The sequence below is a fragment of the Pristis pectinata genome, chromosome 13, assembly GCF_009764475.1.
Source record: "Pristis pectinata isolate sPriPec2 chromosome 13, sPriPec2.1.pri, whole genome shotgun sequence".
NCBI lineage: Eukaryota > Metazoa > Chordata > Chondrichthyes > Rhinopristiformes > Pristidae > Pristis > Pristis pectinata.
The window spans coordinates 24,888,777-25,015,357 of record NC_067417.1 but is presented as its reverse complement, the minus strand read 5'-3'; the positions used below and the strand labels follow the sequence as shown (position 1 = coordinate 25,015,357).

General features: G+C 40.0%; 1 protein-coding gene across 2 annotated transcripts; it reads right to left on the bottom strand.

Moving 5' to 3' along the window:
• Positions 1-27,105: 27,105 nt before the first annotated feature.
• Positions 27,106-104,458, bottom strand: klhdc4 (kelch domain containing 4). 2 transcript variants are annotated; one of them, XM_052028240.1, is made up of 11 exons: positions 104,003-104,011; positions 96,508-96,599; positions 86,263-86,341; positions 80,601-80,699; positions 79,696-79,832; positions 65,925-66,017; positions 62,081-62,240; positions 39,206-39,284; positions 36,737-37,354; positions 32,765-32,881; positions 27,106-28,544 (listed from the first exon to the last, which is right to left on the bottom strand). In XM_052028240.1, the coding sequence occupies exons 6-11, from the start codon at positions 65,978-65,980 to the stop codon at positions 28,372-28,374; spliced, it is 1,203 nt and encodes a 400-aa protein (XP_051884200.1). In that variant the 5' UTR covers positions 65,981-66,017; positions 79,696-79,832; positions 80,601-80,699; positions 86,263-86,341; positions 96,508-96,599; positions 104,003-104,011; the 3' UTR covers positions 27,106-28,371. The 2 variants fall into 2 exon arrangements, with proteins under 2 accessions (XP_051884200.1, XP_051884199.1); XM_052028239.1 differs by lacking the exon at positions 104,003-104,011 and adding an exon at positions 104,186-104,458 and having other exon boundaries at positions 27,107-28,544.
• Positions 104,459-126,581: the final 22,123 nt, after the last annotated feature.

Genomic DNA, 126,581 nt, shown 5'->3' with positions numbered 1-126,581 from the left:
CTCCTTCTCTCCTAAGAGAAAAGCTCCAGCTCACTCAACCTAACCTCATAAGACATGCTCTCCAATCCAGGCAGCATCCTGGTAAATCTCCTCTGCACCCTCTCTAAAGCTTCCACATCCTTCCTATAATGAGGCAACCAGAACTGAACACAATACTCCAAGTGTGATCTAATGAGAGTTCTATAGAGCTGCAACATTACCTCGCAGCTCTTGAACTCAATACCCCGACTGATGAAGACCAACACACCATATGCCTTCTTAACAACCCTATCGACCTGTACAGCAACCTTGAGCGATATATGGACATGGACCCCAAGACCCCTCTGTTCCTCCACATTGCTAAGAGTCCTGCCATAAACCTTGTATTCTGCCTTCAAATTCGATCTCCCGAAGTGCATCATTTCACACTTTTCCAGGTTGAACTCCATCTGCCACCTCTCAGCCCAGCTTTGCATTCTGTCAATATTCTGTTGTAATCTACAGCAACCTTCTATACTATCCACAACACCACCAACCTTTGTATCATCAGCAAACTTACTAACCCACCTTTCCACATCATCATCCAAGTCATTTATAAAAATCACAAAGAGCAGGGTTCCCAGAACAGATCCTTGCGGAACACCACTGGTCACTGACCTCCAGGCAGAACACGCTCCATCTACCGCCACCCTCTGTCTTCTATGGGCGAGCCAATTCTGAATCCACACAGCCAAGTTTCCCTGGATCCCATATCTCCTGACTTTCAGAATTAGGAAACATTTAAGTGTAGTAAAGTTAGGTAAAGTTTGGAAACATTAAGTAGAGTTAGGAAACATTGCTATATGCACAGGGTGATAGAAATTGGGAAATTCCATAAATGGCAATTGATGCTAGATCAATTGTTAATTTTAAATGTGAATTTGATTGATTTGAAGAGAAGTACGAAGGGTTATGGGAATAAAGACTTATAGAGGCAGGTAAGAAATCAGACATTCAATGGTAGAATAGGTCCGAAAGATCTAACTCTTCTATCCATATCTCTAAGTTAAAGTGTTCAGCAGTGCTGTATAAACGTTATTGGCAAATTTGGGGAAATACAGGAATGTGTTATTTAATATTATAACAAGAATGACAACAACTTCTCTTTAGCTGCTCTCTGTGACCAGAGGACAAAGGTCTAAAGTGATTGGCAAAAAATCCAGGGATGAGGCAAGGAAAATCTTTTTTTTTATATGGTGAGTAGTTACAATCTGGCAGGCAGTGCCTGAATATGCAGTGGATCAGATTCAATTGTGGTTTGCTGTAAAGAATTGGGTAAATATTCGAAGGTAAATTAAATTACAGGGCTTTGGGGAAAGAGTGGGAGAGTGGGGCTGACTAGATTCATCTACAAAGAACTAGTGCATAGTTATTGGGTTGAATGATCTTCATCTATGCTATAGCAATTCTGTAATTCCATATGGCACCTTAAAATTTCAAGTCCTCCTAAGAATATTTAATATTGAACAAAATTTGGTAAATTGAGCTACATTAGGGGATGTTTGGGTAAATGACCAATAGCTTAGAATAAAAAGGTAGGTTTTAAGGAAAATAGCAGTGGAGAGTTTTAGAGACTAAACTCTAGATTTCAGGGCCGAGGCATTTGGTGATATGACTACCTGTGGTGGCGTGATTAAGTTCAGGGATGATCAAGAGGTGAAACTGGAGTAGGACAGGGGCTATGGCTGGAGGAGATTTTAGAGACTTGGAGTGGATGAGGCCATGGAGGGATCAGAAGACAATTTTAAAACAAATATTATGTGACAGAAAGTCGTTATAGATTAGCAAGTACTGGGACAGTTGGTGAATAGGCTATGATCCAGGCATTAGAGTTTAGGTGGAGGTCAGATGGAGTTCCAGTTTACAAAGTGTACAAAGACAATACTGAGATGTGTTCTGCCTATAAAATGATGTCCACAATCTCACACATTTATGCTGTGAATTCACCTTTGGCACACACTTTGTTTAAGAAATGTGCAAAGGCCAGACCACAGGTTGGGAAATCATACTTATTGAAGTCATACAGCATGGAAACAGGCCCTTCAGCCCACCAAGTCCATGCTGACACTTGGTGCGCCAAAGGGCACCCATTCATACCCTATACTCAACCTGTTTTACTCTCCCCACATTCCCATCAACTGACCTCCAGGCTCCACCACTCCATTAGCGGCGATTTACAGCAGTCAATTAACACACCAACCCAAAAATCTTAGGATGTGGGAGGAAACTGGAGCAACCAGAGGACAACCTACATGGTCACAGGGAGAATTTGAAAACTCCACACAGGCAGGACCAGGAGTCAGGATTGAACACAGGTAGCTGGAGCTGTGAGGCAGCGGCTCTACCAGATGTGCCACTGTGGCACCTCCAGAGATGTATATCTACACTTGTCAGAGGTGTTCAAAATTTGAATGGAGGATGATGGTGGTGAGACAACAGGTAACTAGAGAATGCAGATTAAAGTAATTAACAATTAAATCAAGAGAGAATAGAGGTTTTTTTAAACACAGGATGGAGAGTATTGAATAATAATTTTGAAAGGGAAATTGAAAAGAGAAAAGACTGAGCCATGGGGATAGGGCAAGGAGGAGAACTGATGGGATAGAGGAAGGAGGAGAAGAACCTTCAATAAGTAAGCCCAAGCACAATCTTTGACGGTGCATCATTCTATGAACACGTTATGAAAGACTTTCAGGTGACTCAGCGATGCACCTTAAGCAAAATGTCAATGGAAATATTCATTCTTTCACTGTAACCAATGGAGCAAGTGTGAATTCTACCTAACTATCCAGCTATCCATATTTTAATACTTGAGAAGACCAAGACCTTAAACTAGCAATACAATTTTATAACAGTATAACATTATGAGATCTGGTGTGGAATTGACTGAATATGACCATCACAATTGACCTGGCTTGACACTCTAGCACAGGAAAAGTTCATTCTGTCATCTTTGTAGCTGGGCCTAAAGTTAATTCTTGTGGAAACACAACTGCAAGCAGTGTGGATAGTTTCATTATTCACAAGTCTCCAAGTAACTTCCCTAAATAGAATACAAATAAGGATTTACAGTTATGTGGATGGACTGGAGAACCTGGGCTTGTTCTTACTGCAGAGAGAGAGATTTCATGGAATGTGCTGAAAATTAAAAACAATTTGGATAAAATAAATAAAGAAAAGCTGTTCTCAGTGAGTAAGTATTTAATGGCTAGAAGACACAGATTTGTCAGTTACAAAAGAACCAGAGACAACACAAAGAAGAACTTACTACCCAAGGAAAGATTAGTATTCGCAACAGACTGTTTGATAGGGTAGGGAACACAATTGTACCCTTCAAAGGAAATTGGATAAGTATCTTAAGGGGGAAAAAATTGCAGAAGTGGGAGTGGGACTAACTGAATTGCTGTTTGGAAGAGTCAACACAGATTTAATTGGGCATATGGCCTCCTGCTGTGCCATAGTTTCACAATTCAATACCATGATTCTCAAAAAACAGATGATTTTTTACTTTGCATTATGAATTTCATTTATATCAAAAATGAGGACCACCACCTTCCCTTTCCAGATTCTATATGAAGAATGTAAAAAAAAGTAAGCAAACAATCCATTTAACGACTATAAAAATAGAGAATGCTGTACTCAGCAGGTCAAGCAGCATCTGTGAAGAGAGAAAGAGAGAAATAGAAAATTAAGGCTGATGACCCTTCCTTGGAACTGAGAAAAGTCAGCAAACAAATGTTTAGAGAAGGGGGAGGGATGGAGAGATGTCCACCCCGTGTCTTTAGATCTCCACCCTATCATGGGCATTCCTTTCATACTCTCCTGTCCTTACTTTGTTCTGAGCCTGAAGCACTTTGATTTTTTTTTAAACTTTTCTCAGTTCTGATGAGAGGTCTTTGACTTGAAATATTAATTTTGTTTCTCACTCCACAGATGCTGCCTGACCTACAGAGTATTTTCAGCTATCTCTTTTTTAATTTCAGATTTACAGCATTCTTTTCCTTTTAAATCATTTTAGCTGGAGGATTTTTCATGTTACATAGAATATACAGTTCAGAAATAATCAATTGAGCCCAACTGATCCATTCCAATGTTTATGCTCCTACTTCACTTCGTCTAACCCTGTAAGTGTATCCTAAATGTTGTTACCTATATCTTCTCATCTATTTATTCTACTTTGTCATTTGACCTCTGACATATATGTTAGTTACATCATTCAAGGAATGGAGAGAAGGATAAAAAGAATGACGAGTATCTTCCAGTGGTAGTCACTTTAAAAGGAACCATTAACTGGAACTACTGAACATTTTCTTTATATTATTACACCAAAATGAATGTGCAATTTTTCTTTCCTGGAAATTCAAAAGGATTATATGTGAATAAATTCATTATAATTCATTTGAAATACATTATACTCCTAAACATCTAGGTCTGGTGCCTTAAGGCTTTATTCATACCCTTTTCAAAATCCTTCCACCCATTGATCTTTTATCTGAAAATCAGGGTTTTGCACAGTGAGCTACAGAGAAAATAGTACTTAGTGTCTTCTACTTTGCCTTCTACAAAGTAGAAAATGTTTCTTATCAGGTCAATTCACAATTTTAATTTCATACCCCATTGCTTGGAGATTTTAATTTAAATAAAAATCCGTTGTAAAGACCACAATTAACTTGAAAGCAACAACATCAGATTTTCCATGAGACTTCTGCCTAACTAAATGGTAAATTTCTTCAAGCTAGGTGTCAGATTTAACTTCCAGGCCCATGCATCAGGGCATTGAGAAAAGCACAAATGGGCCAAATCATTAAAAAACCATATGTTCACCCCAGCACACCAAGCACACACTCAAAAAGGCAAATGTGAGCATTTGCAAAATAAATTTTAAAAACTTGCTACACCACTATTGACAAGTGAAAGATAAGTACACAGACTTAACAGCACGAGAATCTTGTAGCAATATTTTGAAGTGAGTCTGCTTGGTCCTGGTAACAAAATATCAAATGAGTCATCAACTGAATTTCTACTTTATTAGTGCTTCATCCCAAGCTCTTGGGTCACCAAAAATTATTTCTTGTAACTTCCCATTAAGACATGATAAAGGTCCAACAATAGAGATTGATCACATAGAATGAGTACCTTCAATAAAGGGAAACATTCTTATATATACAAACTGTTCATGATTGAAATATTGGATCTGTAGTTATCTAATGGACAAAGAATATTAAACCTTGAAGTGAGGAGTTCCTGTGTTAATCTAGTTCCTTGGAAACAATATTGTTCGTGTTTCTGCGAAATATATCTCAGTGACTGATTTTCATTCTCTAATACTGGCAATGCTAAAGATTCAAACAAGCATAAGACCAAATACATCACATTTCATTTTTGAACCTCCCAAAATGATTATTTTCCTAAGATTAAAATTTAAACTAATCAATACTTTTTGCTTACATCCAAGCTTGACAATCTCACTTGAAATCAATGTCAATCATAGTAGAGAGAAACTCTGATCTTTGCTTAATTGGGATATCTACAGAGAATGTATTCCTTAGTGTCCTCTACTTTGCCTTTTACAAATAGAAAATTTTTGTTTAATTGGGATAGAATGTTTTGCTCGGTATATTACGTCCCCTCTAATGATGATTGCGACAAATAATACATACAGTAGGAAATGTATTGGACATAGTAAAATTCTCTGAGTTTACTGCAGGAATTTGAAGGTTTGTTTCCTGCAACTCAGCAAAGAAGGAAAAGCCACCAGGCTTCTTTATAAGTGCCTCAATTTTGAAGGGAGCATCTCAGATTGATCTGAGCACAGTGATAATATACTGAGTATTTTTCTTCACTTGAAAAAAAAATACAGCACCTCTTTACAAGTCAAATTTGAGAAAGCCTAGAAATAATACCATAAATACAATTTTTTACAGTTTATTTTTAGTGGTCCTGCTTTATGAGTTAGTTACTTGCCCTTTTGACCCATTGAACAGAACAGACGCACGTAAATTCAGTTACCAATTTTCGGGGTGTGAACTTGGGGCCAGGAAATGGATCTTGAAATTTTCCCCTTCTTTGTTCCTCAGCTTCTCAATTACTGCCTCATTTAAGTTTAGGAAAATGTGAAATGGGGATTACAGGCACAGACTCACAGCCTACCAGTAAAAGGGCTATGGGTGGATACAACCTGTTATGTTTTTGTTTCAGTAAAAAAAAATTGAAATTATATCTGGACATGAAGATTCAGAATTCCAAAGGTACTAAAATGGAGATCTTGCTCTTCCTATGAATCACATCTAAAACTCCAGAGAAATCAATAAATATTGAAGCTTCTTCTCTTTAATAACATTATATGATCATTCTTGGAGGCATTATACACTCATGGTATTTCATCTAGACTACATGGAAAGGTTAATGAAGAAGTACAATATAATTATGTGATCTAACACTTCTGCTGTAACCGGCAGTGAGATCTTTTGTCTGCAGATACAAATATCTTGATCAAAGACATTGCTGAAGCTAGAAGCGGTTCAACAACAATTTGCATTTATATAGCATCTTTAAACATAGAAAAAACCATGGTGCTTCATAGGAGCATAATCAACTACTCATTGATAACTGGAATTTTATCAAGGTACCTGTACTATCCACAACTTGTTCTTTAAAACCAGGGGCCACCAGGAGACTATACCATCAACTTTGCACCCTTCTATGCATTTTGTGGGCATTTTCATTTGGTAGATGACAACCTGGTAAAACATATAACCAGAGAGCAACTGACTGACTTTGTAGGTTAGTAGATAGCATTAGCCGAGTATCAGCACTCCTTTTACAATATTATTGTTTCAGACCCAGGACTGGCAGCCGTTGATGCAAAGTGAGCAATTTATTAATTCTATACAACTATTCCAACAACAAGTGTGCCTTCAACCGACCAAACTGCAGTCATAGAGAAGTCCAGAACTAGTGGAGGCCCTGATCTTTTGAATGAAGAATATAACAAGACGACTTTGGCAGAAAAAATTGAAAACTTGGGAAATAGATAATACAAACATGTTCCATTTTTAGTAAAAGTATTGACTATTATTATGACCCTGTGCGTTTCTTTGCATGTGTCATCAATGTAACAGTTCATCTACAAAGTTAAAATGCAACAAGCTTTTAAACTGCTAGAAAGCACCATTGATCTACTTTACAAATATTGTGCTGGGGGCTTTGATGAAGTACATAGACTGTAATCTAGCCAATTAATGTACAGTCTGCATGTTGCAGCTCTGCACAGAGCATGGAAAGCTATTGCAGCAGCATTGTACACATCAGCCTATGAGAAGGTATTGCTTTCATCCGGTTTGGTTAGAATTCAACTGCTAACTGTAGTAAATCATTGAACAGTACAGAAATGTTATTTGATTAGTTTATTGGCAATCAGATAGCAGTGACAATTTATTATCAATATACAAAGGTGTAAAGTACAAATTCATTTGGTTTGATAACTCCTAATCCCTGTCTAAATCAGTGCACGGTTTCCCTAGTTTATAATTAATAAAAGGTTTCCCTAATTATTCAATACTCTTATGTAAGAGTTCTTTGTTGGTTGTTTTAGGAAATGATAATGTAATATTTGTTTCCAAACTTCCTTGAAACGTTTTGAATTTGATTGTCATAGTTATTTTATCACTGATTTCTAACTCAGCCTAATTCAGATCTATGGTTTGTAAACAATGATTTTTGAAATTGCTCTGAAAAACACTGGATACTTGAGTTTTAAGATCATGATTTCAATTCATCATGAATTTCAAATATACAATTCCGTTTCTGTATGTGTTCCAATAGGAAATAAGATCCAATGTACAACTACAGTTTCTGTATTATTTTAAACTTCATTGAACATTGCATGACAGAAATTCCTGCAGTTGATAACATGCAACCTAAAATTTTGTTCAAATATACAAGTTGCCTCAGACAGCACAAAAATGCCTATTAAGATAAAAAAAAGTTGTTGCCTTTTGTGACTCAAAGTAGAGTTCAATGGTATGAATTTGTCAGTTTTTTTCAACAAAAAATGTTTTTTTGCATGTAAGCAAATGTTTACTCTCTGATAATGTGTGAAGATTTTATGCTTTAAAGGGAATGTTGACTTACAAATTATATTCTTCATGATTTAATTTTAAAGAAATAGTTCAAAGTTACATCAGGTCTTCGTCTTTGCTTTCATATTTTTTCTCAATCTGTTTTCCCTCAAAAATAATTAAGAATGCCTTGCTTTACAAATGTTGCATATGATTGAATCTAAAACATTGTGACTTAATTAAATCCCTTCAGTAACCTGTTGAGGTGATGCAAATATTGTTTTTACATTTATAACATTTGATTTCAATGAATATGCTTTCAGATCACTGTTGTTCAATATGTTAAGAGTCTCTTGGGATCTTACAGAATTACTTGTCACCTTTTGAAACCTGCAATAGTATCAACATTGCACTATTCACCCTAGTGTATGAATGATACTTGGTTCAATTCAAATAACAAATCTGTAATATGAAAATGCCCACATTTAAAATTTACTTTGAGTTTTGAAAGTATTTATTTAGATGTACATCAGTATAAATTTTCTGGGTTCATACTACAAATAATCAAAAATATACAATTTGTGAAAACAAACTCTGTGGTTTAGCATCTTCAAACAAAATAATGATCATGCATTTCATGTCACAGTTGTGCTAAACGTTGGTTAGGCCACACTTGAAGTATAGGGTGTAGTTCTGGTTGCCACATGACAGGAAAGAGGTGATTAAGCTTGAGAGGGTGCAGAAAAGATTCAGAAGGGCTTTGCCTGGTTTGGAGGGCTTGGATCATAAAGAGAGATTGGAGAGACTGGGACTGTTTCCCCTGGAGCAAAGGAGACTGAAAGGTGACATGATAGGTGTATATAAAATTATGAGAGGCATAGATAGGGTAGATAGTCGGAGCAGGGGCATCTAAAACTAGAGGCCATAGGTTTAAGGCGAGAAGGAGGTGGTTTCAAGTAGATCTGAGGGGTAATTTTTTCCACACAAAGACTAATTGGTATCTGGAATGAGCTGGTGGAGGCAGGAATAGTAACAACATATAAGAAGCAACCAGGCAGGTACCAGAGTGAGCAAGGTACAGAGGGATATGGAATTAATGCGGGCATGGGATTATTTTAGATAGGCATGATGGTTAGCATAGATATGGTGAGCTGAAGGGCCTGTTTCAATGCTATAGAGTTCTGTGACTCTATGACATCTGCTGAAAGATTAATGTAGGGCTACTTCAAAACACTTTTTTCATTCACTTGTGTGATGTGGACATCTCTGGTAATATCAGTGTCAGTGGTGGAGTTGGTTGCTCTGTTCTGGATGGTGTAAAACTTCTTGAGTGTTGTTGAAGATCTACTCATCCATAGTATTCCCAATCTGTGGTCTTACACATGGTAGAAAGACTCTGAATCAGGAGGTGAGTTATTCACCACGGGAAACCTGGCCCCTAAACTGCTCCTGTGGCTACAATGCATGGCCAGTTCAGTTGAGTTTCTGATCACCCATCTCCAGGATGTTAATGATGGGGGATTCAGTGATATTAATGCCATTGTGTATCAAAAGGAAGTGGTTAGCTCCCTCTTTTTGAAGATGGTCATTGCTTGACATTTAAGTGGTACAAATGTTAGTTTAGGAATTTTGACATTTTAGAATCTTGATATAATGCCAATATGCTTTACACAGGAGTTATTGATATACAGAATTTTAACTGATTTATTTTCAGTCCTCCATGTACCTGAACATCACCTGTCTTAGTGCTTCCTTCAACTGGTAAATAGTTCAGTGAAAGTACCAGGAGTGCACTGTGAATATGTTACTGGACTAGTAGCCCAGAGGACTGGACAAATAATCATCAGTCAGAGCATTGAGCATAGGAGTTGGGACATTATGTTGCAATTGTATAAGTCGTTGGTGAGGCCACACTTGGAATACTGTGTACAGTTTTGGTCATCTTGTTGTAGGAAAGATGTAGTTAAACTGGAAAGAATGCAGAAAAGATTTACAAGGATGTTGCCAGGACTAGAGGGGCTGAGTTTTAGGGAGAGGTTGGCCAGGCTAGGTCTTTATTCCTTGTAGCGTAAAAGAATGAGGGGTGACATTATAAAGGTTTATAAAATCATGAGGGGCATAGATAAGGTGGACGGTAGCAGTCTTTTCCCCAGGGTAGGGGAGTCCAAAACTAGGGGGCATAGATTTAGGGTGAGAGGGGAAAGATTTAAAAGGGATGACGGGCACCTTTCTCATGCAGAAGGTGGTGAGTATATGGAACAAACTGCCAGAGGAAGTGGTTGAGTACTTTAAGAAGTACTTGGACAGATACATGAAAGGGCGGGGCTTAGAGGGATATGGGCTGAATGAAGGAAATTGAGACTAGATGGGTGGGCACCATGGTCGGCATGGACTCGTCGAGCCGAAGGGCCTTTATCCGTACTGTATTGCTCTGTGACTCTATGAATACATGAACACGAATTCAAATCTCACCATGGTAGCTGGTGAATTTAAAATCTTAATTAATTACATTTTGAATAAAAAGCTAGTATCAGTAAGTTCATCTGTTTCACTAATGTCCTTTATAAAAGGAAAATCTGCCACCTCTACGATAGGAATGTGGTTGACTCTTACCTGCCCTCTGAAACCCAGTTCAAGAGCTAAGGCAATAAATCTCAGCCGTATAGGTGATGACAACATTCCATGGATAAATAAGAAAAACCACCTGACTGTTTTGTAGCTGAACCAGGAAATTTGCAGGAGTCAGTTGAACAACCCTTCAGGCCTGTTATGTCTGTCATTCAGCAAGATCATGGCTGTGCTGATTTTGTCCTCAACTCCAATTTCCTGCCTGTTTCCTATAATCCATTAGTCATTTATGGTCCAAAAATCTGTGCATCACAGCCTTCAATTTTTTTAATAACACCTCCTTTACAAATGCACAAGGTGGGGAATTCCAAAGAGTAATGACCCTCTTGAGAGAAGAAATTCCTCCACCTCTGTCTTAAAAGGGCAACCCTTATTCTGACACTATGCCTCCATGAGGTGAAGTTTCCTCTTGGCTCCTCTGAGAATGATTGATAAAAGCGAAACTTTGAAAAGGTATGATTTTTTAGTTGAATTCTCTTCCCCTCCTTCATGTGGATGAAGCAGCCTATCATCTCATTCTGGAGCACAGGTTGAAACTAGATGATATATTTCGGGCAGATTTCAGAAAATTCTTTGACAAAGAGTATGATAAACACTTAAGGGTTTCCAGCAGAATGGTGCATAAAAGAACCCTGCAACCCTCACCAAGCTGGCCAAGTCTTGAAGGGCATGCCAGATTAAGTAAAATAACTTGACTTTGTTCTTATCAATCTACCTGTTGCAGATATGTCTTTTTTCTTACAGCATTAGTAGAACTGATCACTGCACAGCTCTTGTGGAACAAAAATAGAAAATGCTGGAAAAATTCAGCAGGTCAGACATCATCCATGGAAAGAGAAACTGTCAATGTCAATAATACTCATTATTTAGTTGCCGTATCTGCCAAGTTCAACAAGACAACCAAAGCACTGGAGCACCACATTGATAAGGCATACATACCTCTAACTTCCACTTTGTTGTCTGGCCATATCAATTTAACACCTAATGGGAAGTGGATGCTCCAAAGGCATCCCCTCCTCGATGATGGTAGAGTCCAATATGTGAGAGCTAAAAACAAGGCTGAAGCATTTGCAACCACGTTCAGCCATAAGTGTCAAATGAATGATCCATCTCAAGCTTCTTCTTGAGATCCTCACCATCACTTCAGCCAGTCTTCAGCCAATTTGATTTTCACTTCTTGATGCACTTCAGTAAATGACTGAGAGCAAAGTATACAGCAAAGTCTATTTGATCAGACAGTATCCCAGCTGTAGTACTGAAGACCTCTGCTCCAGAACTAGCCATAAGCTCCAGCCAAGCAGCCCCAATGCAATTAGAATATTTGCATTTCCCTGAGAATGTGGAAAATTGGCCAGATGTGATCTGTTCACAAAAAGTAGGACAAATCCAATCCATCTAATTGCTACGCAGTCTACTCTTAAACACCAGCAAAGCAAATGAAGGTGTCAGCGACAATGCTATCGTTCCACCCTTACTCACCAATAATCTACTCACCAGGATCACTCAGTTCCAGACCTCATCACACAGCCCTATTCTCAACATGGATCAGGTAAGGTGAAAATTGATTGCCTTGGATAATAAGGCAGCACTTGACCAATTGCAGCATTAAGGAGCCCTGGTAAAACTGAAGTTGATGGGCATTAAAGGGGAAACATTCCAATGATTGGAGCCATACGCTGCACAAAGAAAGTTGCTAGCGGTTGTTGGAGTTGAATCATCTCAGCCACAGGGCATCACAAGTTAGAAATGTGATGGAATGCTCTCTAATTAACTGCTTGAGTACAGCTCCAACAATATTCAAGAACTCAACATCATCCAGGAGAATCTTTTTGACTGTTACATTATCTTGCACCCTATACATTTATTCCCTCCAATACTGGTCATAATGACTGCGGTATGTACCATCTACAAAGTCCACTGAAGTCACTTGCCTAGGTTATTCTGACAGTATCTCTCAAGCCCTCAGATCCAAGCCAGCATGGTTTCATGAAGGGAAGATCCTGCCTGACCAACCTATTGGAATTTTTTGAGGTAATCTCAAGTAGGATGGACAAGGGAGAGGCTGTGGATGTTGTCTATTTGGATTTTCAAAAGGCCTTTGACAAGGTGCCGCACAAGCGGCTGCTTAATAAGGTGAGAGCCCATGGAATTACAGGAAAGATATTAGAATGGGTGGAGCATTGGCTGATAGGCAGAAAGCAAAGGGTGGGAATAAAGGGATCCTGTTCTGGTTGGCTGCCAGTTACTAGTGGTATTCCGCAAGGGTCGGTGTTGGGGCCACAGCTATCTCAACAGCCTTCTAAATGTGTCTCTGAATGGGCTCCTGCCTCCACATTTTGTACCAAGGTTTTCACTGCAGTATTTCAAATATGAAGTACCATCCCTGAATGTCACTCAGGTAACAGGTGGGTGCAGAGTGCTTGGCATCACTGCTGTAGCCACAAACATCGTGCCTCAAGAAATACAGACAAGATTTAACTGGTGTGTGTCATTTATGAGTTTAGGTTTTTGCTAGGCTGCACATAGTATTCATGAAAGTGAGTAGACAGAACAAATTTGATGACCTCCTTGAATCGGAACCAAAGGGGCAAGGTTAATTGAACATTGTGATCACCACACCCACTTTCAGATCAATCCATTTTAGCCCTTATCATTTTGCCACTTTGAATGAAGACAATAAACAATTCAGCCACAAAGGTGCACAATGTTTAGGTACTTCGATTTCATGATATCTAATATGCAGGTCTGACTAATTTTACTTTCTTTGCAGTTTCATGAGTAAAGTGAACAAAACAGAAAATAAACAGACTGAGCATTTCTTCTTATTTTGCTTCCTGCCATTCAACCAGGCAGATTGAATAGGCTGGTCCTATGATTTTTCCACAACTAGATCAGTCACATTTCTCCATGACAACTCAACAGTAATTTCATCAACTGAGAAGTCCATCTGCCAATCATTCCTTCCATTTTCAAATGCTTCACTAAAAACAAGGTACCATCTCTGGTGGTCTATTCGCTAATAGAACTGTCCATTGAAATGCAGAGTGTGAATCAATTGAATTTAGAGTGTAGTACGTTTCTTGAAGTTGGCAGTTCACAACATTATGATTAATCTGCTTCTGCAAGAATTTGGATCTGGATTAGATTTAGCAGCACAGTGCTACACCTGTCTTCCACTGTGAAAAGGCCAAAGGGAACATGTTCTATTAATTCTAGGCATCTTGCACATCAGATAACTGAGTTGCAAATCACCAGGCATCTCCACCTCGGTATTAAAGAACTCAACCCACTTTTGTAAAACTCATACTTTATGGCAAATATTGAAGGCTATAATATGTTTGGATATTCAAATGTTGTTGTTTATCCTGAATGCCAGGACTTCCCACAGTTCCTGTTCTTCTTTCCTGCAATTTAACCTTGACCTGGGGAAATATTTAGCTGTTCTGAGAGTCCTACCCCCTGGCCATAATCACTACTTTATTAGCTTGCTCATCCCACAGGATTATACTGTTAATTCTCCCAAGCATGATGATTACTCTGCTTAAATTTTATTCTTAGCAGAATGTTCCAGTTCATTAGCAAGCCAAGCCAATTGAACCAAAAGATAGTATCTCAAGGAATCCACTTGAATCTATTTCAATTTTTATAACATTGAATATTTAGAATTATTAATTACACAGAAAAATAAAACATTATTTTAAAATATTAAATGATTTTGAGGTCAATTGTGAGTTGGTTTGAGATGAAGAAAATTTCCTATTAACATTGATACACAACATAACTCTAATATTAGAAAAGCATATTTGGGGCTCATGAGTGGATGCCACAAAGTAATGAAGTGACCTTAATTTGAATTCTAACACAGTTGGTATGTGCACTTTTGATTTTCCCAGAGAGAAAATACCAAATGTGCCTGCATCATTGGAAACTCTCACAAAGAGGAGAAATAAAAATGAGCAGGGATTCAGCTCTTGCTGTACAGTAACACCCAGAATCAGTTACTAAATAAAATATAAATTTATCCTTTCAGCAGGAATCCTAAGTAAAGTTGAATGAACACAAGGTGGAAATAATGTTAATATATATGGGGAAATCCATCATTATATTCTGAATAATAAAATTACAAAAAATATGGGTGGGTATGAGTGTGGACATTTGTGTTTGTCTTTTTCATTTCAGATTCAAATCATTCTGGCTCTGTATTTGCAGCTATTTTCAGGTTTTATTTCAGAGTTCTGGCAAATATTTTCTCCTTATATCAGTTAAAAACTTAACTTAAAATAATAATGAATTATTTTGTGTCTTTATGCTATTGGCTTCCAACATTAAATAGATCAAAGAGGCTCAGTCATCTCTCCAGAGATGAAGCCCTGGAATTGAATTCATATTTCTGTCCATAACTTTCAGAGATGGAATGCTTCAGTGTAACTGATTAATTGTAGTAACAGAAGCTTCAATTTCCTAATCATCAGATTATGCTTTAAAAAGTATTTAGCAAAATGTCAAAGAATGATGCATTATAAAATAACAATAATTAATATTTTGTAAAAGAAAGGTGTGAGGAAAGAAAGATAGGTTACAGAGAGGTGGAGAAAGGTAGGGTGTAGAGCAACACTGACGTTCACAAATTATGTATTTATGATTAGGGTTAATTCAATACTGAAGGGTAGGGACTTGGAAGGAGTTAAATGCTGAACATAGAACAGTACAGCATAGGAACAGGCCCTTCAGCCCACAATGTCTGTATTGACCATGATGCCAAATTAAAATAATCCATCTGCCTGCACATGATTGATATTCCTCCATTTCCTGCATGTTCATATGTCTTAAGCTCCACTATCATGTCTGCTTCCACCGCCGCCTCTGATAGCATGCTCCAGGCACCTGCCACTCCATGTAAGAAAAAATCTTAGCCTGCTCATTTCCTTTAAACTTCTTCCCTCTCACGTTAAAACTATGCTCTCTAGTTTTTAACCAAATCTACCTATCTATGACTCCCAGAATTTTATAAACTTCTACCAGGTCTCCCCTTAGCCTCCTATGCTCCAGAGAAAGCAATCAGAGTTGGTTCAATCTGTCCTTGTAGCTAATACTCTCTAATCCAGGCAGCATCCTGGAGAACCTCTTCTGCACTATTTCCCAATCCACCACATCTTTCCTGTAATGGGGTGACCAGAACTTCACAAAATACTCCAAATGTGGCCTAGTCAAAGTTTTATATAACTGCAACATGACTTCATGACTTTCATACTCAATGCCTTGACAGATGAAGGCAAGTCTGCCATATGCCTTCTTAACCACCCTATCCATTTTTCAGTGAGCTATGGACCTACACCCCAAGATCCCTCTGTGCACTAATGCTCTTAAGGACTCTGCCATTTATTGTATACTTTCCCCTTACATTTGACCTACCAAAGTGCAAAACCTCACGTTTACCCGGATTAAACTCCATCTTCCATTTCTCTGCCCATATCTGCAAGTGATTTATATCTTGCTGTATCCTTTGATAACTTTCTCCACTATCCACAACTCCACCAATTTTGGTGTATTCTGCAAGCTTACCAATCGGCCCATCTACATTTTTGTCCATCTCATTATATATACGTGTACATGTCACAAACAACAGAGGTCCCAGCACCGATCCCTGTGGAACACCACTGGTCACAGATTTTCAGATTGAATAACACCCATCCACCACTATCCTGTCTTCTATGATTAAGCCAATTTTGAATCTAATCTACCAATTTATCCGGGCACCTTAATCTTCTGTATCAGCACACCATGACTGTGTCAAATACCTAACTTAAGTCCACGTCGACAACATCCACTGCCCTCCCTTCATCGATCACCTTCATCACTTTCTCAAAAAACTCGATCAAGTTTGTAAGACGTGACCTGCCCCGCACAAAACCATGTTGACCATCTCTAATAAGCCCATGCTTTGCTGAATGTAATTAAATCCTATCCCTCAGAATCCACTCAAATAGCTTTCCTAGTGCTGATGTGAGATTCACCATTTTATAATTTCCTGGATTATCCCTATTGCCCTTCGTAACCAAAGGAATAGCATTGACTACTCGCCGGTCCTATGATACCTCGCCTGTGGCCAGAGAAGAAACAAAGATACTTGTCAAGGATCCAGCAATCTCCTTTCTTATCTCGCTTAATAATCTGAGATAGATTCCATGAGGCCCTTGGGACTTATCCACCTTAATGTTCTTCAATAGACCCAAAACCACCACTTTCTTGATCTCAACATGCCCTATATTATTATCATATCCCACACTAGCCACACATATCCTTCATGTTCTCCATTGAATAAGGAAAAGCTGAGCACTATGAACAGTGACAATATATTCAAGAGGAGTAGCTTAAATGATGGGTTTGCTGAGGAAAGGATGATGACAGTATGTCAATCCAAGTATCTGTAGGCCTTTAAGCAAAAAAAAAAGCACACAAAGACTGGACACAAGATGAAGGGCGAGGACAGAAGATGATGGTCAGTAACTGGGAGGGAACCACTTACAATGCTATCTGGTGAAGGAAGTAGAAAGGGAAGCAGTTTGGTGGAAAAGATGTCAATAGAGCGGGATGTGTAAGTCTCAAGAGAAAATGAGCTTGGAGGGTGTGTGAGAAAAAAGAAATTGTTGAGAAATATATGGTGTTGAGATTTGGTTAAAATAAAACTTAGTTTGATGAAATAACCTAAGAGGAAGTAAAGGAATGAAGTAAATTCTATTGCTGTGATCTACAAGAAGGAATCAGAGTAGAAACCAATAATCACAAATCAATTGTTCTTAACATATGCAAATCACAATGAATGGAAAATTTATTTCAGATCTCAGTTGTAGACCAAATAGTTGGTCCGTCATCATGCTATACTCTCCATTAGAATCACAACGATGAGCAAAAAGTTAGCCCTCAAAGATTTCAATGTGTTTTAACATTAATCCTATCTTATTTGATCATGACAAATGTGGTAACATAATGAACTGGGCACATGAATTTCTATAAAGACACAAATATTGCATTGCAAAAAATGAAAACTGCCATAACACCACAAATTGATGTTCTCTTCTGATAAGGATGGCCACACAGGTCTCATTTTTTGCATTGACCAATAGAAAACAAACATATTTGCCACCGTTTCACAAGGCATATACAAACGCGCAACACAATTACTCAAAAAATGAAGTGACTGTTCGTTTAATCTCTGAATTTCAAATAATCTCCAATTTATAGTATCAGTGCCTTTCCAAAGATGAATTGGCACAAATATTACGGAACTGTACCAAGTATTTTTGTACCTACTTTTGGGCAGCACAGTGATACAGTTAGTAAAGCCGCTGCCTCACAGCGCCAGAGACCTGTATTCAATCCTGACCTTATGAGCTGTCTGCGTGGAGTTAGATGTTCTTTTCTTATAAGGATGGCCACACAGGTCTCAGTTTTTGCATTGACCAATAGAAAACAAACACACTCATCACTGTTTCACAGGGAGTTGAAAGGAGTTCTCCAAGGAGTTGGAGTTTGTTTGTTCTTGCTGTGACTACGTGGGATTCTTCTGGACACTCTAGTTTCCCTCCACAACCTGAAGACGTGCGAATTGGTAGGTTAATTGGCCACTTCAAATACTTCTGGTATGTGGGTGAATGGTAGAATCTGGAGAGTTTATAGAATGGGATTGGTATAGGATTGGTATAAATGTGTAGTTGATGGTTGGCATGGACTCAGTAGACCGAAAGGCCTGTTTCCGTGCTGTGTCTCTCTATGACTCACCTTCATGGCCAATTAAGAATCCTCATTGTTAAGCATGTTTACTTAAATATTTAAGTTCAACCGATAATTGATCCCAAGTACAATAAGTTAATTTATGAATTGTCTCAGTACTTTCCTCAAATTCGCTAAGTTATTGAATAATAAGCAGTAATCAAATTAATAGCAGTGTTATAAATAAAACTTAAAGAGAGACATGCAGAATTTTTACTGTACACTTTCTCCCACTCAGCAGTTTACTTCATTTATTTGTCATTGTACTGTTGCAACAACAACACAACGAGATTATGATGGCACTCCTTTGCCTAATAAGAACCAAAACAGTAAATTGATAAGAGCAATTATAGCTATAAAATAAAACAAACATACTTACACAAATATAAAGTATAAAAAAAAGGCAGTGTGCAAATGAACCATGATAATAATAATAATAATGATAATCAGCAGCATATCAATATCAATATATTAAATAACAGCAAGATGAGTCCAGCCAGTAAAGGGGGGAAGACATAGTATGTGTATGTATAGGAGGTGTCAGTCCATGTTCAACAATTTAACAGCTTTGGGGAAAAAAGCTGTGCTTCAGTCTTGTAGTGTGTGCATGTGTTGTCCATATTCAGAGTAGCAGTTGAATAAAAATGAATTGAATGCAGACAAGGTCAATTCTGTGGAAGGAACACCTACTTGATGTAACTGCACCCATAGTTTTGTTCATTTCTACAGTGAGACATTTGCAGTAACATGTGGAGAGCAGTTGGCCACATGTTACACAGTTTAAAGGGTGCACACCCATACAACATAAGCCACTTAAGGCATGCCCCTTCCACAATGATGAAAACAAAAGGGGGAATAAACAAATAGCCAAATAACTATCCAGTCTCTGTGTGCTTTATTTTTTTGCAGAAGTCTTCCGGGTACTTGGGTTGACATACTGTCCATCCAAATCTGGTCCGCTCTCCTGTGTTGTCACCTTGTATAATTGGAGGTGTGATGTTGTAGAGTCACACTACTGATTTCTACTGTGTATTGCATCAGTCTGATGTGGGCTTCATCCTCACTTTGTCTCTAACCCTTAATGAAGGCAGACCTTTGAGTCTTGTTTTGCTTGTCTCTATTTGTCTTCCTGTAACTTTTTGCACCTTTGACTTTCTTTTTCAATGAAAAACCCATCTGTAGATTCTGCAAGTGTGAATTGTATGCCAACTTTATTAGTACCATCTGCTGGACTGTACTACCAAATATAGGTATGACAATCTTATGGCTTACAATGGTGAAATGGATAACCTGAAATCATCGATGTCAGAGTGCTTCCCAGCCAGATGCACTGTGGTCTTCTCATTGATATACATGACTTGTGGGTTTTAACTGCACCACCTCAAGACTAAGGGCTTACTTCAGGTGAAAATAACATGTTTGTCCAAGGTTAAGTTGAAATATCACTAGCTGCTCTTGTACAAACATATGGGTGCAGTTACATCAAGTAGGTGTTCCTTCCACAGAATTGACCTTGTCTGGCATTCAATTCATTTTATTCAACTGCTACTCTGAATATGATCCATCTTTATCTTTGCAAGGCTCATCTTGTCCACTCTGTAAACTTTTGATCTCCTCCTCACTGTGTACATTGTTGGTGTTCTGAACCACTTCAGACACATTTTTTCCCCACACGTAGGGCATTTCTTTATCAGGCACTCATCCACAATATCTGAATCATCTAGGCAGCCTTGGCTGCATGCCTCCTGTTCTGCCTTGAGTCTATGCTCCACTGCATGCATTTCATTCTATTGGTCATCCAACATTTATAGCATTGGTTTGGATAGTTCTGCAACTCTACATGCCTAAATACTCTGGAGTTAATTCTACCCATGTAATAGCCATTCCCTCAGGCTAGACTCCCAAACTCCACCAATGATCTGATCTCTGATAAGCAAGTCCCTGAAATCTGCAAGTAAGTGCTGACAATCTTCCTGCATATAAAAAACTGGTAACAGTCAACTGTCTCACTTCTAGGCATTGTGTTTAAAATTTAAAATACATTCTCCAGTCTACTTTGAGGGCTCTGCAATAAGATACAATTTCCTTCCTTTATGACCAATGAGATACAATGGTAATTTCTGTCTGTTCTGGTTTATTTGCTATAGCCAGTTTAAGATAGAGTGTAATCTCTTCCCTCCATTATCCCTATTCTTTAGGCAGGTTACTTGTTTTGGACTCTAGCAGCTCAGGTTTATATGTTCCGTTGTATTCAACATCAATTGAATCACACAGCTCACTTACTCTGCATACATCCATGTGTTATCTCAAGTGGAAGGATCATGCTTGGCATTCAGTATTCAAATTCAGTGGACGGAAAATAATAAGTTACATTCCCCAGTGGTGAGATCCGTCACTGCAGCACTTCATGGTTTGTGAGACTAGACAGAAGAGCAGAAACAAACCACAGAAATGTGTGGCAAGAAAATAAGGAGTTGCTCTTAATAGTGAAGCACTAATAAAGCATTAATTTTGAAAATTACTACTTAACTTTGTTACAACAAATCAAATCTTGGCAAGTGGGTTAAATATATCAAATAATGCTCATAAACAAGCCAAGGGATGGAAAAGTATTGAACATTGCAGAATACAAACTGTAAAGGACAGTGAAAATAACAAAAGATTTACATCTGCTGATTGTTTTCATGTCATTAATCAAAGGGAGAAGACAAACTCTAACAATAGATTGTTCACTTTATTGTTAAAATTGTTGTTATTGTTAATATTCATTATTCCAAGACCATATATACTTGAACATGGTCACCACCAGAATTGGCTTGAAGCAAGCAAAATATCAAATAAAAAGTTAAAACCCAATGAAGCATACACCATACAATTTCTTGGTTGTATATATACTACCTCATATTGTTTCTGCATACTTTTAACCTAAAGAGGAAAAAGGAGAGATTTAGGGAGGGAATTCTGGAGAGTGGGGGTTAAGAAAACTTAACACTTTACTCCAATAGGTGAAGCAAAAGGAAAATATCAGATTGTTCATATCCTCCCAGAAACCTGGCAACAGACCCTCCATCAATTCTTTGATCAACAAATGCAACCAGGTTACAACAGGTTGGAAGTGACAACACTGTTAAATTGACTGGAACATTTGATCTGAAACAACAGATGGTTCCTTGCGCTCATCAATTCTGCCGTGTCACCTTCTTCTCCACAGCTCCCATTCCCAAGAGTATTCTCAGCAATACAAGCATCATTCCATACCAAAGAACCTAATACATTTATCCTTCTCTTGGGTTATTTACCTGATTTACCAGTCAAGTCAAAGCAGCTTTCTCTCTGTCAGCTGTTTTTCCTGGGAATTACATCTGTTCATCCCACAGATGACACAGATTATGGTACTGGGCATCCTGGCATAGGTTTCCCTGGTGCTCCTGGGTTGTCTTTATCAACCTGCTGCACATCAAAACACAAAATCATTTTTTTTTAAAACACTGACCTTTCAAGTGTTGTCATTACTTTCAGGAACAAAAGTCAGTGATTTAAAGGAAACCCCTGCAAATGTACATAAACTCTAATTGTCCCTCCTATAGCCACTACATAGGATGGCCATAGTCAGTCAGTGAACATGACGAGAACCTCAGTGTGTCTGTGCTGGTTGCCAACCAAATCCTTAAAGGCATCTCTCTTAGTCCTTCAGTTCATATAATGCTTTGCTTTAAAGTCTTATAGGTCCTATTTCAAAGCTTACAGTCAGCAGGTAGTTCCATGTATGTAGTGTGAATCACAACAATCTGTTCCTTTACCCCTCTTCATGTCTGTTCAGAACTGCCACCTGCTCGATCTCTAGAAAGTGTCCAATAGGATCAGTCTTCATCTCTTGCTTTGGCAGAGTTGTTCATTCACTTGTGTTGAATGGGAGTACAGACTCGCGATTGAAGATATCTGGAGCTCCCTCAGGCGCATCACGACGAAAATGAATTTCAGAAGGCAGCAAAACTTGAGAAGGATTCTCTAAAGTCCATCCAAGTTGACAGAGTTGAAAGAAGTGTCCTTTGTACCTCCAGATGCATAAATTGGCCAATAAGAAGAGGCAGTTACAATGACTTTCCATGTCAGACAACAGACCTCTAGGTAATTACCACAATCAGGTAATTTTCTCTCTCTCTCTCTCTCTCTCCCCTCTTGAAGATAATCATGAAATTCCCTTGCATATCCTTCTCTTCCCAGATGAGTGAATTTGCATCAACGATCTGTTTTAGAATAGGGACCCCATCTGCTCAAGGCTTTGTTTTTCAGATGGCATTTGGTTTTTTCATTGTCAGTTTAGAGCAGCAGCAAGACTGCACCACATAGTGCATTGTGGAATAGAACCAAGGACATTTGTGTCATGGAAATTGTCTCACAGTTCTTTGAAATGATCCTACCAGGAGTACTAACTACCTTGATAAGCTTTCCTCTGTTCTTGGCTCTCACCTGGGTGCATATGGTGCACATGGGCTTGCAAGTGTTGAAATGTCAATGCAAGTTGTGCTTATCAGCTGATTGTTAGAACATCTATAGCTATATGAGGTTAATAGTTAAGTGGTGAAAAATCTGTCCCATTTAACTCTCCTTCTAAATGAAGGGACAGGGGACATGAAAATGGAAGAAATAGTAAAGCAAGAAAACAATGGTCAAGTAACTCCGAGACCAGCAGCACTGATGAATATGATGGAGGGAATCTGACAACATCTGCAGGTTAGGAAGTTATGGGCATGCTGTGCTGGCGCCGGAAACGCGGGCTGCACCCAGAACACTACGCAAAAAAAATGTATTTCACTGTGTTTAGATGTACATGTGACTAATAAAGATATCTTAACATCTTATTGTTAATTACCTGCCCCACCACAAGATGAGCAGTTTTGCAGCCTTGTCTAGTATAACTTGAAAACTTCACACTGTGCTTTGTTGTACAAAATGAAAAAAAAAATTAATGGCACACTAAAGCAGAATTACTGCAAATTTTTGTTTGCATTTAAAAATGGTTTCTATGTCAGCTTCCAACTTAGTCTATTGTATATCACAATATGTAGTTTTAATACTAATAAACACTGATTAAAAAATGTGCTTTTTACTTCTTTGTTTCCTAAAATTCTTCAATGTGATTGATACTCCATTTGCTGGCTACCTTGGTCTCAATTTCCTGGACCCCAGTGACCTGAGGCAAAGGGTTCAGCAGCTCACTGCCTGCATGGAAGTGCAGAAAGGCAATAATCTATGTGCTTCACTTTTCACCTGTTGCCTGTGTCAGAATCTGTTTGTTCTCAGCTCATGGAATCTAAAAGCAAAAGAATATCAGCCAAGAGGGTCTTTGTCATCACAGCAGCAATCCAAGCAGCACATCTCAACTTCTCCTTAAGCCACAAGGGTTGAATCACATAGGACTAGTTGGATGTGTACTTGTAGAGCCATGACTACAAGCTACAGCCAGTATTGTAAGGTGCGATTGGGCTGGGTAACTCATTGTCAACTGGCATAGCACAGGTTTTCATGTGTCATAAATTTTGTGTGATTAAAGGAATGCACTGCCACATGGGTTTGTACTTGGATGTTTTACAGAAGGAGAGAAATACATTTTTGATGTTCACATTCACATCAAAGTAATTGTTTTCACCTTCATCGATTGTATTTTGAATGCAACTTGTATGGAATAGGGAGATAATGAAGTGACTGAGCAACGGAAGTTGGACAAGGCAATGTATGGATGGTTGCAGCACCTTCTATCGGAAGAAGGGTCAAGGCATAAAGGGGCTTTATCTGGATATCAATTGATGTTGCATTGATCAGTGCATTCCAAGCACCATGCTACACCTCTGACAAATGCTGCATCTACCCCCTCTTCCTGCAAATGGAAAGAAAAGTCAATTTTTTTTTGTGTGTGTTCAATCTGTGCTGTTCCACCTAATTTTCCAGGGCACAGCAGACTATATCTATCTGAGAGCACTGGATATAGAAAATGCTGTGGAACCAAACAATATACCTAGCTGTGGTATTGAAGATTTGCACTCCAGAACTAGCTACAAGCAGTGCAGTATAGTTGCAACACCAGGTTCTGTGCAACAATGTGGAAAAGTGCCTGGATACATCCAGTTCACAAAAGCAGGGCAAATCCAACATATTTACTTACCAGCTAATCACTCTAATCTCAATTATCAGCAAAGTAATGGAAAGTGTTATTGATAGTGCTTTCAAGAGGCACTTACTCACCATCAACCTGAATGCCAATGCCAGTGGATTTTGCTAAGTGAATGAGCTTCCAGATCTCATCACAGCCCTGGTTGAAACATTGATCAGAGTTCAATTCCAGAGATGAGGTGAGAATGGCTTCCTTTAATATTAAGGCAGCAATTGAATCAATGTGGCATTAAGGAGCCCTGATAAAACTAAACCAATAGGCATCAAGGGGGAAAGCACTCTAATGGCTGGAGTCATACCTCACACAAGATGGTTGCAGTTATTGCCATTTAATCATTCTATCCATCAGAGTTCACTACAGGAGTTTCTTAGAGCAGTTTCTTGCCCTAACCATCTTCAACGGCTTCAATGTCATCAGTCATTCCTTCCATCATAAGGTCCAAAAGGGGATGCCTACTAACGACTGCAGTTCCATTGCCACCCTTTCAGCAATTGACCAGTCTATGCCTGCATGCAGCAATATCAAGACAGCATTCAGGCATGGGCTGGTAAGTGACAAGTAACATTCATGCCACAAAAGTACCAGTTAATGACCATTACCAACTAAAGTGAGTCTAACCACCAATCCTTAATATTCAATATATTTGCCATCACTAATTCTCCGCCATTGGTCACCATTGGCCAGAAACTCTGGCTACGAAAGTAGACTAGAGGCTGGGTATCTTGTGGCAAGTGACGCACCTCTTGCTACCCAAGGCCTCGCCATCATAAGGCACAAGTCAGCAGCATGATGGAATACTTGCCACTTGCCTGGATGTGTAGCATTCCAACAACTCGCATGGTCCACACCATCCAGGACAAAGCAGCCTGCTTGACTGGCACCACATCCACCACTGGCACAGCGGCTGATAGATGAACCATCTAAAACAAAATGCATATGACTATTCGTCCAGGACACTCTGGTGATCTTTATCACCAAGGGAAGCAGGTTGGTGATACATTTCCAAATTGGGAAGCAAATTGCACTGCATCCTAATTTGGAAATATATCACCGGGCTTCAGTGTGCAGTTTTGGGCCCCTTATCTTAGGAAGGATGTACTGATGTTGGAGAGGGTCAGAAAAGATTTACGAGGATGATTCCCAGAATGAAAGGGCACTTGATGGCTCTTGGACTATACTCACTGGAGTACAGAAGAATGAGAGGGGACCTCATAGAAACATTCAGAATGTTGAAAGGACTGGACAGAGTAGATGTGGTTAAGCTGTTTCCCCTGGTGAGCGAGTCCAGGACTAGAGGGCACAATCTTAGAATTAGAGGGTACTGGTTTGAAACAGAAATGAGGAGAAATTTCTTTAGCCAGAGGGTAGTGAAATTATGGAATTCTTTGCCACGCTCAACTGTGGAGGCCCAATCATTCGGGGCGTTTAAGGAGGAGATTGATAGGTATCTAATTAGTCAAGATATCAAGGGATATGGGGATAAGGCCAGAAATTGGGGCTAGATAGGAATAGTTTTAGTTTAGCTCATGGAGCAGACTCGATGGGCCAAATGGCCTAGTTCTGCTCCTTTGTCTTGTGAAATGGGTCATAATTCTGGAACAGCAAATGGGAGTTCCTTCACCAGCACAAGTGCAGGTCACCACCACCTTCTCAAAGGCAATTGGAATCAGCAGTGATATCCATACCCCAAACGAAAATATATAAAAATACATAATTAAATGCACCTCTGGAATGGCCAAGGTATTTAAGGTGCATTTTTGACATTCCAAATAGTTTGCTCTACAACATTTAAGGTGAGGAGATGTCATAGCACTTCTATGTCTCATTAGCAGGCATCCTCATTGGAGTTGTGTGGTGTTTTCATTGGGCAGTCTTTACCCTAAACAGGTAGCACCAAGTCTGCTTGGAGGAGTGAGTGAACTTGTAAGTTTAACTGTGCAGGATGAAGGAATCAGGAAAAATGAATCTGTTTGGGTATCTTGCAATACTTATAGTTGCCAACTAGCTGCATGTGAATGCAATCCTTTCTTATTTACAAATACAACTTTGTGTGCTGGGGAGCTTCGATTGCTATAAGAGTGGAGACTAACATCTCCTGTTCCCTGGGAATGCAGCCAGCACAGTAACTCCAACTGTCACCTTCTTCTGACTGGCATCATCCATGGTATCTGATTACACAGCAACCTTTGCAAATAAGGCATCAGTGATCTGCCTTATGTTTGGATGCAGCCATAAGCAATTTTCCATTTATCTCTGGCAGATTCCTGGAATAATCCAGCAGTGCAGAAGTTACTCTGCAGCTGCAGGAAGCAGGGCTTATTTAAGAAGGCTACATAGACCTGGTACGGCAGGCAGTTTATTAGCAGCACGCTGCTGATGCTCATAAGCAAGCTATACATCCTTCTTTCTCCTCTGGCTCCCACTATATTGCTGCATGAATAAAACTTAGTGAAGACCTGTTAACTGCAGTGGGCAAGTACAAAAATGTAGATATTAGACAACAACGTTGGCATTGATCCTCAAATTTATTGAAGGATCAAATTGTCAGCTTTTCAGGCTTCATCTAATATCCTTATAACACCAGGACTTCCAAAGAGCTTGGGAAACCACATGCTCTGGACTAAATACAAAAATTGCAATTAAAGTCATTCAAATGACTGAGAAATTTAAATTACCAAGCCTGCTTCTCCAATGGGATTCCCTGATTAAACCTAGAAGTTCACAGGTTTGCATCACATTTCTGACTCAGTTACTGTTTTCATAGAATTTAAGATCCTTTTGAATCGCATCCACACTTAAAGGTTAAAATGCTCCCCAACATTCCTTTTTGTTACATTCTATTCATTAACTATATGCTAATAGACAAGCTTCAGTTTATACTCTGATCTGTGATCATTCTGCTTCATTTGCTTATAAAAATGATCTAGAGCACAAGATTCTTTGTCTATATTCAATGATCCTATCATAAACATAAGGCTTTATTTAATATCCAGATATGGTATTTCTCTGATAACTTCATAATAATCTCATGCTTGGATTCAATGTATAAGTGATCATTTGTGTGGAAGTGGCCTTTGAATCAGGGAAAAGAAATCCAGGGAAAGCATAAATCATAACAGCTTTTGCAGTGAATTTCAGTCTTAAGCAACCAATTTACTTTTCATGTTGATTTCTTTGCTTTTAACTTCTGTAGTGCAAACAATACACATTATTTTCCATTTACTGCTTAACATTAGCTTCAGACTTATTAGAATATACACCTGCAAATCAATAAATTTGATAGTAAGAGATTATTTTTCCCTTTCTTTTTATATCACAGTAGGTGAAGAGGAGAAACACAGATACCTTCCCATTGGAGTTAAGAATTTAGGAAAAAACAATGTATTTAAATGTAAAACATTAACAAAGCAATACAATCATGGTAAATAATGGATTGTCGAAAAACTAAAGCTAATAACTCTGGTGTAATACAGGATTCAGAAAAAAATTACAGCAAAGGTAATATGTTCAATCTGTTTGAAATTAGGTTTAAAACTTAGTGGAGGAAAAGATAAAGCAGCTACAATTAATTAAATGAACAATAAACTCTGTAAAAGATAAAGCAGCTACAATTAATTAAATGAACAATAAACTCTGTAGTTTGCTGCTGAGCTCAAAGGCAATAATTATAGCCTGTTAACAAATTAAATTTACCATGGTTCAGTTCTGCATAACTTCTGACCATCATACATTATTATCATAAAAAGTCTTTGCCATTGCCTGTGCCACCTTCAAAGTTTTTTTCTCTTTGGCATTCTGGCCCATATTATCCTTGGCGAGTTTAATCCAGTAAGTCTCTGTGCGTGACAAATATTCCGAATAAGATTCGGGTGGCTGCACCGCAGGATGGTCATCTCCTGATAAAGTAAAATAAATGGTTAATGATTCCTTGTAATCTCAAATACAAATCCTTTTATCTTCTAAAAAGTTGTAACAACTACTGTTCAATTACTACCACTGGACATTCCAACAATCACTGCCAATGAACATATGTTCCAACATCATTAAGCATTGATGTACAAAGGCATCTTGTGGGGCTGGTTCATGAAACACAAAGCTAAAGCCAGAGGAAGCAATTAGAAAGGCAAATCATATGTTGGTCATAGTGCAAAGAATTGCAGTGCAAAAATAATGAAGTCTCTCTAAGATTGTACCTGGTCTGAGTTGTGCCCAGTTTAGGTTCCCATACAGAAAAAGCTTTTTAGTCAATGCAGCCTAGATTCACTCAATTGAGTCCAGGGATGAGGGGAGACACAAGAGAATGAAGGGTCTTGACCTGAAATGTTGACTGTCCATTTCCCTCCATAGATGCTGCCTGACCTGCTGAGTTTTTTTTCCAGTGCTTTGTGTGTTGCCCTGGGATGAGGGGCTTGTCCTATGAATGATTCTGTTAGATTGCACTTACTTACTCACTGGAGTTTAGAGAAATGAAAGGCAATTTCATTCTCAAAGAATTATGCCAAGAGGCTGCGTCTTCTAGATAGAACATGGCATCTGGTCATAGAATAATGGGCTGGCATTTGGAACTGAAATGAGGAGAAACTTATTTATGGTGAGGATAGTAAGCCACTGGAATTCTTTACCCGTGGATGCTTGAATATCAAGTAAGTTCAAAAATAAGATTGATAAGATTTTTGGATATTGTGGGGTGGGGGGCGGGGGGAGGTGGAATAAAAGGATACAGCATTTAGGCAGGAAACCGAACCTGAGCTCCAAGATCAACCATGATCTTACTGAGTCATGGAACAAAGGTCTAAATAGCTTCCTCCTGTTTCTATTTATGATGTAGTGGAAATATTTTTTTTGAAGTTAATGAAAGCCAATTTAGAAACATTATCTTCTTAACATTTATTATGTTATGGACTCGTAGGTCAATTGTAAGTATACAAGAAAGGATCTTTGTGCTGCTCTACCTTTCAATAACGCCATGGCTGATCTTTTCACCTCTGCAACAATTTCCTGCATTAACTCCATGTCCCTCAATTTCAAGAAAATCTGAAAGTCTATATTTAAGAAAGATTGATGTTTAGTGAATGAGCAATCATAGGCCTTTTGGGGAAAGAACTTCAAAGATTCACCAACCACTATTTGAGAAATTTCTCACCTCACTCAAGAATGGCCAACCCCCTTAGTTTGAGAGTGTGGCAATGCACCTCCCACCTTCACCCACACACACACACACACAGCTCTAGATACTCTATCCAGGGAAAACATCAACTCCACATCCACCCTACCAAATGCTATTAGAATTTTGTACATTTCAATGAGATCATCTCTTATTCTTCAAAACTCTGGAGTGTGGGACCAGTCTGCTTAACCTCTCCTTACAATTGGCCTTGGAGTCCACAACAAAAATGTCAGACAAACATACCAGCCTAGGAATCAATCTGGTGAATGTTCACTGCATTCCTTCTACTGCAAACATGACCCATCCTTAGGTAGGGAGACCAGAATTGTATACAATATTCCAGATGCAATCTCAACAGATCTCCATATGATTAAAATAAGACATCTAATAAAATGTAATAAAAATCATTATTAAAAGGAAGGGATGAAAACTTGTGTAATGTAAAGATCCTTTCCATGTCAAGACTGTCAACAAACTTAGATTCTAACCATCAAATGAAATAACTCTAGAATGACATGAAAATGTACACCCAGGCATTACTAGCTAAAGATTCTGTCAAGTGGACAAGGCCAAAAACATTCCTCAGAGCAAATGGCATTGACTTGTCATTCCCAGCCATTTAAGGGTGTACACCAATACTGGAAAAGTGCCAACCAAAGCTTTAGCCTTCTTTACTGGTGGATGCCTTTTCATTGATAAACCCAACATATATAAAGACACTCAGGATGTAAAGCCACTGACAAAATATTTGGCACTAACAGGTTAGATGCTGGAAATATCTACACAGATTTGATGTAGAAACTAATCAACAACAAACCCCACTGAAGAAAATCCCTTGCAGAGAAGATTTCAAAATAGTCAAGAATGCTTGCATTTCTCCCTTGGACACAAAGGAACATCTCAGGACATTTATTTAGGTAATTGGCTCACTTCATTCAAAGTCAGCAGAAATTTAAAAACATTTCGATATGGAGGATTCACTCTGGAGGGTAGTAAAGTCGAAACAAAATTCTGTGTGTGCTGGTATCTTAAATAAAATACAAAGGCTGGTATTGTTCCGTTTAAGCACTATAGAGAGTAATACAGTAAAATTTTAGGTCAACGTACATTTAGCAGACATAGAAAAAAGTTAGACGTAACAGATTTGAGCAAGCAAAGAGAGAGGGAAAGAGGGACAGAGACAAAAGAACAAAAAAGGCCCATGAGTGTGGAGGACAGGAAGGATAAAATAATTATTATACTGCAAGGTATAAGGAAATGAATAAAAGGTTAAATTAAGAAACAAAATAGTGGTCAAAACATGGTGGAAGTGGGAGTAGCAGAATCACCACCAACAACTACTATAAAAAAGGGTAACAGTAATTATGATCTGAACTTAAACGTTGGACTCAGAAGCCTCAAGTACATAACTGAAAAATGAAGTGCTTCGCTCAGGTTGCACAGGAAGGTCCCATGGGCAGGCGATGTGGTGATCAAGCAACAGGGCACAGAGTGTATGAGCCCTTGGAATGCTGAAACAGAGTGAGATGTTGGTATCACACTGGAACTGAGGAAAATAGCTCCAAATAAAAAGGTGCTGCTTATGGAAAATTTATAGGTCTTACTCAATGGCTGCATTTTTGTACGATGTGTACCTCACTCCAATCCTGATCACTTTCTGACCTCCTTTCTGTGACTGCATCAGGCCATTTTATATTTGCAACCAAAATGTGATTTCCTCCAGTCAACCAATCACCCTCTAGTATTTCTGCCACATCCAATTTGATGCCATTACCAAATACATTTTCTTTCCTTTGAGCTTTCTGAAAGGACTATTGCTCTATTATACAGAGACCCAATTCCTCAATCACACCCAACATCCTGTATCCTTCCCACAGCATCATTCAGTGCAAGCAAAGAAACTGCTGCACTAACCCTCTTATTTCTTGCCATTCAGGTCTCAAACACTCATTTTAGGTAAACCACCACCTTAAAATGGTAACAGGTTTTATCTTCTTACAACTGCTGTGCAATCTCTTCAGTACTTCCCACGTTTGCACAAATGTACATCAGGAACAGGAGTAGGGCACATGACCCCTTGTGTTTGCTTCATTCAATATTATAGCTGATGCAGTCTTGGCTCAGCTCCATTTTCCTGGACTCTAAGAAATAAAACTGTGGAATATATTCAAGGCTACGATATATAAAGATTAAACCTCCTGCTCTCTGGGATGGAGAATTCCATAAATTTACAAAACGCAGAGAAAAAAAAAATTCCTCCTCAAATCCATAATAGGGCAACCCCTTATTCTGAAATGATGTTCTCCATTCCTGCACAAGGGAAAACATTCTCTCAATATCCACCTTGTCAAGCCTCCTCAATCTTAATTCTTTCAATAAAATCACCTCTTATTTTTTGATGAATATCAGTTCCAATTGTTCAACCTTCTCCATTTTCCAGCAATCAACCAGATAAATCTTTTCTGAACTGCCACTAATGCAAGTATATCATCCTTAATGAAGGAGACTAAAACTATATATAGGTCTCCATGTGTGATCTCAGTTGTAGTATGGCTTCCTTACTTTTATATTCTATCTCCAAGTTTGTGTTTCTTGTGGAGGCCAAATCCCTAGAATAAAGTTCTTGCAGTGAAAACAAAAATCATACTGCAGGTTTACTTTATGAAGAACAACACCTGAGACTATATCTTCAGAAAATTCTGAAAACACTCAGCAGATCAGGAAGCGTCACTGGAAAGAAAAAATAATTAATATTTCAGGTCAAAGACCTTTTCTCAGAATCGAGAGGGAATAAGCTTAGTATCAATCTGCAACTCCCTCCTTGCATTTTCACTCAAGATAATGACTTGTTAAGTGAACATTCTGTATAGCCTTGCAACTGAGCCCATGAGGTAAAATACATATTCATCAACTAAATAACTATAATGCAGATTTATGCAAAATAATTGCCTTCATCTTCACTGCTGTCATCATCCTCTTCCTCATCTTCTTCATCTTCCCCTCCTGCAGCTCCTCCACACTCTTCTTCACCCTCTGACTCCTCTTCGTCCAGCCATTCCTGGGTCTCTACAGAAGTGCGAAGGCACAGGAAACAAAAAGACACCTTCAATAAAAATCTAAGTCATTGAATGACGTACTTTAGATCAAAGGAATTTTTGTAGTGCGATCAGTAAGGTGCAAATAGTGCCTTCTGTCTTCAGCTGTAATAGTAGTGCAGACGTTATCCTAACAGTGTTTTCTGCATTGTGGGTGAGGAAGGTTGCTTGTTCATTATTTTATTTCTTATCCAATTGCTATTCTTGGACAATGGGCAGAAAAGTTCCAGGACATTGGTGCTTTTTGCTGCACCTAAAAGAAAAGGAACTTGCACTCCAAGATCTGACTGAATGTCCCAGAGTACAAGGTCTAGGACCAACCATTAATTTGCAAGGAATTTCATTCAGAAAGGGATATGACATTATTTGCATACTGTTTCCAAGTGTACACATGCTGTGGATGTAACCACTCTACATACCCCAGGTAATGTCTGGGCAACATATTGGAGAAAAGATCTTGAATAACATATTTTCAGCATCTTTTCCCCTCCTTGGTACCCAAAATATTACTTGGTCATGAAGCCAAAGAAAGCAGGACTTGATATGAAATTTAAATCCCTAGAAGTATATTATATTCAACAGCACTTCTCCTTGGAATAACATTCTTACTTTCAGAAACAAGGTTTTATTTCTTTAGTTACTTCAAGAAATTATTTATTTTCAACATTATCTTTCACTGACAGGATTGATAGACTAGACTGCAGACAATTCAATGATGCCTAATATAGTGTCTGCATTACAAAAATCTGAAAACCAAAGAAGCAGGTGGATGGTTCCAATGAGATTTTAAAATTATTGATTCTTTTTTATGTGTTTTGAATCATGTTATTGACTGACTTAGACTAAAAACCTCTCAAACTTATTCCAAAAAGCATCTTCAGTCATGTTAAACAATACATGCTTCAAAAATTTGATTTACTCACGATCAAAAAAACTGAATTTCAAAATCGGGGAACTGTGACTTCACTCATGAGGCTTAAAACAAATTTCTATTTAAATACCTTGAAGCATTCAACATTAATTGCAATTTACTTTACAAATCACCCCCCAAAATAGAAGAGGTTAATTTGCACAGAAAATCAAACAGATTTTTGATAACAATAAAGATGGACAAATATCCAGGAAATTACGGTGATCCGAAAAAAAATCTATTCTAAATGCTTTGCTGAAAATTACTCCACAAAAAACAAGCATAAAATTCCAATCTATAAGAGATATTACTGTAAGGGCAGGCTCTAGACCATTTGCTTCCCAATTTTCATCACTTCCAATTGAGATTTTGAAAAATATGCCTTTTCTAACCCAAGGATACACTTAGCCTTATCCCACCTGAGATCAACTAATTCCCTGGAGACTTCAGGGAAATCCAAATACCAGGCCATTTGAACAATTCCTGGATGTGAAAGATTAGGATATAGAATTTTTGGAATTCGTCAGTTGGGTCACTTATAACTTGAGTTTGGTTACAGACGAAAATTCTTGAATTAATAATTACAGTCCTATGATCACTGGCTTATCAGACTGTGGCTCTTTTGACAACAGCTTGTGGTCTACAAGATCTCTAATTTCAGCATTAAATGAGAAATGTTATTATTCCACAGTAAACTATGCGATAGTTATCATACTTGGTTATCAATTATACATTGCTAATATGAGGACACCAATTAAAAAGAAACAATTGAACAATCACATGCTTTCTTCTTGTGGTTGCTTACACACTCCAGCTGTGGGTGTGACACTAAACATGGCAAGACTAACAAAGAAACAAAAGTACCAAGATGAACACCACCTTTTAGAGAGGGAAGGGTACATTTCTTTATGTCCAGTCGCAGAGGTAAACATGCTTGCTTGATGTATGACAATTTGATTGCCCAATTATAACAAAAATCAAAGACTTTTTAAAAATTCAAATTCAACTTATTCTGCAATACACAAGAGCCCCTTCAAACTGCTATCTCATGCATAAAATCTAACTTCATTTAGCTTGCATTTCAAAGGGATAGCCATACACTAAACTGACAGCCAGGTGAAAATTTATGTGAAACATTTTAGAATTTGGATATACCTGCAGTTATATTCAAATACAATTTCATGTGTGTCATGTGTATTTTTGACAGGATGGTGTTAGGTAGTCATGTAGCTCTTCTGGTTAATGGTGATTGAGAATGTGGCTCCAGAGTCACCACTGCACTAGGCTTTTATCTAGTGACTAAAAACCCAAAGCAAAACTGATTGCTAACAGCAAGTTAACAGAAGAAATTAATGAAATAAAGCAGAAAATGCTGGGGGTACATAGTCAGCATCTATGGAGCAAGAAACAGTTTCAGGTTAATGACCCTTCATCAAAAGAAACTACTGTCATTCCGCCCTCGTGATAGTGCTCACAAGAATCTCTGAGAACAAACTGACTGTACTCAGAAGAGAAAATTCAATCATTAGGGAGCAGCACTTAAAGAAGCAGAAGTGAAAGTTAGATCAGCAGACATCCTGAAATTTCTTCCTAAACAAATGGTTAGCTAACCAGTGTTCTGAACCGTAGTTCACATACAACTATATTTTCTTAACTGTTTATTTTCCTGTTGTATAAAATGCTTTATAATTTTAGTACTTGCTTCTGTGGTTTCCCTACTCAGAGTTAGGACCAATAATAGGGATAGTTCCACACAAATAGCGATAAATGAAAGGAATAATCCTGCAATGAACCTGTGTATGTTTTACTGCTTTAAAGCAGTCCTATTCTTTCCAAATAATTTAATCATCAATTTAATTCTATCTGCTATGAATTCTGTACCAGTGGTCCTGAAACATAATCTGAATATGTGGTCTTATCTGATTTGTAATTATCTATATGATGGTAAGGCCATCATAAATTATCCACCTCCAACTGAAGGTAATGGTAGAGAAGTTTGGAGTAAGAATAAAAAGAGATGGTAGAAATACCTGCCCAGCATCTGTGGAGAGAATCTGAAAGAGTCATTGCCCCAAGTCATTGACTTTCATCACAAGCTGAAACACCGGTTGTTCCTTTCTCCAGAGAAGCTACCTCACCAGCTAAGTCCTTGCTGCATTCTCTTTCCATTTTCAGATTTCCAGCACCTACAGTTTTTATTTGCTTTTTGAAGGTTGACAGTAGATTTGATGGAACATGTTCATGATTGGTTAAGATAGAGTAAATAGAGGGAAGTACATTCAAATTTTGGTCAAAAATACAAGGGGGATGAGAGGAAGAACTTTTTTTAAACAAAAAAGGCAGACAGTTGTTATGATCTGGAACCCACTGTTTTAAGGATGGGAGAGACAGTGGAAGGGACTGGATAGACACTTGTGGAGAAGTAACTTGCAGGATGATGGAGAAAGAGCAGGGGAATGGGACTGTCAGCATTTCCCTTTTAGAAGCCAGCAAGGTCTCAATGAGGCCAGTGGATACTTTCTGTGACATTACAATTCTAGGGAAGCACAGGAGCAATCATGCTGCTGCCCTCCCAGCTCCAGAGACCCAAGTTCAATTCTGGGCTCTGCTGCTGTTTGTGTGGACTTTGCAACTTCTCTCCACAACTGTGCAGATCTCCCAGGTATTCTGGTTTCCTCCCACATACCAAAGACATGCTGACTGGGAGGTTAAATGGCTACTGTACATTACCTCTACTATACAAGGAAATAGATTGCAGGGAAATAAATGGGAGAATGGGATTGCTCAGAGAGTTGGCAGATACTCGATGAGATGATTGCCCTCCTGTGCTGTAAGGAAACACCCAAGATTGTGATTCAAATTATTGTTCAAATGAAAATGAGCCTTTTGTCTTGTATAAGCAAAAATCAAACTTACTTGGATCAGTTTCTACCAAAACTTTCCATTCATCCATCTTGTGTAGGTCAATGCAATAAAGGTCATTTAAAGTAAACTGTCTGTCTCCCACTTCAAACATTCCACCATAGATATACAATACACCATGTTTAATAGCTGCCATGGCATTGGACCGAGGACATGGTTTAATGAACGGACTTGTTTCAGAATCCTCCTCCTCTTCCTCCTCCTCTTCCATCTCACTTCCTGTAATTGGTTTGCTATCAGAGCTGTTCATAACCTGCTTTACAGTCATGACAGTACCATCTTCAGTCACAACTTCCTTCACAATTTCTGTTGAACTCCTGGACTTGGGACTTTCATTTTCCACTTTGACACCTCCTTCCTCTTTAGTTCCACGTCTTCGTTTTCTTTTCTCTCCTTTGCGTTCCTTTAACTTCCCAGCAAACCAGCGATTCTTTACCATATCATATAAATAAATGTCATTAAAAAACTCTCCTTGAATGTCCTCTTCTTCCTCTTCATCATGCACCCCACCAAAAAGAACCATGCGATTGTTGGGAGCAACAGCTAGCGAGGCTCCTGATCGTGGCGAAGGCTTTATACCTGTTGGGTTCAAGCGAACCCAGGTCCATTTGTCTGAAGGAAAAGTGATAAAAACATTGATGTTTCAAAATCTGCAGAACAATTTCATATCAAATATCACTATGTGAATTATAAAGGATAATTGTTTAATTTATCCAAACCAAAACATATTTCAATGTGACAAATGTCTTTCTTCTGAAAATCCCAATGAAACGATGCTGAGTTTCAATCAGCATTTGTTTAAATTTCCAATATCCTGCCACTGCCCTTCATCTCTTGAAGAGTGGATTACACTGCTTCGGAGCAGCAGTGCCTAAACCATACAGGTGCTTTGCCCTTGTTGCTATTCTTTACAAACATTACTTAACTGGAAACATGTATCAGAAGTGGTCATTATGGTTGTCTTGACTTCAGCAGAGAGTTATGCAATTCCTACAGCAGTCAGTGGAACCAATAAATTTCCTTTCTTTTGGATCTGGATGATGTGGGAACTGATGCATCCAAACTGAAGCTCATAATAAAATCTAATGCCATCTTCAGCAATATTTTCTTTGCTCTTATTTGTATTGACATTCTCTTTGAACATCATGGTTTTTAATATATTATTAAGTTAACACAAGGAAGGAAGGAAACATTTGCATTTTTCCATTCTCTTCACAAACTTAGGCATGCTAAATTGCTCTACAGTTAATGAAATACTTCTGTGGCTCAATCACTGGTGTAAGAATTGCAGCAGCTAATATGCACACAATATAAAAAGCAGTAGAGCACTGAGAACGTTAAACCTCATCATTATAATCTTGTAGAAACCAGAAAAAGTGGCAGAAAGTACACCACCTCCCACCAGGTCCATCAAGCACTTGCTACCACACCTATGGCAAAGTCTGTAGATCCCATATAGAATTCAACATTCATCTCAGAGCCAACAGAACTGGAACAAAGGCAAGTCATCCTCTATCCCAAGGGACTGCCTAAGGGAGAAGAGGGATTCTGACTGTGGAAAAAAATGTTGATTAAGAAACCATGGACGACTTCATTGCTCTTTTTCAAAACCCTAATAAACTAAGAATTGGCATACACTTGGCAAACATACAAATAAGAGGTAAACTATTTATGTATGCATACTAAGGGGATCATTTACACCTTGAACAAATATCTCGACGGAGCAGATGAATGGAATGATCTGTGGGTATGAGTGTACAAGTCATAAATAGTAGTGTCATAATTATAAAATCATTAGCATCTGAAAAATCAAGCATTGAGGGGTTTCATTGGTAAAAAAAAAGACCAGCATTGAAAAGTCAAGCAAATGATGTGAACGTAGTTCACTGAGGTTCAACTCCAGGATTCAGTACAATTCTGGTCACCATATTGTAAAACATAAACAGATACAGTAAAAGGGTCAAAAAGATCTATTAAAGTTTTTAATAAGAAATCCAAATTTATATTCATCCTGAACTGAAGTTTGTATCTCAGGAAAGATTAAACATATCTGGGATTCTCTCTCTGGAAAAAATCAATGCTAAGGGAAACATTAGAGAGGTCTTCAAGATTAATAAAAGGCTCAACAAAATAGGGAAGATGCGTCCATTAATATACAAGATGGAAACAAGGAGCTGGAAATACAATAGGACATTCCAGAGAAATTCCTTTATCCAGAGAATGTAGCACTTGTTATCATGAGGTAGTTCAGATGGATGGTACACATCCAAGGGGAATCTCTTTAAACACAAAAATGGAACAGAAGTACATATTGGCAGGATTAGGAGGACGACAATGATGGAAGTTCAATGCAACATAAACATTGAGGTGCATGTCTAAATGGCTCATTCCTGTGCTGCAAATACTTTGTACTCCTGATCCTAGAACCAAACCCTTTGTACATACTAATCCATATGTACATACCTTCACCTTCTTTCCCCTCATTCTTCAGAAGAAACATATCGGTATATACAATGCCCTTTTCTACATCTTTCTTCACTCGCTACAGGAAGAGAAAATATACAATACAAATCATTTACAAAGTTGAAAAAAATGCAAATAACATATTTTAAAAAACTAATAATTTGCTGCTTTGTGAAGGAACAATACATCTTAAAGCTAAATGGAGGATAAAACTGTTGTGTTCTTATTAGTCAGCTAGTAGTTTGACAAGGATACATCAAGGCATCTTGTTAAAATAATAGTGTGTGTAATTGTGCATATGTGCTCTAATAAAGCAAAACTTCCTGTGAAATCAGCACAGAATTGAATCAGGCTTCCAAATGGCCTGATTTCAAGATGCAAAAGGAAATGACAGGTAGATTGAGCTGACTTCATTTATAACTAATTTATGTGCTTGTGCTGACTTCGATTCCATTCACAACTTCTTGGAAAATGGAATTAAAAAAAATCTGCAGATGCTGGAAATCTGAAATAGAAAATAAAATGATGAGGATACACAACAAATCAAGCAGCATCTGTGGAAAGAGAAACAGAGATAATGTTTCAGGTTGAAGACCCTTCATCAGATCTTTGGTTTTAACTTGAAACCTTAATGCTTTTTTCTTTCCAAAGATACTGCCTGATCTGTTGGGCATTTCCTGCTTTCCTCAGAAAATGAATTAGCCCACAATTTCAGGCAGCAAAAAAATAGTCAACATTCAGACAACAGCCGACAACATTCAAATTCCACAACTATCAATGAACAACCATATCCATTAAAACAGTTATCAACCTACACTTAACATTCAAAGACATTGCAGTCATGAAGCCTCACAATATCAACATCCTGGGGATCAGCACTGACAAGAAACTCAAATGGACCAGCTACATAAATAGTGTGACAATAAGAATAGGTCAGAAGCTGGGTATTCACACTCATCTCCAAACTCCCCAGTTCCTTCTTAACCATAGACTTGGCAGAGTCAGGATATGATAAAATATTTACCACCTGCCTGGATTGCTGCAAATTTCACAACCATATCATCACCATCCAGTTCAAAGCAACCAGCTTAATTGGCATCCTATCCACTTCCCTATACTCTCTCCAGCATTACAAAGTGTGCTTTTTAATTACTCACCAAGCCTACTCCAACAGTATCTCCCAAACCCATGAACCTCCCCCTGCATAGAGGTACTTGAGAGTACCACGACCTACAGTTACCCTCCAATTTAAAAAAAATCATCCTGAAATGGAGATACATTGGCATTCATTCCTTCAATGGATTTACATCTGGGAACTTCCGACTCAACAGCACCGGGGAGCACTTTAACCAGGAATACTACCATTTCAAAATGCTCAACATTTTCTGGAAAATAACTAGAACTATACAATGAACACTGGCCTTGTTGGAAATGCCCACATCCTGTAAATTAATATAGTTACTTGTAAATGGCACATCAAACACTAATAATCCTTAAATTGCAAAATTCACAAAAGAAATCGTGAAGAACTTAAGACTGCTTTAAATTCACTGCACTTTTTGCTGGCACCACCATAAAAAAGTGTGCTCATCAAAAGCATTCCAGAAATGAAAGAGAATATTAACAATGTGTAGCGGTTGCTACCGCGGAATAAAACAAGACTCTACTCGGAGGATTGCCAAACAGAACTGGTTTATTTTCCCGCCTTGTGCGGGCCCTTTAAGGGAGAAAAACTCCCGCCCAAAAAAACCGGCAATGACGTAAGTCCTACGTCATCAGGACTTTTCCGCGCGCGGGTTCTCCCCGTCGCTCGGAAAGACGAGGCCCGCCGCCATCTTGGGCCTCGTCGCTCCGACACCGCGCGACCCGACTGCCGAGCCGGTTCGCCCGACTAGACGGTGAGTCGCCACACAACCCCCCCCCAGAACCGGCGAGACAGTCCCCAAGGTCCGTGGGCTGTGCCAGCTGCCGCTTAGGGGGGGCGGCCTCTGCGTCGTGGCGTGGCAACCTCGACAGGCTGTTGCAGATCCAAATGGGCCGGTTTGAGGCGGTCCGCCGTGAAAACCTGTTCCCTGCCTCCAATGTCCAAAATAAAAGTGGATCCGTTATTCCGTATGACTCGGAACGGTCCCTCATATGGTCGTTGCAATGGCACCCGAGGTGTGCCCCTGCGAACGAAAACAAACTTACAGTCCCGTAGTTCCTTGGGCTGACAGGATGGGGCTTGACCGTGCCATGAGGTGGGAATCGGGGCCAAGGCGCCGAGCTTCTCGCGCAGTCTTTGTAGAACTGCTGGGGGTTGTTCCCCTTGGTCCTGAAGGGCAGGTATGAAATCCCCGGGGACAACTAGTGGCGCCCCGTATACAAGCTCAGCTGACGAAGTGCGGAGGTCTTCTTTGGGGGCAGTGCGTATGCCGAGCAAGACCCAAGGCAGCTCGTCAACCCAGTTAGGACCCTTCAGGCGGGCCATCAAGGCCGATTTTAGATGGCGGTGAAAAGGTTCCACCAACCCGTTTGATTGAGGATGGTAGGCCGTGGTGGTGTGCAGCTGCGTCCCTAGCAGGTTCGCTAATGCAGCCCAGAGACTGGAAGTGAATTGGGTGCCTCTGTCTGAAGTGATGTGGGCCGGAACGCCAAAACGTGAGACCCAAGTTGTGAGCAGCGCTCGGGCGCAGGAATCAGTTGTGATGTCAGTCAGGGGGGTTGCCTCAGGCCACCTCGTGAACCGGTCCACGATGGTAAGGAGGTACCGGGCTCCTCTTGAAACCGGCAGAGGGCCCACGAGGTCGACGTGTATGTGGTCGAACCTCCTACGGGTAGGCTCGAACTGCTGTGGTGGGACCTTGGTGTGTCGCTGGATTTTTGACGTCTGGCAGTGCAGACAAGTCCTGGCCCACTCACTGACCTGTTTGCGCAGGCCATGCCAGACAAACTTGCTGGCGACCAGTCGGACAGTAGATCTGATGGACGGGTGCGCCAACCCATGTACCGAGTCAAAAACGCGTCTCCGCCAGGCTGCAGGGACAATAGGGCGGGGCTGACCAGTCGCAACGTCGCAAAGTAGGGTCCGCTGACCTGGACCAACCAAGAAATCTCGGAGCTGCAGACCCGAGACTGCGGTTCTGTAGCTGGGCAGTTCGTCGTCGGCTTGCTGTGCGTCAGCCAGGGCCGTGTAGTCGACACCCAAGGATAGGTTGTGGATGGTTGGTCTGGAAAGTGCATCAGCAACAACATTATCCTTTCCGGAGACATGTTGGATGTCAGTTGTGAACTCGGAAATGTAGGATAAATGTCTCTGCTGACGAGCTGACCAGGGATCGGAGACTTTGGAGAAGGCAAAGGACAGAGGCTTATGATCGGTGAAAGCGGTGAAAGGCCTGCCTTCTAGAAAGTATCGGAAATGCCGGACCGCCAGATACAGCGCTAGAAGTTCCCGATCAAAAGCGCTGTACTTCAGTTCGGGCGGTCTAAGGTGTTTGCTGAAAAATGCCAAGGGTTGCCAGCGGCCTTCGAGTAGCTGTTCCAGTACCCCACCCACCGCGGTGTTGGACGCGTCTACCGTGAGGGCAGTCGGGACGTCAGTCCTAGGGTGTACCAGCATCGTGGCGTCTGCCAGGGCGTCTTTGGCCTTAATGAAAGCAGCCGCAGCCTCGTCAGTCCAGGTGATGTCCTTGCCCTTACCAGCCAGCAGCGAGAACAGAGGGCGCATGATACGGGCTGCTGCAGGGATGAAACGATGGTAAAAGTTGACCATCCCAAGGAATTCCTGTAGGCCTTTGACTGTGTCGGGGCGGGCAAAATGGCGGATAGCATCCACCTTGGCGGGTAGGGGTGTTGCCCCGTCGCTGGTGATTTTGTGGCCGAGGAAATCGATAGAGTCAAGTCCGAATTGGCACTTGGACGGGTTAATCGTGAGGCCGAAATCGCGGAGGCGGGAATACAGCTGGCGGAGGTGGGAAAGGTGTTCCTGGCGGTTACAGCTGGCGATCAGTATGTCGTCCAAGTAAATGAACACGAAGTCCAGGTCTCGGCCTACCGCGTCCATCAGCCGCTGGAAGGTCTGCGCGGCGTTCTTAAGGCCGAACGGCATCCGAAGGAATTCGAACAGGCCGAATGGGGTGATAATCGCAGTTTTGGGGACGTCATCCGGATGGACCGGGATTTGGTGGTATCCCCTAACGAGGTCCACTTTGGAAAAGATGCGGGCCCCGTGTAAGTTCGCTGCGAAGTCCTGGATGTGAGGGATGGGATAGCGGTCCGGGGTGGTGGCGTCATTCAGCCTGCGGTAGTCGCCGCAGGGCCTCCACCCTCCGGTGGCTTTGGGGACCATGTGCAGGGGGGAGGCCCAGGGGCTGTCTGACCTGCGAACAATCCCCAGCTCCTCCATGTGATGGAACTCTTCCTTTGCCAGGCGGAGCTTGTCTGGAGGTAATCGTCGTGCTCGGGCATGAAGGGGTGGCCCTGTGGTAATGATGTGGTGTCGTACCCCATGTGTGGGCCGAGAATTTGTAAACGAAGGTGCCAAAATCGATGGGAATTCGGCTAGGAGCTTGGCGAAATCATCGCCAGAAAGGGTAATGGAGTCCAGGCGCGGGGCTGGTGGGCTGATTTCTCCCAGGGGATAGGTCCGGAGAGTGCTAGAGTGGACTAACTGCTTCCTTCGCAGGTCGACTAACAGGTTGTGGGCCCGAAGGAAATCGGCTCCTAGGAGTGGTCGGGCGACGGTGGCAAGGGTAAAGGTCCAGGTAAAACGGCTGCCGCCAAAGTGTAATTGAAGCGTACGGGTGCCGAAAGACCGTATCGTTGTACCGTTGGCGGCATTGAGTAGAGGACCTGGTGGCCTGTCACGAGTGTCGCGGCCTGTCGGGGGCAAAATACTGACCTCCGCTCCAGTATCAACGAGGAAATGCCGTCCAGATTTCTTGTCCTGAACGAAGAGGAGGCTCTGTCGGTGGCCAGCTGCCGTAGCCATCAGCGGCGGCTGGCCCTGGCGTTTCCCTGAAACTTGCAGGGTGGGCGGCATCGACGGGCCTCCGCACCCCACCTCTGATGGTAGAAGCACAGCTGGTCACCCGTGTCGTCGTCTGCGTTCCTGGGGCGTGGCTGCTCGGTTGCTGGGGCCGGGCGAGGCAGGCGTTGGGCTCGCGGCCTGGTGATTTGACTGACGGACGAACCGCTCTCGCGCTTGGCCCTCCACAGGACATCTGCCCGGGCGGCCACCTCACGGGGGTTGCTGAAGTCGGCATCAGCTAACAACAAGTGGATGTCATCGGGGAGCTGTTCGAGGAAGGCCTGTTCGAACATCAGGCATGGCTTGTGTCCCTCGGCCAATGCCAGCATCTCATTCATTAGGGCGGATGGGGATCTGTCCCCCAGGCCATCCAGATGAAGCAGGTGGACGGCGCGCTCACGACGGGAGAGGCCGAAGGTCCGGATCAAAAGATCTTTGAAAGCCGGGTACTTATCTTCCTCCGGAGGCGACTGGATGAAGTCTCCAACCTGGGCGGCTGTCTCCTGGTCCAGAGAGCTAACCACATGGTAGTACTTCGTGGAGTCGGAGGTGATCTGCCGAAGGTGGAATTGCACTTCGGCCTGGTCAAACCAGACGCTGGGCCGAAGTGTCCAAAAGGTGGGCAGCTTGAGGGCCACTGCGTTGGCTGCTGCGCTGTCATCCATTTCGCGGGTCCAAAAGCCGTTTGGACCGTCGGGGTCACCAATGTAGCGGTTGCTACCGCGGAATAAAACAAGACTCTACTCGGAGGATTGCCAAACAGAACTGGTTTATTTTCCCGCCTTGTGCGGGCCCTTTAAGGGAGAAAAACTCCCGCCCAAAAAAACCGGCAATGACGTAAGTCCTACGTCATCAGGACTTTCCCGCGCGCGGGTTCTCCCCGTCGCTCGGAAAGACGAGGCCCGCCGCCATCTTGGGCCTCGTCGCTCCGACGCCGCGCGACCCGACTGCCGAGCCAGTTCGCCCGACTAGACGGTGAGTCGCCACAAATGATTAAAAAAAACATTGAGTTTTCTAATCACTTGAACATTTACTGAAATGGTTATAAATTCATCACACATCATGCTAGAATTTTATATCAAGGAATATTCTTGTCCCACAGTCCTTGCCCATTTCAATTCCATGTTTTCGTCATTTGAATACTTCAGATAACAATTATCTTTCCCTTTCTTAGGCTCACATCCCAGCTGACAAAGTACTGACTCTAATCACAGAAACTTGTACAATTCCTGTGCTATTATAACACAAGGAAGCTCATGGAAATTCAGTTTTCCATTTAATTGATACAGCTGTTCAAAATTAATTCTGTTTTTTCATTTTAATACCTGTCCTTGCAGCATTAGAACATAGAACATTACAGCACAGTACAAGCCCTTTGGCCCATGATGTTGTGCAGATATTTTATCCTGCTCTGAGATCTATCTAACCCTTCCCTCCCACATAGCCCTCCATTTTTCGGTCATTCATGTGTCTCTTAGATGTCCCTAATGTATCTGCCTCCACCACCTCTCCCAGCAGTGTGCTCCATACACCCACCACTCTCTGTAAAACACTTACCTCTGACATCCCTCCTATACCTTCCTCCAATCACAATAAAATTATGCCCCCTCGAGTCAGCCATTTCGCCCTGGGAAAAAGACTCTCACTGTCCACACGATCTATGTTTTTTTATCATCTTGTACACCTCTGTCAAGTCACCTCTCATCCTCCTTCGCTCCAAAGAGAAAAGCCTGAGCTTGCTCAACCTATCCTCATAAGACATGCTCTCTTATACAGGCGGCACCCCGGTAAATCTCCTCTGCACCCTCTCTGAAGCTTCCACATCCTTCCTATAATGAGGTGACCAGAAGTGAACACAATACTCCAAGTGTGGTCTAACCACAGTTTTGTAAAACATTACCTCATGGCTCTTGAACTCAATATCCCGACTAATGAAGGCCATCACACCATATGCCTTTGTAAATAACTATCAACCTGCACGGCAACCTTGAGGGATCTATGGACGTGGACCCCAAGATCCCTCTGTTCATCCACACTGCTAAGAGTTCTGCCATTAACCTTGTATTCTGCCTTCAAGTTCGATCTTCCAAAGTGTATCATTTCACACTTTTCCAGGCTGAACTCCATCTGGCACTTCTCAGCCCAGCTCTGCATCCTATCAATGTCCTGTTGTAACCTACAGCAACATTCTACACTATCCACAACACAACCAACCTTCATGTCACCTGCAAACTTACTAACCCATGCTTCCGCATCCTTATCCAAGTCATTTATAAAAATCACAAACAGCAGAGGTCCCAGAACAGATCCCTGTAGAACACCACTGGTCACGGACCTCCAGGCAGAATACGCTCCATCTACCACCACCCTCTGTCTTATATGAGAGAGCCAATTCTGAATCCACACAGCCAAGTTTCCCTGGATCCATGCCTCCTGACTTTCTGAATGAGCCTTCTTTGAGGAACCTTATCAAATGCCTTACTAAAATCCATGTACACCACATCCATTACTCTACCTTCATCAATGTGCTTTGTCACATCCTCAAAGAATTCAATCAGGCTTGTGAGGGGCAGGTCGTGCCTCACTAAGCCACGCTGACTGTCCCTAATCAGCCTATGCTTCTCCAAATGCCCATAAATCCTCTCTAAGAATCTCCTCCAGTAATTTGCCAACCACTGAAATAAGACTCACTGGCCTGTAATTCCCAGGGTTGTCCCTAAAACATTTGCCACCCTCCAATCATTGGCACTATTCCTGTGGCCAGTGAGGATGCAAAGATTGTCGCCAAAGCCGCAGCAATTTCTCCCCTCGCTTCCTGTAATAATCCTTGCATATATCCCATCTGGCCCCAGTGACTTATCTATCCTTACGTTTTTCAAAAGCTTCAGCACATTCTTTTTCTTTGCGTCGACATGCCCTTGCGATTCAGCCTGTTGTACACCATGCTCACAAACGCCAAGGTCTCTCTCACTAATGAATACTGAAGCAAAGTATTCATTGAGAACCTCCCCTACCTCTTCCAACTCCAGGCACGTTTCCTCTTTTATCCATGATTGGTCCTACCCTCACTCTAGTCATCCTCCTATTCTTCACATACATATAGAACACCTTGGGATTTTCCTTAATCCTACTCACCAAGGCCCCCTTCTAGGTGTCCTAAATCCATTCTTAATCTCCCTCCTGGCTGCCTTGTAACTTTCTAGAGCCCTGTCTGATCCTTCTGAAATCTGTCCGAAACTCTACCCCATCTATCCTCTTTACACTAAGGAGGTACCAATCAATATTAGGGAAGTTGAAATCACCCATGAAAACAACCCTGCTATTTTTGCACCTTTCCAAAATCTGCCTCCCGATCTGCTCCTCAGGTGTCCCTGCTGCTATTGGGGGGTCTGTAGAATATTCCCAATAGAGTGATTGCTCCCTTCCTGTTTCTGACTTCCTCCCACACTGACTTGGTAGATGATCCCTCCAGGACATCCTCCCTTTCCATAGTTGTGATACTGTCCTGATCAGCAAAGCCACTCCCCTAGCTCTTTTACTTCTGTCCCTGTCCCCTTTGAAACATCTGAACTCTGGAATATCCAGCAGCCATTCCTGTCCTTGTGACAGCCAAGTCTCAGTAATGACCACAACATTGTAGTTCACCACCCTTGCTCCTGATACTTCTCACATTAAAGTAGACACACTTCAGCCCATCAAACTGGCTGCAATTTTGCCGTTTCAACTGCCCATCCTTCCTCACAGTCTTTCTACACGCTGCATCTACTTGCCAGCACGGTAGTGTAGTGGTTAGCATAACACTATTACAGTGCCAGCGACCCGGGTTCAATTCTGGCCACTGTCTCTAAGAAGTTTGTATGTTCTCCCAGTGTCTGTGTGTGTTTCCTCTGGATGCTTTGGTTTCTTCCCACATTCCAAAGACGTACGGGTTAGGAAGTTGTGGGCATCCTATGTCGGCGCCGGAAGCATGGCGACACTTGTGGGCTGCCCCCAGAACACTCTACGCAAAAGATGTATTTCACTGTGTGTTTCGATGTACGTGACTAATAAAGATATCTTATCTTACATAAAATGCACCAACCTCTGACTCATCACTTGGGTTCCCATCCCTCTGCCAAACTAGTTTAAACCCTCCCCAACAGATCTATCAAACCTGCCCACAAGAATATTGGTCCCCCTCCAGTTCAAGTGTAACCTGTCCCTTTTGTGCAGGTTGTACCTTCCCCAGAAGAGATCCCAATGATCCACGAATCTGAAACCCTGTCCCATGACACAGTCAGCAATCCAGATATTACTACCCTTGAGGTTCTGTTTTTCAGCTTTCTACCTCGCTCCCTATATTCCCTCTTCAGAACCTCATCTCTTTTCCTACCTACTGTATGTCATTGGTACCAATACATACCATGACTTCTGGCTGTTTGCCCTTCCCCTTCAAAATGCTGCGGATCCAATCCGAGACATCCCTGACCCTGGCACTTGGAGGGCAACATACCATCTGGGAGTCTCTTCCACGTTCACAGAATCTCCTGTCTGCTCCCTTTCCTATAAAATCCCCTATCACTACCACTCTCCTCTTCTCCCCACTTCCTTTCTGCGCCACACAACCAGGTTCCTTGCCAGAGACCTGGTCACTGTGGCTTTACCCTGGTAGGTCATCCCCACTTACAGTATCCAAAGCGGTATACCTGTTAATCAGGGGAACAGCCATAGAGGTACTCTGCACCACCTGCCTATTCTCCTTCCTTCTAATGAGAGTCATCCAGCTACCTGCCTCCTGCAGCTTAGGAGTGACTGCCTCCCTGCATCTCTTATCTATGAACTCCTCATTCTCCCGTAGGAGCCAAAGATCATCCAGATGCATCTCCAGTTCCCTAACACAGTTTGCAAGGAGCTACAGCTGAATGCACCTTGTGCAGATGTAGCTATCAGGAAGAGTTGGAGGTCTCCCAGAATGCCCACATTTCACAAGATGAACATACCACTGACCATTCTAACTACTCTAGCCTGGCACTAAAGGAAAGAGCAAAGAAAGAAAGAAAAAAAGAGACTTACCTTAGCCTCCGCCTCCTCTTGCTGAAGCCTCTTGAACCAAAGCCTCAAGTGCTCCACTCGAACCCTGGCCCACTCCAACAATGGTCGCTCCCTCAATGGCCACTCTGCTTATACCTACGTTCCTTTTATTCGCTGCTGTTAATTAGCCAATCAACTATCAACAATTTGCAAATGTGCCTCTTTTAGACTCTTGCAAGGTGAAACTCACAAGCACACACACAGAGATTCATACACACGCATTCTCAATTTCTCAGCAACCAAACATTAAATTGAAAATGCCAAGCACATTTTGCTTTTTTTGCGATTAAAATGTGATTTTTCCAACCATTCACTGAATACTGATAAGAGTAACACATCTTAGCTTACAATAGACACATTTTCTTCAATTCTGGCCTATCACAATGCCTCAGAAATTACTATCATGTTTATTGACTGGATTTGTATGCACATTTAATTTGTAAATAATTTAATTACAGGGGAACATAAACATTATTTCTAACTTGTAATGGAAAAATGCAAATGTTATCTCCTCCCCAGTTCAAGTCATTGTTAAGCAGTTCCTCAAGACCAAGAATGACTTGTTCCTCTCTGGTTTTGTTGGTCTGAGGTGACTGGTGAGACCAGTGTGTGAACTACTGACTCTTCCATAGATGTGGTAGAAAGTACGTGATAAGCCAGGCAGGAGGGTAGTTTGAGAGGTGGTTTTCTCCTTCTGTCATTTACGCTGGGCTGCTGTGTGCTTCCAACACATGGTCTTAAGGTCCTCATTTACCTGAAATGCTACATCTCCACTTTGAGTGGATGTGGGCCAGGAAACCCCAGGAATCACCAGGGATACTTTCAAGGAAGTTTTAAGAACATCCTTGAATCTTCTCCTCTGTCTGCCTGCTATTCTCTTCCCTTGACAGAGCTCAGAATAGCGTGCCTCTTTCAGGAGTCTGTTTGGGGCATGCAAACACTGTGACCTGACCTATTGAGTGAAACTAGGGCCTTAAACCTGGAGACATCAGCCTGGGATAGTGAAATCGGTTTGCTTATTCCTCCAGTGATTTGAGATGATTCTGCAAAGATGGCATTGGTTATTTCTAGTACCTTGAGGTTGTAGAACAGGGCTTTGCCAATATGAATATGATGTACATGTGCAGGGATGGGGAGTGAGAGACTGGAATTAGAGTCAGAACAGGGTAAAAGATGTGATTGAAGCAGGGAAGAGGACAATGACTGAGAAGAGTGATATGGAGATAAGCCACAGTTAAGTCAAAGGCATGAGAAATGGGAAAAGTGAGTCTTGAATCACTACAGGGACAAAGAAAATGACAGTGGGGGAAAGAGAGGAGAGAACTGGAAGAGGAAAGGGGGAAAATATTTGACATAAAGGAAAATAAGTATACACAGGAAGTGAAGTGTAGGAAACAGGTGAAGGAAGTAGAAATTTGAAAGGAGATTATAAAGTGTGAGAAAGTAGAAGGCAAAACAGGAGAATCTTACACAAATGCACTGAATTTCTAGCATGGGCAGGCACCAAAAGATAGACTGCCCAAAATTCAATGTAAATGGATCCAACTGGCAACCTGTAATCAATAACTTACTTCCTTTCCCCTCAGAATTTATCAAGTTCTCTCTCAAAATGTCTCTGAGACTGATAATACACCACCCACATAAACAGCTCTAGGTATACCACCTAATTTTTTTACCTAGTTGCACAAACCTTTCAAGTACCCCATGTTTCAAGAGGAGGAAACTTTGATAAAAATGCATGGTGGAAACTAAAATCTGCAGTTTTAACGAGGAGCCCGAAATCTCCTGCACCCACAGCTACACATTTCAGCAAGTTGAAAATAGTTTTACTTATTTTCACCGACAGCCTTGAAAAATTCCTTACAAGACAACTGATTTAGTTGTTTTGCCAGACATAGTACAATCTGTAGGGAGCTTATTTCACAATGGGTCTGAAGGATGGGTTAAGCTTCCTACCAGTATTTATAATGGGTCCAAAGTTATTTTCACATAGATCGATGTGCCTTGAAAAAGAAATTTAATCATTAGTACTGTTTCTCTGGGAGGGCCAACACTATGAAGTGGTGTGCACAGCTTGGGATATCTGGTTTGGAGAGAGAAAATACATGGGACCATTCAGGAGAGGCTCTAGCTGGAAAAAACATGAGAATAGATTGCCAAGGGATCTAAACAATGGCAAAAAGGAATCAAGAAAGCCATATTGAGCTGAAATGAACTTTGTAAGAGGAAAATAATATTATCTATAAACAGCTGACTGGAGACAGATGAGAGCAGACACAGTAGTGTAGAAGTTAGCGTAACACTATTACAGCGCCAGCGACCTGGGTTCAATTCCGGCCTCTTAAGGAGTTTGTACGTTCTCCCAGCGTCTGTGTGGGTTTCCTCCGGGTGCTCCGATTTCCTCCCACATTCCAAAGATGCATGGGTTAGGAAGTTGTGGGCATGCTATGTTGGCTCTGGAAGCGTTGTGACACTTGCGGGCTGCACCCAGAACACTATGCAAAAGATGTATTTCACTATGTGTTTCGATGTACATGTGACTAATAAAGATACCTTATCTGCATGACAGAGGCACGAGAGAGGAGCTGGCCAAAGTTGATTGGAAGGGGACCCTAGCAGGGATGATGGTAGAGCAGCAATGGCAGGAGTTTCTGGGAGTAATCAGAAGATGCAGGATCACAGTTCATCCCAAAGAAGCAGCAGCATTCTAAAAGGGTGGATGAGGCAACCTTGGCTGACAAAGGAAGTCAAAGACAGCATAAAAGCAAAAGAGAGGGTTTACAATATTGCAAAAATTAGTGGGAAGCAAGAGGATTGGGAAGCTTTAAAAAAAAACCAACAGAAGGCAGCTAAAAAAGCATGGCGCTGGAGGGGTAGTAATGGGGAACAAAGAAATGGCAGATGACCTGAATAGTTATTTTGCATCAGTCTTCACTGTGGAAGACATCAGCAACATGTCAGGATTTCGAGAGTTGGGGGCAGAAGTGAGTGTAGTTGCTGTTACTAAGGAGAAGGTGCTTGGGAAACTGAAAGGTCTGAAGGTAGATAAGTCACCTGGACAGGATGGACTACACCCCAGGATTCTGAAAGAGGTAGCTGAAGAAACTGTGGAGGCATTAGTTGTGATCTTTCAAGAATCATTAGATTCAGGAATGGTTCTGGAGGACTGGAAAATCACAAATGTCACTCCACTCATTAAGAAGGGAGGGAGGCAAAAGACTGGAAATTATTGGCCAGTTAGCCTGACTTCAGTGGTCGGTTAGGTGTTAGAATCCATTATTAAAGATAAGGTTTCAGTGTACTTGGTAGCACATGATAAAATAGGCTGAAGTCAGCATGGTTTCCTTGAGGGGAAACCTTGCCTGACAAATCTGTTGGAATGCTTTGAGGAAATAACAGGGACGATAGACAAAGGAGAGTCAGTGGATGTTGTTTACTTGGATTTTCAGAAAGCCTTTGACAAGGTGCTGCACATGAGGCTGCTAAACAAGATAGGAGTCCAATGTATTACAAGAAAGGTACTAGCATGGATAGAAGATTGGCAGAAGGCAAAGAGTGGGAATAAAGGGGGGCTTTTCTGGTTGACTGCCGGTGACTAGTGGGGTTCTGCAGGGATCGGTGATGGGTCCGCTACTTTTCACATTATATGTTAATGATCTGGATGATGGAATTGATGGCTTTGAGGCCAAGTTTGCGGATGATACAAAGATAGGTGGAGGGGCAGATAGTCTTGTGGAAGCAGGGAATCTGCAGAAGGACTTGGACAAGTTGGGAGAATGGGCAAAGAAGTGGCAGATGGAATACAATGTAGGGAAATGTACGGTCGTGCACTTTGGTAGAATGAATAAAGGCGTAGACTATTTTCTAAACAGGGAGCAAATTCAGAAATCAGAGGTGCAAAGGCACTTGGGAGTCCAAGTGCAGGATTCCCTAAAGGTCAACTTACAGCTTGAGTTGGCAATAAGGAATACAAATGCATTGTTAGCATTCATTTTGAGAGGACTAGAATATAACAGCAAAGATGTAATGCTGAGGCTTTATAAGGCCTTGGTCAGACCACATTTGGGGTATCGTGAGCAATTTTGGGCCTCATATCTAAGGAAGGTTGTCCTTGCGTTGGAGATGGTCCAGAGGAGGTTTACGAGAATGATTCCGATATGAAAGGGTTAACATGCAAGCAGCATTTGCTGGCTCTGGGCCTGTACTCACTGGAGATTAGAAAGATGAGTGGGTATGACATTGAAACCTACCGAATATCGAAAGGCCTGGATAGAGGGGTTGTGGAGAGGATGTTTCCAGTAGTGGGTGAGTCTAGGTCCAGAGGGCACAGCCTCAGAATAGAAGGAAGTCTCTGTAGAACAGGGATGAGGAGGAATTTCTTTAGTCAGAGGGTGGTGAATCCGTGGAATTCATTGCCACAGACACTGTGGAGGCCAAGTCATTGGGTATATTTAAAGCAGAGGTTGATAGAGTCTTGATTCGTAAGGGTGCCAAATGTTACTGGGAGAAGGCAGGAGAATGAGGTTGAGAGAGAAAAGTAAATCAGCCATGATCGAATGGCGGAGCAGACTTGATGGGCCAAACGGCCTAATTCTGCTCCTATGTCTTATGACAAGCTATGAATTTTTAAGCCACTAAAGCATCACATTAATAATTATGCAGAAAAGTTAGGTATCATGTCCATTGTCAAATCATACTAATGTATTTAAGAACATCAAATTGCTGAAAAGACAAGTTCAAATTAGTTAAAATTAAAGAGACATGCTTTGGAACAAACACTTTACAAACTATTTCTGTATAATTTCTGAGCAATTTATTTTATGACGTGTGTAGTTTTTATTACTGAGTATCCAAGTTTTATAATAATCTGAAGTATTAATCTGACAACACATTGCAACTAAACAGATGATGTTGTAATTTTGTTTTGAAGATCATTTTGCTCAATGTATTGGTTATTGATGCACCAATTTAATATTTGTAGACAAAAGGATTAAAATATACAATAAAGTACACATCAAGTCCATTTTAAGACTACAGCAAGTCAATATTCAGATGTTTTAAAATTAATTAGCTATCAGATAACAGTACACATGGGAACAATACCAAATCATAAATGTCTGCTGTGTTTTACAGTCACAGCAGAAAGGAAACGTTCCCAGAAAAAAATGAATTAATCCTTAAAAGAATACTGTTATTGGCATACAAGATACAGAACCTGTTTGCTTTACTATCCTGAAAGGTCAACCAAATAGGTCCAAAGTAAAAGGTGTAACGATTAAATAGCTTATTGTAGCCTGCAGCAAGAAATATTAAAATACTATAGCTATAATCAGATGCTACAGTTCCTTTAGAAAATGGGCATGCTTCCTAAGCTTTCTTTCTAAATCTTACAGGGGTCTTTGGTACATTGTACATTGTTTATCAGTCTCCTCATTATTGAAAGATATCCCTTCTCCAGTTGACATTAACTTGATAAGCCCCTTTTGAGCACTTTATCCACCTGTGCAGACCCCTTGCTAATCTACTCCAATGTTTCGTTCAAGCTAATGCTCATGTCCCTGCTAATGGACCTATCTAGTTTGGAGTAGGGTAAGTATACATCTTCAACTATGCACATTACTACATTTTGCAGGCAGTCTCAGAACACAAATGTTAATCATCCTAACCCCTACCTCAATACAAAATAACATTAACCCATCTTAGTAACCTTTCTTCTTTACCCTAAAGAGTAATCACACACAAGCCTGTCAAGCTCCACAGACTTGTATTAATCCCACTTGTTTCTCCACGTTCACTCATATGATGCAAACCTTTTGAGGTACAAATGTTATAAAAAATATTTCAAAAAGTAAACTACCAAAATTAAATTACAGAAATTCTTACCACCACGTTGTAGCTCAAGTAAATGTGATCAACTGTTTTCAGTTTGGCACTTATTTTTGCTTCATCCTAATTGCTGCCCTCACCTTTCACTCACCATCAACCACCTCAGCACTTACCCATCTTGGCTGCCAGTTGCTGAACTGATTGCCAGTCCAATCAACTGAATGGTCATGGCAAGGAATTATAGTAATTAAAGCATAGAGGTAATATCTACAATTACTAGAATTCCTTGCCATTTCTGATTAAGAAACTGCATTGAGAAGGAATTGTACATAAATCATTAAATTATGTAAACAAGTCGAATTGGATTATCAATTTGATTATCAACATTGGTTAAGTGTGAAGGTAACAGACAAAGTTGCACACAAGTAGAATCTAGTTACAAGTGGCTGAGATGGTTGTGGGAAGACCATACATCATATGGAAAAATACTTTCATTCTATGTACTGATAGAAGACAAACTAAATAGAAAAATCACACATTCATAACCTTATATGAACAAATGAAAAGTAACTTATGCTCAACTTATAGTACACAAATGACATAACTTACAAAAAGGCCATAACAGCCAACCAACAACGACATCACAATTTCTAAAATTTACATTTAGACTAACCCTACTTATTAGTGTTTCTCATTTATCTCCTTGCTTATGCAGCCACTTGTGACAGAAGCAGAGAGAAGAAATTGAGTGAAAGAATTCTCTGGAGATTTGGATGATGAAGTCACTGTGCCTGGAAATTGAATGTCACCCATTTCTGGTGAGTTAAATGGATGCTGCAATAATAAATTGGTTCGTCACCTAAAAAAGGATGCAATCATAATTGTGTGTCTGCTCAGTCCCAGTTTTCTGCTGGTTTACTATCTGTGGATCTGAGTATGTGCAAACTTTCCCCAAAGGCCCAAATGAACTCTTTCAAATATATGCACACATTGAGGAACCAGTCATTGTGTGTATAAATGCTGTGATCAGTCTGCAGACCACTTGAATCAAGTTGTTCCCTGCTGTGCACTGTTTTATTGGAGTGGTCTTTCTTTACACAGTTGTAAAGAAAGTTGTTTAAAAGTTGTAATGTGTTTACCAATGAGTATTAGTGCTTTTCAAACACTATTGGTTATGTGTGTATGTTTACTTGGGGAATGTATTGAGTAGAGGCTTGGTTTTATTTGTTGTCTACAAAAAATCCATGCCCTGTGCTTTATAGTTAATTAAGGTTTGGTGCAAAGAAATTGCTATCATGATTTTCTCCCTTTTAGAAACAGAAGCTTCTTGCTGAGCTCTCAGCTGTAACCTCTCTACAATGTCCAGTGGGAAGCACATCAGTACTGTTAAAGTGCTCTTTCTATGGCAGGCACACAAGCTACCATAGAAGGAAGCTTGAAAGGAAGGATAAAACAGAGGGAGAGAGAAAACAATTGGAGATGGGGAAGGGGTGGTGTGAAGTGTACATATGTTGTAATCTTCAATGGCACTGCCCTTCTTAAAAAAAATGAGCAGGAGACAGTGCTTATCAAATTAATATCCCAGTGTTTATCAAATTAATATCCCAGGACCTTTGAACACCAACACCTTTTAATCTCTCACCATTTAAAATATACCCCATCTTTCTATTTTTTTCTATCTAAGTGGATGCCCCATCTTTCTATATTTTTTCCTAAGTGGATGAACACAAGAACATAAGAAAACAGGACCAGGAGTAGGCCCCTTGCCCCCTGAAACCTGCCCCACCATTCAATATGATCATGGTTGATCTGCACAGGCTTCATCTCCTTTTATGTCAGTTCCCCACAGTGATTAATTGCCTAATCTTTCAGAACTTTAAATACCTCCAATGATCTCGTCTGGGGTAGGGAATTCCAGATTCATCACCCTCTGAGAAGTGCAAGACCTCTCATTTTATTTCAACTGCCATATCCTTGCCCATCCATTTAATCAGTTTGTATCCTACACAAAACCTCTCAACATCTTCCCTTCAGACCACACTTGCACCGGTCTTTGTATCATCAACAACTTGGGTATGTTACACTTGATCCTCTTACCTAAATCGTTCCATTTTCTGTCTGTGAACCAATTTTCAATCCATGCCAGTATATTATCCAATACTCTAAGCTCTAATTTTGTTAAGTATTCTTTGAGACATCTTATCAAAAGCCTTCTGGAAGTCCAGATGCACCACATCAACAAGTTCGTCATTATCTATTCTGCTAGCTACAACCTCAAAGAATTCCACAGATTTATCAAACATGATTTCCCTTTTATAAATCCATGTTGACTTTACCCAGTCCTCATTATTTTCCAAGTTCCCCATTACCACGTGCTTAATAATAGAATCCAGCAATTGCCCTTCAACTAATGAGAAACTAACTGGTTCATAACGCCCCATTTCCTTTCCCTTTTCTTAAATAATGGGACTAAATTTGCTGCCTTCTAATCTATGGGAACCATTCTAAAATCTATGCAATTTTGAAAGATGACAATTAGTACCTCATCAGCCAACCCCTTAAAAACACAAAGGCGCAGGTAATCAGATACTGAGAATTTATTGGTTTGTTCCCATTAATTTCTCCAAAATGGATTTTTTTCCTAATTTCTTTGAGCTCTTCATTCACCCTAGACCTATATATTTTTCACTATTTATGGGCAATTTCTGTGTCTTTTACTGTGAAGACTGACAAAGCATCTGTTTTATTTCTCTGCCATTTCTTTATTCCCCAGTATAATTTCTCCCATCTTAGTCTGCAAGGGGCCCACTTTAACTTGAGCTAACCTTTTCCTTTTTACAAACTTACAGAAACTTTTACAGTCTATTTATACATTTTCCTAGTACAATATTCTCATACCTTTATCGTTGTCTTGGCTCTGTATTGAATTCATAAATTTTACCAATTGTCAAGCTCACTGCATTTTTTCAAAACTATACCTTTCCGTTGATCTAATATCATCATTAAGTCTGTTTGATGGCCACAGCTGTACCACTTTTCCTGTTGTGTTTATTAGCCTTAAGAAGGATTTATAAACCATGTATAAGCCTTTTACATGTTAGCCATTGCTTGTTTATGGTCATATCTTTTAACAGAATATCCCAATCTACCACAACCTTGTCTCCTGCCTTCAAAGTATGCTTTATTCAGAGTTAAGAGCCGTATTTCAAATTCAACTACTTCATTCTCAATTTTTATATAGAATTCTATCATTCTGTAACAACTGTTCCCTACAGGTTCTTTAACTACACAGATCAATTAACCCTTTCTCATTCCACAGTACTAGATCTAGAAGAGCCCGTTCCCTCATTGATTCCTCAACATACTGTTCTGGGAAACCATTCCTTAAACACTCCACAAATCCATCATCCATACTGTTACTTCAAATTTGGTTTGCCCAATCCTTGCCCAGATCAAACTACCACCCCCCAATTACTGCACAATAGATGCACTTTTAGCTTTCTCATTTAAATTTTGTCTTACATGACAATTATTCTTTGGGAACTTGTACACAGATCATCCAAACTGATTCTACTTATTGATTTTCTAAGCCATGATCCTTCCTTGCTACTGTCTTTATCCCATACCAAGGCTATCCACCTTCCATTTTGCCCATCTATTCTGAAAATATCCTGGGATATTTAACTCCCAACCTTGATCACTTAGCAACCAGATTATACTAATTTATTTTTATTTGTGGCATTAATTCACCCATCTTGTTACAAATGTTGTGTGTATTTCTCCTGGCTTAAGAGTCAAGAACCAGGGAGCAGTTCCCAAATAAGGTACTGGCCATTCAGGACTGAGACGAGGAGAAACAGTGATGTAACCTATGGAATTCTTTAACTGGAGGACAGTGGCAGATTTGTCAATGAGTTCATTCAAAACAGTGATTAATAAATTTCTGGACATTAAATAAATCAAGATATGGGGATGGTGCTGGTAAATGGTGCTGGGGTAGAAGATTAGCCATGATCATGATGAATAATGAAGCAGGCTCAATAGGCCTAAACCTATTTCTTATGTGATCTTATTAGAAGGTCAATGTGGATTTATTAAAAGGCAAATTATGTCTAACCCAGTTAAAGGTGACAGGTGATCAATAAGGGGTAAAAACAAATGATGTGGTACAGATGGAATCCAAAATACAGTGCCACGTAATAGTCTTGTCATTAAGATCGGAGGCCTTGGAATAAACCATGGATGGATGGAAAATTGGTTGAGGGAAAACAACAGCAGCGTAAAGTTGTTTTGGATTGGAGGAAATTACAAGTTCTCCAGAGGATGATACTAGGACCATTGTTTCTCTTAACATGTATCAATGACTTAGACTTGCACGTACAGGGCACAATTCCTAAATCTGCATTTGTCACAAAATGTGGAGGCATAATGAATGGCGAGGAATAGACCTCAAGGGACATGGATAGGGTGGTGAAATGGGGAGATGGGTGGCAGTTGAAATTTAATGCTGAGATATGTGAAGTGTTACATTTTAGTAGGAAAATTGAAAAATGGCCAATATAAACAAGGGTACAAGTCTAAAAGAACGGAGATACTTTAGGATAGATGTGAAGGGCTCATTGAAAGTGGCAAGGCAGTTTAGTAAAACTGGTTTGTAAACAAAAGGCACACAAGATCCTAGACTTCATAAACAGTAACATAACTATATCTGGAGTATCATGTTCAGTTCTGGGTACCACACTTCAGAAAAGGTGCAAAAATCTTGCAGAAGGTATGGATGAGATTTACCAAAATGAAGGACTTTAGTTATGTGGATACATTGTAAAGGGTGGGTTTGTTCTCTCTGGAAACGAACTGCTCGAAAGAGATATTTAAATAATGAAAAGTATCAACAGAGTAGTTAGAAAGAAACTATCTTACTGGCAAAAGGGGTCAAGAACTAGGGAACATGGAATGAAATTGATTGGCAAAAGAACCAAAAGTGCCATGGGGAAACTTTTCCTTCCCATCAACCCTCCTTCCCCCATCCCCCCATCCCCCACACCCACACACACACACACACACACACACACACACAGAGTACTTAGGGTCTGGGAGACTAGTTGGGAGAGTAGTCAAGGCACAGTCAATTGTAATATTCAAAATAGAGCTAGGTAAGCATTAGAGAGCAAAGAATTTGCAAGGCTACGGGGAAAGGGCAGCTGAGTTGCACCAGCTGAACTGCTTTTATTAGAGGGTCAGTACCTATGGCATAAAGACGCAAACAGCTTCCTTCTATGTTGTTAATGATTCCATGATTCTGTAAGAGAAGCGTCCTCCTTTGTCTGGATGACTGCAGCTCCCACAATAGGTCAGGAAGTTTGACACCATTCAGAACAAAGCAGCACACTTGATTAGAACTCCATTCTTGAGTCTAAAACTTTCATTCCCTCTACCACTGGAATATTTTGGCTATTGCGTGTACAAGCAGCAATACAGTTACTTGTCCAAGTTGCGCCTGGTTAACATGGGTTTAAATGGGCAGTGCAGACTTGTTGGGCCGGAAGAGCCTGTTACCGTGCTGTAATTTAAGTTTTTTTTAAGGAAACTTGAATGACCCAGTTTGAGCCTTGTGCAAGATTGGGAATAATGAAGTGAATGTATTTTATCCAATAAATAAATGTTTCCTCTAAAACTTCGCTCACTGACAATACACGTACATGAAAATGTAGATACTGAGGAAGGGAGTCGTGGACTTTAGGACAATACTGATAAAATGGTAAGATAGGCAAAGTAATGGCAGATGGAATTTAATCCTGATAAGTGTGAGGTGATGCTTTCAGGGAAGATTAATAAAGTTGCAACATACACAGTAAATGGTAGGGCCCTAGAGAATATAGGGTAACAGAAGGACCTTGTTGTACAAGGACCCTCGAAGGTGGTAGTGCAGGTTGGTAAGGTGTTTCAGGCAGTATTCGGGATACTTGCCTTCCTTAGCTAGGACACAGATTTTAAGAGCAGTGAGGTTATGGTACAACTTTATAAAACTTGGTTAGGCCACGGCTGCAGTACTGTGTAGCAACCAGAACTGCTCCCTATAGGAGGATATTATTGTACTGGAGGTTGCAGAGGAGATTTACCAGAAGTTTGCCTGGGATAGAGGGTTTCACTTATGAGATTGTATAGAAGAGATTGTATTGACTGGTTTGTTTTCCTTGGAGAGGAGAAGGCTGGGGTGGGGCTGGGCTAAGAATGGAAGTTGATTGAAGTATACAAAATTATGAGGCGTAGATAGTAGGGAATTTTGCAATGAACAGATATTTAAGCAGACTGAAAGGTGAAAGACAATGTTCCCAAGGAATTTGTGCCAAGAGCACTACTTTTTTTGAATTCAGAGGGAAGAATTTCAAAATTTGCCAACAACACAAAACTTAGAAGTAAACAGTAAACTGTGAGCATTGACTTCAAAGGGACATTGACAGACAAATAATTAGCAAATTTCTGATTTGCTGTTATTTTCTCTCTGTAGCACATGGGAGTCAATGCTTTAACCAAATTGAGAGCCCAGCAGGAGTGTTACACAAATAATGCCATTATTCAAGTGTCATCAAACAGTCAAATTACAAATCCCCAATAACAGAAGCGCAGACATTCCAACCAGGATACATCAACCCCTATCCTAATGCCACTGTCCCCAAGCTTATGACACTTTCCTTACCCAATGATGTCAGTTATCTCCCAACACACTTTTTTACCTACCAATCCATTCTAAAATGTTGTTGAAAATATCAAAAATGTGACAACTGTAAAATTTGTTCATTTAAGATGCCCTGAGTCCCAACAACAACATAAGCAGCATTTATTACCTAATTCTAAGAACAACAAATCCAAATCGTCAATAAATTCTTCAGGCAGTTGTGTTGACATCCTTTGTACTATTTTTATGCAAAATTGAACAAATGGATGAGACTCAAAACTGAATAAATTACCTGCTTTGAATAACCTCCATAAATTACTACGTTGCCATCAAGCGTGGAAGCCATTTGACAGCCTGAACGAGGGCATGGACCAGTTCCAGATGGAAACAACTTTGTCCATGTAAATGTATCCAGGTTAAAGGAATAAACATCATTATAATATACAAAATCCCTGAAACAAAAAAAAATTATTAAGGCCTTTCTGCCTAAATAGTGAGCAGTTAACCATTTTATTATAAAGTATTACACCACATTTGTAATTATATTGCAGTAAAATGGAATGTGAAAAGAAAAAGCTTTGTAAATGATTAGACAATAACAATGAAAGTGAAAACAGCCAATGGCAACATAAATAGAAAAAAAAAATTCCAAATTATTCGCATAAAAGTCAAAACTGAAACGTGGTTCAATGAACCGACAGTAACACGCAGACTCATGAACTAACTCAAATTATATACCAATTACTATATAACCCATTCAATTTAATTCGAATAAAAGTAGAATTCTGCCATACTTTTGTGAAACAAATTGTTTCATAACTTCAGTGATTTCACACTTGCTAATGACAATGAATCAACTATACCTATGTTAACATAATTGTAGATTATTGAGCAATTTGATTCATTCTACACAATATTAATAACTCCTATACCTCTCAATTATCTAGATACAATTGGAATATACAAAATTTTCATCTGTTTTCAGTTTTGTTGAATTATCCCAAATTTGGAATTCAAATTTTAAAGTATTTTGGGATTTAAAAACAGATATACAAATATCTCCCTTTCATCCAAGCATTTGACTTTATCTAAGGCCCTTCCTCTGTCTCTGCAATGCACACAATGAACAGTAGAAAGAGAGGCCATTCAGCCCATCTGGTGCCTTCCAGTGTTTCTGCTTCACACTAGCCTCCTCCCATCTCACCCAGTATGAATATTCAGTGGAATAGAGAGATGCAGCAAAGAAATGGGCCCTTCGCCTCACTGATTATCAACCAATTTACTCTAATCCTACATTAACACATTTGTAATATTAGGATGAAAGAAGGTATGGATTCTGTTTATTTTTAACCACTCTTCTCAATTAAAGGAACTGGCACATTATACATTGACGCTACCTTAAGACTTAACTTACGGACCATGAAAACATGATAACGTCTTCAGCTACTTGGTTTAGAAGACAAAAAATTCTGTGACAATCCTAAACTTTACTAAGAATCATTGTGTGACATTAAGACAATCATTAAGCATACAAATTACTAAAGTTTCCACCTCCAAAAGGGAGGTGGAAGTGAAAGCCATAGTCATATTTTGTTGAAAAAAGAAGACATTTACCCATGCATAATCAACCCAAAATACAAGTGCTGCTATACTGTGTTAAACAAATTCTTAGAAAATAACATTATTTTTTAAACTCCATTGTGCACAAATTAAACACATCATATGATCAGGACAGAAACAATAAAGTGCCAGATATGTTTTCTCTTAAGGGGACATATGCAATTAAAGACAGTTGAGGTAAGCTTCTCCTCAGGAAGCGATATCATCACACTAAATAAATTATTAGTAGATTACTAAATCATCTATCCTTATATGAAGAACTTTCCCTGGTACATTTTCCCCAAAGTGATCTATAATAAGGCAAATATACACAGCATAAATCTGATCAGCTGGAAGCTTTTTCACCTTTCAATTTTTATACTACATAGGCAGGAATCATATGGCGTTTCCTCCATGGGAGGTTTAAAGAATTTCCATAAGAAAAAATAAAGACTAAGCCCATTCTAGACTACTTAACAGTTCTTTTGTGTTACATGCCACATGCAAAGAGAATGCCTTACCAGAAACTCAAACATTTTGGGAAAGTGGGCCAAATCATGTGTGTGATGATAAGGATCCACCCCAAGACTCAGGAACAGACAGTATCCCTAAGGTTCCATAGTTCAGCAGAGAGGACAAATTCACAGCAACATCACCCATGTCTGAGAAAAGAAGGACATGCCAGGGGTCCTCAGAGATGCTGCAGCCACGTCCATCTTTAAGAAAGGAAATGAAAAGAGAGGTCCCCCTGCTGTCTGCTACAAGTTATTGCAAGCATTTTCCCCGACTAGCTGCTCCCCAAATCACTGGGTGGATTCTGACTACCTAAAGGGACAATGACATGACTTCCTCCACATTTCAGCTCTGGGGAAAAAATGCAGAAAGCAACATCTACACTATTTGTGGACTTTTCTTCTATCTTACAGAAGCCTTTGGCTGAGTTAATTAAGATAGAACATGGGGAATCCTTCTCATATCTGGTGGCACACAGAAATATATTTCCATTCTACATTAACTGAACAAGGCATACAAGTTCTAGCCAAAAGATCCACTACAGACCAAATATCAGTGCTGACTGGGATCAACCAAGGTTGCTGGAGTGTCATCGCTGACACTTCTCTCAATCTTTCTCAATGTGATATTATGCTTCACCTACAACAAGCTTCCTGCTGGAATGGAGCTAATCTTCAAATGGGAAACATTCAACCTATATTGCCTCAACATGATACTAAAACAGGTGGTGTTGTAGACCGTGTAGAATGTTATGAAAATTACAGGGGGATCTTGATCAGCAAAATATGTGAGCTGAGAATTGGCAAATGGCTGTCAATCCAGATAAGTATGAGGTATTGCATTTTGGGAGATCAAACCAGGGTAGGACTTGTACATGGAATGGTAGTGCCCTGGGGAGTGTTATGGAACAGAGGGACCCAGGAGTGCAAGTGCATTATTCACTGAAAGTGGCATCACAGGTAGATAGGGCGGTGAAGGCGTTTGGCATGCTGGCCTCCATCAATCAAGGCATTGAGTACAGGGAAATTATGTCGCAGTTACATAGGACATTGGTGAGGCTGCAGTTGGAGCATTGTGTAGTTTTAGTTGCCTTGTTATAGGAAAGATGTTATTAAACTAGAAAGAGTGCAGAAAAGATTCACCAGGGTGTTGCCTGGACTTGGGGGCCTGAGTTACAAGGGGAGGTTGCAAAGACTGGGATTTCATCCACTGGAATGTAGGAGATTGAGGGTGATGTGATAGAGGTAAATAAGATCATGAGGGGCATAGACAGCATGAAAGCACAGTCTTTTTCCCAGGGAGGGGGTGCTAAAAATAAGAGGGCATAGGTTTAAGATCAGAGGCGAGAGATGTAAAAGGGACATCAGGGGCAGCTTCTTCACGCAAAGAGTGGTGTGTATTTGGAATGAGCTGTCAGATATAGTGGTTGAGGCAGACACATTAGCAACACTTAAAAGCCATCTAGATGAGTTCATGGTTAGGAGAGGTTCAGAGGGCTATGGGACAAACATGGGCAGATGGAACCAGCTCGCTGGGGAACACAGTCGGGTTGGGGTTGAAGGGCCTGTTTTCGTGATGCATGTCTCTATGACTCCAAAATAAAAAAAAACTCCAGAAACTAGGTCACTCTAACTTCAGTCAATGAGCTCTGGTAGGCAGCCAATGCTTGTGTATGTGCACATTTAAAAGCCAAGCCCTGCCATCATCAGGCTGCTCACTGAAGTGTGTTCTTTCTTCGACTCATGGGAATGCCATGACTGCTCAAAATGGAGGAGGAGCATCCGGGATGGCACCAAGAACCTTGAATCTCTGTCAGAAGCATGCAGAAGCACAGCAAAAATGGTAGAAGCCACACACCACTTCTAGTTTTCACTTCACATGTACACTCAGTTATGTCTGTGGTACAGGATTAAGATGATGAAACCAGTCACAAAAAATCCTGGTCAATTCAGAAACTATGAAGAAACCTTGACAAATTTTTCAATTTAAAATCTAAAGCAGTGATTACTGAAGGTGTTACTTACCTTGTACTTTCATGGAATCCACCAAACACTAAGATCTGTCTCTTACAAACAGCCATTCGATGTCCACTTCTAGCTGATGGTCCACCTGTCACCCTTTTAATAATGAGAAATGTTAAATCGCTGTTAAACAATCACAAAACACAGCAAAGCCAACAGATCCTTATCAGATTTAATACAGTCAGAGTTGTACAATATGGAAACAGGCCCTTCAGCCCACAGTGTTTCTGCTGACCATCATGCCTATCTATAGTAACTCCACTTGCCTGCATGAATTCCATTCCCTCTATGCCTTGCTCATTCAAGTACCTCTCCAGATGTCTCCTAAACATTGTTATTGTTCCTGTCTCCTCCACCATCTGTAGCAGCTTATTCCAGATACTACTGGTCACAGCCTTCCAATCTGAAATACAACCCTCCACTACGACAATCTGTGTCCTACCACCAAGCCAGTTTTGTATCCAATTGGCTAGCTCACACTGAATGTCATATGTTCTAATCTTCTGAACCAGCCTACTACGCAGGTCCTTCTTAAAGGCCTTGCTAATAGACAGCGTCTACTGCCCTGTTCTCATCAATTCTCTTGGTCACCTCTTCAAACAAAAAACTCAAATTCATGAGACATGACTCCCCATGCACAAAACCATGCTGACTATCCTTAATCAGTCCTTGCCTTTCCAAATGCAAATAAATCCTGTCTCTCTGAATCCTTTCCAATAACTTTCTCACTACTGCTGTATGGCTCATCAGCTTGTAGTTCCCTGGCCTATCCCTGCTGCCCTTCTTAAATAAAGGCACAACATTAGCTATCCTTCAGTACTTCACTTGCGGCTAACAAAGTTACAAAAATCTCTGCCCCAGTCATCTGATCTCTTGCTTCCCTTAACATCCTAGGATACAGCTGGTCAGGCCCCAGGGATTTATTCACCTTTATGCATTTCAAGACCTCCAACACCTCCTCCTTCTTAATGTTGATATGTTCCCTTCCCAGAACTCAGTAGCTTCTATGTGCTTCTCCATGGTAAATACAAGTGAGGTATTCATTTAAGACCTTGCCCATTTCCCATGGCTCCACACTTAGATAACACATTGATTCTGAAGGAGACTTACTCTCTCCCCCCAGGGATACCTCATGGCCTCTTTTTGACCTTCTAATTTCCTTAAGTGTACTCCTACATCCCTTATATTCTTCATGGGAATCACTTGAGCCCAGCTGCCTTCTCCTGACATATGCCTACTCCTTTTTCCTGACTGGACCCTCAATATCCCTTGTCAACCAATCTGCAACTGTGCCTGAGATTCAGTTTCACAATGCATCTTGACAGGAGACTGCCTGATTTTTAAAATTTAGAGTGGTTATATAAATGCAAAATGTAATTTCTGAACTACACTTGAATAGAATAGGAATTATCAGCAGCAACACCACTCCAACTCATGAAAACGACTGCACAGCAATAATACTTTGTATATGGTGATTCCCACCCTTCCCAACTGTAGTATATTTTTAGTACAGGTGCCTTGTATTGTATCTGGTGTATCCTACAGCATGATTGAAAAAGAAAACATAGCAAAAAAAATACCAAAATGAAATGTTAAATTATTCATATCGAGAGTCAAATATATGGTTAATATTTAAGGTTGTGAAAAAATCCTCCCTTAAGTGTAACCTGAAAATTGTCCCTGCAAGACATTTACAAACTTCAGTATGTTTTGCTGTCTGTTTCCTACAAAATCATTCATGCATATTCAGTAAATGTTTAGCTACAATACCATCTACAGCCTTGCAATTACGGTGGCTTACTGGAAAAAAAATTCACCCTAGTGAAAAGAGTTCCTGTTGGAAAGTATGATGCCACCAAGGGAAATGATTTCCACTACTGGATATTTATAGCATGAATGTGAATGGTGTTATTTAGAAAGTTGTTTACAATTTTGCTCTAAATAACAAATAGCTTGGATCCTTTACACTCATTCATACATTTTAAGTATGAGATTGTTTATTTGCATGCAAAATATAAAAATTGCAGAAGGTTTGCCTGTGCAGTTATCATTACCTGATGTACACTACTCCAAAATACCAGCTTCTTCCCAATCTTCACCACCTCTCTTTTGCACACATTTGCCAACAAATTCAATCAATTTGACTTTTTTTTAAAAAAATGTCAGACAGTGCATGAATCAAGCTAACCCAGAGCAAGGTAGTCCTTGCAATCATTTCTGGGTGAAATAGCAATCAGAACACTGCTCCAGACACTTCCAGGTATAAACCACATGACTGTGTTCAACATTTTTCTGACGTCAGATGTGCTTGTAATGACATAACTATTTGCTCAGTGCCTCTTTCTACCTTTAGCCATCTAAATTGGAGCAGAAAGCAACCTAGAACCTTCGTAAAAGTCAAAGAGCAAAGCCTACGGAGATCATCAAATAAACATAAAGGGTTCCTATGTTACATACCAGCAACAATAGAAACACACCGAGTTATGTACAAGTGTTAAAAACTATTTTATTAATAACTATTTGTAATAAAACAAAAAGTAAAAACGTTAGATATCAAACATATTCCCCAAAACTAAACTCAAAGTGTGTGTGTGTGGCAAATTCCCAAACCCCAAGTCTAGGAATAGTTCTCAAAGTTCAGTTCAGCAAGTCATCAGGTGAAACGTGAGCAGAGGCTTTTGCAAAACCACCGTTGACTGAAGACAAAATGTATAGAGAATGTAGAGAGAAATTATGAAATCTACATGTTCCACGACAGAACCCATACAACACCTCAATCTCTGATGTTCCGAAGTATCTGCCACCCTGAAGGCATTCGAGACGTGGCCGTCTACACAAATAGCTGTTTTCCACTACAGGTTAATGACAAAGTGGACTCCACTTGATTGCTCCAAAAATCTATACATGGATTGTTGTGACAGACACAGCTATTGTTCTTCATCCATTGTTACAGAGACCAGCAGTCAGTGTCTCTCTCTCTCTCTCTCTTCTCGACTCACTGAGCAAAACAGTCAACACGTTGTAATCTTGCTGTCGTGATGACACCACACACACACTACCACTCTACTGTCTATGTCTTAAAGGGACATTCACCAAATAGCAACCTGACCCATAATACCTATCTGACATCAAGGTATTGCCTACATCACTGAACAGCTTCATTTTGCAAACTCATGACAGCTGACAGGTCATTGAACCTAAATCCTGGAATTCCCTCTGCAACAGCAGTATAATAGCTTCTTTATCATAACTATGGCAATTCAAGGCACTGCTCATCACCACTATTTCAAGGTCAGTTTGGGATGGCCAATAAATATTGGCCTTGCCAGCAGTGCCCAGATGCTGCAGAACAATTAAATGTAAAGAAAACATTGAGTGTTTTTTTTATGCAGTTTCCATCAGGAATTGCACAAGTCCTGCTTTAGTGCATCATTCAGGGCATCAATCACCCTAATGCTATTTTAAACAGCTTTTTGGCCAATTTTGAATTTGTTTTTTGCTGGTCACCCAATTCGACATTAGTGCTTTATGTAATGTCAGTTCAATGAATGGTTAAAATCACATTTCTAAACAACTGCGCCTTCCTTCTTCTAGTGAGGATACAGAATTGATTTATATTCATTTTGATTAAAATGATCTATCAAGATCTATAAATTTATTTTACCAATAAATTTCAACTATAACAATGTAAATACAAATTTATCAAAACTTCTGCAACACTATGAAACACTTGCTTCAATATAGCACAGGGAAGAACAAGGCCATTGAAGAATGAAGAACAAGTCAAAAAGTATAATTCAGGTAATTAAAGAACAAAAATTGTAGTGGAGTATTGAGCATACTAATTATGGATAAAATAATACAGAAGCAAAATCCTAAAGCTGGCAGAAATCTGGAAAAACACAGGTATTGTTAAGGAAGAAGGAATCTCAGAAGCATCTGTACAGAAATTGGGAAAATGGGATACTGTTCTGTTCTATGTTCTAATTCCATCAGGCAGCACTGATGGAATTAGAACATATAACATAGAACAGTACAGCACAGGAACAGGCCCTTTGGCCCACAATGTCTGTGCCAAACATAATGCCAAATTAAACTAAGTCTCTTCTGCCTGCATGTGATACATATCCCTCAATTCCCTGTATATTCACATACCTATCTAAAAGCCTCTTAAACATCACAATCGTTTCTGCGTCCAGCACTACTCCTGGCATCCTGCTCCAGGCAGCTACCACTCTGTGTGCAAAAAAAACTTGCCCTACACATCTCCTTTAAGCTTTCCCCCCTTACCTTAAATGTATGTCCTCTGGTATTTGACATTTCTACCCTGGAAAAAAGACTATCGACCCTATCTATGCCTCTCATGAACTATCAGCCTCTGACGCTCCAGAGAAAACAACCCAAGTTTGTCCACCTCTCCTGAAAGCTCATACCCTCTAATCCAGGCAACGTCCTGGTAAACTTCTTCTGTAACCTTTCCAAAGCCTCCGCACCCTTCCTGCTATGGGGTGACCAGAATTGCACACAAAACTCTGTGTGACCGAACCAAAGTTTTATATAGTTGCAACATGATTTCTTTAGTCTTACACTCAATGCCTTGCAGTTTCTTAACTCTACCCACAAGGATTCTATATCTTTTGACCCTATGTCACTTCTTGCTAAAGATTTGATTTCATTTTTTACCAAGAGCCACCCCACCCCCTCTGCCCACTTGCCTGTCTTTTTGAGAGGATGTGTATCCTTGGATGTTTAGCTCCCAGCTGTGATCTTCTTTCAGCCACGACTTGGGATGCCCACAACGTCGTACCTGCCAACTTCTAACTGCGCTATAAGCTCATCTACCTTGTTTCATATATTGTGTGCATTCAAATAGAACACCCTCAGTCCTGTATTTGTCACCCCCTTCTCAAATTTATGGTACCAGTAGGACACGTTTCCCAGTTTAGTTGTATGAAAAATGCATCCATTGCTGGTATGACCAGCATTTACTTTCCATCACTAATTGTAGAGCCAGGTGGAACCAATTCATCTAGAGGCATTGAAGTGAGGGTACTTCCACAATTCTGAAAATCTAAAAAAGAAACAGAAAATGCTGGAAATACTCATCAGGTCAGGGAACATCTGTTTCAGGTTGATGGCCTTTCATAAGAACCAGGAAACTTCAGAAATCAAGTGTATTTTGAGTTGAACAGAAGAGGGGTAGAGAGAATAAAGGGAGAGTCCATGACAGTATGGAAACAAAGAGAAAATTAACAACACCATTTGGTGTTGGCTGAGAGAGGGTGAAGGAGGTTTGTAAATGGCCACTATTCTATTGGGACTGAAAGGAGAGAAAAGAAATAAACAAAGCTGGAACTATGAGATCTAGAATACAAAGATATCTGGAAGTTTGAAATAAAAGAGAATGTGGGAAAAGCCCATCTGGACAACTAGCATTTGTGGTGAGAGAAAAACTGAGTTAATGCCTTACATCAGGACTGGCCAGAGACTGCTGGAAGTTTAAAATAAAAACAGAAAATGCCGGAAACATTTAGCAAGCTATGTAGCATCCACATAGTGAGAAGTGTAACTAATGCCCCAGGTCATGAGCCCAACACTCATGAAAGGTCACTGACTTGAAATGCCATCATGGTTCTCTCTTCAGAGATTCCTCTTGTCTGCCGAGCACCTCTAGCAATCTCAACTTTTGTATCAGAACTGGCCAGTTCAGACACAAACCCAAAAGGCTGCTTATTTGAAATTGTTGAGCTTACGCCAGACTTCACTGGAACAGTGCAAGGAGACAAAGACAGAGGTCCAATTGAAAGTGGGATAGGGAATTAAAGTGAGAGGATCACCCTTGCAGAGTAAATGGAGGTATTCCAAAGTGCTGCCAACCAATCTGCATTTGCTTTCTCCAATGTGGAGAATACCATATATGAACACTGAATCAGTAGACTAAATTGGAGGAAAATTGTGAACAAATTGCTTCTTCACCTGGAAGAAATGTTTGGATTCCTGGATGGTGGGTAGGTGCTACAAGGACAGTGTGTATCTGCAGAGAAGGAATACTGACACATGGAGGGAACAGTCCCTCTAAAATGCTGAAAGGCAAGGGAAGTATGTGTCTAATGGTGGCATCTCAATGAAGATGATGGAAATTATGGAAGGATGATTCTTAGAATTTCGAGGTTGCTGGAATGAAAGACAAGGACAAGGGAAATCCTATCCTTGCTCTGGATGGAAGGAGAGGGGTAGAAAGCAGAGTACAGCAAATGGAATAGACATGGTGAGAGCTCTGTCAATTGTTGTGGAAAAGAAGGTATTGTTAAGGAAGAAGGAATCTCAGAAGCATCTGTACAGAAATTAGGAAAATGGAATAGAGTGCATGTGGGAAGCAGATTGTAGGAGGTGTGATTAAGATAGCTGTAAGAGTCAGTGAGCTTGAAATGTATACTTATCTTCCCCCACGACCAACAAACCCTGGAGATGAAATGGAGAAGTCAAGAAAGGGAAGATGAGTCAGAGATGAACATTGCAAAAGTGAGGGCAAGGTGGGAATTGGCTGCAAATGTGATGAAACTTGTATGAGGGATTTGGATGCCCAGGTACAAAAAATATGCCGCACAAGAACAATAGAATTAAACAGCTAATTTAGTGTCTTTATAATGGTAATTCCTTACACCCTTGTTAACATTCTTCTAAATCTGCAATGAAATCTTTTCGAAGATCAAAATATCTTTGCAAGGTCAATAAGGCACTGAATACAAAGACGAGAAACCTATGCTTCATTCACAAAGAGATCATATCTCACTTTGAGAGTACATTCACTTTGTGTTTTACAATTTGGGATAGGTACTTTGGCCTTGGAAAGGATACAATAAAGATTCACCAGAATGATTTTGGGGATTAAAGCTTCAAGTTACTTGGCACAGGGGAAATCCAATTTTAAACAAATTGACTCAATAGGTTATACACAGAGGTCATTACCTCTGATAGGGAATTACAGAACAAAGAGGTATAGCACTAAAATTAGAACTCACCCATTTTGGAAACATTTATTCCCTCACATATTAGATGATGCAATTCTGGAATAACATTCCCAAATAAAAATTTATGGTGGGTATTTTGAAATTTTCAAGATAGAAACTGATAGATTTTTATGAGCTATCAGTATAAAGAGACGGTAATCAAAAATAGTGAATGGGTTTGAGGTCAAATTTAGCCATGATCTAATTGCACAGCTGCCTGGCTTACTGCTGAATATCATACAGCATAAACAACTCCAGAGAAAAATGAAGTTCAATCTCTTCTCCAAAGTCTAGTAAAAAGGGATCATTATATAAAGTGGGGAGAGAATAGGAATACCATGGAGGAGTGAGAATAAGAACAACCAAGTGAGGGGGTGGGTGGAGGGAGGGGGAAAAGGGAAACAGGAGGAGAGGGAGAAGAGAAATAGAAAGAATGAAGAGGTGGGTGGTTAGAGAGGAGAGGTAAATGAGGTGACTTTTGAGGCTGGATGCAGCTCAGAAAGGGAAAGGATAATTCCAACAGTCTCCCTTTCATTCTTTCCTCTCCTTTTTATTTATTTTCCTACCATCCCTTTTGTTATTCTTCCTCAAAATTTCAACACCTAAATCTGCTCAAATGAATCCTCTAAACCATTCTGTAGGTTTTCCATAATAAACACCAAGGAAGATTGATCAATATGTAATTAATTCTTGCAAATGACTGCAGTTCCCGTCCAATCTACAATTCATAAGTCACAATTTTTTTTAGCAATGCTTGTGTGTCAACATTTAAACTGTTAAATTGCTATGTAAGCATTTACAGTGGGGTAGTGCTTCAAGACAGTGATAATAATTATCCCTCTTACTGCTGGTTAATGCAAGGATTCCCATCCCATTATCCAGACTAATGTGCCTCTGCTGGTCACCACTTGGTGACTGTCACTCCACTATAGCCATCAAATGCAAGATTAACAAAATTCTATCGACCCTAACCACATTTAATAATTCCTTCTGTTTCCATTTCTTCCACTGCACACCTAGTCATCTGTCCTAATCCTTACAGAAAAGTCTGCATGTTTCCACTCAGTAAGAACCCTACCTCAAAAAAAGTCTATAATTTCAGGATCTATCGTCCCTACTAACTCTTTAGACGATACTTTTCTTGTAACTTCAGGACATATGTTAGACAGTGCCAGTCTTTTCTGACTGCTTCATCTCTCCAATTTCCACAGAAAAGAATCTCACCACTATCTACCTAAAAATCAAACAGCCATGTCCAGATAATACTGAATTGTTATAGTGCATGTCTACATCTTTATAAGCATTCTCTGGGACCTCTATGGTGGTCAATTGAGGAACTTAACAGCTATGTTCATGAGTGGTTTGTGCTCACTTTGCACATTTACAACTCTCCCATGTGCATCCTGTTCAAACTTCTCCAGTCCAAAGGTGATAGCAGCACCTTTTCAATTTGTGCTCAAATTTTCTCCCATCAGCTGTTACTCCTACAAGATTGTGGCTCCAAGATCCTTTTCTGAGACGTCTGTAGTTTCAGCTCCTTATACGTCTCTTTATTTCATCTGACTGCTTTATTTTTTGAATTTTTGGACAAATGGGCATTTTAAAGAACATCAACAGCAATCTGTAAACTCAATGAACAGTCTTGTGACATCCCCGAAATGGTGATCACATAATAGGGCAACGTTCACAGGAAACAACTTGGAGACACTCATAGTTTGATCACCGGCAACATCATCATTTCATGTTCCAGAATAATGACAAGGCTGAGAACACTGCAGAGGTGGCCAAGGGAGAACTAAAGGCTGAATCATCACAGTCAGACCATTATTTGAGCATCATAGACTTCCACAACAGCCCCATTCCAAGAGATGGCAAGAAGTCCTGTGCACAGACTTAACAGAAGAAGCCATCAGAAGAAATACTGATTTGCACAATGGAAGTTCTTAAGTAAAATACCTTTGTTCATTTAAGGTATGCTCTGATTTCTTAGGACAGCAAATGACACAAGATCCTTACATCAGTCTGGCTCAGGCCTCTTGTTACTATTCTTATTTCTGAATCCTCAGGCTGTTCCTCCTATCCATTACCTTGCACAGGACAAAGTCCTTCTGACAAATCATAAATGAATGTCCTGCTCCAAGCTACCCAACTCCATCCTTGCCCACGTCACTTCCGTTATGGAAGAAATGCCTTGCTCACCAGACCCTCTTCTTCAGTTATCTTGATTAATGAATGCAGGTCTCTGTCTTAAATAACCTCTTCCTATCCTTGCTTACATAGTACATTCTCTGCTTAAACTGTTTTTTTTTAGCACTTTTAAACTAAGGAAGTACTTTAAATGAAAAAAGAACCCTGTTTCCTAAGTTTTTGTTTTAAAAGGTAGTTCAGGAAAAAGGAATAAGGGTGAACCAGCAAGGGAAAGATGGTGATGGTGATTTTCGGGAAATTTGGACAACAAATGTGAAGTTGGCAGAGCTGGGTAAAAATCAAAGATGAAAAGTTTAAGCACAAGGTGGGAACAAAGATAGATACTGTGGGGCATTAGGGTAAGGGAAGAAATCAAGATAAACTAAAATTTAAAGATATATGCAAGAAGGTGAAAGCAACATAAACCAGAAGAGATTCACAGGAGTCTTGACACTCTGCTTAGAGTCATAGAGTATGACAGCACAGGGACAGGCCCTTCAGCCTATCTAGTCCATGTCAGCCTGGTTTTCTGCCTAGTCCCATCTACCTGCACCATAGCCCTCCGTACCTATCCAAACTTCTCTTAAATGCTGCAATTGAACCTGCATCCACCACTTCCACTGGCAGCTCATTTCACAGTCGCACCACCCTCTGAGTGAAGTAGTTCCTCTTAAATATTTAACCTTTCACCCTAAACCTATGACCTCTAGTTCTAGTCTCACCCAACCTGAGGGGGAAAAAGCCTGCATGCATTCACCCTATCTATACCCCTCATAATTTTGTATACTTCTGTGAGATCTCCCCTCATTCTCCTGAGCTCCAGGGAATAACGTCCTAACCTATAACCTGTAACTCAGGTCTTCAAGTCCCAGCAACACCTGTGTAAATTTTCTCTGCTATCTTTCAAGCTTATTGATATTTTTTCCTGTAGGACCAGGACTGCACACAATACTCTAAATTTGGCCACACTGACATCTTATACAACTTCAACATAACATCCCAACTCCTGTACTCAGTGCCCTGATTTATGAAGGCCAATATGCCAAAAGCTCTCTTTATGACCCTATCTACCTGCGATACCACTTTCAAGGAATTATGGATCTGTATTCCCAGATCCCTTTGTTCTACAGCACACCTCAGTGCCCTAACATTCACTATGTAAGTCTTACCCTGGTTTGTCCTCTCAAAGTGCATCACGTCACATTTGTCTGCATTAAATTCCATCTGCCATTTTTCAGCCCATTTTCCCAGCAGGTCTGATCACTTTGCAAGCTTTGATAACCTTCCTCGCTGTCCACTGCACTCCCCAGTCTTGGTGATACCTACAAATTTGCTGATCAAGTTTACCACATTATCATCTAAATCATTAACATAGATGATAAACAACAATGGACCTAACACTGATCCCTGCGGCACACCACAAGTCACAGACCTCCAATGAGAGAGACAACCATCTACTACCACTCCCTGGCTTCTCCCACTAAGCCAACGTTGAATCCAATTGACTACTTCATCCTGAATGCCAAGTGACTTAACCTCTGGAGCAGCCTCCCACACAGGACTTTGTCAAAGGCCTTGCTGAAGTCCACGTGGACATCATCCACCACTTTCCCCTCATCAACCTTCCTGGTAACCTCCTCAAAAAACTCTATTAGATTGGTTAGACATGACCTGCCATGCACAAATCCATGTTGACTATCCCTAATCAGGCCCTGTCTATCCAAATACTTATATATCCTGTCCCTCAGGATACCTTCCAATAATTTACCCACGATTGACATTAGGCTCACCGACCTATAATTTCCCGACTTATTCTTAGAGCATTTCTTAAACAACACAACAACATTAGCTATCCTCCAGTCCTCTGGCACCTCACCTGTGGCTTACTTGGATTGTTTTAATTTAACAATGATGGAGGCCAAATGAATGCAAGAATAGGTGCAGCGGACACCACTTCTTGGTGCTGAGCAACCACACTGCTTGTCCAGCCTGCCTAGCACCAGTTCTCATAGGCAGCTTATCCATATCGAGCTTGATATGATTCACTGTTGGGGCTGCATCAGAAAGCAGATATTCACAGCAGGTTCCTGGCACACAGCAGTAAGGAGGGGTGGAGTTAGCACCAAGACCCTAGCATGGCAGCAGAAACAGACGTCTTTTTTTTTAAAAATATACAATGGTATGTTCCTTTCAAGGGCTGGATGACAAGACCACTACAATGAACCAATGTACTTGTTTCTTCACATTAATTATGGTTGTATGCAAAAAATATTTTAAAAATTGTTACAATTGCTTATGTACCTGACTACAATTTGAAGAGCCATGCTCCAAACCAATATAATCAGTCAGTAGAACCTCAAGACTGTCAGCCTGCAGGGATAGCCAGTCTGAACTGAGCCAAATGAACCTTGAACCAGATTAACAGATTGCAAAACCCAAGGTTAGTGCTTTTGGCTGTAACTCCCTCACATTTAAAATTCTTCTCACTGGTTCAATTGCTTCAACCCTGGTTTAGCAGAATGACAACTTCATTAGAGTTCTGAATAGTTTTTTTTCTGATTATGATTATGGAATAAAATATTTAAATTATACTGCTGGAATGATTAATTATTTGAAATGTTTATTTTTCCATAGAGGTAATCCAGTATTTCATGCATTCAGTACATCATACCTTGCAATTGTCAAGCAGCTGAGGGTAACACAAACAATTCTCAGTAGCCAACAGGAAAGCATTTTGAAACATAGCAAATTACAGGCTATTTTTGTGTTATTTCCAACCAAACAAGTCTTCAAGGCTGACAAACACCCACTCATCTCCTGGAGAATTGAACATGTTCCAATGGAAGGCAACTCCCAGCAATTTAAGTGACTGACAAAGAACAGTAATTTAGATATTTTGTTTCAAATGAAGAATGTTAATCCAAGACTCAATGGAAGTGCTTTCTATGACTAGATTCGCAAGGATCTTGAGAAATTTCCAATATTGTGAACAATTAGCATTTGCAAAGATCTACAACTGTAATTTTGTCTCTGTAACCTACTTGCGTTAAGGAGGTGTGACAATTTTAAAGCACTTTATTCATATACAGCAAATCTGGTAATGAGGTAGGACCTTAACAACCTTTTAGGGCTCAGAAAATATTAGGCATGAACTCCCTTGTTATATTGTTGTAGAATCTGCAGCACCAAACAGGTCTTTCAGTCCTTCGAATCCATGATGGCAAATACTACCTTATCAGATTCCTCCCACTCCTTTTCTTTATCCTTCTAACACTTTCAGGTTTATGCAGCAGACTCCCACATAAGTATCAATACCATCTATTTCAATCCTATCTATCAGCAAGAGTCACATTCTCATCAACATTAATGCACAAATACCCATCTTTCTACCATTACCCAATAAACTGAAACTGTAAATAGAAGCTGTGTTTCTGCTGCTTCAAAATGGTCCAACCAAATAAAAAGCAATGTTAGGCTCACCAACAGACCAACAATCTCCAAAGGCAGAACTGTTCCCAAATGAACTTCATTGATGATCCGATCAAATACTTTGATCAATGTTGTAAAAATCCTAGTTTAACATGTAAAATGAAAAAACAGTGGAGTACTCCTTCTGTCAAAGCATCTAAAAGGATGTTTGTCAACTGGTCCAAAAGAAATAGCATGTAAGCTGCTCTTTCAGTCCCTTAAGTTTGCTAAACTATGACCAAAGTGGAAGAATCACATCAGTGGAGGGCCTTTTCTTTCTATGTTCATAGTTATTCCTTGGACCTAGATTCCAACCCTAGTTAGGATGGTTAGCTAACAATCTTAAAAGGTCTGGAAACTATGTTGGTAAAAACCTGAGATTTTAAACCTGTACATATTATTTCAGAGAGTTTACATAAGGATTCAATTGTAAGCATGATTATGTCCATTCTTCCCTCCCAAAAATTCATCAGGTATCAAATTGTATTGACACTGTGACCAATATTTCAAATTCAGAATGATGGGGTTTTCTTTCACATAATTTGCCATTATCCCTTCACAAAATTTATAAAACTGGCATCTTTTAAGGAGTTGTACTTATGACATTAAACAAATGAATATGTCATCATTTGTAAGGTTACTGTAATTCATATATACAATTTAACAAATAGGTACTGCTATATTTTAAACAGTACCTACCATCTGTTTAAGAATACTTGTTAGCATGTTTACACAGCTTATTTTCTTTCAGTACATATTGTACATGAACACCAAATTTAAAGAGATCGATGATGGGACAATGGCACAGCTAGTGGCATCCCTGCCTCACTGCTCCAGCAACCAGGGTTCAATCCTGACCTTCAGTGCTGCCTGTATGAAATTTGCACATTTTCCCTTTGCCTGTATGGAGTTCCTTTTTCCATACTGTATGACTACATGATGCTTAAACACTAAGGCAAGATCCCCATGTATTGGGTAAAGTCATTTCACAATGTCATCAGCAACAATTATCAAAAAGATTTAGCATATTTATGACAGATAAAAGTGAAACATAGTATTTAATATATACCATCTTTCCTATCACCAAATACATTAAAAAAAATTCTTACTTGATTTGTTCCCATGTCCTGTTGGCAAGATGCAGCACCCAAAGATCCTTATAATGGTAAAACTGTTCACCATTTGGAGATGCAAATTCTCCTCCAAACACCCAAAGTTGTCCATCTGCTTGAGGAATAACCACAGCCTATTCAGAAAACAAAACAGATATTGCAGTGAGCTGTGAGGAATGTGTTACCTCAAACACTATACATTATTGGAAGAGGCATGGTTATGCAATATATTACATGTACAGTGCATGATGAAAAGGATGCTAATATTTCTTCTTGCATCATACAGGCAGTTCCGCTATAACATGTTTCCATAATGCAAGTTGGTTGTAATGTGATTGGTGAATTAGGGAACACTATTTGCATTATGCAGACTACATTGATTATAGCACATTCATGATCAGGAAAACCTGTTTAAATCTGTGTTCTGAAGATGACTACAGCCTGTTCTGCTATAACACAACTTTCTATAACACAAAGGTTTCTAAGGAACGTGACTATCACGTTATAGCAGAACTACCTGTACTTTATAAAATAATCTATCACAGGATTCTTCCAAACTTCTAGTCTTTTGAAATACTGATTTCATCTTATGTAGAGAGAAAAAATTGAATATTTCTTCAGTGGCATGGGTGAAATTTAATTTCATGCTGCAAGATCTCATTTAATGGAACACATCAATACCGAAATTCAGAATATAACTAACAACCCAACAGATTGTGAATGAGGGACAAAAGCTAACTTTTTTGGTTGGGGTGGATGTGGAATAACAAGGCAGTTAAAATGTTATACATGACCAGCTGCTGACTAATATGTCACAATTGCTTGGACATACAAATCTTTAAAGATGATTTTTTTTTAAAAAGTTCCTCTCTTACTGGCCAGATTTCTAAACTTAGTTTTACCTGATGGGCAGAGCGTGGAGCTGGCGGATTTGGGATTTCCAGTTTCGTCCATGCATTCCTCTTGATGTTGTACAAATATAGTTCATTGTAGAGAAAAGTCTAATGGGGAAAGAGATTAACAGATCCATAAGCAATATATTAAAAATATTTTTCCATCCCATTTCCAGTACATGCTATTTTCCAACTGAATAAGACAAGGACTGTATTTTAACAATGACACTCCAAGACAATTCTAAGGAATTTGCTTGGCTACTTTTCTCTCAGATTAAACACCTTGTGTAAGTTTAATGTAATTCAGGTGGTTGGATACAGACAAATTCATCTTTTGTATTTCACTAAACTTCAATGAAAATTGGACAACATCAGAAACAGATGGCTGGAGCAATACAATCATTCTCCTGCCAAGCACACACACTTTTACAAACTATAAAATGATCAAAGCTACAAAATAGGATTGATGCACAGTCTATCCAACTGCTTTAAGAATTATTTTAAATTATATGTTTATATTAAAAAAGAACAAGATAAAATACTCAATAATTAATCACTGGGATTTTTTCCCGCCGTCACAGAAATGTTTATTTCTTGTGGGACAAGATAATACCACAGATTTAGTCACAATCTCACCAAGGACCTGATGAGATGACATGCATGATGGATGTATTTCCTATTCTGCATCATTTAAATAAGTATAGCAGAGGTATCCAGCAGAGGTAACAAGAATCAAAACCTGAATGCTGCATGATCTATTAAAGTTTAGTTTAGGTATTTAGATAAGCAGAAACTATTCCATTAAGTGATGTATGCCATGTAAAATAAATCTATGATATCCAGAATGTCTCAATTTCGATTGCTCAAGGGGTGCAGTCACTTATAAATCCCACACAATAAGACGACAAAAGTACAGTACAAAAATTGACATGTCATTGTAAACCAATTGGATGCTCCCTGTGGGACATTCAATAAATACAATGCGATGTTTTAAGATATGAAGCACATGCCATGTAGCTGGACATTTCACACTCAAAACTGACAACTCCATAAAAACAATACGCAAGTTATATAAGCATCAAAGCTGCACCCTCAAAAGTCTAAAGCTAAAAATCTTTTGGTGAAACACTATACAGGTTTTATCTACCTTCTCAGGTGGATGCAAAAAATTGCCAGGCAATATTCCAAGATAACAAGGAGAATTCTCCTTGTATACAGCCTAATTTTTAATCTCTCAATTATTATCACTATAAAAAGGGTATTTGGTCATTATAACATTGCTTTCTCTGGGGTTTTGCTGCATGCTAACAAGCTGTTGTATTTTCTATACTACGTCAGTAACTGCACTTCAAAAATGCTTCAATAGCTGTAAAACGCTGAGGTTGTGAAAACCCTAAGTAAATGCAAGCTTCTTATTTTAAAATCACCATGAGGTGTTTCACTTACTTTTATGGTTAATGAGATTAAAGGAACATCACATCAAAACATGACATCCCTAAAGAGTCTTCCCTCTTCCAATATCAACTGATCAAAGCTCTTGGACTACTGTGTAGACTACTTGAAATATTTAAGAATGTATACAATTAACTGTTTCAGAAATACTGAAGACTATTATCTGTGACGATGGGTACCTTGGAAGGAGCTAGAGAAGATTACCTATTTTTGGCTGAAAGTAGTTGGGGGAAAAATGCAGGCTGACTTGTATCAAATAGATGACGCAAAGCCTTTTAGCTCAGGAGATAAGTAACTAACACAAATTTCCAACCTCCAATAGCAACAATATTCATGTGGCTGGTCCTGTTAAGGTTCTGGTCAATAGTGACCCTAAGGATGATAGTGGGGGAATTCAGCACTGGTAATGCTAATGAATAACAAGAAAAGACAATTAGGCTTCCTTGTAGGTGAAGGTCACTGCCTGGCATTTGCGCGACACAAATGTAACTTGTCATTGTGTAGCCCAAGGCTAATTGTATACATGCATGCAAAGTGTAAATGGAACTAAATAGTGCAAGCATTAACAAACATTCCTGCCTCTGATCTTATGATGCAAAATTAGCAGTGAAGTAGCCAAAAATAGATGGGCTCAAGACACTCTCCTGATGAAGTTATATGTTGATAGCCTGTACTGAGATAACTGCGATAACCGAGATAACCATAAGCTTCTTTTTGATTTTAGCCAATTTAAAGTTTCCCTCTTAATTCTCACCAATTTCAATAACTAGATCTTCTGTTATATATTTGCTCAAATGCTGTCTTGATTTCATGGGAAATCATTCTCACCTTATTAATGGAAAGTAAATCTTTTGTCCTTGTTTGGATCATGGTCCAACAATTTTTAGAGCCAAGCAGCTCTGATGGATTTTTTTGAAATGTAATTCTGCTGTCCACTGGTGATCCAAGACAGCTCAAGGATGCTCAGTTTACGTTGCCAGATTTGTTGGACTATTTATCTTACTTCAAAAGTTAGCAATGTGCCATGATATAATGAAAGTTGTTCAAAAAGTCGACTTCTAAGGAATGTCACAAGGAGGAGAAAAAAGGTGGAAAGACTTAGGTAAGGAATTCTAGAGCTTAGGGCCTGGATATTAAAGGGATGGTCATCCTTGGTAAAGTGAAGGAAGGTAGGTTTGAGCACACAGATGAAAAATTGAAGTTTCGATGAGATGGAACCCACTACAAAGCACAGAACTTAGGGGTTGAATGAGACATTGAAAGTTAGAATATGGTAAGATAGTATTTTTTTTGAAAGACAGATTTGAGACTAGACAGAAGATCACAGGAACTTCCTAAAAATAATCCAAGAAAAAAATACAGGTAATCTCCATATTACAGCCATTTGGGTCTTGGAAACTTGCCCTTGAAGAATTCACAAATCACACCCAAAAATTTGAGATATTTAAATTCACTCTCACGGAATTTGTGTGAAAAAAGTAAATAAATCAATACAAATTTTTTTTTCAACTCACGTTTCTTGATACATGCACTGACGATGTGCCTTTACATTAAGGAAAATTGCAATATGGACCGTTCTCTAGGAACACAATCCTCATGTAATGCAGGGGTCGCCTGTATTCAAGATGTTAATAATCAGAAATTATTAGAATTGTCCAGACTAGGTAAATAAGGGTGAGAGTTCCATAGCAGATGAGTTAAAGCATGAGCAAAATTAAATGTATTATTGAGATTCTTTGCCATGAGAAGAATAATGACCTGCTGATTAAGTGTTTTGTATTGATAGAAACAACTGGTTTGTGATGCTAAACCCTTTTGATATGGGCATTCTCAAACCTCTTCCAATATTACATTTATCTGGCATCTAATTGTTGATTGTGGCATTGCAATGGTGTGCAACTGGATGCAATATCTGCCTCCATTACAATATCACTGCATTCCAAACATACCTTTTCTTCAAATCCCTATGAAATGCTTCAGGGCTATGGTGTACATCACATGACCATGGATGAGATCCAATCCAATAGGTGTTTCACAGACAGCTGCCCTGACCCCTGACACAATCATGACCCCAAATGAGCAGTCACTTCTTCATTTATTCAACAGAAATATGCTGAACCTATGTCATTCAAAAAGCACACCCAGCAACTATGGATGATAGAAAGGGCTAGACTAAAGTTGCATTAGTGTTGATGCCTGATGTTTTATTAAATATTAAACTAAAAGAGTATACTAAACACAACATATTATTCTCCCCAAGGACCTAAACAACTGTATGCTTCTCTTCCTATCTTAAAACAAATTATTTGAATACAGCCCATCCCCCTCCACCATTTAGCAGAGATAATGCAAAATAATTGTAAGCGAATTAAGAAGCACAATTTTGTAATTGGAAAGATGCTTTCCTTTTTAAATTTGGTCCATAATCCTTCCATACAGCTTCAGGTTAATTGCTATACATTTCTTGCATCACAAGGAGGTTGTTGATATTGTACAGGCAAAGTTAACTAGTCCTTTAATACAATACTTCTGAGGAAACAGCATTTGATATACATTTGAGAGGCTTTGGGGATACATTCTACTATTTAGAAGGTCAAAATCTTCATAAATGCCAATGCAATTGATCGAATTATAATTCAAGATGTTAATAATCAGCAATTATTAGAATTGTCCAGACAGCATTTCATGGGGATTTGAAGAAAAGGTATGTTTGGAATGCAATCATACTGTAATTGAGGCAGATATTGCATCCAATTGCACACCATTGCAATCCTTACTTGCAATGCATTGAACAGGCTATTACCATAAATTAAAAATGCTCATCATCCAGATTAACTCAAAACCATGAATGGAAGGAACATTTTAGGATCATTTCATCTCACTCTCCTGATACTTCATACTGCTATTGGTTTCACTAATGGACAGAACCCACACAGAAAATGATTTAATTTTCTTTGTTGCTTTTTGCAAGTTTAATACCAAAAATCTCCCATCCAGCTCTGTTTGTAGTAACCAAAGTGAATTTCCTCCCTGGATAATATAAAGTTTACAGAAGGACTACTACCCCGAAATCAAAGTGATTATTTACGAAAAAGGTTTGTAAATGAACAAAACTGTGTTTAAGCTAGCAGAAGAAAAACTATAACATTATTTTTTTTTGCAACTAGGTTACAGCTGTTCTGTGATTCCAAGATCTGGTGTTTAAATAAACCTATTCATGTACTTATCACTGTCATTCAGGGGCAACTTTGATTCAGCATTATGGCATATTACATTATTTGTTTGGTTTGGGGGTGATGGGGAATTATTTGTTGCATTTAACTGGAGGGCCAAAATGTCCAATCAAATTTAAAGAATTTAGCAGGCGAGGAGGGGAGAAGAGAAATAAATAGATATTGTGCTTGATTAATAATCAATTGCTCTAAATTGCTTGTTAATTTATTCTAGACTAGTTTTGGGTGGCACAGTGGCGCAGCTAACTAAAGCATCTGCCTCTCAGCACAAGAGAACTGGGTTCAACCCTGACCTCGGGCTGTCTGTGTGGAATTTGCACGAGTTCTCTGTAACCACACAAATTTCCTCTGGGTGCTCCTGTTTCCTCCCATATCCCAGAGATGTGCAGATTGGTAGATTAACTGGCCACTGTAAATTGTCCCTACTGTGTAGGTGAGTGGTGGAATCTGGGGAAAGTTGATGAGAATGTGGTAGAATTAAAAATGGGATTAATGTAGGATAAGGGTAAATGGGTGGCTGATGGTTTACGTGGACTCAGCAGATCAAAGGGCTTGTTTCCATTATGTATCTCTCTAACTCTAATTTCTGCTTGCTGTCAGGATGCAATAGCAGCAAACTGTCAAATGGACATTACCTCACCTACCACAAGACTACATTACCTCAACTATTACAATATAGCTCCATTTTGTTTCTATTCATCTTGCATCGCAAACATACCTTTCTGTACAATACCAGTGAATAAAAAGAAAATACCAGTGAATAAAAAAATCTTTCTTCCCTTGTCTAAACCATTGTTTAACATTACTGGCCCTCAAAAGTGCTTTAAGTTGGCAGTCTCTCATTCCTGGCAACTAAATTGTGTGCCACTTCTTTAGGGTGACCCAAGGTCCTGAAAGGCACTAAGTATATGAACTTCCCTTTTAACCATAATCAAAAAATAAAATTCTGAGGCAAACCAAAGCTGTTATAAAATGAAATACTTTACCTTTTGGCCATTGAAATATTCACCCCCAAAGAGAATCAATTCATCTTTCTCAGGGTAAGATGACAAAGATGCATTCAACCTGTCAGAAATACAGAAAAAGGAAACAAAAAAGTTAAATTTACAAATTAGGTGTTCCTCAAAATGAAATAACTCAATGCTGATAAGGAGGGCCAAACTTGGGCACCAATCAAGGGTAATCATCTCATCCCAATAGAAATCATAGTTTAAATTACATAAACATCTTCAAGGACAAAGTATTCATTTAGCTTAAAGTGTGCTTTTAACAATTCAAATTATTTGCAGAGAAAAGTTAAAAAAAAAAGATATAGTTGAAATTGTATCTTTCAGGTCCCTATCAGGACACAAAGCACTTTAGCCTAAGAAATAGCTCGGAAATGTAATCACTGTTATAATGCAGAAAACACTGCAACCTCTTTACACAGAGAATTCCCACAAACAGCAAATCTGTTTCAGTAATATTGATTAAGCAAAAAACCGTGGACAGCACACAGAGAACTGCTCCTGTTCCTTTTCAAAAAGATGCCATCAGATCTTTCACATCCCAATAGCAACCAGAGCCTTCATCCTTCTCTTGATTACTTTACAAGCTCCCCAGAATCAAGACAAAACACTCTCCCACCCCTCAGTTCTAATCTGGTCCTCCTCATTGCTGATCATACTTCAACCTTCACCCCAATCACAACCTTGTCTTCCTCCCACTTCTCCTCCTTACCACGCCTGTCCCCACCTGCCATTCATAGACAATGTACTCCTGAAAATAAACAGTCTCCCTTTGTACTCCGATCATCACTTGATCCATTCCTTGGGTCATGACAAAATCCCCTTTTCCCACTTCCCCTGACAGCTGGGTAACATTCCCACAGGTACCTGTTATAAGCTTTAGTGTATAAACTTGCAGCTATTGCTTGCTGGTCAAGTAGTCATCCTAAACAGTTGGGCAGGACTCTGGGAAGACTTATTTGGGCTTAGCGTATGGCTAGCAGTCAGCTGCTCTAATTAGGACAGCTGGCACTCGGTCATTTAAACCAGTAAGTCTCTGGCTTCTGCACAGTGACAGATGGTGCTACATCTGTGTCTATGGTCCATTGCTGGAATTCACATGCAGTCTAATGGCAGAACCCAAAATTGCTGGGAGTGCAAGGGAAATCACCACTCAGATCCTATGTCAGATCAAAACTGGCAAAGAATCTGAGACTGCATTGACTGAAATAGAGAGTAAGTAAGCAAGCAAGCAAGCTAAAGGGAAAATCTAAGTGATTCAAAACTATTTTACTTGTTTTAAATAATTTCTAAGTATTATTATTCACTTTAAGTTCTTAAATAGTTATTTCTGAAATTTTGAAAAAAAACAATTGTTTATATTAAAAACTATAGAGATGACACATTAATCAGAATAGATTACAATATCTACCAAGCTTGAAAATACAATGAAGCAAAGCTAACACACCAAAAATGACTTGCGAGAAATTAAGGTTGTTAGTTGTTAATTTAGCTATAAAACTTAAAATTGAGTTGTCATATTAGACAAAGCTCCAACTAACATTCTCTCCAAACCTCACACCAGCAAATATACATTCAAAGGCAGGAAGGAGACCACCACATCATCTCGACATTAAAATGGACTTCCTACTTCCAAGTGAGTTGCTGACTGATTTCTTTTTGCTATTGCTGCAATTCTGCAAGGAGTTTGGTGCTTTACATAATAGTTTCAATTGGCAAAAGTCGACAAAGAGTTGCACAAGGTCAATATGTCCACTAATTGAATTGTCCACAACAAATAGGACACCTCCATGCTGCCAGACATAGGTGGAGAGTATGCATTCCACTTGGGAGAATGAGCACAGAACATACAGAACAGATAATGATATATGATATCATATCTTTATTAGTCATATGTACATCAAATCCCACAGTGAAATGCATCTTTTGTGTAGAGTGTTCTGCAGACAGCCTGCAAGTGTCACCACACTTCTGGCACCAACATAGCATGTCCAAAACTTCCTAACCCGTACGTCTTTGGAATGCAGGAGGAAACTGGAGAACCCACGCAGACATGGGGAGAATGTGCAAGCTCCTTACAGACAGTGGCCGGAATTGAACCCGGGTCACTGGCGCTGTAAAACGTTACGCTAACTGCTACACTACTGTGCCTGCTAAGTTGTTGGAAGGAGGGAATAAAGCCCTTGGGACACACGGGTGGATAAAATGCAAAGCTTCTTGGAAATTAAATCCTACCATGTTGCACGATGTCATTGACTGCAGGAATTTGCAGGCACTACGAGGCAACTTTGCCCTATGTGCAATACTGAAAAGGACTCGGTCACACATCAGCTTGACGTTGACAAGAGCCTATGGTCATAATGCCTTCATTCTGAGGAAGTCCAGTATGCCATCATAAGGAGAAGTAATTATTGAATGAAAAGGTTTGCCTGTGGTTGATGTAGCTTATAATTCTGGTGTGCAACCAATTTTTGTGTGCACTATATGCACACAATGAATGCTATTCTGCCATATGAAATCTAACACAGCAAACCAGTCAAACATTTTTATTGCCTAAATGGCTCTGCAGAAGCCTTATAAGAGTGTGCCAAATAGGTGTAGAGGTTCATCATTTTCCCCATTAAAATTCACTTCAGCATCCTCTGTAACAGAAGTCGTATGCATTCTTGCCCTCCAAGCAGGCCATTCTTGTCTCCTGGCCTGGATGCAATTGGGTATCCCACCTCTTGCCTTGTCAATATCTTGAATGATGGCCACAGACATAGAATCAGGCCCTGGTATTCCTTCACTGTTACTGGGTTTTGCTGTTCTTTCTACATGACCAAATTATATTTCTTGTATTTGAACAGAGAAAGGCAGGAGGGCAAGTTTCAGCTGAAGGGAGGCAGGCAAAATATTTCATCATCTAAAATTTGTATGTCAGGAGAGATTGTGAAACAAGAAAGAAATGGATGTAAGAAATATTAAGAACATAGAACAGTACACTACAAGAACAGGCCCTTCAGCCCACGATGTCTATGCCAACCATGAAGCCAATCCAGTCTAATCCCATCTGCCTGCAAATGGTCTATTTCTCTTTGTTTCCTGCCTGTTCGTGTGCATGTCTAAATGCCTCTTGCTACTGTATCTGCTTCTAGCACTTCCTCTGGCATCACGTTCCAGGCAGCTACAACTCTGAGTAAAAAAGATTTGCCTCAAACCTCCTTTAAACCTTCCCAGTCTCACCTGAAATATTTGACATTTCCACCATGGGAAAAAGTCTCTTACTATCTAACCTGTCTATGTCTCTCATTATTTTATATTTCTTCAATCAGGTTGCCCCTTAGCTTCCAATGCACCAGAGGAAACAATCCAAGATTGTCCAACCTCCCCTTATAGCTAATACTTTCTAATCCTGGAAACATCTTGGTGAACCTCTTCTGCACCCTCTCCAAAGCCTCCACATCCTTCCTGTAATGTGGCAACCAGAACTGCACACTGTACTCCAAATGCAGCTCAACCAAAGTTTTATACAACTACAACATGACTTCCCGACCTTTATACTCAACATCCCAATCGTCTTATCCACCTTATTGCTCTTCAAAAGACCCAACACCTTATCCTTCTTGATATCAACAGCTCCTAGAATATCAGCATAACCTTCCCTGATCTTGCTATCCTCCATGTCCTTCTCCTTGGTGAATACTGATGCAAAGTATTCATTTAGCACCTCGCACACTTCCTGTGGCTATAGGCATAAATTTCCTCTTTGTCCTTGAGTGGTCCTATCCTCTCCCCAAGTTTCCCTCGTTTTTAAACACATGTATAAAATGCCTTGGGATTCTCTTTAATCCTACTAGTCAAAGACACTTCATGATTCCTTTTAGGCCTCCTGATTCCCTGTTCTCTCCTACTTCTTTATACCCAAAGGGCCCTGATTGAATTCAACTTTCGAAACCTTATATATGCTTCCTTTTTCTTTTTGACTAAATTTGCAACATCTCTTGTCGTCTAAAGATTTCGAACCTTGCCATCCTTCCTCACAGGAAGATGTTGGTCCTGAATTCTGACCAGCTAGCCTTTAAACAGCTTCCACATGACATATGTGAACTTACCCAATAACAGCCACTCCCAATCTACTCTCCCCAGCTCCTGCCTAATACTGTTGTAATTAGCCTTTCCCCATTTTCATACTCCCCACACTCCCACCCCACTCCACTCAATCCTTCCATTTGCTGACCTACTGCTCTGGTTTCCACCCCCTCTACCATGCTAGTTTAAACCCTCCCAAGTCACCCCAGCAAACCTCCCTGGAAGGACATCTCTCTTTGTGTATTGTCTTATATACATAAGAAGGTAGTGATCCACTAAGTGTCAAGCAATCTGTTTGGGTGTACATATGTCATCTTTGATTAGCTGGCAGTGTGTGCAGAATGGAAGATAGTACTATGAGACTTGCAGATCAGCCATGATCTTATTGAATGGTGGAGCAGGCTAGACAGGCCAGATTGCCCACTCCTGCTCCTATTTCTTATGTTCTTATTTAATGTAATGGGGTGAACGGAAGCCACTGAAGATATTGCACAAGTCCTGATCAAAAAATACCGCAGATGATGGAAATCTGAAATAAATACAGACATTAACTTAGATTTTCTTTCCATAGATGCTGGCTGATCTGCTCAGTACTTCCTGTAGTCTTACTTCCGATCAAAAAAGTTTGTGGGTTGATGAATGTTGCAGGATTGAGCAGTGTTTGAGGCTAGTGGTGCGGATGGTTGGATATGGCATTTGAAAATACACATCAGGTATTAGCTGGCTATATGTTTTTCATGTCACAGAGTTATACAGCATGAAAACAGGTTTTTCATTCCAATGAGTCTATGCAGACTATCAAGCACCCATTGACAGTAACTCTACACTAATCGCATTTTTATTCTTCCCCCATCAACCTTCACCACCCCTCCCCACCTCCTCCCCCCACTCTCTCCAAGATTCAACCACTCATGCATTTTGGTGAACTTTACATTGCCCAATTAACCTACCAATCTGCACATTTTTGGATTTCTGGAAGGTGAGAGGAAAATGGAACACCTAGAGGAAACCCATGCAGTCACAGGGACGATGTGTAAACTCCATACAAACGATACTGAAGGCCAAGATTGAACCCCACTTGCTGAAGATGTGAAGCAGCAGCTCTACCTGCTGCACCACTGTGCTGCCCTTGGAGAGGTCTGGAGAACCTCCTAGCCCCTTCAAGCTGACACATATTTCTCCTCCTTTCTATTCTCCACCAAGACTTCTGTTGCAGCGTCTGAAAAATAGATTGTACATTCTTCCCTATCAATGCTTCCCAGGTCAGATTCACTTACAGCATAATGCAACTTTCTTTTAAGAGGTAATTAGTTTTTGGCAAGCAGGCTAGCTTCAACTGATGTGCATTATTCATGGAATTATCATCCTGGTGATGCTTATAAACACTGAATAGCATAGTTACAACAGAGTGGATGAAGATATCTTTCAAAGGAACAGCCAGTAAAAAGTCAGCATGCTTCTTGCATATATTCAATGGACTTGGGCTAATCACTCATTGCAATTCTTGAACCCATTTTTGAGGGCTATTGTATTTATTCGCATACATGCTTGAAGCTCTCCACCTTAATGTATAAGCTTTCCATTCAGATGGTTGTGCAACCTGTCAGTGAAAAGCAGCAAGAGCTGCAATAGTTTACCAACTGTCAACAGTATACCCATTACTTAAACAATAATCTTTGGCCAGCACTATTCAAAAGATCTTCCGCAGCTGTGACACCATCAACAAGTAGGAGAAATTAACTAAATACTTCACCACAAAAAACAAACAGGTGGAAAACGCATTATATGGTAACAGTTCTGATACCACTATTTCTTCCCAGCACCACCACCTCTTAATCGTTCCTTTCCCATATTCCATTTCCTCATGATCATACAGCTTTTCTCCAATACTTAAGCTACAAGACACAAAATGTATCTATTTATTTATAATGTTATTTATTCCCTCAATGTTTTTGAGATTTGAGCATATTATCTAGACTGACAATTCAGTACCGTACCAAGGCATTACTACATCTTCAAAGGTATCTTAATATCCAACTGCATCTTTATATTCTAGTTGGATATAAAAGATGTCATTGTTCAAGCTGTCCCAGTTCCCTGCCAATTAAACTCCTGCCAATTGAACAACACTGTATCAACTCAAGTTTTCATGTACCTCAGTATGTTTGCAGGATTTTGCTGTGAGAAAATTGGGCATTACATTTACCCAAATCAACACATCCACTTTGAAAATGTGTTTTTCCCCTCATGAAGCATGGGGATCTAAAGTCATGAAAAAAAGCCATATAAATGTAATTCTCTTTCATATTACATTTTACAACTGGCTGTGTATTTGGAAGAAAAATATATACAAATTATTTATCATGTCAAAAACTAAATGAAAATCTACTGTACCCAGGAGGTAAAATTTTATTATTGAACATTCTCATCCCAAGAGGGGTACACCACTTCATTTTAAGCCGAAAGCAGTTGAACACCACAATTAAGAGTTGGTACAACTTCTGAATAGTAACTCAGGCAAAACAACCTATGCCAGTGAATGTCATGCAGAGGCAACAAACAAGAATACATTATTATTGTAGAATCCAGACATAGCAATGATTCAACAAATCTACATGTATAAAATTAAGATCAAATATTCCTTCACATTTTACTGAAAAGATCGTCAGGCTGCAATTACAGTCCATCCACAATGGAATTACTCAATTTCCTTGCCCTTGCAAAGGTAGTTGGCATTGGCTAGGTGCTATCTCCATACATCCATCTAATATTGAGTAGAGAAAGAACTCACTCAGCCTATTATGCTGATGTCATCTCCTTAAAAAGCCATCTAATTAACCCCATTCTTTTGCTTTTATCCCCACATCTCTAATTCTCTTTAGAAAGCTACCACTAAATCCACTTCCAATACATTTACACTGATAATAAATTACAGTCTTAAAATATTTCTAATCTCCTTACTGGAATTTTTTGGCAATTATCTTAAATTGGTGTATTTTGAGAGCTAACCATCTTGCCAATAGAAACTCCATAACTGATCTTTCAAACCACTACATAACACGTTTAATAAAATCACCCCTTAACCGTCTCTGTTCTTTGGAAGATAATCTTCTCAAAGCTCTCAACGTCACAAGAAGCCATAACATCTCGTTACCATGCCAGTCATTCCACTGCATTCATCTCCCATTGCCCTGTAGCCCCATTTAACCTGAAAAAAAGTTTCAATGTGGCTACATGGCACAGGAGATTGATTTGTGAACACTATAATTGACAAAGCCACATTGTAATCTTCATATCCCCATAATCCATGATGCATTGCACAACAGATATCAATCCATAAAAGATTTCATAACAAGCTATTTATATATAATTTTAAAATATAACCTGCTAATGAAATACATTTCTTACACAGTACGTAGCAGGGCAGGCTAATTTTGTTCACAGCAAATAACAGTAAACATATAATTAATGAATCTATTTTACTAGTACTGAAGGATGAACGTTAACCAAGACAATGGTGGCACTAGGCGAATCGAGCTGCCTCAGAAGTCTCAATTTAGTTCATCCAAGAAATGCTCTCTCAATGCTACACTGAAGTGTAAAAGTAAATTATATTAGGCTTGAACCTATAATCCTGTTTCGAAGGGTAAAGCACAAACATAAATGAGCATTTATAAGGAACTAAAGTTTTCTTTTCTTGGCTGCACCTTCAAAAAAACTTCTCTCCCTCTAGAATTCAATTCATGTCAGTGTGATTTCTCTTCATGTTTAATTATATTCATTTTTTGGTGCAAGTTTAATCACCCTGATTCTCATGATCACTATTGACTTTAAGTCATTTACACAGTCCGTAGAGAAGCTTGCCAACTGTTTAATGTGTCTTGGAACAAAAACCTGCCAATAATCGAAATCAAAAATAAAAACAGAATGTTGGGAGTGCTCAGCAGGTCAAACAGCAGTGGTGAAAGACGCACAGTCAATATTTCAACTCAAGAATCCTACATCCCAACTGGAAAATTGAGAAGACAAAGAATGTTTCAAGTTGCCAGGGAGGGGAAAAATATGGAGAGAACAAAGGGAATAACAGATAGGGTACAGACCAAAGTTGTCAAGGTAGCAATTACTCTATAAACAAGCAGTTTAAACAAAGCAATACAGAAATCATTTGAAATACAAACTGAAACAAAAGCTCAGCAACATCTGTGGAAGAAGTTTAACAATTTCAGATTAACCTATATTGTGTTCTGAGGGGTAACCTTTGTTCAATACCACTCTCGTTCCAATAAACTCTAAGGAAGGGCCATGATGGTGACACCAGCAGGACTCCGGTAGTTGTATGACCACAAAATTTAGGTGGGCTAGAGGCCAAGTGCAGGTGGTGACCACAAGGTGCAGGCCAAGATCAGAACAATCTGGCTCAATACATTTTAATAAAACCCATTCCTAATTGATAACAATTCTGATGTTAGGGTAATTTAGTGGGCCATTGTCTTGACCATTGATGGTCAAGTTCCACATCCAACTCCAATCACAGAATATTCAGTCACTCAAACAATTCTATTATTTCTGCAGTTAACCAATAAGCTCTAAAGCATGTATCAAATGACTACAATGTACATACCACCTAACCTCATCATGCTGCTAAATAAACACCATCTTTTTCTTTGTGCTTTTTCTACTCCTGGCTTCAAAACACTTTACAAGTCAGTATGCCATTTTTAATTACTCCCTTCCACCATAACTGGTTGGTTTCTTCACATTTGTAGGTCAGATTTTGTACACCTTTGCCTATATTTCACTTTTCTGAGTTTCATAAATTTCAGCATCAGCTTCATCACGATGATGCTTTTAAAAGACAATATCAAACTTGCTTTTCCACCAGCTAAGCCAAGATTCTCATCTTCCCAAAGCAAAGTTCTGATCTGCTGATTTCTGACTCAACAGCCAGACCACAAGTAGTACACTACAAGCCAATGCACAAGTTGTCCAATGTTACAGAGCCCTTATAACTTTTGGACTTTTAAAAATCTTATTGGGGGTTTAATTGCTGAATCATTCCAAAATAAATTACTCCCAGGATATTTGTCAGTCTTGATTGAGGGAACTTAAGAACAAGAGCTAAATCCCTCCAACTCTTTTTCCAATATTGTTCCTTTTTCAGTTAAAGCATTCAATTTTGGATATCCCACTGTGGGAAAGATGTCAACAATTTTAACAAGGAGATTAAGTTGACAGGATGGAGTTCATGAGGAAAGATTGAGTAGGCTAGAGCTCTTTTGTCCAGAAAAAAATGGAGAGGAAAAGAAACAAGATACAAGCCTTTTAAAATTTTGAAAGGCTAAATGTGGAGGAGCTGTTTCCATGCATAGGCTGAGTCCAGTAAAATGGATAAGAAAATGATTGGCATGGTTAAATCAAATAAAAAGGGCAAATCTGTTTATACATAAAGTACAAAGATGTGGAAACACAACATTATAGGGAGTATCAAAGCATACATAACAGTATATTTAACAAGATGCTTGATACACATTGAAAGAAGAATGGAAGATAAGAGAATATAGATAGAAAATTAAAATGAAACTTGTGCAGTTTAAGCACCAAAGATCAGTTGGGCCAAATGGTATATTTCTTTGCTTTGGATTTTATGCAATTCTATAATAAAATCTTAATAATTTTAAATAATTTGGGTAACGAGTTAATAACTTCAATGAGTTAATATATAGGAACTATAAATTTAAAATTAAACACAGAAAAGAATAAATTATATGAACATTTATTTGGCCTACAAGGTACATTGGCAGAATGCAAAATTATTATACTTTGTTAAAATGATATTGTTAAAATTAACAAAGTATTGACAAAGCCAAAAGAATGGAACAAAATAGATGTCTTTTCAGAAAGTCGGGACAGACAAAATGGGTCAAATAGCCTTCTCCAATGCCATAAGATTTTATGATCATATGCCCTTACATTTCTCAGCATAAATGTAAATGCATTGAAAATATTTCTGTGCTAGCCTTCCCCTATAATAGTCAGATCAAGTTCTGAAACAAGACCAGCTTTTTTGTCACTTTTTTTATGAATAGTCGCAAGGGTGAAATCAAATCATCAGTAGAATCAAGAAGCAATAACTTGCCTATTTGCTTTACTCACCGTGGCAAAGGAAAAGAACACGCCACCTCCGTTACTTGAGTCTTCTTTGCATCGAGTTGCCTGAATTCAGCTATTAATGTTTCTAGATCTTCCTAAGTATGAGAAACATAAATTTTTTAACAAAACTACTTGAAAGGACTTCAATTGAAATTGACGATATGATTTAACACGAAAAACATTATGAAAATGAAAAAGCAATAAAGCTAGATACATACAACAGATTATTGAGGTTGGTCATAGTTTACTCAATAAGTTTCCTTACACTACAGCTGCTAGCACTATTTACCAATTTTGATTCTGGGCTTCTATCGCACTTTAACCAAGAGGTAGCATTGTCAACCTATCAGAAATTACAGAAATCTTAGATCCCCAAGTCAGGAGGTTCTAGGTTCAAATCCCACTTCAAGAAGTTAAGAGTTATATTGCTGGTCTGCATAGCTGATTGAGATACCAACTTTTGGATGAGGAGATGTTAAATTCAGATCCCATTTGTTCTCAGCTAATAAATACCATTCAACCAATGTCATTAAAGAAAATTTTATTAATCACTGTTTTATCAATGGGACAGCACTGTGAATAAAATGGATTGCCACATTAGAAAACAGTGACCAAAAAAAACTTATTAGGATATTAAGAATATAAGAGCCTGATATCATGAAAACAGCTTTTTAAATGCTGGAAACACTTACCAGGTCAAAGAGCACATGAAGAGCGAATCATTATTTATAAGCTAACAACAGCTTATCAGAACGAGAAATAAAGATGCAACATGCTTTAAACAAGTATAGAGGCATAACAAATGGAAAGGGAAAAAAAAGGAAATATCTGTGATAGAATGGAAAGCAAGTGAGATTAAATAACAAAGGGACAATGATGCAAAACATAGGTTTAACAGCCAATAGCAGAATCATTACCAACACCTTCGGCCTGATAAAAAAAGGGGACAATGCATGTAATAGTTAAACTCAATGTTCCATCTAGAAATAGTGAAGTGCCTCATCAAAAGATGAATTGATGATCCCTTCACAAGTTGGACCCATAAAAGATCACAGATATGTTCAAACTATTCAGTGTTAAGTCATTGCCTCCCGAGATCTACACTCAATATCATGCATCAGCACATGCATGCTCTTAGATCTCTCTGCAACAGCACCAACGATCTCTATCTCAAAGCTGTCTTGCTCCAAGGTTCCGTCGTTTGCTTTATTCTGTGCTGCAATTGGTGACTTGTTTTTAAAACTTCCTTTCTAACTTCAAAGACTGCCAACTCCAACAGTTCTTGAAATCCAATATCCCTCCTGATCTCTCCCCCACTTCATTTTCCTCTGACCCCACCTTACGTCCCCAGTTCTTCTCTACCACGTTTTCACAATTCCTTCCAACCTTCCCCTCCCTCATCCCCAACAATGACTCCTCAGCACAGGTGTCAGCTTCATGCCTGTACATCTTCATCTTAATGAATTCAGACCTAACATATCGAAATCTTCTTTTGCAGTCTCTTTGGCAGAGAATTTTCACCCAGAGTGCAGAATTCCTGATCCACATGTACCCCTCCTTCTGACCTCTTAACCTCTCTGGATCTATTCATTGGTTACTGCCAATGGGACACTGATTGCATTTATTTTTCCACTCACTCACTCTACCCTACTGCCTTCTGAACCTGCAGCACTCCACTCACTAAAACCAATCCTGATATTGATATCAAACCACTGACTTACATGGTACTGTTGTGGTCTGGTGAAATGACATCTATCTCACAGAAGCCAAATGTCAACTCTAAGACACATCCTGATGCCTCCCTCTATACCAAGTCGCTCACCACCCAACATCAAGCCATCAACTCCCAGAGTCATGATATAATTTTCTTGGGAGACCTTCCCTCCACAGCTTCTCGCCTTGTAGTGTGCCAACCCGCATGGCCTGCTTCTACCTCCTGTGCAAAATACACCAGCAGGACTGGCCAGGCAGGCAGACACATTTTCTCAGCTTTTTCTTGCCCCACTGAACTTATTTCATCCTACTTTGACTCCATCCTTTCTCTCATGGTTCAGTCCCTTCCCACTTACATCTGTGATAGTTCAGATGCCCTCTGCTACTTCAACACCTAACAGTCCCTTGGACCCAGCCAGCTCATCTTTCACTTGGACATACAATCCATCTAAACCCCCATCTACATCAGGAAGGTCTGAGAGCCCTCCTTAAACAGACCCCACCAGTTCCCTCCACCAACATAGTCAGTTGCCCAGCTGAACTCATTCTCACATTGAGTAACTTCTCCTTCAACTCCTCGTTCTTCACCTATCTTGACCTCTACAACTTAGCCCCATGGCAACCCTAGCCTTGCCACATCACAGATATTCCTTTTGCCCTATACGTTGCTCTCCACACCTTCTCTGCAAGTTAAAACTGAATTGTTTTTCCTCTCTTTCCCAGTTCTGAAGATGTTTCTCTTTCCAGTGATGCTGCCTGACCATTTTGTAGCACTTTGCTTTTATTTCATAAGCTACCATTGAGCTTCACTACAAGACTGCAGATCAAAGACAAGGAGCCTGTCTGTCTGTACACAAATGTGGCACTTCAGTTTTTCTGCCTGGAAAATTATGGTACCTTTTACAACACCAAGGTGAGATTGTAAACTGATAGAATTCAGAGAAACAAATGCATTTCTTCCTCTTGCTCATTAGAACTGAGAGTTGGGCTCCTCTGAAATTATCAAAAAAAAATCACTTAACTCGTACAAGGTGAGTCGTTGAGGGAAAGGGGAGTGGGGTGATGATCAATTATATTGTCATATTGTCCCTAAGTGATCATATGCAGGGGGATATGCTTAAACATAGGGTTTAAAAAGGATATAAATGATAACTATCATTTAAATGATCAAATCTTCCATTTGTTTATTGTACTTGAGGAAAAAAATACAAGAACATGAAGTCATGAAGAGAGATGCAAGGCACTTTCTTCAAAGTGATGCTCCCAATAGTTTCCAGTCCCCATTAAAGCACTACTCTTCAATTTCCCCTTTTACCCTCTCCTTCAATGTCGACGGTGCCCTCTTCATCTGTCACCAGAACTGTACAACTTTCAGGTTTTCATCTAAAATTCCTGAAAAGATGCTCACCACACAAAGCACTGCTTGCCAAGTTTCTGATTATTAGAATTCTTACTGAGAGTACCACTGCAGCATTGAGAACTACCCTTAGTTTGCAGCAGCTTAATTTCTGACAAAGTCATTCAATTACAATTAAAAAAATAAGAAATTGAAACTGGATTAAATCATTTGTCCCCTTGTGACTGTTCCACCATCAAATATGATCATGGCTGACATTTTACAAGGGTGCCACTTTGCTGTCTAACCCCAGCATTTTGCAGGTTTTAATTAGATCACCTCTCCTCATAAAGTCAAGAGTAGGGGCTCAGTCTGTTTAATCCCTTCTCTATGACAAGTTCACCAACCCAGGGATCAACCTGGTGAAACTATGCTCCAATCCCACTCATTGTGAGTTCATCCTTCCTTGGGTAGGCAGAATAGACCTGAACACAGTACATCCCAGATGCCATGGCTCTGACATCCACCATCATGAAGTGCTTTGACAGGCTGGTCATGGCACGCATCAACTCCAGCCTCCCAGACAATCTTGACCCACTGCAATTTGCCTATGAGTGAAACAGGTCTACAGTGGACACCAGCTCCCTGGCCCTACACTCAGCTCTGGAGCATCTGGACAGTAAAGACACCTATGTTAGACTACTGTTTATTGACTACAGCTCTGCCTTCAATACAATAATCCCAAGCAAACTTGTCACCAAACTCCGAGACCTAGGACTCAACACCTCCCTCGATAACTAGATTCTTGGCTTTCTAACCAACAGACCGCAATCAGTGAGGATAGGCAGCAATACCTCTGGCATGATTATTCTCAACACTGGTGCTCCACAAGGCTGCATCCTCAGCCCCCTACTCTACTCCCTATACACTCATGACTGTGTGGCCAGATTCTGCTCTAACTCCATCTACAAGTTTGCAGATGATACCACCGTTGCAGACCGTATCTCAAACAGCAATGAGTCCGAGTACAGGAAGGAGATAGACAGCTGAGTGGAATGGTGTCAGGACAACCACCTTTCCCTCAATGTCAACAAAACTAAAGAGCTGAACATTGACTTCAGGAAAGGGGGTGGTGTACATGCACCTGTCTACATCAACGGTGCTGAGGTCGAGAGGGTCGAGAGCTTCAAGTTCCTGGGAGTGAACATTACCAACAGCCTGTCCTGGTAAAATCACGCAGATGCCACAGCCAAGAAAGCTCACCTCTACTTCCTCAGGAGGCTAAAGAAGTTCGGTTTGTCCCCTTTGTCTCTCACCAACTTTTATCGATGCACCATAGAAAGCATCCTATTTGGATGCATCACAGCTTGGTACGGCAACTGCTCTGCCCAGGATCACAAGAAGCTGCAGAAAGTTGTGGACACAGCCCAGCCAATCACAGACACCAGCTTCCCTTCCTTGGACTCTGTCTTTACCTCTCGCTGTCTTGGTGAAGCAGCCAGCCTAACCAAAGACCCACCCATCTGGGTCATTCTCTCTTCTCTCCTCTTCCATCAGGTAGAAGATATAGGAGCCTGAGGGGACGTACCACCAGTTAAAGACAGCTTCTGCCCCTCTGTGATAAGACTATTGAATGGTTCTGTTATACAATGAGATGGACTATGACCTCACGATCTATCTTGTTGTGACCTTGCACCTTATTGCACTGCACTTTCTCTGTAAGTGTGACATTTTGCTCTGTACTGTTGTTGTTTTTACCAGTACTACATCAATGCACTCTTTATTAACCCAAATGTAACTGCACTGTGTAATGAATTGACCTGTACAATCGGTATGCAAGAGAAGTTTTTCCACTGTACCTCGGTACAAGTAACAATAATAAACCAATACCTGAGCTGTTAGAGTATGATGTCACTATTCTTGAACTTAAACATTTTTTGAGTAAAGGCTGCCATATTATTTGCATTCCTAAATGTCCAATTTGTAAGAATAGCTCTAAAACTTAAGGAATTTATGCTTACTCTCAACCTGCAGTTCTCCAGTATTTACAGTAAACTTTGTGTCTTCCTTGAAGACAGACAATATATTTGTCCCATTTCTTTATTGCCCAGTATGGATTTTGTGTCACAATCTGTAACTTCAGATAATCTTTTCTTTTACATACATCTATAGATCTTAAAGTCTGTTTCTGTTTCTCATGAACCTACTCTCACATTTTACAATCCCTTATCTTCCTTTTCCAAAATTTCCTGCAGCTTAATGCTTTTTATGCTAACTTTATACACTCTTACTTTGTTAGTGACAGCTCGATCACTTCTACTACTGTTTCCTTTGGTTTAAAAATGGATATTTATTACTTGCAATTCAGGTAAGACAGCATACTTGGGTAAGTTGTGTTTCCCAACTATCATTAAAGCTGGGTAATTCCATCCCAAGAGGTGTTACTTTTCCACTATAGCAAGAATTTGAACCACAAACTGTGAGAATCACTCCAAAATCAAATCATGTCACTAGTAGTACTAGCACCAAATTAAGTCTTAAGGAACTTTTATATGTTATTCAATTATGTTATCTTAAAAACATATTTGAGGTCAACCCAAATTCAGCTCCATCAGATGTGCAGCACAGAAATAGGTCCTTCAACCAATCACGTTAACACCACCAACTAAATGCTCATCTATACAAATGCCCATCTATACAAATGCCATTTACCAGCATTTGGTCCATCACCTTCCATGCCTTACTTAAGTGTTACTCCACCATCCCCTCAGGCAGTGCATTCCAAATTCTAACCATAGAACAATTACAGCACAATTCAGGCCCTTCAGCCTACAAAACTGTACCGAACATGTCCCTACCCTAGAAATTACTAGGCTTACCCATAGCCCTCTATTTTACTCAGCTCCATATACCTATTTAACAGTCTCTTGAAAGACCCTATTGTATCAGCCTCCACCACCGTTTCCAGCAGCCCATTCCACGCACTCACCACTCTCTGAGTAAAAAAAAAACTTACCCCTGACATCTCCTCTATATCTACTCCCCAGCACCTTAAACCTATGTCCTCTTGTGGCCACCAATTCAGCCCTGGGGAAAAGCCTCTAGCTACCCTATCAATACCTCTCATCATCTTATACACCTCTATCAGGTCCCCCCTCATCCTCCGTCTCTCCAAGGAGAAAAGGCTGAGTTCCCTCAACCTGCTTTCATAAGGCATGCTCCGCATTCCAGGCAACATCCTTGTAAATCTCCTCTGCACCCTCTCTATGGCTTCCACATCTTTCCTGTAGTGAGGCGACCAGAAATGAGCACAATACTCCAAGTGGGGTCTGACCAGGGACCTATATAGCTGCAACAATACCTCACGGCTCCTAAATTCAATTCCCCGATTGATGAAGAACAATACACCATATGCCTTCTTAACCACAGAGTCAACCTGCACAGCCACTTTGGGCGTCCTATGGACTCGGACCCCAAGATCCCTCTGATCCTCCACACTGCCAAGAGTCCTACCATTAATACTATATTCCGCCAACATATCTGACCTACCAAAATGAACCACCTCACACTTATCTGGGTTGAACTGCATCTGCCACCTCTCAGCCCAACTCTGCATCCTATCCACGTCCCTCTGTAACCTCTGACAGCCCTCCAAACTATCCACAACACCTCCAACCTTCGTGTCATCCACAAACTTACTAACCCACCCCTCCACTTCATCATCCAGGTCATTTATAGAAATCACAAATAGTAAGGGTCCCAGTACAGATCCCTGAGATACACCACTGGTCACTGACCTCCACTCAGAATACGACCCTTCAACAACCACTCTTTGCCTTCTGTGAGCAAGCCAGTTCTGGATCCACACTGCAACGTCCCCTTGGATCCCATGTCTCCTCACCTTCTCCATAAGCCTCGCATGGGGTATCTTATCAAACACCTTGCTGAAATCCATATACACTACATCTACTGCTCTCCCTTCATCGATGCGTTTAGTCACATCCTCAAAAAATTCAATCAGGCTCGTAAGGCAGGACCTGCCCTTAAAGCTATGCTGACTATTCCTAGAACCATCTTCTAGATGAAAAAAACCTCCTTGGATCCTCTCTATACCTCGTACCTAAAATCTTTTCCTTCTAGTTTTTAAAGACACCTCTGTTACAGAAATAAAGTTTCCTACTATCCACCCTATCTATGCCCCTCATAATTTCGTACTCTTTTGATATTAACCTCGAATTCTATGTGGGCTCCATGTAAACAATGGCATATTCCTCCCCACCCCCCTCCCGATCTAAAGGCAGGTTCAGCGCCACAGAAACCAGTAATTGCAATTCCAGTTATTTTTAAAATATATCATATAGACAGTACTAGAAATATATGTAAACGTGCAAGTGTAAACTTGAGACCCTATCCTCGCAGGCCACGACATTAAGAAATCCTATCACCCACCAAGGAGACTCACAAACGTAAACCATTCTCTTCCTTCACTGGATTCAGGTCTTGAAAGGAAAACAAAGAAATATGGTGTTCTCTGCAAACTACTTCCCACCACAACTGAAGCCTCACAGTAGGAGGCCTTAAACCAGGGATTGCTGCACATCTTCACACTTATTCCCGAGCTTCCCTCCTCACCTCCTCTCTCTTCGACTGTTTGGAGATCTTTTTCTCCATTTTAGTCGCGTTTTTTTCAACTCCCTTTCCTTTCTTGTCCTTTTTGCCTTTTTTGCCCATGGTGCTTCCCTCCCAACCCTGTGCCTGAATATTAACCGCTCACAACCAACACACGTTGAAGCTCCCACAACACACACATCCGGGTCAAACGTGATCACTACCGACAGCACCAAATGATACGCAGCTCGATGTGCGAACTATAAACTGCAACCGCCCGCGTCAGCTTGACGCTCCAATAAATCCGAGAAACGATAAAAATATCAGACATGCGCAAAACATGTCCTCATGCGGTTTCAGCTCACTCAGCCGCCGCATTCTCCACAGCGCCGCCTATTGACCAATCGCCTCCCGGCACGCCAGGCATCTGAAGAACAGAAGGTGCCAGAAATGAGTGGAAGGTCGGGTCGGGTTTGTGGACAGACAGACCGGCAAAGTGTCAGGTCGATGACCTTTCATCAGACTCTAGAAATGTCAAAACGTTTTAAGTTGAGAGAAGGGAGGCGGATGGAAAAAAAACAAGGAGAATGGCACAGATGGTGTTGATGCCATCAGTGCAGGGCTCAGGGAAAGATGAGGGTAAGTAATTAATTGCAGGCTTGCCATTCCAGCACTGCATTAGAAAGACCGAATTATAAAGAAAATGTCAAACATTGGGCGCCTCCAGGACAACGTGGTACGTTCCCCAAAACACCGCAAGGGTATTGCTATGTTCATTATCCCATGTTGCTGTTCTTTCAAAAACAGTCTTTCAACCCAAGTGACTCAGTTCAATCTATGCCCATGATCATTGATCCATGCTAAGGACCTGTAACTGTGACAGGGAATCTGCACTGGCCATGCAGGAACTCACCTCCCTATAACTTGGAGGGTCTTTCTTGGACATGTGCGAATATCATTTTGCTCTGCCTCAGTGAAAGTGGTTGAGATATTTTAAGTACATACATTGACTACAATAGACTGACTTGATGCAGTATCAATGCACATACTTATAATTGTTTATTAGGATGAGCTGCAAATACTGTTCAGCATTCTTGTTTCCATTTGCTTGTTATTTGATGCTAATGTGTGTGCTGTACTCCTTTGAAACTGGTTGGAACAGAACATAGAGTACAGCACAGGAACAGGCTCTTTGACCCACAATGTCTGTGTCAATCATGATGCCAAATTAAACTAAGCCAGTCTGCCTACAAATGATCCTTATTCTTCTATTCCACGCCTCCCTCCCCCCACCCTCCCCACTGGCAGCATGTTCCAGAGTCACCTACCACTCTGTAAAAATAAACTTGTATTGCACATCTCCTTTAAATTTTCCCCTCTCAGCTTAAAGCTGTGCCCTCTAGTATTTGACATTTCCACCTTGGGAAAAAGACTATCTACTCTATTCCTCTCAGAATTTTATATAGTTTTATCAGGTTGCCCCCTCAGCCTCCAACACTCCAGAGAAAATGATCCAAGTTTTCCAACCTCTCCCAGAGAACCTTTTCTGCTCCCTCTCCAAGCCTCCACATTCTTCCTGTAATGTGGCGACCAGAACTATAACAATATTCCGAGTGTGGCATAAAGAAAGTTTCATACAGCTGCAACATGATTTCCGGACTTTTATTCTCGACACCCTGACCGATGAAGGCAAGCATGCTGTACACCTTCTTTATCATCCCATCTACTTGTGTTGTAACTTCCTTGAAGTTATGGACTTACACCCTAAGATCTCTTTGTATATCAATGCTCCTAAGAATTGTGCCATTTACTGTAGACTTTCCCCTTACATTTGATCTCCCAAAGTGCAACACTTTATATGGATTGACCTCCATCTGCCAGTTCTCAGTCCATAACTCCAACTGATCTATGTCCTGCCATGTCCATATTCTCATTCCTCCTGTCATTTAAGTCCAATAAATCTTATAGTTTTCCCTGAAATTTCTTACATGTCAGTCTGCACACTGAGAAGTCCTACAACACTTGATCTAAAAAGATCTGGAAATTGCACCTTTGTTATTTTCTTAAGCCTGACCACATAATCCCCAGCCATTTCCTCTGGTTCCTAGTGGCACGTGCCAAACCTATGAATCAAAAATCTCTGATGGCATCTCTTTAAGATTTTCCCTATGTTTTTCTGGGAAACCTTGACTGTGGTCCATGGTCATAGTAAACTCATCAATATTTCCTATGTCTCTGGCCCTACCACCAACAATATTGCCTTCCACTTCTTGCATACGAATGTGTTTTTCTGTTCTGTGTCTTCCATTACAGCTTTGCCAATATCATTCGTCCTCAGGAACATTTCCATTCATTCCACATATGAAGCAAGCGACTAAGACCATTTGTATATCTCAAACTCACCAACATAACCACCACATGCACTGCCTGTTATCAGAGACCCTATTTTCTTCACATTGGATTACTGTCCTGCTGCTCCCTCAAGCATTAAGGTCAAGAATTTTAATGCAGCCATTGATGAGACAACCCCTGCTCCCTGAGTCCCACCATCCTGGGCTGGTGAATCTCTGTCACACCCTCTCTGCTTTGGTGATCAGACTGTGCAATGTTTCAGCAGTGACCTTGGCAATTTTAATGCAGCCATTGATGGCTACCTCCATGTCTTGGATAAAGTAAGCAACCTTAAAGTGTGGGCTCTTTAATTTCACTTATCACAAAGATCAGTAGAACATCTGTTATTGAAGACAGTAAACTTAACTTACTGCCAATGTCCAGTGCAACAACGTATCAAAGTTATCTCAAATGATTCACTTAAGTACACTTACAGTTATATACATGAAGCATCCTAAAAATAATTATAGCAGGGTATGTGTGTAATAAATTTACACAAATTGTAGTCACTATTATGCTATGTTCCACTGAACAAATCAAAATAATGTCTTCAGTTTATGTTGTTTATAAAATTTGTTTTATAAATTTCATTATGTAACAATTGGAATGTATGCAAGAGTAATTTTTAGGCAGGAAATAAGTCACTTAAAGTTTCTTAGTGAGTAGCTTAGAAAGGCCATTGAGAAATGAAGGGGAACATAATTTCCTACATAAAATAAAGCTACAAATAATTTGGTTCCCTATATTGACTTAAACTGCAATTTGCCATAATGAGGATTTGCAGCTAATACATAAAAGAAATGTAGCATTTTATATTCTCCTCAGGGAGGTGCTGTAAGCCAGGTTCAAAAGATTCAAAGCACACTCAACAAAACAAATCTCTTATGTACATGCACAGGTGATGAGTTTATTTAGTTTGAAGATCTTTCCATGCAATATCATTAATAGGTTTACTTTGCTTGGTTATTTAAAGGAGAGATGCTTTTCTGAAAAAAAAGAGATTTTTATTTCACCTTTTATTATAAAAAAGATTGATCTAACTATGGAAAACTATCATTTCACAGTACTCACAAGATGATTGGAAACTGGTTGATCTAGTCAAATCAATCAATGCTGAATTTTTCTCTTCCTGGTTTGAACTTACAATTCCCTGTCCAACTTTCACAATACAACATAATTTTCCAAAATTACCTTTTTTACACTGTTTACTACTTTATATAGATCACAAAAAGTAGATTAAAGAGTGCTGATCCCTTGTGAATTCGTATCACATAAGCCAAAACAGACACCTCCACACTTTTAGTCATCCTAAATTCTTTGGAAGTTTTTCCTTCCCCACCCTCCTCTCTCCACTTTAAGTAAATTATTTCTTATGAGTCTTGTGTTTTTGATGCCATTCATTACAATACTGTGGGCATATGGTTACCATCTCGAATGATTTTTATGTAGTTTCCAACAAATGGACAAAATCGACAATGATATTTGTAAAAGCAGAACCCGTTCATTACCTGGGGACAACCTGTAATCAGATTTTTAAAAATGCAGATGCTGAAAATCTGAAACAGTAAATGCTGTAAACATGCAGCATGTTAGGTAGCATCTGTGGAGAGAGAAACTGAATTAACATTTCAAGACAATGACCCTTCACCAATACTAATCTTGGACATAGGGACAAAATGCTAACTTCAGAGTCTAGGATATTCTGCAGAGATTTGGAAACTCTTCGTCATGTCAAGGATGGAATAAGTGTGAAACTCTTATCTGCAAATAGTCATAGATACCGGTTCAATTAATAAGTTTTAAATTGTGGTTGGTTGATTTTTACTCACCAAGGGGATATGGAGATAAGATGAATAGATAGAATTAGAGTGAGATCATATGGCAGCTGAAATTTGTAAACTGAGTTATTGGTTTTTCATTTCATCCTGGAATCACTTAATTGTCAAAGAAACAGAAGTAATGCTTCATAGCAGGTTCTGGATGTGTTCTGTGCTTCCCAAATAATTTATTTTTCTGAGCATACAACATAAATAGAATATAGAACAGTTCAGCACAAGAACAAGCCCTTCAGCCCACTATGTTGTGCTGAACCAATTACGTTAGTAATAAAATACCCATCTAAACTAATCCCTTCTGCCTACACGATGTCCATATCTTACCATTTCCCTCACATTCATGTGCCCATCGAAGATCTTCTTGAACACCCCAATTGTAATTGCCTCCACCACTACCCAGGCAGTGCATTGCAGGCACCCACCACTCTCTGAAAAAAAAACTTGCCCCGCAGATTTCCTTTGAACTTACCCCCATCACCTAAATTCATGCCCTCTGGTATTAGACATTTCAACCCTGGGGAAAAGATACTGGCTGTCTACTCCATCTATACCTCTCATAAGCTTATAAACCTCCATCTGATCTCCCCTCCGCCTCCGCCGATCCAGAGAGAACAACCCAAGTTTGTCCAACCCATCTTCATAGCACATATCCTCTAATCTAGGCAGCATCTTGGTAAACCTCTTCTGCACCCTCTCCAAAGCCTCCGACAACCTTCCTATAATGGGGCAACCAGAACTGAATGCAATACTCCAGATGTGGCCAAACTAAGGTTTTATAAAGGTGCAGCATAACTTCCTGACTCTTGAACTCAATGCCTCGACTAATGAAGGCAAGCATGCCATATGCCTTCTTTACCACACTATCAACCTGTGTAGGCACTTTCAGGGAGCTATGGACTTGGACCCCAAGATCCCTCTGCTCACCATCACTGTTAAAGGTCTTACCATTAACAGTGTACTGTCTCTTTACATTTGATCTCCCAAAGTGCAACACTTCACATTTGTCCAGGTTGAACTCAGTCTGCCATTTCTCCACCCATATCTGCAACTGATCTATATCCCGCTCTATCCTTTGCCAGTCTTCTACACTATCCACAACACCACCAATCTTTACACACACACACACACACACACACACACACACACACACACACACACACACACACACACACACGTCCCAGTGCAGATCCCTGAGGAACACCACTAGTCACAGACCACCAGCTAGAATAAGTCCCATCAATCACTACCCTGTCTTCTCCAGGCAAGCCAGTTCTGAAGCAAAACAGCCAATTCACCCCGTGGAGGACCCCATGCAACTTCATCTTCTTGGTGAGCCTCCCATGAGGGACCTTGTCAGACACCTTAGTTAAATCCATGTGGACAACATCCACAGCTCTACCTTCATCAATAACCCTCATCAAAAAACTCAATCAAGTTAGTAAGGCATGACTTGTCCTGTACAAAGCCACACTGACTGTCCCTAATTAGGCTATGGTTTTCCAAATGCTCATAAATCCTGTTGCTCAGAATCCTCTCTAATAACTTCCCTACCACTGACATGAGACTCACTGATCTATAGTTACCAAGATTATCCCTGTTTCCCTTCTTGAATAATGGAACAACATTCGCTACTTGCCATTCCTCAGGGACCTTGCCTGTGGCAAGAGAGGAGATGAAGATATTGGTCAAGGCCCCAGCAATCTCATTTCTTGCCTTTCTCAATAACCTGGGGTATATCCCATCATGCCCTGGGGAATTATCCACCTTGATGCTCTTTAAGAGACCCAACACTACCTCCTTTATCTCGAAATGCCCTAGCATATTAGCATGCTCCACTCTGATCTCCCTATCCTCCACATCCTTCTCCTTGGTGAATACTGATGCAAAATACTCATTAAGGACCTCGCCCACATCCTCCACTTCCAAGCGCATGTTCCCCCCCTTTATCCTAGCGTGGTCCTACCCTCTCCCTAGTTATCCTCTTACTCTTTATGTATAGAATGCCTTGGGATTCTCTTTAATCTGACTTGCCAAGAACTTTTCATGGCCCCTCCTGGCTTCCCTAATTCCTTCGAGTTCCTTTCTGGCTTCTTTATAATCATCAAGTGCTTCATTTGATCCTAGCTTCCTAAGCTTTACATACTTTCCTTGACTAAATTCACCACCTCTCTCAACATCCAAGGTTCTCTTACCTTGCCATCCTTGTCCTTCCTTCTTACTGAACGTACCTGTTCTGTACTCTGTGCAATTGGTCTTTAAACACCCTCCACATGTTAGATGTGGACTTGCCCAGAAACAGCACTCCCAATTAATTCTCCCTAGTTCATGCCTTATGCTCTCATAATTTGCCCTGCTATGAATAAAGTTTATTTTGGTAAAACAAAATTTATACAAAAAAAATTTAATACTCCCCCGCAAGATCCATACTTATCCTTATCTATAGCTATCTTAAAACTTAAGGAGTTGTGGTCACAGTTCCCTTACTGTTCTCCCACTGAAAGGTCAGTCACCTAGCCAGGCTCGTTACCCAACACCACGTCCCCTCCTCTCGTTGGACTGTGTACATATTGATTTAAGAAACCTTCCTGGATGCACCTAACAAATTCTGCCCCGTCTAAACCTCTTACACTAAGGTGGTCCCAGTTTATATTAGGGAAGTTGAAGTCCCCCATAACAAAAACCCTGTTAGTTTTACACTTTTCCTTAATCTACCTCTATATCTGTTCCTCACTGTCCCAGTGGCTATTGGGGGGTCTGTAGTATAATCGCCTTAGAGTGATTGCACCTTCCTTATTTTTGAATTCTACTCAAATAGACTCAGTGGATGATCCCTCCATTATGTCCTTTTTGAGTGCAGCTGTGATATTGTCCCCCCTCTCTTTTACCTCCCTCTTTATCTTTTCTAAAACACCAAAACACTGGAACATTAAGCACCCATTCCTGTCCCTCTCTCAACCGTCTCTGTTATAGCCATAACATCATAGATCCATGTACTGATCCATGCTCTAAATTCATCACCCTTACCCATAATACCCCTAGTGTTCAAATACACACACTTCAAACTGTCCATCCCATCCTGTCTTTGCTCCTGCCTGTTTTTACTTGCCCTGACATCTACCTTCCTCTCAATTCCTCCACTTTCTGACCCAGTGCTCTGGTTCCCATCCCCCTGCCAAATTAATTTAAACCATCCTGAGTAGCACTAGTGAACCTGCAGGCCAGGATATTGGTTCCCCTCCAGTTGAGGTACAACCCATCCTTCTTGTACAGGTCACCCCTGCCCCAGAAGAGGTTCCAATGATACAAGGACCTGAAACCCTGCCTCCTGCACCAGTTCCTCAGCCACTCATTCATCTGTTCTATCATCCTATTCCTGCCCTGACTAGCACATGGTACCAGGAGAAATCCAGAGATTACTACCTTGGAGGTCCTTCTCTTCAGCCTCTTTCCTAACTCCCAATAGTCACTGCACAGGACCTCTTCCCCCTTTCTACCTATGTCATTGGTGCCAACATGCACCACAACCTCTGGCTGCTCACCCTCTCCCTTGAGAATATTCTGCAGCCACTCTGAGACATCATTGACCCTAGCACCTGGGAGGCAACATACCATCCTGGTGTCTCTTTCGCTGCCACAGAATCTCCTGTCTGTCCCCCTAACTATCAAGTCTCCTATCACTATAGCTCAACCTGACTTTGACCTTCCCTGCTGAGCCGCAGAGCCGGCCACAGTGCCACTGACCTGGCTGCTGCTGTGCCCTGATCAGTCATCCCCCCAGCAGTGTCCAAAGGGGTATACTTGTTGCTGAGGGGTATGCCCACAGGGAAACCCTGCACTGACTGCTTACTCCCCTTACTTCTCTTGGTGGTCACCCTTCTATCTGAAGCCTGTACCCTGGGTGTGACCACCTCGGTAAAAGTCTCATCTCTGAGGTTTTCAGCTTCCCAGATGGTCCTGAGTACATTCAACTCCAGCTCCATTTCCTTGACCTGGTCATTCAGGAGCTGCAGCTGGGTGCACTTCCTGCTGATGTAGTCATCCGGGAGACTGTGAGGTTCCCTGACATCCCACATCTTACAGGAGGAGCATTCCACTGCCCTAACTGCCATTCTGCCTACACTGAATTAAGGACTAAGGATTTACAGACAACAAAATAAAAACCTTAGCTGTGCCTTGTTACAGAAACATTTTTTTCCCGGCTTGGCCCACCCCACCCCGGTCCCCCCCTCACCCACCCCCACCCCCTCCACCACCCCCACCTGGCCCCCCCCAACCCCTCACCCCCCCAATGCAATGTTTTTATTATTATTAGATTAATAATAGTTACACGTTGAGTGGTGATACACAATCGACCCACTTTCAGAAATAAAATTGTGGATTTTTGATATCAAAATAGTTTTACTGTAATGGTATTTTACAACATTTAATTGACTCAGTTTCATTTCTCATTCACTTCCTATGATGCTTTAGGATTACATAAGGTTTAACCAAGGTAGAAATGGAAGCCATGGCAGATCAGGAGTAGTTATAACATCAAATCTGATGGTGTAATTGCCGAAAGACCACTGGTGAAGGAAGGACATTTAAAACAATGATTCAGGTAATAATAATGTGAAGAACTCTGCAATCAGAATCTTATGAAGCATTCAAAGTTGCAATGTAGGGTAACTTCAGTGTCCTTAGTCATGAGTACATCTTCACTTGACAATCCTTCTTCTCTGTGCTTTCAATTCCATTTCTTTATCACTTCTTTAAATTAAGCAACAAATACCAAACCACATCAAAGCATATAAGTCCCTATAAATGCAACAGCATCTAAACTTCACTGTATTTAGAACCTGAAGCCATACTTGGCTTCCCATGTTCTTTGTTCTGTAAACTAGATCATCCAACCTCTGCTACTGTGTCCAAACTCACTCAAAATCCTGTTTGTCTATTACCGTTGTGTTATTGGCCTAAATTGACCCATAGTTAAGCAACATCTTGATTTTAATATCCCATCTTTGTTTCCAAATCTCTCCATTGTGGTTCCCCTCCCTATCTTTGTTATCTTCTCCAGCCCTAAAATGCACAAAGCTATCTTGATCATTCCTGGTTTCATCACTTCAGCATTGACAGCCAAGTTTTCAGTAGCTAAAGCTCTGCTTTTAAAATTGCCTTGCCTTTCCTTTTGCCTTCCTCCTTTGACCAAGGTTTTAGGTTATTTGTGTAGCTTGATGTGAAATTCTGTTTGACATGGCTCCCAGGAAGATTCTTGGGACGTTTGCTAAATCGTGCAATATATAAAAACAAATCATTGATTTTTTTCATTCATCTGGCTCTGGTGTTCTTAATGATTGTTCTTGTTGACTCATTATTCTTTCGTTTTTTTTAAATGCACACAAATTCTCCCACAGGTATCATAAACCAATTAAGGAATTCTTTTCTGAAAACTCCATCCCTTCAATTGCCTTTCCTCCTGCAAGGCACTTTTTAAAACCCACCTTTCTGACAAAGCTTGAGGTCACTTTTCCTAATATCTCCTTTTGTGACTCATTATCAAATTTTGTTTGTCATTTCTCTTCTGAAATATTTATGATGTTTGACTTTGTTAAATATTCTATGTAAATACAAGTTGTTATTAGCTTATCTTTGATCTCTAATGAAGCAACCTAGATGTTTTTTCAGATTTAGGTCAGTGCTATGTCAGTGCTGCAAGGAAATGGAACAATTACTTGCTGAACTCTGTGGTCATCAGTGTGGCCGAACATTGTCTCAGGTTAATTTTAAGTTAAAGTGGGTGATATTGAGTAAGTTACCTATTAAACACTATTCTAAGTTTTTTTGTTTTCCTTAAAGGGAAAAACAGGTAGTTTAATATTATCCATTTTACAGCCTTGTCCAAAATTAAAATTATCTCCATTTAGTGAAGCCTTTTCAGTTCACAAAGGTTCTGGTAAACAAGAAAAACAAGATGAGAGCCCATGATGTTAGAAGCAAGATTAGCATAGATGGAAGATTGGCTGACTGGCAGAAAAGCAGAGAGTGGGGATAAAGAGGTCTTTTTCAGGATGGCTGACAGTGACTAGTGGAGTTCCATGGGGGTAAGTGTTGGGACCACAAATTTTCACTTTATACGTTAATGATCTGGATGAAGGAACTGATTGCATTATGGCCAAGTCTGCAGATGATACCAAGATAGGTGGAGGGACAGGTAGTGTTGTGGAGACAGGGAGTCTGCAGAAACTTTTGGACAGGTTAGGAGAGTGGGCAAAGAAGTGGCAAATGGAAATCAGTGTAATGAAGTGTGGGGTTATGCACTTTGGTCGGAAGAATAAAAGTGTAGACTATTTTCTAAATGGGGAGAGAACTCAGAAATCAAAGATGCAAAGGAACTTGGGAGTCCTAGTTCAGGATTCCCTTAGGGTTAACTTGCAGGTTGAAATGGTAGTAAGGAAGGCAAATGCAATGTTAACACTCATTTCGAGAGAGCTAAAATATAAAAGCAAGGATGTACTGCTGAGGCTTTATAAGGTGTTGGTTAGACTGCATTTGGAATATTGTGAGCAATTTTAGACCCTGTATCTAAGGAAAGATGTGCCGGCCCTGGAGAGGGTCCAGAGGAGGTTCACAAGAATGATCCCAGGAATGAAAAGCATGACGTGTGAGGAGCTCTTGATGGCTCTGGGCCTGTACTTGATGTACAGAAGGATAAGAGAGGATCTCATTGAAACATACCAAATACTGAAAGGCCTGGATAGAGTGGACGTGGAGAGGATGTTTCCATTAGGAGGAAAGTTTTGGATCTGAGGTCACAACCTCAGAATAAAGGGATGTCCCTTTAGAACTGAGATGAGGAGGAAATCTTCAGTCAGAGGGTAGTGAATCTTTAGAGTCTATTGCCACAGGGGGCTGTGGAGGCAAAGTCATTTGGTTTATATAAGGCAGAGATTGATAGGTTTTTGATTGGTAAGGGGTTAATGGTTATGGGGAGAAGGCAAGAAAATGAGGTTGAGAAAAAAAAAGCCATAATTGAATGGCAGAGCAGACTCAATGGGCCAAATGGCCCAATTCTGCTCCTATGTCTTCTGGTCTTACAGTATTGCATATTGTGTGAAAAGTACAGCAGGCTGCAAATGGGAAACTAATCACTGAAAATGGGAAGCGGTCAAAGGCCATGGACAGGTCTCCTGGGAGAGGCCTTCCCTCAACTTTGGAGTGGGCCTGATGCCATCCCCTTGTCATAGATGGCCAGAACTTCCTGCAGTCAGCAGCAGTCATAAGGTCCGTAATCAAGGAATCAATGAATTATACTTACCAGTTTGCAGAAGCTTTGATCTTTTTAATAAAAATTTAGTGGTGGCATTTTTTGATGTAAAAACTAAATCCCAGGGAACTCTTTAAAATGCACGTAGTTTACAACTTTCAGTATGATGTTAGTTAATTACATAGGTCAGTGCAATCTTTTGATCCAATTTCTGATATTAAATTTAAAATAAGCCATACATGGTAATGAGATTATCATATAACACCAGAGAAGAAATTACCAGAAGGATAGAGGAAAAGATTCAAGGATATGCTCAAAGTCTCCTTGAAAAATGCAACAGAACTATTGAAATCCTGTGAATCTCTCGCCCAGGATGATTAAAAGTAGAGAAGGAGCATGGAGCATGGAGAACCTAGAGGTTATGTATCAAGGCATGGAGATCCACCAGAAGAAGGGGACCACCTCACAAACCACTGTCCATCCGCCCTGTCAGCCACACCCAACTCATCTATGAAAAAGTCTGCAGCTCCCACATTAGCTACATTAGCCACCTCAGTATGCCACAAAACTGGAGTGGAAGTGAATCATCCATGATCCCCAAGGATTGCCTGAGAAGGTGATGTGGGAAATATGATGCACAAATGGAACTTGCATTTGGATGCTTGATGCCCTTTCCAATTTTTCATTGTCAGGACTTCTGCTAAAAATGGGCACATCCAGTTCACATCAGGCAAATATTTATTTTTTTATACACAGTCTACCCATAAAAAAGAGGTGCACATTGTTCCAATTTCTAGATAATAAGTAGCTATCAAGCAGCTTTAGTATTAGTTCAGAACAACATGCAGGGAATTGTGCAATCGATCATTTGCTTACAGCACAAAGGTCAAGGTAAAGGAACTTATGAGAAAACGAAGTAACTTCACCAACATTTAACACTTGCATGTCTTGATTATCCTAAGAAAACATTGAATACCAATATTTCATGTAGATTTCAGGAGCTACCGTGTCATTTGCCTTGAAAAAAGACGATCAGACAAATGATGCATGCGAAGTGTGAATTAGAACAATCCAGTTAACATTCCATTCTCACAATGTTATAATAACATGCTGTCAGTTTATAAACCTCTTATGGCAGCCTGCTTTATACTAGTAATGTTCTCATGGATCACATACAATGGCTTGAAAAATTAATTCATGTTGTTTTACCTTAATAACAAACCAGTGAATAGGCTTTTATGGTTCTAAATAAATATTCTTGAGACAGGTATTTCATTCATATTACATGATTTAACTTGCTATTTAAAAACATAAAATTGGCTCTAAGATCTAGAACTTTTATTTGTGCTTTATATTTTGTTGAAAGTTTTACCAAAAAGAATGTATAGTGTTCTATATATCCCCTCAACAGCACGAACCAGTCAGCAGACTATAATCCCTCCCTCAGGGTGAGACTGCATCCCATTTTACAATCCTAATCCAAGGCCACTAAAGGTTACTCATGGAAAACTTCTAAAATCTAGATTATTTGGATCATTGGTTCATTTTAGCTTTCACCATCGCCTGATCAGTCTGGTCTGAAGAACTCGGACAAAAGATAATTCTTTGTCTGAAATATAACTAAAACAAACTCTGTTTATGGGAATGAAAATGGATAAGTCAACAGACAGTATCAGGCAATTAACTAAGTTAATGGCTCAGAATTTGGAATTGCAGCCTCGTTATGAAATGCCATAAATTAGCCTCCCCTACCAAGATCTTACAAAAAGGACTTGTATTGACCATGCACCTTTTACTTGTTCTCTTTCTTCATTTTGACCAAATGCTTGTGCCCTTTTCCTTTCAGATACCCAAGCACATCCATCTCAGAGGCCAGGGCTGATGAGGCTGTAAAGATGGAAGAAAAAGACACCACACCATTCTATCTGATGCTGCCACCAACTTGGATCCTGGCATTTGGATTCTGGAAGGTAGATTAAAAATGTATCAGCATGTGCTGAATCATCAAAAATGAGTGGACTGCAGTCAGTCAAGGGAGTGTAGTTTATGTGCCTTAACCCTGGATGGCAAGAGTGCATGCTAGTTCTACTCCAGGACTCATGAGCACAGTGGGGCAGGCAATTGTTAAAGACTAATGGGCATGCACATGAAGATGCGTGGGGCATTGTTGGGCCTGCAAAATATTCTTAGAAATTCAACTCCAACCTTGCCCGTAGTTCTTCATGGAATCAGGTGGCTACTCTTTCCAAACTGCTGACAAGCTCTTGGCCAATACTCATAATTAGGAGCACAAAATAATGTCTAATAACTGATATCTCAGTTCAATGGCAGCAAAGACTGAAGTCGGTATATATTTTGCTGCAACTCTGTCTTCTGCCATCAGTCTCACATTGTTGCCACCATGCTTCCATATTCCACTATTGAAAGGAGTTTAAGAGGAGTCACAACAATCTACTCTCCAACAAGATTGGCAATGCCCTGTCTGGGGGATTTGTGTCTGCTCCATTAAATATAAATCTGCTATCCTTTCCCAGGATGACAGCATTCATGCTTCTACCACTGCTAGCCTGACCATTCCCTTGCTATTTCCCTTTGGCCAATGAATCTAGAATGTTGCCACTCATTGCACAATGGTGGAATCAGAAGCAGGCCACACAGGCCTAGGGTTGCTTGCTGTTCCAGGTCAGTTTCTGAACAGTAAAAATTTCCAGGTTGTTAATGTGTGTGGCATGCACAGAAGCAGATGATTCAACTGCTTATCACTTGCTGAGAGTGACTTGGCATCTATACTCACTGCTGAGGTACATAAAAACTTCAACCATACCTTTTGTGGATCCAGCAATGTGAATTAATGAAAAGTAAATACAGATTCAAATTGACAAGACCACATATAGCAGCAGGAGTTTCATGACATAACGCAGTCACATGGGTGGACCAGAACAGTCCTTCCCCATGAAACAGTTACAAGTTGCTTACAGCTGGCAAAGTCACCCAGCCAGATGCCTCTCATAACTTTTAGAAACATTCAAAATAGATTACTATCAATTCTGAATCAGCCTACAATGAGGGATCTTATCAATTGCTTTACTAAAATCGATCTATACAACAACCACCATCCTATAGTCATCAACCATCTCCATCAACTCCTCAAAAAACTCAAGTTCGTATGACGTGACCTCCCTTGCACACAGTCGTGATGTCTATCCGTATAAAACCATGCTTTACCAGGTATGAGTAAATTCTATCCCTAAGAATCCCCTTCAATAATTTCCCTCCCACTGATTTAAGGCTCACCGCCTTATAATTTCCTGGTTTGTCCCTGTTGCCCTCTTAAACAAAGGAACAATGTTGGCTATTCTCTAGTCCTCTGGAGCCTCACCTCGGGCTAAAGAAGATAGAAATATCTTTGTCAAGCTCCCAGCAATCTCTCTTGCCTCTCTCAATAACTTGGGATTGATCCCATCAAGCCCTGGGGATATCCACCTTAATGTTCTTCAAAAGACCCAGCACCTCCTCCTCCTTGATATCAATGTACCCTAGAGCATCAGCATACCCCTTCCTTATCTCACTGTCTTCTATGTCCTTCTTGGTGAATTACAATGTGAAGTACTTATTTGGTATCTTGCCACTCCCTCTGGCTCCAGGCATAAATTCCCTCCTTTGTCTTTCAGTGGCCCTGCTCTCTCCCTAGCTTCAGATTCAGGTTGGATTCAGATTAGTTTGTTGTCATATACACCAGGGTATAATGAAATTCCTTACTTGTGTGAGGCTCACAGAGTAAACAGTATACATGGGAATAATAAATACAACAATAAATACAGTGACAAGTGCAAAACCACAGAATGGTGCAAAGATTGTAGCGCAATCTGAAGTAGTGCAAAAAGAAATCCTAAAGTGACAATAACGGAATAAATAATGGAGGGAGAATCCCACTTGTTTTTTTATGTATGTATACAATGCCTTGGATTCTCCTTAATCCTACTCACCAATGACATTTCATGGCCCCTTTTACACCTCCCAATTCCCTGTTTAAGTTATTTCCTGCTTCCTTTATATTCCTCAAGGGCTATGTCCGATTTCAGCTTTCTAAACCTTACACTTGCTTCCTTTTTCTGACTAAATTTAAGATATCTCTCGTCAGCCAAGGTTCCCGAACATTGTCATCTGTGTCTTTCTTTCTCACAGCAACCTATTGATCCTAAATTCTGACTAGCTAGCCTTTAAACTACTCCAATATATGCCAGATGTGGACTAACCCAATAACAGCCACTCCCAAATTCGTCTCCATTCGAATGAAAGGGCATACAGAACCTGCCCCGGGTCACTCAGGCGCAGTGTAAGATTTGAATGTTTAAAAAAAAATCAGAGGGTTCCAAAGCGCCAAGGGACAATATATGCAGTTTTGTTGAGAAGTGATTGTCATAATACAGTATTATGGTTGATTAACATATGCATGGCCCATAATAAGTGCAATAAGTTTAACTGCCTCACAACAGACAGATGTCTTCTGTGCTGATCAGGGCTTTAAGCAAAAAAGTTCTAGCCTTCCTCCTGTTCTTTCTCTAAATTTGTGGCCTGCACTACTTGGTTTTATTGGTGATTTTATGGACCTTGAAGGGCTTTAGATCTCTCAAAGATTTAGATACACTGCTTCCAATTCACATCCACTTTTATAAAGACAGGTATTAAAATGGACTTTTCCGAACTAAACTGCCCCACCTCAGAACATTAAACATCAGCCATTTTGCCAGTCATGCCTGCTCCACCATTCAGTAAGATCATGGCTGATTTTTAACTTCATTGCCACTTGCCTGCATTCACCCCATGTTCAATGATTAGTTCAATTTCCAAAAATCTATCAATCTCTACCTTGAGTATATTCAACAATTGAGCCTCCACAACCCCTTGGACAGAGAATTCCAAAGGTTCACTACTCACTAGTTGAAGAAAATTCTCCCCATCTCTGTCTTGAATTGGCCAACCCCAGTCTGGGAAAAAATGAGCCCAGCATCTACTTTGTCAAACACCATAAGAATTTTATGTCTTCAGTAAGATACGGGATTGTAAGTGGCAGGTTGTGAATCGAGCTGCTTTTTGAGGACAAATAATAAAAAATGGTTCACAGATGCATCATCTTCAACTCTTCATTCCCAAGCTATTTTCAGGTTTACTCCTCTGTCCCACTGTTGACCTTCTCAATCCAGGCTGGCTTGGCCAAGCTAGCTAAGTAAGCACAATCAAGCTGTAACACAGTGTGAATTTATAGAAAGTATCCGGACCCCTAAGGAACGGCAGACTATCAACAGGCTTTAACTTGTGAGTTGGCTTTTTCCAGCTGCTTTTTTTCTGCTCAAATGAAAATAGTTGATTAGGAAATTAATATATTGGGAGGCTGTCATGTAATATTAGTTCACAAACAGTACGTATAACCTAATTTACAAACATATGAACAGACAAATGAGGAGTTGGCAACTTGGCCCCTCAAGCCTGCTTGAAAATTTAATATTATGGCTGAACTGATTGAAACCTCAACTCTGTATTGTAGTCTACCTGTGCTAACCTTTCACCTCTTTGCTTATCAACTTCTGCCTTAAAAATATTCAAAGACTCTGCTTACACTTCCTTGGAGGAAGAGAATTTCAAAGATTTATGACCCTCTATGACCCAGATTTTTAAACAGTGACCCCTAGTTTTAGGTTCTCCCAAATCCTCACCACATCCACCTTATAAAAACTGTAGGTAGTTCTCCCTGTTTCCTGTGTTTAGCCCTGCACCTGCTCCAGTGGGATAATGCTAACAAAGACTCGTAAAGCAGCACAACTAAATCTTTTTTAATAATTTATTGAAACTAAATTACATCACCACTAAGGTAATGTATTGCAAATAATATAACAATTTGGTAGATGGGTGAGTTAGTAAGTTTGCAGCTGACACAAAGATTTGTGAAGTTGTGGACAGTGAAGAAGGTTGTCAAAGGAGACAGCAGAATAAAGAACAGTTACAGTTATGGGTGAAGAAATGGCAGATGGAGTTTAATCCAAGTGTGAAGTGTGGCACTTTGGGAGGACAAATGTAAGGGGAAAGTTAATGGCAGGACCTTTAACAGCATTGATGTATAGAGGGATCTTCGCCTCAAGTCCATAACTCCCTGAAAGTGACCACACAAATATATAGGGTGGTAAAGAAGGCATATGGCATCCTTGTCTACATTGGTCAGGGCATTGAGTACAAAAGTCAGGAAGTCATGTTGCAGCTATTATAAAACTTTGGTTAGGCCACAATTGGAGAATTGTGTGCAATTCTGGTCACCCCATTATAGGAAGGACATGGAGGATTTGGAAAACTGAACAGGCCGGCAGGCAGGGAAATGGGAAGTAGGAATAAAGTAGGGGGTGAGGAACAGATAAAAATAGAGGTAGGAATACAAGGCTATGTTGTATCAGTTTTAATGCCAGGAATCTGACAAATCAAAGGCTGATGAACTGAGAGCAGTAACTATCATAAAGGAATATGATATTGAAAATAAGAAAAAAACTACAGATGCTTGAAACCTGAAACAAAAATAGAAAATACTGTACACACTCAGCAGGTCAGGCAGCGTCTGTGGAAAGAGGAATATAGTTAATGTTTCATTTCAAAGACCCTTCATCAGAACTGGGAAAGAGTAAACAAGTGCAGGGATGGTGGGGGAGGGATTGGAAAGACAAAGGGAATATTGCTGATAGGGGGAGGCCGGGGTTGCCCAGGTGATCCCGATACTTACAGAGCTGTTTGATTAATAGATTAGAGAGAGAGAAAGCAAAGGGACATGAAAGATGTGAAATGCCCAGATCTCTTGTGGAAACATGAAACCAAAAGGAGAATGCTTGAAATGCCCAGCAGATCAGGCAGTGTTTATGAAGAGAGAAAAACTGAGTTAATGTTACAGATGGATAACTTTACAGAGTAATCTGAAGTTATTGAATTCGATATTTAGTTTCAAAGGCTTCAATATGCCCAGGCAAAAGATGAGGTGCTGTTCTCACATATACTTTGGGCTTCATGGGAACAAGGTACAAGCCACAGACAGAAGGAAGATTGTGGGAATGGGATGGAGAATTAAAATAACAGACAACTGGAAGCTCAGCATTGCCCTTGCAGAATAAATAGGTGAATTCTGCAAAGCAATCCCTTAATCTGCGTTTAGTTTCTCCAAAGAAGACCACATTGTAAACACCGAATGCAATACTCTGGAATAAAAACCAGTTGTTGCATCTCCACGATTGCATGAGAAAGTGTCAAGAGAAGGGAAGTAGTTGGTGGTGATGCAAGAGCAGAACAGGGAGTCACAAAGGGAATGTACATTGAAGGCTATGCTTGTTTCTGTTGTATTTAGGGGAAAGAAACATGTTGGGTGTGGTTAAACGTGCTACTGTCAAACATCTGTGGTACTGGGCGGTAATTAAATGTCCTCTTTATCATTATTCTTTTAATTTGAGTCGAAACTCTTTACAGATCACCTCTTCAAATGAGATACTTCATTTTCGAGCTGTGATAACAAATAAACTGCTGGAAGAACTCAGCGGGCCAAGCAGCATCTGTGGAGGCAAAGCAAATATGGAAAAATATAAAATAAATCTTGGTTAAAATTAAGGCCAATTATTTCTTGGAAGGTATCATGTCAGATATTGTGATGATTGTAAGACACAGTATATGCAGTATTTTGAAAACTTCGGAATCATTTCACTGCCTTTAATGTATCATGACTTCAGGCACAGAATATCAAATTAATTGTCAAGGAGCTCTTGGCAGAACTGCTGGTTCTACAGCCCCATGCAAAGACTATTTGTTAAAACTGTTGTTTCGACTGTTAGTTGAACTCTATTGTGCTACAAAAAATCACGAGGGGTCCATCAGCTCTCAATCAGTGGCTGAATGAAGTCTTTGTTAGTAAAAATGCCAAAGGGAGAAGTGAAGGCAGAATTGCTGCCAACTTCTGCTATCCGATTACAAAAGATCATTGGATGTACTGCAGATAATCCTTCCACACTAATGAGGGAAAAATGTGTATATCTTGTCAAATATTCTCATCTTCACTGAAAATGGGTAAATTTTCAGCTTTCCAGTATAAAATTGGTGTTGCAGGGCCACCCTTTATCAATGTCATTATTTCTGAAAAGCATGGACTCTAATGTCCTTGGAAAATAAGTACTTCAAATATTCATGAATTTATGCAAATAGATTGATAAGGATAGTTAAAGCACATTAAGTTCCAAAGTAACAAGGCACATGATTCATTCTTTGAAAGGAAATTACTGTCCTTCTGATATCTGATTTAATAAAACCAAAACTATGTCCCAACTAACCCAGGCGTTATGTTTTTCTTTTGAATAGATCAGCAACATACACTGAAAATTAAAAATCAGCATATTTCAGAATAAGAGACCAAATACATAAAGCAATTTCCCACTTTGTTCTAAATAGCAGTCAGGAACACTGCAACTAGGTTAAAATGGTAGTTGTCAACTTTCACTCCCTACCTGTCACAATTCTGTACACCAGTGTGTTAGCTTCACTGATTCTAATGCTGGGAAATGCATCTGCCTCTGACAGATTGGGACTTAACTTAAATGTAACAATTTTGGTCTGATGACATAATTTAGACCCTGTTTCCATTTTAACAGTAGGTCACCAAAGTTGCTCACTATAACTGAAGTACCAGTGAAACCCACCAGCAAGAATTATCATGGCAAGGAATTGAAATTTAATTTTTTTTTAATGAGTACTCCTTGGAATCCCATTAGGAAGCCTTTAGCGTGTCCTGCTCTTGGCTTCCCTTCTCCTCTCCCCAGCAACAGATATGCTAGAAACTCTGCCGACCACATGACAGGGACAGTTAACTTGACTAAACCGTTAATCTGACATTCTGTGTTTGAACCCATTTTACATCAAAGGCAGTGAATGGTTCCAAAATTTAGAGGTGTAGTCTTCCTGCCAGATGAAGTCACATTCACATTGCCATCATCGACTACTTCTAAAAGCATTCAAATGAGAGTCCATCCTTAAATTTGTAATGGTGTTAAGGTGGCCTAGGCTTTAAGCAAATGCATTACAGGCATAAGAACATAGCAAATAGGAGGAGGAGTAGGCCATTTGGTCCCTCATGCTTACTCCACCATTGAGTAAGCTCATGACTGATCTTTTACCTGAATACCACCTATCTGCACTAGGCCCATATCCCTCCATTCATTAGTATCTAAAAATCTATCGATTTCTGTCTTGATTATATCAGCAATTCAGCCTGCACAACCTTTTTGGGTCCATTACCTCCTGGCTAAAAAAGTTCCTTCCAATTTCTTCCTAAATGGCTGACTGTTTTTAAAACTGTGACCCCTAGCTCTAGACATTCCAGCCAAGGGAAATATCATCCCTGCATCTACCCTGTCAAGCCCCGAAATAACTTTGTATGTTTTAATAAGATCACCTCTCATTCTTCTAAATTCAAAAGAGCACAGACCCAATCTGCTTCACCTCTCCTTATACAATAAACTTGACTTCCCAGGAATCAATATGGTGAATCTTTGCTATTATTCTTCAAAGTAGGAAGACCAAGCCTGTAATCAGTATTCTAGATGCAGTCTCACCAGGGCCATATATAATTGGAATAATATGGCTCTACTTTTGTACACAATCTCTCACAGTAAAGGCCAGTATACTGTTTGTTTTCCTAATTGGTTGGTGTACCTGTGTGTCGTCTTTCAGTGATTCATGTATAAAGACACCCAGGTCTTTCTGAACACCAAAACCATTCAAACTCTCACCCTTTAAAAAACACTCCACATTTCTATTTTTTCCTACCAAAATGGATGATCTCACATTTTCCCACAGTATATTCCACCTATGTTCTTATCCATTCACTTAACCTGCCTGTATCTACTTGAATCCTCTTTATAATTTTATAGAGTCATAGTTATAGAGAGAAACAACATAAAAATAGGTTCTTCGACCCTCTGAGTCCACACCAACCATCAAGTACCCATATTTACACTAATCCTACCCTAACCCATCTTATTCTCCTCTCATCCCTGTCAACTCCATCGCACCCCCCCCCCCCAACATACACACACACACCAAATTATACCAGTCTTTACAGTGACCAATTATCCTACCAATCTGCATGTCTTTGGATGTGGGAGGAAACAGGGGGAAACCCATGCGATCACAGGAAGAACATGCAAACTCCACACAAAATGCACCAAAGGTCAGGATCAAAACTAAGTCATTGGAGCTGTGAGGCACTGGCTCTACTAGTTGCACCACAGTACTGCCCAAATGCCTACACTGTCATGCTCGGATATATTTGATATTCTCTTCCACGTTATTGATACAGAGAGTGAACAGCTGGAGCCTCACCATCAATCCCTGCAACACCCTATTAGTCACAATCCTCCTACCTGAAAAAAACCTGTTTATTCCTACTCTGTTTTCAGCCCATGAATTAATCCTCAGTCCATGACAATAAATTACCCCCAATACTGTGCACTTTAATTCTGGTTAAAAATTTCTTGGTGGGTAATTTGAAAGTCCAGATACACCACATCAATTGCTTCACCCTTATCCATTCTCTAGTTACAACTTCAAAAAATTGCAATAGATTTTTCAACAAATAATCTCCATTCATAAATCCACATTAACTCTGCCCAATCGTATAATTATTTTCTAAGCACTTCCTTACTAACAGATTCCAGCATTTCATTATTTCATTATTGCAAATGTCAGTATTAAATGGTGGGCATTGTCCATTTGTCTCCCATTATCTTGCATTCATGCCTAACGTGAAAATTAAGATGTGTCAAACTACACTGTGTGTGTATATATATATAGATAGATAGATATATATGTGCGCCATTTTATAGAATGCACAACAGAGCTAAGGAAATATCAGCATCAAATGTTTCTAGCCTGTCAA

What these genes read in the sequence shown, in the direction of transcription:
- klhdc4 (XM_052028239.1), bottom strand. Translation starts at nt 104,284, where the DNA reads ATGGGCAAAAAAGGCAAAAAGGACAAGAAAGGAAAGGGAGTTGAAAAA. An exon ending in ATGGAGGTTATTCAAAGCAG is followed by an intron (nt 39,285 to 62,080) that starts GTAATTTATTCA and finishes CTCTTCCTGTAG; the next exon opens with CGAGTGAAGAAAGATGTAGA. An exon ending in TGAGGGGAAAGAAGGTGAAG is followed by an intron (nt 37,355 to 39,205) that starts GTATGTACATAT and finishes CTTTTCCTTCAG; the next exon opens with ACAAATGGACCTGGGTTCGC.